Consider the following 128,699-nt stretch of genomic DNA (forward strand, 5'->3'; position numbering starts at 1 on the left):
TGGGACCGCAAAAACCGAGGTCCCGTGTCACAGTAGGTGTGGCACGATAAAGACCCCTTTCTGTTCAAAGGGTGTAAGCGCCGATTTTGCAGCCCTTCACCGGCAATGTTCATGTCTCCATATGAGTGAAATATTCTCGATCGGGACGTTAAACAATATACAATCAATCAATCATTGTAATGCATGACCTAACGTGACCTAACTAGGACCAATGGGAATCGCCGTAAGTATTCCCGAAACTCTAAGCGTCAGCAGTAATGGCCGCGCCCATGAAGTTGTACGTGTGTCTTATTGTGTTACCTGTACTATCAACGATCGGGGTTACAGGGCTCTGTCGTCAAAAACTTCACTTGTTTGTTTGATATTCGTAGGATTGGTTAACTATATATCGTTAACCGAATGGTGACTGTATTATCTGCCTTAATACTATCCATCTCATTGCGATCCAGCCTCACCCTCCAACACCTCCCAAATGCACCAACGTAGTGAAGTTGAAGTGTGTTGTAGTAACATACATATGCTCCGTATGGGACGTATGGGTTGTCCCATGGTTTAAAAATAAATAAATATAAATAAATAAGGACCATCGTGTACCAACACGTCTAATGACTGTGGTACTGTCTTTTGATGGCCGGACACATACATGTGGTCATATGTCATAAATCATAATCAAATAAAGAAGTAACTTATAAATGATTAATAAAAATGATAAAGAAAATTTAATATAATAATTTTTATTTGATTTGATTTATTTAATAATTATAATAACAATAATTTATGTTTAATATATTAATTTTTTTATAAATAACAGAATATTTAATATTTATTTGGATTTGGATTTTAATAGAAGGTAATAATTAGTAATAATTAGTAATATTAGTAACAGGTAATAGTAATAGGGATGTACATGTAGGTATGTATATACATGTGAAATAACTAAAATATATACAGAAAAGAATTAGGGTAGGGTCGCCAAGAAAATTTTGATAATAGAGTGCTACTAGTTATTAGTTATTAATTATAAATTTTGCCATACAACAATTTTGAGATCGTCATTAGGCAAGAATTTTGAGGTCGTCATCAGGTGCTACACCTCATACCCTGTACCATGTTTCTGTAGCTAGATCCAGCTTATAGCACGACATGGCTCCATAATTCTTATTCGATAGTATGTATTATGTGTATAAAACTGAAGATGCATAATGTAATAATTGCTGAGTTAGTAATAATGTTAAAATTGTATGACAGATAAAATATTAACCATAAGAAGTGGTATACTTAATTACAAAACATATAGATTTAATTAATTAATGAAAATACAGAGTAGATGCAAAATCACAAATCGCATACATCCAACAAGCTTACATATATTAAATATAATAGTCTGCAACAACAAAACACCAATATATAAATGTCCGAGGTTTAGTTATAGAATTTATCACGTACAAAATCGGTTAATAGGTGGTGTCTATGGCTTATGGTCTGGTGTCCGTCGAAGCGTAACGATTAGGGTTTAATAGGTAATTTGTGGATTAGGAGTACACAATGACTAACCAGACCAGTGTCTTACGTTCCATTGTCCTATGATGAGGCAGTTCTCAATTTGGGAAAAACAAATTGTTCGGGGGGGGGGGGTCTGCTTCTCGGCCACTTAATTTTTGATTTCAGAAATCGTAAGATTAATATCTCTGTATAATTTAAGTATTCAGTATCACCGTGGACAATAGATTAGAAAACTTCAGAATATTTGATCTTTCATAAAAATATTTTTGAATGTATTTTTTCCTCAATTGTTAAAACGTTGGACACTGTAAAATAAAATGGAATTTATCTCCTATTTCTCCTTTATTACAAAATGTACATAGTCTTTCATTCTGGGGAATACCACACCATCTTCTTAGTTTTCAGAAATTTTAAATGTACACGTTCAATTATATCTAGATTTTCATAATTCCATATTTCACTTCCATAAAGTAAAACAGGTACGACCACTTTAACAAATAGATCAAGTTGACATTCTACAGATAAATTAAATTGTCTAATTTTTCGTACCACACCATACATACATGTAGATTTTTGCGCTTGTTCACGTGGGTGCTTTTTAGCTTTACAAAGTGTTCCGCTCCTTGTTAGTATAATCCCTAGATATAAAAATCATTCAGGGCATTTTGTAAACCCTTGGCAGACTCGGCCATAAAAACAGTGTCATCAGGATAAAATAAAATCAACATTTTCACGTACACCATTAAATTGCACACTCCATACTCTGTAATCCAACTAATATGTATTTTCCTTATAAAAAATTTCTAGGTCATCAATATGTATAAGGAAAATAAAAATGGAGATAAATTTTCTCCTTGTCTTACACCGACATTATATTCGAAGTACTCTGAAGAAGTGCCATTTATCTATACTAAATATTTAATACCAATATACATATTTCGGATATAGTTAAAACACTTTCCATTTATTCCATTCTTTATCATCTTACCCCAAAGGCCATTTCTCCAAACAATGTCGAAAGTCTGCTTAAAATTGATAAATGCACTAAAAAGTTTGTTTTCTTTTCAATAAAAAATCTGAAAGAAATTGCAGAGTCGCCGAAGGTCTGTTCGTATTATTTTTCTCACCATAATGATTCTTTAAAAAAATAAGGCTTTCGTTGGAAATAGAAGACATTTGGAGAAAGAATCATTATGGGGGAAATAATATGAATAACAATAGGGTAATTCATTCGAAATGGGAGACCTTACTTACAACAACAAAGAAACCCCTATGTATATAAAAGTTCCGAGATCATTTAGAAACTCATCACATACAAAATCGCGTTTCCGCTCATCCGCCACTGAGGTTTTTATTTCGGAAATAAATATCGTATAATTAATATCTTTTGTATTGATGAAGTATTCTATTTTAACTTTCAATGAAATTAAAATAAGTGAATACCGTTAGGGTAAGAAACAATCATTTATAATTGATCAATCTGTGTTAAAATTAGATATGAAGTACCGGCGTAAACGCTGATGTAGAAAACAATTAGCCTAATATGGAGCCTCATGTGTGCATGAAACAAAATAAAACTGTAACAATTCAGTGTATTATGTATTACACTGGTTTAGTATCACGGTAGTGCATGAAACAGGAGGTAAGATGCGGTAATCCAGGTCACTTCGAAAGTGTAATCCCCTTTTAGCTGAGCCACTCATCTGGAAAAGCAATTTAGATATGCATCTGAGGAATGTAATTTGCATAGATAGTGATGTAACTTTATCATTCTTTTGGAAAACATGGGTCAATTGCTGCATCAAAACCTGTTTGCCATTCTAAAAGAGAACCGCGCAATCCTTTATCACGAGTTTCAAGTCCTGTAGAAGGAGTTACAGTAAAAATTATGCTTATGAACCCCCATGTACACGTAGAACCCCCGAAGCCTTCTTGCGTCTATAAAATATACCCAATGAAGAACAAACGGAATTATAGAGGGGTCCCAGTGACAATGACATATGTAAATGGAATTAGCAACACATACCCGGAGACTCTGTTTAGAAGGTATGGACATTGATGTGTGATGGTATATACTAATAAAATTCTTATTAAGATACTGTCAAGGTTATTGTTCTTTAAATATGAGGGTGATGTTGTTGCTGAAAACAGTCTTCTTCGATACAGAGTTTTCTAGGAAACAATTAAGTGTGGACATATTTAGGTCTGCTCTGTATTCAAACAATTCAAACCACGAAATATAAACCAATTCTCCACAGCTGCTTGTAAACTCATTGTAGGGGGTAACGTCAACATTAGTCCGAATGACATCACCAGTCGAGTTCAGAATCTGGATTCCTAATGCCTGCGCTGTTTTATTGGACTGATCTTTTGTGAGATTACACATTGCGTTAATTCCTGCCGCGGAAAAAGAGCTGTTGCCAAAGTATCTAGTTTCTAGCACTGTTACCTCTGGTTCTGTCAATGGAGCTGAAAATAAAAACACTATTCATTAAAACAAAAATCTCGAAGTAACGAAAATACGACTAATCGTTTAAAAGGATTAACTATATAATTAATTTATCGTATGAATGTTTTGTCTTATGTTTCTGATCATTTTCGAGTAATCCTACATGTGGGTCTCATTATTGCTTTTATGAATATATATATTGGTTCTGTATAAACCAATTGCAACATGATATCAAGCTGACATTATCATAAAACTACTTGCCAATTATATCGAAGTCTCCGCTGGTGTTGAATGTATATCCATTCGTCATATTTACACTGCATATAAGGGTATATTGTCTCGAGGAACACCGATCAGAAGTGAAGTTCGTCAAATCAAAATTGACAATGGCTTTGATCGTAGATCCACTGATGTTAAATTCCGGTCTTAGAAGGCTGTCAGTGGTGAAAATAGTCACACTGCCATTACTCTGAATGACAGCAAGATCTTCGTTGCTCTCTTTAAATTTAAGAGACACAAACTCCCAGTCACCCTTTTTAATTTCAATCATACATGTCTGATTTGAGACTTGGCCTATTTCGCCATAAGCATGATCCATTTTAACCTCTGAAATACGAAAAATAAGTCATGAAATTTAATTTCCTTATCAAGCAGCAGTATATCTAATACGACACTTTGACACATGAAAACAAAAACAATCTCAGGGAGATGAGTATTGTATCAAAAGGTGGTATCGGGGAGAGAGGAATTAACCCTCATTGGTTATCTGTATGTTGTTTTAAGTTATATACGAATGTGTAGGCTTCGAAGTGCCAATAAATAGAGTGTATGTACCCAGTAGTAAAGTTTGTTTTAGCTCACCTGAGGCAAAGGCTCAAGTGAGCTTTACTGATCAAATTTTGTCCGTTGTCTGTCGGTGTCGTCGTCGTAAACTTTTAGCATTTTCATCTCCTCCAGAAACCCGGGGCCAATTTCAACCCAACTTGGCATAAAGAATCCTTGAGTTAAAGGAATTTTTGTTGAAATAAAAGGTCATGCCTCCTACAAAGGGGAGATGATCACAAAAATACAAAAAAGCGCGGGGTCATTAAATAAAAATTCTCCTCAGGAACCACTGAACCAGAAGACCTGAAATTAACATGAAAGCTTCCTGACAAAGTGGAGATTCAATTTTGTAAAAATCATGAACCCTGGGGTTAGGAATGGGCCACAATAGGGGATCAAAATTTTACATTCGAATGTATAGGGAACTAAACTTGGCACAAAACATCCTTAGATGAAATTTGTTAATATGAAAGGTCATATCCGTCTACAAGGGCATATGATAATTGATGAATTAGTAGTCAAGTCTGATATTTAAGTTTGATGATTAAAGAATTTTAATCTTTATTTTTGAAAGGTTTTTTTTTCTGAACCAAGCTGCTTATATAATGATAGTTTTGCTCAAGCAAGGAACTGCTGCTCAGAGGAGCGATGTTGCCCATGTGCCTCTTGTTTATCATGTCAACGTCTACCGTGACATGAGGCCTCCGCTTTTAAGTCATATCAGCAAGACCCGTGATTTCCACGTTAATGTCGGGCGCTTGATAAAGGAACAATCACTAGTTTTGTTAAACGTCTTACATGTAGGTTTGTCTCGGCGTCGGGATCGAGAATCGGACTCCGTCTTACATGTAGGTTTGTCTCGGCGTCGGGATCGAGAATCGGACTCCGTCTTACATGTAGGTTTGTCTCGACGTCGGGATCGAGAATCGGACTCCGTCTTACATGTAGGTTGGTCTCGGCGTCGGGATCGAGAATCGGACTCCGTCTTACATGTAGGTTTGTCTCGGCGTCGGGATCGAGAATCGGACTCCGTCTTACATGTAGGTTTGTCTCGGCGTCGGGATCGAGAATCGGACTCTTTCGGTTGTGAATTATCAATATTATTGGTTAAAAGTGGAAAAACTTTATTAATTTCCACTCAATATAGTTTAATTACATTAATAACCAAAGAAAATATATATGTTGCCACCTTTTTAAAGATGTCAAACATACAAAAACAGAAGTATACATTAGCATAAGAAAATCCACATTTTCGTTAAACGGAATAATAAAAATATATAAAAACTTGTTGAAATGACAAAACTTAAGTATGAACATTTAAAAAAAAATGCTAATTCATATATATTTATAGATTAATTGTGGAGATTAGGGAAACCAATGTATAATAGACATCCAGTAGAGGAAGTTTCAGTATAGGAGTTATTGCCCTTGACAACATTTTTCATGAATAATTGATTATCTATGAAAAATACAAACTTTTTCAGTATTAATAGTTTACCAGATTTTTCACTATATCCAGTGAATAAAATTCCTCAGAAAGATATATTTCTATCATGCGCAAAGTTTAATTTATTAAGATTTTTGCGAAAACCTATGACATCACATGAGGATCGATCAACCTTAAGCGCCGTAACTACGATCACTAGGCTATTACAACCAGTTCATTTTTATTGAATGTGACGAGATGAATCACAGCAAAATTTCAATTAAAAAAAATATAGCGTTTTGTACAATGCCAGTTCGTGGGGACTACTTAATCAGATCTATTGAAAACTTATACTATATTTGTAATATCATTACAACAGGTACTTTACATAATTGTCATGGAATACATGTGTATGGAAAATCTCCAACGTTTTGAATTAAATATGCGAAAATAAATATAGAAAATTTCATCTGATATTGTTCGTGTTAAGTGTGATATATGTCATACTAAATGAATTAGATTGAATTTTAAACCTGAATATGACTGGACAGCGGCAATAGTTGTAGTGGCGATGGTTTCTGGGGGATTTGTAGTGGTGATGGTTTCTGGGGGATTTGTAGTGGCGGTGGTTTCTAGGCTTTGAGTAGTTGCAGAATGTGTTGTAGTAGATGTCAGTTGTTCATCATCTATTGTTGTCATTGTTAGTGGTGAATCTGCTGTAGCGGTTGTAGTAACTGGAAAATCTGTTGTGGTTATATCTATTGGAGTGGTATTCTCCTCAGTTACTATTGCCACAGACGATTTAAAAAACCGTGGACTCCTCTCAGATGATAGATACTCCGCTTGATTTGTTCGTAATACGTTAAGATACAGTGTATCTATTTCAATGACTACTGTAAATGTTACAGCGACCGTTATGCTTGTTGAAGTTTTCAGACTCGCACTAATCTCTGTTCGCACTTTTGTCGTCTGCATGATGGCTTTTGTGTAATAAAACATCGTGAAATCCACTATAATACTCCCATTCCTGTTAACGAATAATCAAAATGCTATATTTAAAAGTTTACAAGGACATGTATTACAAGACGAAATGTCAAAATTGAAAACTGATTGAATTGAAACTGATTAAATTGTGTGTACAATGTAATGCAATGTTCCCACTATCACGTTCTGCGGCACGATTGAAACCATGGTCTTAATCGTGGAATAATCGTGTTGATCGTATGGAATCTTACCTAATCTTGACGTTAGTCGTGTTGATCGTAGAAAACAATTTTGACTGTCAACAAGTTTAATTTTCAGTCATTATAATCGCATCAGATCGTATTGCATCGTAACAAAGCGCAACATATCGCATTTAATCGTGCTCCCAAATCGTGATGATACCAGTCAAACTTTTACAAGGTAAACAGCAAACTTTGTTGCGATGTCCCACGATTTGTCACGATATATAAGCATACAGTAATGCTGCAAATGCCACGTTCTTAACCTCAACTTCCGCCATTTTCAGTGTGTGTGGGTTGTATAGATGTTTTGCACACTCTAACGCCATGCTAGGTCAAAAGGTCATAGGGGAAAAATATCTTACATCCGGGTCCTTTGTCAATGTGAAACAGCGAACGACGACGGCTGCTCACCAACATTTTACTGGTGAGACATAGTTTGTTTAAGCATGTAAGATGATAAAAATATACCATTCGTAAAAAATACACTTTAAAGTTACCACTAAGAGTTGCAGATTAGAATGTTTCATTCACATTTGTTTAATTTGAGCTGGTGAAGTATAGGTTGTTTATGTCTGCTCGCTACTTTCACTTGCAATGTTTTCTTTCGAATTGCAGTCATTAGCTCTCTAAAATTAACCCAATGAAGTAGTACATTGCATAGAGAAGTGATAACAGTTGAATAATTTTATTGACAATGTGTCTTTTTTCTTTTTAAAATGATAAAGTGGTTTGATTTATCGGCTTAACCCCTCCCCCTCTTCTCTCTCTCTCTCTCTCTTCTGTAGTATGCAGTAGCCTACTGAGTAGTAATTAAGTTTGAATCTATGAATTAAGTCACCCCTCACACAATTAAGGATTTTGAAGTTTGGATTGAATCATCGTCGCAAACCACGGGTTATTGTTTCATTATATTTCTCAAACTAGAATGAAACAATAACCCGTGGTTTGCGACGATGGGATTGAATTAAGTTTTACGAATTGTTTGGGTTTTTTTTAAGTGTCTATCAGCATGACTGTCGTGCGAATCATTTTAAATATTCGCACGACGGTCGCGCTTATATTAGAGCTCCTATCCGCACGATATTCTTTTCCCAATTATAATTTTTTTTATACTTGCCCATGAGACAGAGTTAGAGATATATTTAATTTGTATGATTTTAAATCTTATAAGCTTTTGACAATTAAAAAAAAAACGAGATATCTACACAATTATTTAATTTATCTCTAACTTTGACAAATGACCAGTTCAAAGTTCACTTTTAGGTATAACATATGTATGCCTATATATATTAAAGCTAGAAACTTTATTGCAAATAATAAGGATACTAATTATAAACCAGGCAATTTAGGTTCACCACCCAATACCCAACTGTTAGTCAATCCATTTTCAGCAGTCTGATTTAAACAACCGCCTTCTCTTTGCGAGTATAAGGAGAAAGGGGTGTATAAGACAAGTGTAAGTAAAAGGAGGGGGGGGGGCTATTTGACGATTCTAAGAAAGGAGGGTTTGTATTAGACGAATGTAAGGAGATGGAGGTGTATTTGACGAGTGTAATGAGAGAAGGGGGTTGGAAAAGCCCTGAATTATTCCTGACTTTCACTAACTATGTAGACTACAAGTGATTTTCAAAATTTGTCGTCGTGCCTATAATCTCGCCCCTGTTTTTGTAAAAAAAATTTCCTTTTAAAAATATTATCTGTATAGATCGTAGTAGTTGTCAATATTTATATTATATAGCCCCCCCCCCCCGGGGGGGGGGGGGGGGGGTAAGGGACGCTATAATGTGCCTGGATAATACTGCCGTGATTTGTTGCAATGCATTATAATCTATTTTCTTTGTAAAATTACCATTAATAATGAATCCCCACTCCCCTAAAAACATCACAATACAATGAGTCCAGTAGTCGGTAGAGGGGTATTATCGAAATTTAAAATTTTTGTGCAATTCAGAATTAAAGATCTTTTAGTGCAAAAATGATTGTTTATTATGAAATGGAATCTTCCAAACATGGGTATGAAAAGCAATTTTAGTGCCAATAAATAGTTTCTCATAGAAATTCTAGAAAGGAACTTTTCCATAAAAGATATGCTAAAATAAACCTTTGGTCCTCTTTACCTATTATGTAAACAAATTGTATCATAATATAAGAGATAAATCATTAAAAACTTTGGGGGAAAAAAGCAATACATCGTTGATTTGTCAAAAGGCTGCGTCCATGATTACGTCGTTTTTTCCCCTATGACCTCTGACACGCATATATAATTAGGTAATTAAATATGGCGGCACCGAGTGTGCAAAACATCTATTGTTCACTTTCTAGATGTTGAAACAGATGATGCCAATGGTCAGTCGGGCTGAGTCCAATTGTATCTCAAACGGTAATCATATCACGATCGCAATCGTATGTCATCGCAACATAGCGCATCGGTTCGGTTCGTGATTAGCGTATCGTAACGTATACGCACGTATCTTCACGTGATCGTCCTAAATCAGGAACCCGGATCGTGATAATCGTATGAGATCGAGGTCCAATGGTGAACTTGATCGGGTCAATCTTATCAGAACGTACGTGATCGTATCTGAACAGGTGTTCAGATCGTGTCGCCTGAAATTTATTTATGGTGACCTTACTGCATCAAATGTATAAGAACGTATTAACTCGCATCACCTCGTATCAAAACCTGAAATTCCAGAAAACTTCCGCGATCAGCTACAAATAGCCATTCGCGGCGTTCGTAGTCGATCGCACGACAGTTGGAACCAGGCATTATCGTGTGGGCATTGGCATTTTTACATCTCCCTCTATCTCTCTACTGTATATATATATATATATATATATATATATATATATATATATATATATATATGATGAATTAATAATTGATTATCAACTGTTGATTTCTATTAGATAATAATTACACTTACCTAATATTTGTAACTATACATCCTTTGTAAGCTTCTGTATGCTGTCCTTGATTGTTCTTCATCTGTTTTAATTAGAGTGTAATTTCTGTACATATTACTAAAGTTCATAATGATAATGCTACTTTTATTTTTCATCCACACGTCTTTAAATATCATTACTAAAAGGTGATTTTTATAATATCGCTAGCAAAAATACTACGGATAACCAATCATGACAAATCAAAGTAACATTTGAAGCTTTTGATATAGTTAATTAAAAGTATCTAAGTGTTTCCATAGAAATAATAATATCGAAATGTGTTTTTTATAATAGTTAACTAACATATCTTTATTCAGTTTTTTTTGTATACAATACATTTTTGCTGTTTTATAGTTTTCATTTCACGAAATATGACATGTACGTGACCTTCCAACTAGACAAAAACTATAATTGGCCTTATAAAAACCCTCTAATTTAGCTTTACAGAAAGTGTATACTTAATCTTATATAAAAGTTATATAGTACAAAGCCTTAAAAAACCTATACTTAGACATATAAAAAGCCTATACTTAGCCTTGTTCCGTGGGAATCCGGGTTAGAATAGGTCCCCAGAACCCCTTGCTTGTCGTAAGAGGCGACTAAATGGGGCGGTCCTTCGGACGAGACCGCAAAAACCGAGATCCCGTGTCACAGCTGGTATGGTACGATAAAGATCCACCCCCTGCTCAATGGCCATAAGCGCCGAGCATAGGCCTAAATTTTGCAGCCCTTCACCGGAAGTGGTGACGTCTCAATGTGAGTGAAATATTCACGAGATGGGACGTTAAACAGTATTCAATCAATCATGTAATTAGCCTTAATAAAAGTATATACTTAGCCTTTGTCTAGAGGTAGAGCGTTTGCCCCGCATGTTTAAGGTCGGGGTTCAAATCCCAGCCGCGTCAGACCTAAATCGTTAAAACAGGTAGTGACAGTTCCATCACCAAACGCTCGGCATCAGGTGTGAATGTCACGGATCATCGGAGATGATCTTAAAAACGGATGTCCCATGCCACAGTAGGCGTGGCACGCTATAGAACCATCAATGGCCGTAAGCGCCAAGCATAGGACTAAATTTGAAGCCCTTCACCGGTCTTGGTGACGTCTCCATGTGGGTGAAAAATCCTCGAGAGCAACGTTAAACAAGATATGTAAGTAGTATAACGCGCCACGATGGGTGGTTCAACTGAGTGCAGTTTTGAGTGCGGGGCGATGGGTGGTTTAACTGAGTGCAGTTTTGAGTGCAGTTTGGAGTGCGGTATTCACATGAGTGTAGGGGTCAGCAGGTGGCCAGCAGGCCACCTGGCGCGGTCAAGCTGGGTAGGTGGGGAAATCTGAGGAGATAGCGTGTGAACGTTTTGATATTCCTTTTGTATGGATATTCCTTTTTGTATTCCCTTTGTTAAATTTCAAATAAAGAATTGAATTAAAGAAGAACAATGGTTGAAAGTTTACACATTTATTAAATGAACAATTAAAAGTTTACACAAACACAAATCAACAATTTACATGTTATGTCTGCTCGGCAGAACAGGGTTGACTCGGTCAACAACAGCAGAAATTAAACAACGTGTTATCTGCCATTTTAGGAACTACTTTTATTATTGTGTATTCATGCGCATGTCAATACTAATATAAGAACCAACGCATTATTCCGGAATATAGTTCATAACATTCCTTCCCACCAAATATGATAGTCCATGGGGAAAAGTCCATATGCTAAAAGTTCATTTTAAGGATTGAATTGTTCTAATGATAATTCACTGTTCATCGCTAGAATGACAAAATTATATTTTCTTCTTTCAGTAACAATAACAAGCTTTCAATCAATTAACTTGAACACATAATCTGAACAAAATACACTTTGTCACGGTGCAACATAATTGCTAACATGAATACTAAAAAAAAAACAACAAAGAAAAAGAGACCTTTCTGGCCCCAAATAGATTGCAAGGGGATTATTATGCCCCTGAAACACTGCAACCATAAACAGAATCACTTACACGATACAAAGTCTTTGTAACGACTTGGCGGACCAGCTGTGCGCCTTGGATTTCTTCTCGGTTCCGAACGTTAATCAGTTTGCTGAATCTGAGGTGGAGTACTGACCTCTTGACTAGGCGGTTGACTATCCTGACTAGACAGACGGATATCTTGACTTCACGAATCAAGCTGTGAGTCCTGCCTGGGAATAGCACCGGATTGCTGATTTACAGAGATATCATTTGTAATAGGTGTATCTGATGCACTGACGTTGGCCGCGAACTCCTGAATCTGATCAATGTGTCGTCTCCACGTTTGACATGGTGCCACTTCTACACGATATGTGACTGGGCCTGTTTGTTCACTGATAGTTCCGGATACCCAGTTTGATTTAGCGTTTTTACGGTAGTCTCTTACTATCACCCCCCTTCCTGGTTCGAACGCACGTAGTGGACTTCCTCTTTTGTTAGCCATGTCAAATTGCTTACTCTTGACATCTCGCTCAGTGTTCGGTTTCACCAAATCCAGTCTAGATGATAAAGTACGTCCAAGAAATAGTTTTGCAGGAGACTCTCCCGTGGTTGCATGTGAAGCATTTCTGTATGCTAAAAGAAAATTTGCCAATTTGGTTTGTAAAGATCCGCTGTCCTTTTTACTTGCTTTCATGGCTGACTTAAAAGATTGGACAAACCGCTCAGGTAGTCCATTGGAACTTGGGTGGTAAGGAGCGGAGGTCACATGTTTTATGCCATTGGCTTTGGTAAATTTCTGAAAGTCAGCAGATGTAAATTGTGGCCCATTGTCACTCACTAAGACTTTCGGCACTCCATTTCTAGAGAATATGCATCGCAACACATCAATAGTAAGATCTGATGTCGTTTCGCGCATTTGGATCACTTCCGGCCACTTTGAATGGGCGTCAACTGCTATAAAAAAAACATTGAGTTCAAAAATGGCCCGGCAAAGTCAATATGAACACGCTCCCATGGGCTAGTGGGCCACTCCCATGGGTGAACTTGGGCGGATGGTGGTGAACGTTTAAATTCGCTACATCCTGCACATGATTTTGAAATATTTTCAATGTCCTGGTCGATGCCTGGCCACCACACCAAACTCCTGGCCAAGGCCTTCATTTTTGCTATCCCAATATGCCCTACATGCAGATCGTTCAGAACATGGCTTCTCAATTTCAGTGGAATTATCACACGCATACCCCATAGAAGACATCCGTTGTGCACAGTTAATTCATCTCTGCGGCTGAAGTACGGATACAGGTCCTTGTCCTCTGATTTAATGTATGTGATCCACCCATTCATGACAGACTCGTAGACATGCGATAAAACTGTGTCGCGTCCAGTTTTCTGTTTTATTTTGGCGCTCGTAATTGGTAACTGTTCAATTTGCGACATGTACATTATGTCAACACTAGTGTCTTCGGAAGTTTCACATTCGGATAATGGCAGTCGCGATAAACTGTCTGCATTTCCATGCGTTTTAGTATTTTTGTACATGATTTCATAATCATATCCTGATAGAAATAAAGCATATCTTTGCATGCGTGCAGCTGAAGTTGTCGAAATTGCCTTTTCTGGATGAAAAATAGACACTAACGGCTTGTGATCTGTGAGTAACGTAAAATGTTTCCCGTATAAATAGGTATTGAAACGCTTTACACCCCACACTATACCCAAGGCTTCGCGGTCAATCTGTGAATAGTTTTTCTCTGCAGCCGATAGTGATCGTGAGGCATACGCAATAGGCCTTTCTGACCCATCATCCATCACATGTGATAAGACGCATCCTATGTCGTATGGCGAAGCATCACAAGCTAATCGTACTGGCTGATCGGGATTGTAGTGTGTCAGAACTTCTTCGGATGTTTTCATTCGTTTAATATCCAAGAAGGCTCTATCACATTTAGGGGTCCACTCCCATTTCTTCTCCTTTGACAACAGCTGATGTAACGGATATAATGTGCTAGACAGATTTGGCAGAAATCTGGCATAATAGTTCACAATTCCCAGGAATGAACGCAACTCCGATACATTTGTCGGCTTTGGAGCATTGATAACTGCATCGATTTTTGCCTGTGTTTTGTGCAATCCTTCACTGTCGATTTCATGTCCACAATATGAAACACGCTCCCTGAAAAACTCACACTTATCTAAGTTTACTCGCAAATTGTAGTCATCCAGTCTCTGCAGTACTGCTTCCAAATTTTGTAAGTGTTCTTCTTCACTCGTTCCTGTGATGATCATGTCATCCATTATACATTTTACCCCGGCCAGCCCTTGTAACACAGTATCGATTGTGCGCTGCCAAATGGCTGGCGCTGAGGCCACACCAAATACTAATCTGTTGTATCTGTACAATCCCTTTTCGGTATTGATAGTCAATAATTTTCTGGATTCGTCATCTACAGTCATTTGTAAGTACGAATGGCGTAAATCTAACTTGGTAAATCGTTGACCTTTGGACAATGCCGCAAAAATTTCCTCAATCCTTGGGAGCGGATATTGGTCAATTTCAAGGACAGGGTTCACAGTCACTTTGAAGTCACCACAAATCCGAACACTACCGTCCGATTTTATGACTGGTACGATAGGTGTAGCCCATTCACTGTAATCTATCTTTGTAATGACGCCACTGTCGACTAACTTGTTCAGTTCCTTTTCAACTTTTTGTTTCAACGAATACGCCACGGGACGTGCTTTGCAAAACTTGGGTTGTGCACTTTCCTTCAGTTTCAATGACGCTTTGATTCCTTTAACGGTTCCCATGTCATCCTTGAAAATCTGTCCATGTTTTCCCAAGATCTCAGATAACTTATGTTTTGTCCCTTTGGAACATGTGCCTGAAACTTTACTTGTTGCAACTGACAAAGATTTGATAGAAGGCCAATCCAAGGTAATGTGAGCTAGCCATTCTCGGCCAAATAGCGATGGCCCATCTTTTTGAACAACATATAGGTTAAGTTCCTTCCTTTGATTTCCGTATGTAACTGGTACACGTGCTACACCTTTGGGTTTTAACACCTCCTCTGTGTATGTACGTAAACGCAAATGTGTCTTTTTTAGACTGTCAACTTTGTCAGGAAAATGTTCACGAAATTTCCTTTGTGACATAACGGATACTGCAGCTCCAGTTTCCAACTCCATCCGGATTTTCCTGTTATGAATGATAGGCTCCAAAATAATGGCATTCAGATGTGTATTGTCCAAGGAATTCACATGCAAAGTGGCTACGAGACTCTCGTTAAAGTCATCGCTGTAATCACTATTATCGGCTTCTAGACTGTTGACAGCTCTATTTCTGCACACTTTCTTGCAATGGCCAATTTTTTTTGCATTTGTAGCATTGTTCATCTTTAAAGTAACAGTCCTTAGGGTGATGACGCGTACTATGACACCGAAAGCATTTCAGCCCCTTCGACTTTTCTTGTGTCACACCACGTCCTTGATCTTTCGGATGAGATGTGCCCTGCTTAGGTCCTCCGGATCCCTTACGTTTCACATTAATCTTGTTAACACCTAGGCCTACATGCTTAGCTTGCAATTCGGTGGCATCACGTGACGCTGTCTCCATAGCTTGTGATATCTGTACCGCTATTTCCAACATGAGATCTTTCTCCGCTAATAATTTGTTTTGTATGGCCTCACTGCGAAGTCCACAGACTAGGCGATCACGAATCGACTCACTCAAGTTTTGTTTAAAGTCACAATGTTCTGATAATTTGCGCAATTGTGCGAGGTAATCACGTATACTCTCTCCCTCACGTTGATCCCTCTTGTAAAATCTGAATCTCTCAGATATAACTACGGGTTTAGGGTTCAAGTGGTCACTGAGTGTTTTAATGAGTTCAGCATCCTCACATTAACTGGGCTTTTTAGGCGCCGTCAAGCCTCTCAAGAGCTGATAGGTTGGGCCTCCCACCAAACTCAATAGCGCGGGAACTTTCTTCTCGACTTTGACCTCGTTGCACAGAAAATACTGTTCCAGTCTTTCACTATATGAATCCCACGTTTCCACATGGCTATCATATACCTCGATTCGTCCGATAACTGATTTGGCCATCCTCGTCGCCAATATGTTATGTCTGCTCGGCAGAACAGGGTTGACTCGGTCAACAACAGCAGAAATTAAACAACGTGGTATCTGCCATTTTAGGAACTACTTTTATTATTGTGTATTCATGCGCATGTCAATACTAATATAAGAACCAACGCATTATTCCGGAATTACATATTCAAATTATAGTTCATAACATTACACACAATTTACTGTCCCCGTCAAGCGCAGAAGAGCTAGTATAAAAGTATTGCATCATGACTAGAAAAGAGATAGCCGCCAGGTTTCGTTTTCATTTCTCGGAATGAGCTCAGCTATTCGGTAGTTCTATAAAACTTGCAAAGAGTTTATGCATATTTTCACTATATTGTGTGGTTTGAGTCATATCTGTCTGCATTAGGCTTTTATTTTGTATTGAATCTTATGTGGTTGATTTTTTTTTTTGAACGTCCCACTCGAGAACGTTTCACTCATAAGGAGACGTCATTACTGCCTGTGAAGGACTGCAAATTTTGGGCCCATGCTCAGCGCTTACGGCCTTTGAGCAGGGAGGGATCTTTATCGTGCCACACCTGCTGTGACACGGGACCTAGGTTTTTGCGATCTCATCCGAAAGACAGCCCCATTTAGTCGCCTCTTACGACAAAAAAGGGGTACTGAGGACCTATTCTAACCCGGAGCCTACATATTTCTACGTTATGTATTTTAAAATAATTCATTTTTACTCTAAAAGTACTTTGGATATAAACTCTATTACGGATATAACAGAACGGTTTTATAGTTATAACAACAACTAAATAGGCCCATACATCTCTGTGCAGTTCGCACCCTAAGAGATCACAACGAAAAAGTACGTCACGACGTACATCTTACATTTCATGTCTATATATGTTGTCGTTATTGATTGCCGTTATCAAGTGATAAGCCGTATACGTGAAAAATTGTCTTGTCAAATGCTGGTCAAATAACAAATATTATTTCAAATCAATCAACATTTTTATATATGGTTTGCGCGAAGGTCATAATTCATATTGTGACCTTGAAATTGCCCCTCTATTTTCTCCTGATCCCGATCATCACTACGTTGTAAGAAAATATAATTTACATAATTATTGCGAGCAGAGTGTAAAGGGGTAACGATATACGGTGTATGGTGGTGTATATATTCATACACCTGTTACAGAAGGAATAGTTAGAACAAAAAGGAATATCCATACAAAAGGAATACAAAAGCAATATCAAAACGTTCACACGATATTTTCTCAGATTTCCCCACCTACCCAGCTTGACCGGGCCTGCTGGCCACCTGCCCAGCTTGACCGCGCCACCTGCCCAGCTTGACCGCGCCAGGTGGCCTGCTGGTCACTTGTTGACCCTACATTCATGTGAATACCGCCACTCCAAACTGCACTCAGGTGAACCATCCATCGCCCCGCACTCAAAACTGCACTCAGTTGAACCACCCATCGAGGCGCGTTATACTACTTTTGTACAATGAATGAATCAACCTTAGTCTTGAAAAATCTATCCTTAGCCTTGTACATGTTTACGTAAAAGCCTATACTTAACCTTGTAAAAAAAAAAGCACTGTTTATACTTATCCTAATAAAAAGCCTATACTTTGTCTTGCAAGAAACCCATACTTAGCCTTCTAAAAAAAAATACTCAGGTTTCCATAAAATCTATACTTAGATTTCTAAACAGCCTATACTTAACCATGTAAAAATCCATACATAGCCTTGTAAAAGTCTATGCTTAGCCTTGTAAAAAGCCTAAAGTTAGCATACTTAGCCTTGTAAAAATATATGTTTAGCCTTGTAAAAACCCTATACTTTGGCTTCTTAAAAACCTACACTTATCCTTGTAAAGAGTTTACACTTGTAAAAACAACTGTTGCAAAATATGAAGGTATGTTTATATCATGGATTAGATAACAAAACGCGAAGCATAGGCTAATTTCTTTCACAATCACCAATTACTCATCGACCCACGGTCGGTCACTCTTTTTTACCTCCCGTGGGACAAAACGCCAATAATTTCGCATAACTCATTTTAATGCATCCCATGGGGATCCGGGTTAGAATAGGTTCTTAGTACCCCTTGCCTGTCGAAAGAGGCGACTAAATGGGGCGGTTCTTCGGATGGGACCGCAAAAACCGAGGTCCCGTGTCACAGTAGGTGTGGCACGATAAAGACCCCTTTCTGTTCAAAGGGTGTAAGCGCCGATTTTGCAGCCCTTCACCGGCAATGGTCATGTCTCCATATGAGTGAAATATTCTCGATCGGGACGTTAAACAATATACAATCAATCAATCATTGTAATGCATGACCTAACGTGACCTAACTAGGACCAATGGGAATCGCCGTAAGTATTCCCGAAACTCTAAGCGTCAGCAGTAATGGCCGCGCCCATGAAGTTGTACGTGTGTCTTATTGTGTTACCTGTACTATCAACGATCGGGGTTACAGGGCTCTGTCGTCAAAAACTTCACTTGTTTGTTTGATATTCGTAGGATTGGTTAACTATATATCGTTAACCGAATGGTGACTGTATTATCTGCCTTAATACTATCCATCTCATTGCGATCCAGCCTCACCCTCCAACACCTCCCAAATGCACCAACGTAGTGAAGTTGAAGTGTGTTGTAGTAACATACATATGCTCCGTATGGGACGTATGGGTTGTCCCATGGTTTAAAAATAAATAAATATAAATAAATAAGGACCATCGTGTACCAACACGTCTAATGACTGTGGTACTGTCTTTTGATGGCCGGACACATACATGTGGTCATATGTCATAAATCATAATCAAATAAAGAAGTAACTTATAAATGATTAATAAAAATGATAAAGAAAATTTAATATAATAATTTTTATTTGATTTGATTTATTTAATAATTATAATAACAATAATTTATGTTTAATATATTAATTTTTTTATAAATAACAGAATATTTAATATTTATTTGGATTTGGATTTTAATAGAAGGTAATAATTAGTAATAATTAGTAATATTAGTAACAGGTAATAGTAATAGGGATGTACATGTAGGTATGTATATACATGTGAAATAACTAAAATATATACAGAAAAGAATTAGGGTAGGGTCGCCAAGAAAATTTTGATAATAGAGTGCTACTAGTTATTAGTTATTAATTATAAATTTTGCCATACAACAATTTTGAGATCGTCATTAGGCAAGAATTTTGAGGTCGTCATCAGGTGCTACACCTCATACCCTGTACCATGTTTCTGTAGCTAGATCCAGCTTATAGCACGACATGGCTCCATAATTCTTATTCGATAGTATGTATTATGTGTATAAAACTGAAGATGCATAATGTAATAATTGCTGAGTTAGTAATGATGTTAAAATTGTATGACAGATAAAATATTAACCATAAGAAGTGGTATACTTAATTACAAAACATATAGATTTAATTAATTAATGAAAATACAGAGTAGATGCAAAATCACAAATCGCATACATCCAACAAGCTTACATATATTAAATATAATAGTCTGCAACAACAAAACACCAATATATAAATGTCCGAGGTTTAGTTATAGAATTTATCACGTACAAAATCGGTTAATAGGTGGTGTCTATGGCTTATGGTCTGGTGTCCGTCGAAGCGTAACGATTAGGGTTTAATAGGTAATTTGTGGATTAGGAGTACACAATGACTAACCAGACCAGTGTCTTACGTTCCATTGTCCAATGATGAGGCAGTTCTCAATTTGGGAAAAACAAATTATTCGGGGGGGGGGGGTCTGCTTCTCGGCCACTTAATTTTTGATTTCAGAAATCGTAAGATTAATATCTCTGTATAATTTAAGTATTCAGTATCACCGTGGACAATAGATTAGAAAACTTCAGAATATTTGATCTTTCATAAAAATATTTTTGAATGTATTTTTTCCTCAATTGTTAAAACGTTGGACACTGTAAAATAAAATGGAATTTATCTCCTATTTCTCCTTTATTACAAAATGTACATAGTCTTTCATTCTGGGGAATACCACACCATCTTCTTAGTTTTCAGAAATTTTAAATGTACACGTTCAATTATATCTAGATTTTCATAATTCCATATTTCACTTCCATAAAGTAAAACAGGTACAACCACTTTAACAAATAGATCAAGTTGACATTCTACAGATAAATTAAATTGTCTAATTTTTCGTACCACACCATACATACATGTAGATTTTTGCGCTTGTTCACGTGGGTGCTTTTTAGCTTTACAAAGTGTTCCGCTCCTTGTTAGTATAATCCCTAGATATAAAAATCATTCAGGGCATTTTGTAAACCCTTGGCAGACTCGGCCATAAAAACAGTGTCATCAGGATAAAATAAAATCAACATTTTCACGTACACCATGAAATTGCACACTCCATACTCTGTAATCCAACTAATATGTATTTTCCTTATAAAAATTTTCTAGGTCATCAATATATATAAGGAAAATAAAAATGGAGATAAATTTTCTCCTTGTCTTACACCGACATTATATTCGAAGTAATCTGAAGAAATGCCATTTATCTATACTAAATATTTAATACCAATATACATATTTCGGATATAGTTAAAACACTTTCCATTTATTCCATTCTTTATCTTACCCCAAAGGCCATTTCTCCAAACAGTGTCGAAAGCCTGCTTAAAGTTGATAAATGCACTAAAAAGTTTGTTTTCTTTTCAATAAAAAATCTGAAAGAAATTGCAGAGTCGCTGAAGGTCTGTTCGTATTATTTTTCTCACCATAATGATTCTTTAAAAAAATAAGGCTTTCGTTGGAAATAGAAGACATTTGGAGAAAGAATCATTATGGGGGAAATAATATGAATAACAATAGGGTAATTCATTCGAAACGGGAGACCTTATTTACAACAACAAAGAAACCCCTATGTATATAAAAGTTCCGAGATCATTTAGAAACTCATCACATACAATATCGCGTTTCCGTTCATCCGCCACTGAGGTTTTTATTTCGGAAATAAATATCGTATAATTAATATCTTTTGCATTGATGAAGTATTCTATTTTAACTTTCAATGAAATTAAAATAAGTGAATACCGTTAGGGTAAGAAACAATCATTTATAATTGATCAATCTGTGTTAAAATTAGATATGAAGTACCGGCGTAAACGTTGATGTAGAAAACAATTAGCCTAATATGGAGCCTCATGTGCGCATGAAAAAAAAATAAAACTGTAACAAGTCAGTGTATTATGTATTACACTGGTTTAGTATCACGGTAGTACATGAATCAGGAGGTAAGATGCGGTAATCCAGGTCACTTAGAAAGTGTAACCCCCTTTTAGCTGAGCCACTCATCTGGAAAAGCAATTTAGATATGCATCTGAGGAATGTAATTTGCATAGATAGTGATGTAACTTTATCATTCTTTTGGAAAACATGGGTCAATTGCTGCATCAAAACCTGTTTGCCATTCTACAAGAGAACCGCGCAATCCTTTATCACGAGTTTCAAGTCCTGTAGAAGGAGTTACAGTAAAAACCATGCTTATGAACCCCCATGTACACGTAGAACCCCCGAAGCCTTCTTGCGTCTATAAAATATACCCAATGAAGAACAAACGGAATTATAGAGGGGTCCCACTGACAATGACAGATATGTAAATGGAATTAGCAACACATACCCGGAGACTCTGTTTAGAAGGTATGGACATTGATGTGTGATGGTATATGCTAATAAAGTTCTTATTAAGATACTGTCAAGGTTACTGTTCTTTAAATATGAGGGTGATGTTGTTGCTGAAAACAGTCTTCTTCGATACAGAGTTTTGTAGGAAACAATTAAGTGTGGACATATTTAGGTCTGCTCTGTATTCAAACAATTCAAACCACGAAATATAAACCAATTCTCCACAGCTGCTTGTAAACTCATTGTAGGGGGTAACGTCAACAATAGTCCGAATGACATCACCAGTCGAGTTCAGAATCTGGATTCCTAATGCCTGCGCTGTTTTATTGGACTGATCTTTTGTGAGATTACACATTGCGTTAATCCCTGCCGCGGAAAAAGAGCTGTTGCCAAAGTATCTAGTTTCTAGCACTGTTACCTCTGGTTCTGTCAATGGAGCTGAAAATAGAAACATTATTCGTTAAAAAAAACCTCTCGAAGTAACGAAAATACGACTAATTGTTTAAAAGGATTAACTATATAATTAATTTATCGTATGAATGTTTTGTCTTATGTTTCTGATCATTTTCGAGTAATCCTACATGTGGGTCTCATTATTGCTTTTATGAATATATATATTGGTTCTCTATAAACCAATTGCAACATGATAACAAGCTGACATTATCATAAAACTACTTGCCAATTATATCGAAGTCTCCGCTGGTGTTGAATGTATATCCATTCGTCATATCTACACTGCATATAAGGGTATATTGTCTCGAGGAACACCGATCAGAAGTGAAGTTCGTCAAATCAAAATTGACAATGGCTTTGATCGTAGATCCACTGATGTTAAATTCCGGTCTTAGAAGGCTGTCAGTGGTGAAAATAGTCACACTGCCATTACTCTGAATGACAGCAAGATCTTCGTTGCTCTCTTTAAATTTAAGAGACACAAACTCCCAGTCACCCTTTTTAATTTCAATCATACATGTCTGATTTGAGACTTGGCCTATTTCGCCATAAGCATGATCCATTTTAACCTCTGAAATACGAAAAATAAGTCATGAAATTTAATTTCCTTATCAAGTAGCAGTATATCTAATACGACACTTTGACACATGAAAAAAAAAAAACAACCTCAGGGAGATGAGTATTGTATCAAAAGGTGGTATCGGGGAGAGAGGAATTAACCCTCATTGGTTATTTGTATGTTGTTTTAAGTTATATACGAATGTGTAGGCTTCGAAGTGCCAATAAACAGAGTTTATGTACCCAGTAGTAAAGTTTGTTTTAGCTCACCTGAGGCAAAGGCTCAAGTGAGCTTTACTGATCAAATTTTGTCCGTTGTCTGTCAGTGTCGTCGTCGTAAACTTTTAGCATTTTCATCTTCTCCAGAAACCCGGGGCCAATTTCAACCCAACTTGGCATAAAGAATCCTTGAGTAAAGGGAATTTTTGTTGAAATAAAAGGTCATGCCTCCTACAAAGGGGAGATGATCACAAAAATACAAAAAAGCGCGGGGTCATTAAAAAAAAAATTCTCCTCAGGAACCACTGAGCCAGAAGACCTGAAATTAACATGAAAGCTTCCTGACAAAGTGGAGATTCAATTTTGTAAAAATCATGAACCCTGGGGTTAGGAATGGGCCACAATAGGGGATCAAAATTTTACATGCGAATGTATAGGGAACTAAACTTGGCACAAAACATCCTTAGATGAAATTTGTTAATATGAAAGGTCATATCCGTCTACAAGGGCATATGATAATTGATGAATTAGTAGTCAAGTCTGATAATTAAGTTTGATAATTAAAGAATTTTAATCTTTATTTGTGAAAGGTTTTTTTCTGAACCAAGCTGCTTACATAATGATAGTTTTGCTCAAGCAAGGAACTGCTGCTCAGAGGAACGATGTGTCCCATGTGCCTCTTGTTTATCATGTCAACGTCTACCGTGACATGAGGCCTCCGCTTTTAAGTCATATCAGCAAGACCCGTGATTTCCACGTTAATGTCGGGCGCTTGATAAAGGAACAATCACTACTTTTGTTAAACATCTTACATGTAGGTTTGTCTCGGCGTCGGGATCGAGAATCGGACTCCGTCTTACATGTAGGTTTGTCTCGGCGTCGGGATCGAGAATCGGACTCCGTCTTACATGTAGGTTGGTCTCGGCGTCGGGATCGAGAATCGGACTCTTTCGGTAGTGAATTATCAATATTATTGGTTAAAAGTGGAAAAACTTTATTAATTTCCACTCAATATAGTTTAATCACATTAATAACCAAAGAAAATATATATGTTGCCACCTTTATAAAGATGTCAAACATACAAAAACAGAAGTATACATTAGCATAAGAAAATCCACATTTTCGTTAAACGGAATAATAAAAATATATAAAAACTTGTTGAAATGACAAATCTTAAGTATGAACATTTAAAAAAAAATGCTAATTCATATATATTTATAGATTAATTGTGGAGATTAGGGAAACCAATGTATAATAGACATCCAGTAGAGGAAGTTTCAGTATAGGAGTTATTGCCCTTGACAACATTTTTCATGAATAATTGATTATCTATGAAAAATACAAACTTTTTCAGTATTAATAGTTTACCAGATTTTTCACTATATCCAGTGAATAAAATTCTTCAGAAAGATATATTTCTATCATGCGCAAAGTTTAATTTATTAAGATTTTTGCGAAAACCTATGACATCACATGAGGATCGATCAACCTTAAGCGCCGTAACTACGATCACTAGGCTATTACAACCAGTTCATTTTTATTGAATGTGACGAGATGAATCACAGCAAAATTTCAATTAAAAAAAATATAGCGTTTTGTACAATGCCAGTTCGTGGGGACTACCTAATCAGATCTATTGAAAACTTATACTATATTTGTAATATCATTACAACAGGTACTTTACATAATTGTCATGGAATACATGTGTATGGAAAATCTCCAACGATTTGAATTAAATATGCGAAAATAAATATAGAAAATTTCATCTGATATTGTTCGTGTTAAGTGTGATATATGTCATACTAAATGAATTAGATTGAATTTTAAACCTGAATATGACTGGACAGCGGCAATAGTTGTAGTGGCGATGGTTTCTGGGGGATTTGTAGTGGTGATGGTTTCTGGGGGATTTGTAGTGGCGGTGGTTTCTAGGCTTTGAGTAGTTGCAGAATGTGTTGTAGTAGATGTCAGTTGTTCATCATCTATTGTTGTCATTGTTAGTGGTGAATCTGCTGTAGCGGTTGTAGTAACTGGAAAATCTGTTGTGGTTATATCTATTGGAGTGGTATTCTCCTCAGTTACTATTGCCACAGACGATTTAAAAAACCGTGGACTCCTCTCAGATGATAGATACTCCGCTTGATTTGTTCGTAATACGTTAAGATACAGTGTATCTATTTCAATGACTACTGTAAATGTTACAGCGACCGTTATGCTTGTTGAAGTTTTCAGACTCGCACTAATCTCTGTTCGCACTTTTGTCGTCTGCATGATGGCTTTTGTGTAGTAAAACATCGTGAAATCCACTATAATACTCCCATTCCTGTTAACGAATAATCAAAATGCTATATTTAAAAGTTTACAAGGACATGTATTACAAGACGAAATGTCAAAATTGAAAACTGATTGAATTGAAACTGATTAAATTGTGTGTACAATGTAATGCAATGTTCCCACTATCACGTTCTGCGGCACGATTGAAACCATGGTCTTAATCGTGGAATAATCGTGTTGATCGTATGGAATCTTACCTAATCTTGACGTTAGTCGTGTTGATCGTAGAAAACAATTTTGACTGTCAACAAGTTTAATTTTCAGTCATTATAATCGCATCAGATCGTATTGCATCGTAACAAAGCGCAACATATCGCATTTAATCGTGCTCCCAAATCGTGATGATACCAGTCAAACTTTTACAAGGTAAACAGCAAACTTTGTTGCGATGTCCCATGATTTGTCACGATAGTTATAATATAAGCATACAGTAATGCTGCAAATGCCACGTCCTTAACCTTAACTTCCGCCATTTTCAGTGGTTGTGGGTTGTATTGTTCACAGATGAAGCCAATGGTCAGTCGGGCTGAGTCCAATTGTATCTCAAACGGTAATCATATCACGATCGCAATCGTATGTCATCGCAAAACAGCGCATCGGTTCGTGATTAACGTATCGTAACGTATACGCACGTATCTGCACATGATCGTCCCAAATCAGGAACCGGGATCGTGATAATCCTATGAGATCGAGGTCCAATGGTGAACTTGATCGGGTCAATCTTAATAGAACGTACGTGATCGTATCTGAACAGGTGTTCAGATCGTGTCGCCTGAAATTTATTTATGGTGACCTTACTGCATCAAATGTATAAGAACGTATTAACTCGCATCACCTCGTATCAAAACCTGAAATTCCAGAAAACTTCCGCGATCAGCTACAAATAGCCATTCGCGGCGTTCGTAGTCGATCGCACGACATTTGGAACCAGGCATTATCGTGTGGGCATTGACATTTACATCTCCCTCTATCTCTCTACTGTATATATATATATATATATATATATATATATATATATATATATATATATATATATGATGAATTAATAATTGATTATCAACTGTTGATTTCTATTAGATAATAATTACACTTACCTAATATTTGTAACTATACATCCTTTGTAAGCTTCTGTATGCTGTCCTTGATTGTTCTTCATCTGTTTTAATCAGAGTGTAATTTCTGTACATATTACTAAAGTTCATAATGATAATGCTACTTTTATTTTTCATCCACACGTCTTTAAATATCATTACTAAAAGGTGATTTTTATAATATCGCTAGCAAAAATACTACGGATAACCTATCATGACAAATCAAAGTAACATTTGAAGCTTTTGATATAGTTAATTAAAAGTATCTAAGTGTTTCCATAGAAATAATAATATCGAAATGTTTTTTTTTTTTATAATAGTTAACTAACATATATATATTCAGGTTTTTTATACAATACATTTTTGCTGTTTTGTAGTTTTCATTTCACGAAATATGACATGTACGTGACCTTCCAACTAGACAAAAACTATAATTGGCCTTTTAAAAAGACTCTAATTTAGCTTTACAAAAAGTGTATACTTAATCTTGTAAAAAGGTTATATAGTACAAAGCCTTAAAAAACCTATACTTAGCCGTATAAAAAGCTTATACTTAGCCTTGTTCCGTGGGGATCCGGATTAGAATAGGTCCCCAGAACCCCTTGCTTGTCGTAAGAGGCGACTAAAGGGGCGGTCCTTCGGACGAGACCGCAAAAACCGAGATCCCGTGTCACAGCTGGTATGGTACGATAAAGATCTCCCCTGCTCAATGGCCATAAGCGCCGAGCATAGGCCTAAATTTTGCAGCCCTTCACCGGAAGTGGTGACGTCTCAATGTGAGTGAAATATTCACGAGATGGGACGTTAAACAGTATTCAATCAATCATGTACTTAGCCTTAATAAAAGTCTATACTTAGCCTTTGTCTAGAAGTAGAGCGTTTGTCCCGCATGTTTAAGGTCGGGGTTCAAATCCCAGCCGCGTCAGACCTAAATCGTTAAAACAGGTAGTGATAGTTCCATCACCAAACGCTCGGCATCACGTGTGAATGTCACGGATCATCGGAGATGACCTTAAAAACGGATGCCCCATGCCACAGTAGGCGTGGCACGCTATAGAACCATCAATGACCGTAAGCGCCAAGCATAGGACTAAATTTGAAGCCCTTCACCGGTCTTGGTGACGTCCCCATATGGGTGAAAAATCCTCGAGAGCAACGTTAAACAATATATGTAAGTAGTATAACGCGCCTCGATGGGTGGTTCAACTGAGTGCAGTTTTGAGTGCGGGGCGATGGTTGGTTTAACTGAGTGCAGTTTTGAGTGCGGTATTCACATGAGTGTGGGGGTCAGCAGGTGGCCAGCAGGCCACCTGTCGCGGTCAAGCTGGGCAGGTGGCCAGCAGGCCACCTGGCGCGGTCAAGCTGGTTAGGTGGGGAAATCTGAGGAGATAACGTGTGAACGTTTTGATATTGCTTTTGTATGGATAAAATTATTCCTTTTTGTATTCCCTTTGTTAAATTTCAAATAAAGAATTGAATTAAAGAAGAACAATGGTTGAAAGTTTACACATTTATTAAATGAACAATTAAAAGTTTACACAAACACAAATCAACAATTTACACACAATTTACTGTCCCCGTCTAGCGCAGAAGAGCTAGTATAAAAGTATTGCATCATGACTAGAAAATAGATAGCCGTCAGGTTTCGTTTTCATTTCTCGGAAACGCGGCTATTTCGTAAACAATGAGCTCAGCTATTCGGTAGTTCTATAAAAGTTGCAAAGAGTTTATGCATATTTTCACTATATTGTGTGGTTTGAGTCAGATCTGTCTGCATTAGGCTTTTATTTTGTATTGAATCTTATGTGGTTGATTTAATTTTTTTAATTTTTTTTTATTGTTGAACGTCCCACTCGAGAACGTTTCACTCATAAGGAGACGTCATTACTGCCTGTGAAGGACTGCAAATTTTAGGCCTATGCTCGGCGCTTACGGCCTTTGAGCAGGGAGGGATCTTTATCGTGCCACACCTGCTGTGACACGGGACCTAGGTTTTTGCGATCTCATCCGAAAGACAGCCCCATTTAGTCGCCTCTTACAACAAAAAAGGGGTACTGAGGACCTATTCTAACCCAGATCCCACATATTTTTACGCTATATATTTTAAAATAATTCATTTTTACTCTAAAAGTACTTTGGATATAAACTCTATTACGGATATAGCAGAACGGTTTTATAGTTATAACAACAACTAAATAGGCCCATACATCTCTGTGCAGTTCGCACCCTATGAGATCACAACGAAAAAGTACGTCACGACGTACATCTTACAATTCATATCTATATATGTTGTCGTTATTGATTGCCGTTATCAAGTGATAAGCCGTATACGTGAAAAATTTTCTTGTCAAATAACAATATTATTTCAATTTTGTTTCAAATCAATCAACATTTTTATATATGGTTTGCGGGAAGGTATTTTCTCCCGATCCCGATCATCACTACGTTGTAAGAAAATATAATTTACATAATTATTGCGAGCAGAGTGTAAAGGGGTAACGATATACATGTATGGTGTATGGTGGTGTATATATATTTATATACCTGTTACAAAAGGAATAGTTAGAACAAAAAGGAATATCCATACGAAAGGAATACAAAAGCAATATCAAAACGTTCACACGATATCTCCTCAGATTTCCCCACCTACCCAGCTTGACCGCGCCAGGTGGCCTGCTGGCCACTTGTTGACCCTACACTCATGTGAATACCGCCACTCCAAACTGCACTCAGTTGAACCACCCATCGAGGCGCGTTATACTACTTTTGTACAATCAATCAACCTTAGTCTTGAAAAATCCTATACTTAACCTTGTAAAAAAGCACTGTTTATACTTAGCCTAATAAAAAGCCTATACTTTGTCTTGCAAGAAACCCATACTTAGCCTTCTAAAAAAATATACTTAGATTTGTATAAAATCTATACTTAGATTTCTAAACAGCCTATACTTAACCTTGTAAAAATCCATACATAGCCTTGTAAAAGTCTATGCTTAGCCTTGTAAAAAGCCTAAAGTTAGCATACTTAGCCTTGTAAAAATATATGTTTAGCCCTGTAAAAACCCTATACTTAGGCTTCTTAAAAACCTACACTTATCCTTGTAAAGAGTTTACACTTGTAAAAACAACTGTTGCAAAATATGAAAGTATGTTTATATCATGGATTAGATAACAAAACGCGAAGCATAGACTAATTTCTTTCACAATCACCAATTACTCATCGACCCACGGTCGGTCACTCTTTTTTACCTCCCGTGGGACAAAACGCCAATAATTTCGCATAACTCATTTTAATGCATCCCATGGGGATCCGGGTTAGAATAGGTTCTTAGTACCCCTTGCCTGTCGAAAGAGGCAACTAAATGGGGCGGTTCTTCGGATGGGACCGCAAAAACGGAGGTCCCGTGTCACAGTAGGTGTGGCACAATAAAGACCCCTTTCTGTTCAAAGTGTGTAAGCACCGATTTTGCAGCCCTTCACCGGCAATGGTCATGTCTCCATATGAGTGAAATATTCTCGATCGGGACGTTAAACAATATACAATCAATCAATCATTGTAATGCATGACCTAACGTGACCTAACTAGGACCAATGGGAATCGCCGTAAGTATTCCCGAAACTCTAAGCGTCAGCAGTAATGGCGGCGCCCATGGAGTTGTACGTGTGTCTTATTGTGTTACCTGTACTATCAACGATCGGGGTTACAGGGCCCTGTCGTCAAAAACTTCACTTGAACAGTACAGCTATCCTCTAGAGTACCTCAACTTTCACCCAACATAAGCATCATTTGCGTGCAGTCTTTGTACGAATAAATTAAATCGGGTATGCAAATTCAACAAGTCAATGGTCATGAAAGTTGACTAGATGGAGGAAAGATATGTTTACATTTTGATTTCAAAATAACTGACAAAGCATCTCGCTGAAAGCTTTGTAACTTGTTTAAATCTTTGCTTAGAAAGCCATGTTTCTCTAGGCTAGTGCGCCCGCGTGTCACAGTATTTCTGAAGAAAATGTATCGCTTATTTTTGATCGTACGTTTCGGGCTGAATATTTCGCCATAAGTCGCACAAAGTAGGGTTACAATAGGAGTAGTTTGATAAATACACATACAGTTTGGGATATGGATCATGAGACACGCCATGTTTCTCTAGTCTAGTTGCATTAAGTGCCCCTGCGCATCACAATATTTCTGGAGAAAAATTATCGCTTATTTATAATCGTACGTTTCGGATTCGATATTTCGCCAGAAGTCATACGTAGTAGGGTTACTGTAATGTTCTTGTGTTTCATTCAAGTCTTCACATATTAATTCCCACGCTAAGAGTTTTACCCTCATTCTCTGTTTGTTTATCAACCCGCATGTTTATATTGAATCTGACAGCTTCATTAGGATTTGATATTAGGGCTTGCTCGTAAAAGGTTACTCTGCGGATATTTGACTTTATGTATTCTAATTAGGTAGTTGTAGATTAAAGTTTGAACCGATCAGACGTGCTTTTATTCTGGTGCCCAGAGCACACATCTTTATACATACTGGTACCTATAGGAATAGGGACAGTACATCACAGTTACAATAGGGGCAGTTTAATATATTCACATATGTTTGGTGTATGGATCATACGACCCCCCCCCCCCCCCCCCCCCACACAGAGAGACTTAAAAAATTGCTTCACAAGCTCGGATGTATGTGATGGAGCAATATCATTAAGTAGATGATCATACCTAAATCACGACACAGGGCGTCGCTTATGATAATATTTCTTGAGCATGTTTAGTATAACATCTCGGTAATACCGACCTGTGACAATTTTGCCCTTCGGCACCGGAATTTGTACGGCTATACCATCACATGAGAAGAATATGCCATAAAGAACCTTCTTTGTGCTTATGGTTATTTTGGCAACTACAGGCCTTCTACCGTGTTTAGTTAGCCATATTTTGTTACCAATTTTTCTTACTGGTTCGAAATAGCGAACCCATGTTTCGTCACCAGTAACAATGTTTGCAAATTGTCTTTGATTGAATTTGGGAAACATTTTGAGCAATTGCTTAGCGGTTTGTACTCGTACCCGTCTTTGGTTATCTGTCAATATATGCGGTATCCATTTCGCAGAAATCGTTCGTACTTTCAAAATGAAATGCACCCGCGATAGCGATATGCCAACAGCTTTGGCAATATCACGAATCCTGTATCTGCCATCACTTTCAATTATTTCCCTGACTTTTGAGACATCTGCCTTGTCTGTTACAGTCACAGGTCGGCCAGATGCTGCATCTTTGACAGACTCTGTGCTAGTCAGAAATATCTTTTTCCACCTACGAACTGTCTCATAAGATACCTTATCAGACCCGTAAACTTCCCCCAATTCAGTAAAAATCTGCATTACCGAATGACCGTGTTTTGTGTAAACTTTTATATATGCTCTAATTCCTTCAATATTCCCAACCCCTTTTCCCAAACATTTTTACAACAGTGGTCAATGATTGGTTCTATTGAAATGACTATAAGTTTAAAACTATGTGCATCTGAAGGCTCGTTTTTATAACGTTGGAAAGGTATTAAATAGAGCTATGCAAGAGTATCATCAGCCACGAAATCGTGCAATGTGTTATCGTGCCGTGGTACAATATACATTACATATCGAACAGCCCTCGTATATCGATAGCTAAAAGATACAACGTATCATTAGGTTATTGACTTTGAAAAAGGCTTTAGACATTCCTCGAACATATGATTGGGTATGATGCTCGCGTATGCTATTTCCGTAAAAGACAAGCGATGAATCTAAAGAGTAAAGAAAGTCAAGCTCATTTGAGTGTTTATTACCACATCAAATTTCAATGAAAAACATTGGCTACGATTGACCCGCAGGCGTGCCGAATAAAACAAACCTTCTAAGCTCCCGAACACTGAAAATAGGGAGCTTTTTCATTGGTTGAATATCGCAATAAGAATGGTAAAGCGACCAATCGCATAAAGAAGTTGAGACACACCTTCCAGCGAAAATATCGGCGTTGTGTCCCACGGGAGGTAAAAGAAGTGCGACCGACAGTGAGTTTCAGACGATGTACAAATGTAATTACCTGGGACATAAGAATTGAATAAACTCAGCTGGGAAACATTTGAATATTGATATGATTTATTAGGGTATTGTTCATCTTTAAAAAAAATGATTTCATTATTATTCTTTTTTTATATATTCCCATATGAGACTTTGGTCTCCTATAATGACCCCCCTCTTCTTCTGGAGCCCCTGAATTGAATAAATTAAAATTCACACTACCTTACGATGCTTGCATATCAATATAACTAATCATGGCCCTGCTTTTCTTGAGGAGATTTATAAAGAGTTATCCTATACATGTAAGGCGAAGATAACGGATAGTGATCTCATAACTCCTATAAGGAATACAAAATAGAGAGTTGGGCAAACACAGACCCTTGAATATACCAGAGTTGGGATCATGTACCTACGAGGAGTAAGCACCCCCTGTCGACCAGTCATATCCGCCGTGAGCCCTATATCCTGATCAGGTAAACGAAGTTATCCGTAGTCAAAATCAGTGTGCCGAGAACGGCCTAACATACACCCCCATGTAAATCATTAATCCCCTTTTGTGTCCCATCTCACCCCTGGGGGTCATGATTTGAACAAATTTCAATCGTGTTCTTGAAAAGACGATTTTAAAAGATTAATTCTATATATTCCCATTTGATCCCCTATTGTTATCCCCTCCTACCCCTACCCCTCCCGGAACCATGATTTGAACAAACTTGAATCTACATTACGTCAGAAAGCTTTCATGTAAGTTTCAACTTGGCCCAGTGGTTCTTGGGAAAACTTTTAAATGATCTCAACCTATTTTTAGCATTTTCTTGATAACCTATTCTCTGAGGGCCCATGGGCCTTAAATTTGTACAAAATTGATTCCCCCTTTACCCAAATACGATTTTTGCCAAGTTTGTTTTTAATTGGCCCAGTGGTTCTTGAGAAGATTTTAAACGATGCTACTAAATTCTACTCATTCTTAATCATAATCATCTTCACTTCAAAAAGGGCGGGGTTTATCATTCGAACAAACTTGAAAACTCTTTACTCAAGCAAATATAGCTGTTATGTGGTTCTTACGTGTAAATAGAGGAAGACTAAAATGTTAAAAGGAAGGACAGAGGGACGCCGGACAAAACAACAATCAACAGCTCGTGAACTAAAAACAAGAAAAGAAAAAAAAAGCAGAAGTTATATTCTACCAATTTGCAGAAGATTTTCTGGAAGTCTATCGATGTGTTACTGCTAAAACTGCCAAGATCGTTACTGTAGGTCCCCTGCAACGTCAGTTGCGCATCCGCCTTGTCTGTAAGGGTCAAAGTTCATATCCAATTCCCATTTATTGAGTATTTACTTGTATTCTTGTTATTGATTTATTCTTACTCAGTACATGTGCAATTTTTCACTCATGTTATAAATGATGTCATAATTAATCAATTAACAAGAATATCAGTAAAACTGATGAATGCTCCCCGAAATGCATCTATAAACCAATGGACTACTTCATATGACGAATGACTCGCACAATGTTCAACAACTGTTACAATATTGTTGAAAGGGAGTTTTCTTTTTCATATAAAAGTTATGTGTTGAGTGACGTTGACCTTTACAAAATTACCTTGAGTGACCTTTGTCGAAAGAGCATTTCCCTATTACTTATTTGTATGATAAATGATCAATACCTGTTCAAAAACTGAAAATAAAACACTTTCCGTATAGAAGGTATGTATTTTGAGTGAACTTGTCCTTTTCCATAATGACCTAAAGGAAACCGTGGTCAAAAATATCAATAATTGTAATATTGTTGACTGAAGTACTTCGTATGTTCTGATTGACCTTTAAAAATGGCCTTTGTCTGAAATCGATTTGGCTATTACTTATTCATGTGATATATAATGAAATTTCAAAAACTGGTGAAATAAAGAACTTTTTACTTATGAAAGGTATACATTCTGAGTGACCTCGACCTTTCCAAAATGACCTTCGTCCCAAAGTCCTTGTCTCAAGGAATATTTGTGATCAACTATGATCAATTTCTGATGAAAGGTTTAGAAGATGGAAAATTTAATATCAAAAACTGTTGAAATAAGGAATCTTTATATGTTCCGAGTGACCTCGACCTTTCCAAAATGACTTTGAAAGACCTTGATCCAAAAAGTCCTCTTCTTTAGGAACATTAGTGATTTCTATATGCGCCCCCGAAATTTTTCCAGGAGCATTAAAAAGCTTCAATTAATCTAAACCTGTAGTATTGTATTAATTGACACCAAATGTATATTCTAGGCTTTTAAAATGTTTTTCACACGCAGAAAAAATTGTTGTATGTTTTATGAAAAACCCTCAATACAAGTTACAGAGTAAGCAGATAGAAATCATGTTTATGATGCAGTTTATCAATTACCTCGCAAAGATATTGAAGAATAACTATATATATGTATATATATGGATAAAGCATATGTTTGATAATACATTTAAACCGTGAAAGCCAACAAGGCGACACTTTTATGAACAAATTAAAATGCAGTATTAACATATATATATATATATATATATATATATATATATATATATGTGTGTGTGTGTGTGTGTGTTAATAATGCAACTGCAACGAAATTAATGATGTACAAGAATTATAAACTACATACATTCACATACATGTAATTTGTGTAGATGGTAATAAAAGATACTTAATCATTCACCAAACAATGCATATTTGATCAGAAACAGGACCTTCCATACAATTATTTATTTTCGTGGGATCAATTTTCAGAAAAATCTTTTGGAGGCTCAATTTTGTGGATGAAAAGATGTTAATCTTTGACTTAGAGATAGCTCAGTTCCTCTTCTTAAGTCCATAGTTAGGTCCACACCACAAAGAGAACCGACAATTTTGCAGTATTTACCATTGTTGTTGGAGTAAAGAAATTAATTTTTTTCTCTAGAAAGGCCTATAATATTTTTCGACTGGAAAGTGCTCACGGTAGGATAGATAATTTTCCAACAATATATTTCACAAAATTTCTTTTTCAGATCTTATCTCAAACCATGTTAGAAACGAAAAATGGTTGGTTGGTTGCTTAATATTCCTCTCGAAAAATGTTCACGTACATGGACATTTTTTTTTTTTAGATATATGCTCGGCGCTAACGGCCTTTGAGCAGTGGGGGATCTTTATCTGCCACACTTGTGATATGGGGCTTAGGATTTTGCAGTCTTGTCCGAAGGACAAACCAGTTAGTTGCCTTATCGGATAAGCAGGGGTACTGAGGACCTATTCTAACCCGGATCCCCACGGAATTGGAAAATGAAAAACATGTCCTAATCAATAATACACAATAAATAATAATAAAGGAATAAAGGAAAGCTAATTTGCTTGAATTGCATAAAGACCAAGCAATGGTATATCACATAAAGAAATACCAAACAATGATATATCACATAAATAAACAGCAAGCAATGATATATCACGTTAAATAAATACCAAACAATGATATATCACATTAAATGAAAACCAAGCAATGACCTGATCCCACCTCTGGTATATCCAGGGGTCTGTGTTTGCCAAACTCTCTGTTTTGTATTGCTTATAGGAGTTTTGAGATTGATCACTGTTCGTTATCTTTGCCTTTCATAGTTACATTACATATTTACCAAGCAATGATATATTTACATTAAATAGATATCAAGCAATTGTATATCACATTAAATAAATGTGAAGCAATGATATATCACATTAAGTAAATACCAAGCAATGATACTGTAAACGTATTATATTTGGCGTGTACGATATTTGGCGGAAATCGTTTTTTCAACAAGTTAACGTAGATTTGATTTAACGCATTCCTGCATTACTTTAAACATCTAGAATTACGGATGGCATTTAGCGATGTACTTGATTTAGCGGAACCTGCGTTCCACCAAAGGCGCTAAATAGAATACACAGCCAAATGTAATACATTTACAGTATATCACATTAAGTAAATACCAAGCAATGATATATCACATTAAGTAAATACCAAGCAATGATATTCAAGTCATGGATTATTATTTTATTGAAATATGTAGTCTCATAACTGCAACAATGTGTGCATACAAATTGAATAACGCGCGTTAGCGAGTTATGAACATTTGTTTGCACACACCATTGCAGCTATGAGACTACATCTTTCAAAAAGCAATTCGTTGCTTATATTTATATTTTAAAAACCTTTTATAATGTGTGCATTTTTCATTTATATCTTAAATCCCCTATCTAATTCTTTGGATAAGTAGCGATTAACGGATCAGCCATGGAAAGATAACTAAATGTGTATTCATAACGTTAAAGAGTGTGCAATGCTGAAAAAAAATTAATAGTCCAATTCTTGAATGGATTTGCAATTAAATATAAACATCAACTTATTTACAAAGTTTATATTCTGAACTGGGTTTAAAAAGATCATATCTTTTCAAATCTATCTAACTGTAAACAGCGTAGGTATAGTTACTATAGGTACTAGTCGGCCATGTGGTCACTTCGAGAAATTGAAAGTACAATTACTGAAAGAAAAATTGTTGAAAAATCCCGCACTTGGATTAATTTCTTGTGTTTATTTGGTGATCTGAACCATTAGAAGCAAGATCAACTTCTCTAGAATCGAATGAGGTGTACTTATGTTGTCTGAGACGGAAATGGGCAACAAAGATTTATTTTCAGTCTGCACACCCCTTCGGCCGAGCACAGGAACATGTAATTTTATCTGTGATTATAATAGTAGGGGTCACTACCATACCACCACCTAATAAGGGATAATTATGATTTTAGCCGGAAGTGGTATGGTATAGATGCCTACTATTATTATTACAAAATTACCGGTTCCTGTGGGCGGACATGCATGATGCAGACATGCTCGACAGTGTTCATACGCCTAACAGATTTATAGTGATTCGGTATTTGCATTTATAAGCAAATATCCTTCAAAATTCTCTAATGCATTTTATCACATTATCAAAGAGTAAATGTAAATATAGTCACATTAGATAAATATCAAGCAATGATATAGTCAATTAAATAAATACCAAGCAATGATATAGTCAATTAAATAAATACCAAGCAATGATATAGTCAATTAAATAAATACCAAGCAAGCAAGATATTGCTATATCAAATAGATATCAGTAAATGATATATCACATTAAATATATCCCAATCAATGGTATATCATATTGAATAATTATCATGCAATGTTTGTTTGTTTGTTTGTTTTGATGTTTTCCGCCACACTCACTTACCGGCGAGAGCGGGATTCGAACCCGCGCAGACCAGAGGTGAGAGGCCGTGTGATTTTGAGTGCGATGCTCTAACCACTCGGCCACATGCAATGATACATCACATAAAATAAATACCAAGCAATGATATAGTTAAATTAAATGAATACCAAGGAATGATATATCATATTAAATAATTACCAAGCAATGATGTATCACATTGAATAAATACCAAGCTATGCTGCATCACATAAATAAATGCCAAGCAATGATGTATCACATTAAATAAATACTAAGCAATGATATAGTTTCGCTTAACTTACAGTATGTATATTCATCTGAAATTATAAAATAAAACAAGTGAGAAGACATTTATCAGTGTTACAATCAAATGTATGACATACACTTGTTTCGTTCGATTTTGTTTGGTAATGGATATACAACATAATGCTTTTATACTTTTATATTTACATCAACCATTTAAGAAATGCTTAGTTTACCAATGCAATTTCATTGTATGTTAGTTCTCGATGAAAATACAAATCTTTCGCCTAATAGGAAACATTGTGGAGCAATAGGAAAGTTGCGAGGTATTCCGGGAACACCGCTCTCCCCCCCCCCCCCCCCCCCCCCCCAAAATTCTCTCTAGCCCTATGAATTTCTGGTTTCTTGTAACCTTACTCCAAGTGGAAAAAAAATCAACACGATGCCCATGGTCCACAACACTAACCTGCTCCTTGTGTTCTTTACCCTCTTCCCATGAAAAAAATTGAACCTGTATTAAGACTCAACCTGAACCAAACGGAGTCATATCTTAACCCTACTTGAATCCACACAACATTGGGATGCCCTATAACCCCTGTATTCAATTTCAGCCATACTTTAACCTCATGGTCTATATAGGCTAATCCGAAAACATGAGTTATCTTTCCTTCATCCGTAACGTAGTGAGCTTGCGTAATGTAGTTTAAGACTTTCGGGTAGTATATTCGAGAAGCGTCATTATCAACAGTGTAGAAGGCCGCAAAGATATTGCTGAATGATTTTACAGCAATCATGCCAACAAATATGTTAACGTTAACAAAAAAATCTCAATGCATAAGTCCTCTTCATACTTGTGAAAATAATCAACTCCGCCTGTAAAAATTAATGTTGTCAATAGAGGAGGACGTCCCTCCCCCTCCAGATACAAAGTTCTATCGTCAAAGTGATAATTTCCTACGGAGGACCTGTTCTGAGACATAGTTAGATTATTCTAACTACCCCCCCCCCCCTCCATGATTTGACGTATTTTATAACTGAAATTGGTATGTCTCATATATTGCATGAAAGGTGAAGATAACGAACAGTGATCAATCTCATAACTCCTACAAGCAATACAAAATAGATAGTTGGGCAAACACGGACCTCTGGACACACCAGAGGTGGGATCAGGTGCCTAGGAGGAGTAAGCATCCCCTGTCGACCGGTCACACCCGCCGTGAGCCCTATATTCTGATCAGGTAAATGGAGTTATCCGTAGTCAAAATCAGTGTGCCAAGAACGGCTTTACTTATTGCATATATTTCCTCGGGAGCTTTCACTCTTGACCTTTAGAACCCCGTGTTTTAGCACAGTCAGACTTCTAAAATGTCAGAGGTTGCTTGTTCAATATCAATGTAGTACATTCAGCGATAAAAGTTATGACATGATATACGTCTAGGTATGTCAGAATGACATTTCCGGATTCTCGAATTGTTTACCTCTTTTGATTGACGAGTAAAATTTAACCCAGCCTGAATAAATGAGATATCAATGACAGATTTCCAGCAAACTACTCACAAAAAGCATTCCAGTTTCAAATAAAAGTATAACCATATTAAAGAAATTTTTCTTCCCAAACCACCTTTAAACTGAAATTTACACAAAGTTTTGAAAACAAAATAACTATATTTGAACTCCTGCATTTATAGCAAATTTGTGGTGAAAAGGGGGCGGGGTTCCCCTCTAAATCTGCCAATGCAATATCTGTTCTGATACGATACGTGCCTACATAATCACACATCTCAAGGGGGCTAATACGAATAAAAGAGGGTTGGAGGGGAGGTACTGAGATGTCAAAAGCATTTTATTAAGGGTTTAAACTTATTTTCCCCCTAAAGAGTAGATCTGAGAGTGGCACGTTCTCCTCCACACCTATCAATCGAGCAATATTTAACAAATGAAAGATAATTTTAATTTTATTGCCTATTTTACTGCATTTTAGATATATCAGTTGAGATAAACAATCTCCGCTTCATGCTGTACATGTACAAATGATTTACACACAGAGTGGACACGTCCAGTTACTTTGGAGAGAATTACCCAAACATTGCAATCTGGTTTATCTTTGAAAGAGTCGGTTGGTAATGATGGGATAACTTTAGCCCTAGTAATACAGTGGGGGCATGGAGTTCCTAATTATACCCCCCGCAACAAGTTGGGGGGTATACTGGAATCGGGTTGTCCGTCTGTCTGTCCGTCTGTCCGTCCGTCCGTCCTTCCGTCCGTCCGTCTGTAGACGCAATGGTTTCCGGGCTCTAAAGCATTATCCTTTCCACCTATTGTCACCAAAACATATATATGGACTACCCATGGGATGAAGATGTTCCCTATCGATTTTGGGGTCAAAAGGTCAAAGGTCAAGCGCACTGGACATCGAAGTAGCAATATGGTTTCCGGGCTCTAAAGCGTTATCCTTTCCACCTACAGTCACCATATCATACATATGGACTACCCATGGGATGAAGATGTTCCCTATCGATTTTGGGGTCAAAAGGTCAAAGGTCAAGCGTACTGGACATCGAAGTAGCAGTATGGTTTCCGGGCTCTAAAGCGTTATCCTTTCCACCTACAGTCACCATATCATACACATGGACTACCCATGGGATGAAGATGTTCCCTATCGATTTTGGGGTCAAAGGTCAAGCGCACTGGACATCGAAGTAGCAATATGGTTTCCGGGCTCTAAAGTTATCCTTTCCACCTACAGTCACCATAGCATACATATGGACTACCCTAGCTGCAATAATGTAGCCCTCTCTGATTTTTTTTTTTTTTTTAGGGAGAGGGCTACAACTCCTTAGGATCTCCGTAATGGTGCAAATGCGGGAGTGATTCACTCCCGCAACATTTGCGCTCATTCTAAACATTTCCTGACTTTCTTTACGTAAATAAAATGATATTCTATGTTTCTTAGTCAATATATAAATTTACAACCTGCAACTTTAGATTTGTGAGGCTCTATTCTACCGTTTTCAACAATTTCGATAAATCCCAGTTTCTGGATTCATATTTATGCGCCATGTTTGATGTACTGAAGTTTCAACTTCCGGTTGTCAAGTCATTTGCATATGCCATATAAGGTGGTATTTACATCAATGGACAAGTATGGAGGCGAAAGCTATTTCGTCGGTATTGAGAAGGTTTGAATTTAATATCAAGTTAAAAACCGAACAGCAGAGTGTAAATTCTTTCTGAAACAATATGATTTTCTTTCCTTTGTCGAAGTGGCTCGAGTAACTACATTTTCGCGCTGATTGTCAATGTTTAGGCTTTTCATTAGATCCACCTACGAGATCTCGCGATAACAAGCATGGCGGAGCAGACGAAGAATTTTGCATGCTGTACATTATATTTAATGAAAAACACCTTTATTAGACATGCCCGAGCACAAAGTTGGTACTCCTTTTGGTGTAAACAACATTTGGGACCAATACACAGAGTTTATTATCGGTTATTCATAAAATTATTTTGCACCATTACGGAGATCCTATGGAATTGTAGCATCCCGAAAACGTCAGAATAAAAAAAAATTGGATTGGGCTACATTATTGCAGCTAGGACTACCCATGTGATGAAGATGTTCCCTATTGATTTTCATGCCATTTGTTTTTTACACTCAGAAAAAAGGTAGTTTATACCTATTACCAACACCCTTTGGGAGATTGGGGTAAGCGGGGGATATTCTTAGTGAGCATTGCTCACAGTACCTCTTGTTTATACAGTTTTGGCTGTTTTCTGGGGGGGGGGGGGGGGGGGGGGGGTACCGTGATATGCAAGATCCATACACGTGTCGATCCTAACTTGGACCTTTTGGGAATAAGTAAGTTCTGTTCGGACTTCGCACAAAAGTCGTTATTGGAGATATTGCATTTGTAAACAAGTGAATGTCCAACTTCCAATTCGGAATTTTTAAAATTCTTTATTTTTTTCACAGACTGGATCAAGACGTTCTTTTTCTTTTCTCCCCCCCCCCCCCTTAAATTGTCGCACTGGGCAAACACTACCATTATAAACACATTCGCAATACTGAGATTCAAATTTTGAAATTGTGAACGACCATACATTTTGTCTTTGGTCAACTATTCGGCTTGAGAGATTACAATTTCTTTTTGTCATTAACCCAGTATAAAATAAAACAAAGTTTAATTTAAGAGTTTTTATATGTTATCATGAAATTGTAATTGTAGCATAAATATATTTTGTCGTAGTAGATCCACTGTCCAAGCATTTAACAGTGGTATATCCAGATAATTTTCAAAGTGGGAGGGGGTTGCGACCCAAGTTTTTACCTTAGGGCCCAAGGAAGGGTGGGGGTTGCTGATGAAGACCTTGAAATTGCAAAAAATTACCATTTAAAATTCAAGCAAAAACGGGGTCTAATTCCCATAGCCCTCATCTAGGTCTGCCACTGATTGAAGGACACTTGATGTACAAGGTATATTTCTGATTTAGCTTATAATTGTAATGTGTACACTTTTTCATTTTCTATGATGTTCAAAAGTTGAAATATTTACCCCTCCCTACATGATTTTATATAAATTTCCTGGATTTAATTGAGAAATTATGGAAATGAATTATATTCCATACGATAAATTGTATCAGTTTTACTTAATATAGGAATAATTCCAATGTTATTTATTACAATTGTTTTGATTGGACAAAAATAAAGCTGAACAAAAGTTTATACATCAATAAATCCGAAAACACGATGTATTCATACACGCCTGAAAACAAATAACATAGTGCGGGGAACTATTCAAATTTTTGCAATTGTTAATAGAGTGAATGGATTGGAATTATAAGAATCGAACATTCTTTTTGAAGAATATATCGATGTGTAAACTCACAAACATAACATAAAAGTGCTTCCTATGTTAAACATTCTTTTTGAAGAATTCATCGATGTGTAAACTCTGGACATTTTACTCACAAACTGAATAAAATTGCGAAGCACTTATGTTATGTTTGTGAGTAAAATATCTAGAGTTTACATAGCAGTAAATTCCTCAAAATGAATGTTTGATTCTTATAATTCAAATTTGTTTCCTGTACTAAGAAGTTTAAAAAAAAGAAATGAATAATGTCCTTACTATGTATCAGAAGATTACGTTGTTTTCAGGAGCGTAAGAATACATCGCGTTTTCGGGTTTATTAATGTGTGTAAATTGTCGTTCAGCTTGAATCGAAGAATTCCTATAGCTTTGATTTCGTCCTACCAAAACACTTGTAAGGAATACCACTGGAATCATAAAAATATAAATTTAGGTTTCATTATCATAATTTTTAAAAGTTTGTTCGTAGCAAATGTTGTTAAGAATTGGCCGTTCCGTGACAAAATATGACAATAGATCTAGAGGTTAGATTTTGCAGAGCTCTCCATTCACCATATATTCCCGTTGCATTCGCTGCTGCTCCCATGTTCGACGTCACGCATTTCGAAAATTGTTACCTCTCTATGTGTATATATCTCTCTTGGCAAACCTATAGATGCAATGACTGATACTTTCGCTTTTGCTCCAACGTCCCCCCCCCCTCCCCCACTTATTCCGTGTATCAGCGTGTTTGGCCTCGAAAGCACATTATATGGCATTTGAGATTGATTGTTTCAAGTCCCTCTAAAGAATATCCCACTCATATCATTTGAGAACTCATACTATAAATACTTATACATGTATCGTCTGCACTGGAATATCGAGGGCGAATAAAACTTTGACATCTCATGAATGCAGTATGTAAATTCATAATACAAGATGTTCTGGCGGTACCTGGAAACCCTCCTGTCATAATTATTCGTGGCGTATTGGGGTGGTTATAAAAGGAATGGGAACATGAGGCCATTTGGTCAATTTTACAATTCAACCCACGCTTCCATAGTCTTATACCCTTAATAAAACCTGAACATTTATTTTTCTCGATCGAAAAGTAAAAAAGTGTTGTTACCCTCTTTAATCAGATAAAGAATGAGAGGAACAAACGCAGCCGCTATCAGGATGACTGCCAAAGTGCCGATCAGTGACCATACAACCCTTAGAGGGCATGATCTACGTGGTTTCTTCCCACTTGTACTTCTAAATGTACTCATGTCGTCTTCAATGGAATCGATGCTCTGAAAATCGATATAGAATCAATAACTTTACGGGTTGTACATGTTTGATTACATCATGCACTCAACATTCTATAAATTGCATTTGCATCAATCAGCTTTTTGTCTAAACTCGGCTGAGATTCGGCTGGGCTGAATATTTGAACTGACGCCTTCACCGAATCTCGTAACAGTCTTTCATAATTCATGTCTCAAAATTTACGTTCAGCTTCGGCCTGTTCTACAATTGATGTGCACTTACGTGACATTGCAGTTCGCTTCAAATAAGTTATTTGACAATTAAACTAACTCTGTATTATTAATTCTGCATTACTTACTGTCTATGTATGTAAATTCCATAAAAAAATATATGAAAAACTATTGTTTTTTCCATGATACAATAGCTTACCTCCTGAAATTGAAAAATTCCTTTAATTTGTTTTTGTATAGAAAACGGATGATTTCAGTAGGGATCCCGAAATCTGGCATTAAAATAAATAATATATATGGAAACACAAACTACGTTTAATTTGACCCAAACTTGCTTTGTGCTATACGACAGGATGAAGTTGGCATAAAATTGCAAAAATGCCAAAATCAATTTTCCCCCCTAAGTTCAGGGGGTTTTCTTTAAAAAAAACCACCCATACAGTTGATGCGTTTAGCAAATTCAAATTCAAATACAATTTTCATCTCTCAATACACAATATATATTAATTTCATTTTGCTCGACAGATGGGCACACCTTTTCCTAAGCAATAATCTAGATGAAATTTAACAGTTATCAAGCTCTGTTTGATAAAAGGCGGGGAAAAGTCTTTCGTGGCGTAATAATGCTATCACATAAGCAATAACTTTGATTTAAATTGATTCGGTATACTTGGCATATATTTAACTTACTTAAAACACAGATCAAGGTTGATTCAAGACACATTTAAAACAGAAATGTTTGGGGCCTTTTCTATGTACACAATCTTACATGTACCTTGTTCTTTAGTTACTGTTTTCATTTTGGGATTTTCAAACCTAGATGATAAGCAATGCAAGATTTTATTTCAAATATTCAATTGAATCGAACATCGGTGTCACGTAAGTGCAGATTTAAAATTGCTAGAACAGACCGAAGCTGAACGTAAATTTCTAGACATGAACTATTAAGGACTGTTACCAGATTCGGTGAAAGGGTCAGTCCAAATATTCAGCCCAGCCGAATCCCAGTCGAGATTATTTTTTGTCATGCAAGTTTACATGTGGATGTTCAAAACGTTAGGACGATGTGATCTGAACATACTTGAATTATAAAAATGAAAAGTAAACCAAACTAACAAACACTAAAACTATTTCAATGGAAAAGGTTATCATTATCGTTAGACCGTTTTTTTCTTCTTCTTGAATATAACCAATTAAACTAAATGCCCTAATCCATTTAAATCTCCTAATAAATTCAAGAAAGGTGAAGATAAATTTTCATAAATTATAGAATATCATAAATTATCTAGTATTCCATTATCTAAACAACGGTTGCATTTGTACTGCCAAATCTGAAAAGTTTTAGGATTTATCAAATTGATGACTGTTTGTTATTTTCAGTGTTCATTATCATGGAAATGCATGTATAATTCTATAAATCATGAAGCAGTTGATGGACATGTACATATCATTGCGTATATGTAGATGATGATGTAGATGTATATGTAGATTATGACGTAGTTGTATATGTAGAGTATGACGTAGTTGTATATGTATATTATGACGTAGTTGTATATGTAGATTATGACGTAGTTGTATATGTAGATTATGACATGGTTGTATATGTAAATTATGACGTAGTTGTATATAAAGATTATGGCGTAGTTGTATATATAGATTATGTAGTTGTATATGTACATTATGTTGTAGTTGTATATATAGATTATGACGTAGCTGTATATATAGATTATGACGTAGTTGTATATGTAGATTATGACGTAGTTGTATATGTAGATTATGACGTAGTTGTATATATAGATTATGACGTAGTTGAATATATAGATTATGACGTAGTTGTATATATAGATTATGACGTAGTTGTATCTATAGATTATGACGTAGTTGTATATGTAGATTATGACGTAGTTGTATATATAGATTATGAAGTATTTGTATATATAGATTATGACGTAGTTTTATATGTAGATTTGTTGTAGTTGTATATGTAGATTATGACGTAGTTGTATATATAGATTATGATGTAGTTGTATATATAGATTATGACGTAGTTGTATATGTAAATTATGATGTAGATGTATATATAGATTATGACGTAGGTGTAAATATAGATTATGACGAAGTTGTATATATAGATTATGAGGTAGATGTATATGTAGATTATGTAGTTGTATATGTAGATTATGAAGTAGTTGTATATGTAAATTATGATGTAGATGTATAGATAGATTATGACGTAATTGTAAATATAGATTATGACGTAGATGTATATGTAGATTATGTAGTTGTATATGTACATTATGTTGTAGTTGTATATATAGATTATGACGTAGCTGTATATATAGATTATGACGTAGTTGTATATGTATATTATGACGTAGTTGTATATGTAGATTATGACGTAGTTGTATATATAGATTATGACGTAGTTGTATATATAGATTATGACGTAGTTGTATATATAGATTATTACGTAGTTGTATGTATAGATTATGAAGTATTTGTATATATAGATTATGACGTAGTTTTATATGTAGATTTGTTGTAGTTGTATATGTAGATTATAATGTAGTTGTATATGTAAATTATAATGTAAATGTATGGAAGGTGAATATAACAAACAGTGATCAATGTCATAACTCCCACAAACAATACAAAATAGAGAATTGGCCAAACACGGACCCCTGAATATACCAGAGGTTGGATCAGGTGCCTTAAAAGAGTAAGCATCCCCTGTCGAACAGTCACACCCACAGTGAGCGCTATGTCGGAGTTATCCGTAGTCACAATCAGTGTGTTAAGAACAGCCTAACAATGAGTATGAAACACTTCAAACAACGTTTGAACCAATGATAGGTTGTATTGGCAAACTAAAAAGAGTGTGGAAAACTGATTTACCTGACTGATAGACAGACAGAGGGACGGACAGAGTGCAAACCTAAAGTCCATTTAGACCTCGTCGGTAGGGGACTAAAATTAACGGACCGAGACGAAATTCGAACTTGATCTGTAACATGTTATGGCATAGCAATGTACAAAATATTAGATAAATATCTGCAAAAAACAGAGGAAAAAAGTGCGAAAAACTTATATTTCATGCTATTTTTCTAAGTCCAGGGGCCATAACTTAGTATAAAATCAGACCAAAACCAAATTCAAACTTGATCTGTATCATGTTATAGCAAAGCAATGTACCAAATATCAAATGAATATCTCCAAGCACAACAAAACCAAGTCTGTAAAAGATAATTAATGCTATTTTTCTAAGTACAAAGGCCATTACTTAGTGAAAATCAACGGACCGAAATGAAATTCGAACTTGTTCTGTAATTTTATGGCAAAGCCAAATGAATAACGGCAAAGAAACATTAGAGTGCCTTCGAGAAGTTAAAAGCTACTCTCTGTAGTTATCTTGGCCTTGCAGCTCCTAACCTAGCTTCATGCGTGAATGGGTACACCTGGATCAAAGTAAGTGATCTCCAGAATTAATCCAGATTTGAAGATCATATTTCAGTGGATGAAGGACCATAACAAAGCCGCAGAGGAGGAACTTTTCCTTAGTAACGCAGCCACCGAACATCACTGAATCAATAAGGAACTATTTTCCATCTGTGATAATAGTCTTATGGAGGCGGGATATAGAGTGTACAATGAAAAACTGTAAACTGTTCCAAAGCTAGGCAACACGAGATCCTGAGTCTCTCTCACAACATACCATCCACAGCAATCGTAACTACTCGGCTATTTCCGTAACCGCAAATGAACCTCGTATGTGGATCGACGCCATCAGAGTTGGCTGTTACGTATACATAAACGTAACTTTGACGTCACAGTCGTACGTTACACTACGAAACGTGAACTTTCAAATGCATCTAAGATATTATACACATCTAAGGTATTGTACCATTATCAATTTCCACTTACATGTTATGTATTAGAGTGAATGAGACGTTAATGATACCAAAACTGAATCTGTGGTGAAAATATAAATAACATATTATTCAGGGATTCGGTTCGGGCCTTTTAACACTCATCCACGGGCGCGCTTCCGGCGAAGAAATGCATCGATTTGATGCAATTTTTGCGCCGATCCACGTCCGAGTCTTCTTGTCGGTTACGGAAAAGGACGAGCGCGTGATCCGATTGCATCCACAGGTCATCAAGGTAAAGAACGAACTATTGAACTCTCCATAGATGCAAATAACGTTTATATTGGTACAACGTTAAGCAATGCATTGCATCTTGTTCTATTTGGAATAGAAACACCAAGTCGAACTGTAGAGCAAAATGGCAATTGAGGCCATATCATGCAAGTACACCAATGGAACGAGTACACCTTGACTTTATAGGACTTCAACCAGTAATGAAAAACGATAACATTTATGTACTGGTAATGGTAGATCAGTTCATCAAAAGGGTACAATGTATACCACTTCCTAATCAAAGTGCAGAAACACCACCCGAGTCGCAATAGACCAGTTGCTCTCTCGATTTGGCTTCCCATTCCAGATATTTATGACAGAGACACCAATTTCAAAAGTATTTTGTTTAAGCAGCTTTGCGAACGACTCGGAATCCATAAGGCATAAACTACAGCGTTTCAACTGTCTGCAAACGGACACGTTGAGCGTTTCAATAGGGCACTCATGGACGCAGTAAGATGCCTTGCAAATCGGCCACCTACAGATTGGGACGAGTATCTGCCACATTTGAAAAGTGCTATTCCAACGTCAGTGAATAGAGCTACTAGTGACACACCCGATATGTTGATGCTTAGAAGATAAGTTAATACTCCTGTTGACTTAATTTTTCCTGGGCTTTAACAAGACACAGACTATGAGAGGTATGTGTCAGAAATAGTAATCCAGAGTTCAGAAGCCAAGAGATAGCCAAGTTCGAAAACCTATTCCGATGGATTGGCAACTTGAATAGAAGCTGCCAGGTGATTGGATTGACTACAATCTTCCCTAAATGGATCGTTAGAAGCTCCATACTAAGCAGACATCATCTAAGTTGTATGATACCGAATTATCGCGTGACATTCGGCTTATGAAGGATCCTACCATCCAAGTTGTCAGAGAAAATATGGACATGGAAACAGAGTAATCTGACGTAACATACTCGAGACCCTCAACATAATATGTTAATAGCAGCTAGAAGAGAGAAGATCCAACCTTCCTAGAGGATATCTAGAGAGGACGAGGAAGATTACGACTTTCCACAAAATCCAGGGGAAGGAATTCTAGGCATGAGAAGAAATCAAGGACAGATGCAGATCAAGGCCTCCGAGGGAGTAGAGGAGAGACAATCTCGGAGGAGTGAGCGATCTAGGCCGGAACGGGTTGACCAGAGCCAGACTAGATATTCCCAGCGACTGTCCGAGGAGTAACAAGAGGATAGTCACTATCACGGTACGTGGTGAATCACCATCTGGGAAGTCTCAACAGTCGGTGACATTGATGGAATATTGTCCATTGGTTACATGTAACTCGTTGGATCAGAGAGTTAGGAGATACGCTGTACAAAGACACATGTCCGAAATAGTTTGCATATTTTGTAAGATCTTCATTAATTGCGATGTGCTTATTTTAAGCTGTTTTACGCAATTTCTTTGCATCCTTCATCAATGAAAACTTCAAATCAGTAGAGCGAAGTCTGACAATAATTTGTCTCGGTGTAATCCTTTGTTTCCGAGGATCGCCAACGCGATGGGAAGCCAGAATATCGGTGGGTGCAGGTGGAACTTCCACGGATGATGCAACTTCAAGAAGTTTTTCAGTAGTTGATTCATCGGGTGATTCAGGTATTCAGGAAACTCGGATGAGAGGTCGATGGCCGTACTGTTCTAATTCGTCAATCTTGAGAAGTAGATCCTCGTGTTCCTTACGCAGTTGGGTCATCTCTGTCCGTATAGGTTTCAAAATATCCTGAATTGTCCCCTGAATCTCCTCTCTGATGGAAATTCTAACAGATGCGCTAACTGCATCAGCAATTTTCTGCAAATCGTCGCCTGATATTATAAGATGCTGAGGATTGACTATATATGGTACTGGGTAACCAAACTGGGGGGTGGGGTGCGGGGTGTTACATCATTGGCGATGTTTTGGAGTCACGGGTAGAACTACAAACCGGAGCTCCGAGTTGGTTGGATACACCCTCCATTACAGAATTGTTCAGACATCTCTCACGAGTTTTTTTTTACTTATAATATCCGAGTATGCAAACGAAAGTTACGTTTGTTCTTATCACACATACTACATACTACAGACGTGGGGGATAATGTTCAGCTTCGATGATGAATATTGTTTATATAAAGCTCGTTCAACTGAACGTACCTCGATCGTAAACAAAGAAAACTTCCAAAAACCTTCAATATCACAATTAAAACTCTTGTAAAATGTCCATAATTCATCTCAAAGTTTAGACCCACCAATGTAATAAGATATTTCACCCCAAATCCACCATTTTGCACAAAAATACATTTTTTGTAGGAGCAATTGTTGATCGCCGCCATACATCAAGGGGCGCAACTCGGTTCCTCTGAGATGCTTGTTTTCAGCATGTACAGTACTTCTTGTACTTCTTCAACAGTTTGCATACGTAGATGACGTACAGGTGGATGCCTCCGCCCTCTCTCTCTCTTCATCAGTCGTTCAATTGTTTCGGGGGTGGGGGTGGATGGGGTGTAAGTTACACGTTATCGATATTAGACAAACGTTGTGTTCAAATCGATCGAAACACAGTCAATACATAAAGGAGTAAATTAAAACACAAGCAGTTATCATCGTCATAAATAGAAAAAAAATAACGAAAGACATTTGTCGAGATTTCGATATGCTTTACTAAGAAAGACTAAGCATGTTGTTTAGAAGTTTTAAGCAACGGAACTTAAGAATCTCACTTAGCTAAGAATGTATAGAAGAAATTTAAGTATATGCCTAAAAAATTCTTAGAATCTTAATGCATACGACACCAGGAGTAAATTAAAACACAAGCAGTTCTCATCGTCATGAATAGAAAAAAAAATAACGAAAGACATTTGTCGAGATCGGAAAAGAAACAGTCGTAATTACCGTGTAATCCATAGAAGTGTTGTTTATGAAAACCAATCGAACAACGAAGCTAAGGAAAACTATACTTGTATAAAAACATGATAACACACAACATACCGTTTCCTTAGAAAATCTTAGCCATGCGGCGATCTATTAAAGTAGCTGTCCCCACTGTTCTCTGATCTATAAGCGTTAAGATTCCCTATTTTGTTAACAGTCCACCATTGAAAAAGAAACTGTTCTACATGTGTATGTCAATCTTTAAACGCTTCAGTAATTTCAAATGCACCATGAAGTCTATTAATCAATGCCTACAGTGCATGACGGGTGGATTGCATAACACCGAACTGCTCGTCAGTTTGAGCACACCTTCCATTGTGGAATGCTGTTTTGTGGCGGGTACTGGAAATGTGATATTATCGTAAGACATGGGCGATTTTTTTACTTCGGAACTTGAGATTATAATCTACAAGATCTTGTCGTCAAATGACTTGGACTTAAATGAAATGTTAGAAAGAAATTCAAAACTCCCATTTTCGAAGCTGGAAAGCCAAGTACATTCGAACATGAAACTTGAGGGAGTTTTTTAAAATCATTATCATTTACATTGTTAAAATTCTGCAACAAACGAGTTCAGGTTTTACGTTTTACGATTAGAATTGTGAATTATCTGCAATATTATAACATAACCAACAGATTAACAAATTATTTAGCAAAAAATTACTACAACACATTTCTCTTTTTTATCATACGTGTTCTACAAATGAAATTAAAGGTCACAAATAGGACCAAAAGAATAAATCATCCTCTCATCATGCATCAACTGGATATCGATCTCGGTCAATGCCCACAGTAGAGACAGGCACGTAAAATCAGGGAGTGGGGCTGTCCCCCCTTTTACAACAATTATTTCCCGTTATTTACATATGCAAATATATATATATATATATATATATATATATATATATATATATATATATGTTGACTGCCACCTCCCTCCCCACTATGTTTGATAGTATTGAACAGGAAGAATGTAAGCTTGAAATTACGAATATTGACTCCATGTATCGAAGGATGAGCGCTCACCTCTCGCCCCTCCCCCATGCTTTAAGATATGGAGGCTCGGCAAACAAATGAGGTAAATTTAGATGATCCAACCCCCACGGTTTAGGAATTTGAAATTTTGTGATAGGAAGCCTTGATATAGTTTTACTTGTATTCCCTGGTAGTATACATTTATACATGATACCCCATGATATAATAGGAATGCATAAATAACCTTTATGTGTGTCTTTAGTGTGCTTTGGAGACATATTATTCAAATTTGTCAACAACTGTTAACATTATTGTTTTCTTCAAATCATAGATCTAGAGTGTCTTTACATTACTGTCATTTGATTAATACTTCCCGACTTTTTCTGAAATAAGCCCATCTTCATTTTTATCAGAAGTTATTCAAGATCGAAGTTTAGGAATTGTCATTAATTTTGTTTCACAAATTATTCTTTGAAATAACATATTTTGGAGGAAGTTTTTGATGTTCTCGCTTTTCAAACATAGAAAAGAGAGTAAAGATGGCGATTTCTAGCAGTAGCTAATTCAAATTCGAATTATACCTACGAGGGTTGTTCGATATGTAATGTGTAATGTACCATAGCGCGATAACGCTTTGCACGATTTCATAGATACTCTTGAATAGCTCTATTTAATACCTTTCTAACGATATAAACACGAGCCTTCAGTTCCACATAGTTTTAAACTTATAGTCATTTCAATAGAGCCAGTCGTTCACCATTGTTGTAAAATGGTTGGGAAACGGGTTGAGAATATTGAAGAAATTAGAGCTTATATAAAAGTTCGCACAAAACTCGGTCATTCAGTAATGCAAAATGTTATTGAATTGGGCGAAGTATATGGGTCTGATAAGGTATTTTATGAGACAGTTCGTAGGTGGAGAAAGACATTTCTGACTTTCAAAATACGCTTCAAAATGAAATACACCCGCGATAGCGAGAAGCCACATCTTTGGTAATATCACAAATCGTGTATCTGCCATTACTCTCAGTTATTTCCCAGACTTTTGAGACATTTGCCTTGTCTGTTACAGTCACAAGTCGGTCAGATTTTGCTACATCTTTGACGGACTCTGTGCCAGTCAGAATTTTTTTTCTCCAACTACGAACTCTCTCATTCGATACCTTATCAGACCAATACCGAATAGCCAAGTTTTCTGCGAACTTTTACATAAGCTCTGTCTTCAATATTCTCAACCCGTTTCCCAATTTTTTTTACAGCAATGGTTAACGACTGGCTCTATTGAAGGCTCGTATTTATACTGTTTAAAAGATATTGAATAGAGCTATTCAAGAGTATCATCATCCACGAAATCGTGCAAAGTGTTATCGCGCTGAGGTACAACACACATTACATATCGAACAGCCCTCGAATTTAGTGCGGGATACACTTTGTGCGGGATATATTTAGTGTGGGATACACTTAGTGTGGGGACAATATTTACTACGGGGATAGACTTAGTGCGGGGATATATTTATTACAGGGAAACACTTAGTATGAGGATACACTTAGTGCTGGAATACACTAAGTGCAGAAACTAGCGGAAAAAGAAACTATGCATTATTTAATATATGAAAAAAATAATAAAAAATAACAATGAACAAATTTTATTTTTTGTAATACTGTTAACATATGTATTCGTTACAACATTTCATAATCCATTAATGTTTATATCGAATAACGTCAATTTCGGCACACTCGAAAGACACTGGTATTCGAACTTGAATTAACAAAGTTAATAACGCATGTGACCACCATTTGTATTTACGCATGCTTGACAACGGCGCCTCATTGATGCCACAAAAGTGTTCAGAAATGCTTGAGGGATGTTGTTCCAGATGTTGGTTAAAGCCTGGCCTAAATCAACCAATGTCAATGTCTGATTTGGTAAACCGCGTAGACGTCGTTCCATTTCATCCCTGACGTGCTCGATCGGCGATAAATCGGGGGAAACAGTTGGTCAAGGCAAGACATCGACAATCTGTTTAAGAAATAAAAGTCCCTGAATACACGTGCAACATGTGACATTGCGTTGTCCTTCTGCAGAGTGATGTGAGTTTGCTGTCTTTGTATGAAAGGTATCACATGGCACTGAATAATTTCGTCTCGATAGCGTACGCCGGTGAGATTTCCATTGACAATTTGTAGAGGGGTCCTTCCAAGTGCTGTTATTCCACCCCACACCATAATGCTACCTCCACCGAATTGTCGACGTTGCACAATACAAGCGTCCTAGTACCGCTCCCCAACGCGACGATACACTCTACCACGGCCGTCACTGCCATCCAAATGAAATCTGGATTCCTCAGTGACCCAGTCCTGTACTCTGAATCCCAGATGTCGTCTGCACCACGCTAGTCTAGTGATACGACGACGTTGAAGCAGTATTAGGCGCACCGCTGGACGTCTTGGTCTGATGTTGTGCTCGCGCAGACGATTACGCACAGTTCTTGGACTGATTGGTCAAAGTCCAGGAAAGCTACGACCATTCAAACTTGCTGTCTGGAAACGATTTCTCAGGTGCTCAAGTCTAATGTGGTTGTCCTGTCGACGCGACGTCACACGAGGACGCCTAGAACGTGGTCGATCCCGAGTGTTACCAGATTTTTGTAAACATTTCCATAATGACTGGATGGTGTTCTGATGAACTCCAAAGTGTATTGCTACGGTATTTTGTGCCATTCCAGCTTGAAGCATCCCAAAAGCACGATTACGTTGGTTTTTACTATGTCATGGCATGACAGAAGGGTAACTTTTGTCAAAACTAAAGTGCTTTCCTTAACGAATAGTGTCCAAACAAACCTTTTACACCTCTTACTCCAAACAGTATTGGACAGTAAAACCTGTGCGTACGAACACTTCAATAAACAACATGTGTTCACTAACCATGAAAAGGTCCGTGCATCTGAGTTGGGTACTATCCGATATTGTTCTAAAACATCACCTTTATCGATTGTTTAGATTTTATAAATATAAACAATAAATATAGAAAGATCATACTCAATTTTTTAATGCACAGTTTCTTTTTTCCGCTAGTATATATTTAGTGCGGGATGCACTAAGTTCGGGGATATATTCAGTTCGGGATGCATTTAGTTCGGGGATATATTTAACGCTGGATACATTTAGTGTGGGGGTATATTTAGTGCGATGATACACTTAGTTTGGAGATATGTTTAATGCAGGGATAAATTTAGTGCGGTGATATACTTAGTGCGGAGATATGTTTAGTGCGGGGATATATTTAGTGCGGGGATATACTTAGTGCGGATATATATTTAGTTTAGGGATACACTTAGTGCGAGGATACACTTATTTCGGGGATATGTTTAGTGCTGGGATATATTTCGTCCACTAGTCTGTTACTGTAATTAAGTTATTCTGATCTGGCACGTGCCAGTTTCTTATGCGAAACAAATTGAATCGCCATTAGACCCTATCATCACAACAAACCTGAAAGTTGTGTGCTGCAATTTTGTAATGGAATATTAAAACACGTTTCTGTTGTTCTTTTGAATCCTCTAAAGTTATATCCTTTTTCTCTACCCCCAAAATGCGTGCGATTGCATAATTTTCTCTCGTCTCATGCCTGACTTCCTTATTCTTGACATAGATAATTACCAATGATAAATAAGAGCATTTTGCAGTGATGTAATACCAGTTATGCCACACCCGAGGGTTTCCTTTCATGCGGCTATAATTGTTGTGACTGACATTTGTTACTGCAGGGACCTCTCTTTAAAGACTTTCAAATATTAAAGGTACGTTTGTGTTACACTGTACAAATAAAATCGAAATAACATGCACTCCATCGCTTCAAAGAAAACTTTAAACTGATTGACGGCAGTTAAGCTTGAAGAACTATTTAAAATCAATACGTTCTATTATAAATCTGCCATGTTTCAAGTGGCAATGGTCATATAAGAATTACCTCTGGTCACCCATTGATGTAAAGGTCTCGTATAAGGGTTACCTCTGGTCACCCATTGGTGAAATGGTCATATAAGGGTTATCTCAGATCACTCATTGATGTAATGGTCATATACAGGTTACCTATGGTCACCCATTGATGTAATGGTCATATAAAGGTTACCTCTTGTCACGTGTTAATGTCAATGTCTCATATCAGGGTTACATGTAGTTCTGGTCATCCATTGATGAAATGGTCATATAAGGATTTCCTCTGGTCACCCATTGATGTAATGGTCAAACAAGGATTCCCTCTGGTCACCAATTGGTGTGATAGTCTAATAAGGGCTACCACTGGTCACCCATTCATGCAAATGTCATATAAGGGTTACTTCGGGTCACACATTGATGAAATGGTCATATAAGGGTTTCCTCTGGTCACCCATTGATGTAAATGTCATACAGAGGTAACCTCTGGTCACCATTGTACATGTATATATTGTATATTTTCACATCATAGAAATATGTCCTGAGGTATTCGATATTTCAGTGTATGGATGACCTTAGGTCACTCTCGTTTATATTTCTACTTCTGTTTCAAATACATAGCCAAGTAACAGGTAGAGTGACCACATGACCAATCTCCTGCTATGTCCGAAAATCATACTTCCCGTTATCTCTGATACACATCTTACAAACACGTCTTACGTTATATTTTCTAATTACAAAAATGCTAATGAACAATTACAAAGTCAAACCATAACATAATTTAAATAAATTACCCATGGACCACTTGGAGATAAATTTGGACAACCTTTACTCAAGGTTTGGTGAAAATATACCCAGTACATAAAAACATTTACAAAAGGATAGACAAATGATTAAAATGGCTCGTTTTATTCCTTGACTTAGGTGAGCTAAACATTTCACTTTGAGACTATTGTAGCATCATAAACCATAATCCATAGTAACATAATTTTCATGTATGAAATCAATAGGTGACCAGAGCCCCCTCGGTGCAACATCATCTTATAATTATCTGTAAACAAATTGCAATTAAAACATTTTTTGTTACGCAATCCTTTGTCTTTTTAGGCTTTTATATAGAAGAAAGTCAACTTATAGTGAAAAGGTTACCTGTAGGTGTCCAATAAGTTGACAATTGCTGTCCATTATTTTTAAGAATGGACAAATACTGTCCGTTCTTAAAAATAATGAACAGTAATTGTCAACTTATTGGACAGTGCCAGGTAAACTCAATAACTTATTAGACGTCTACAGGTAGGCTGAAATAGGAGAAAGACAATACATTTGTCAAAGAGATATGAATTTAATTTTAAATTCCCTACAAGTAAGAATCAAAACAGATATTGGAAAAATCACTGAAACACTTAAAAAAGATATTTCCCTTTAGTAGAATTCTCTGCTTCAACTCGTAAGATTCACAATTTTTAAATTCCATTGGCCATTACTATATCGCATCAAAACTTAAATTTGAAAGATATATTTCCATACTGTATTTGAATTTCGCTGGATTCAGAGGCGCATTCCGAAACTTTTCCATAATGCTTTGTTATGTTTTCTTTATTAGCACATCCTAATGCTGAATTATTATTTTCACTTTCATGAATAATTTCATTTCACGAGATAGGTGTATTGGTTTTTTTTTGGATGGCGTTAATTATTTCCTCATCCTAATATTCGAAAACACAATGCTTTTCAGATCAAAATTTGGCTCCATAACTTTCTCACCCTCCATATCCAGAATATAACACTTATTAAGACAATATTTGCAGAACTTTCACTAAAATCCTTAACTTTATATTTTGCAACGAAAATGCTCTCCCCATTAGAGGAGGACATGTTGATATGGCTCAGTACTATAGAAAGAGTGAATATAAAACCTGCAGTAGAAGACTACTTACCTGACACTGTCCAATAAGTGAACAAAAGAAATATAATTCTACGCAAGACTGGTCATATTGTCAGAATATTCAAAAATAGCTTTATTCATAATTATAATTGTCAATAGGTTTACCTGAGTCTGTCCATTCATAGAACAAAATATGTAATGTTTTAAGTAGGATATACATGTAAGCCTCAAACTGTCCATTCTGTGAGATAAAGAACTGATTTCGGCCCTACAGAATGGACAGTTTTTGGCTTATATCCTTTACATAAATAAAAAGAATAATATTCCAAGTTCAGTTTCACTTTCATTGCATTGTATTTATTATAAGCTTGGTTCATATCATATTCTCGTAATTGGGAAAACCTGGGGGTGCAGGTAACAGTGAATTATCATTTTTAAAATAAGGCTATTTTTGCCTAGAGGTTATGACATGTAAATGATCATTAATGGCTTGCTTAATTTTCATTTTCATTTGGTGGTATGCAATATATATTTTCTGCATTGTACTTTCACTTTTATGTGGGACTATATTTATCACCGTGGACCATCGTGACCATGGTGAAAAGATTCAGTAACGCAGGGGTTCTAGATTTTTGAAGCGATCGGTCTATCTATTTTTCTCAAAAACAACATAAATGAGAGTTTTCTTTCTCTAACACATATCGCACGGAACGCACAGAAGTACAGTGTATCAGGAAACAGAATAGCTCCTATACTTTGAATGAAAATAGTTGCTTTTCTCAAACACTCGTGTTTAATATTGAGTACCTACGAAAATTCGCACGGATATTTGCTTCATGAGCTGAAGTCAAGGTTTGAAATAATTTGAGAAAGAACCATGATAATGTGTAACAAGAATATAAAAAGGCATTTAATTTCTGATTAAATTGGGGTTCATAATAGTCTTTATTTTGCCGAAATGCTTGAAAATGAAAATAACTCAGGGTGAAAAGATGGAAGATGTTAGTTCAAGGTAGCAATTGGCCCAAGGACACTGTAATCTCTAATAATTTACTGGTACTGCATTTCTAAGCTAAATTCTAATATTCAGCAGCAGCATAAAACAAGATGTGTTCTTCAAACAGAAATGTTGACGAAGGTGCCCGTGATGAAAAACGATAACATAATAGCATACATCTTACATTAAAACTACATGGCTATTTTGTACCCGCTCTAGAGTAGGAACCTTTTCTTTTTTGTTAAATCCCCTTCTGCATTTCTTCATACATATAAACGAAGTTTTAAAACATTAACATTAAAAGAATTAAGATGACATCTCTGATAAGCGGAATTTGCTACAGAACTTTAGAATAACTCAACCGTATACACGTCAATTAAAACATTGGGTCTTTATTTTCGATTCAATGTTGAATATAAGAGCTAATTAAGATACTCCTTACATCAAGGTAGCAAGGAAATAAAAATACAAAATGCAGTTTCTCTTGTTTATACAGGGTTTTTTCTGTAGTACGTGTTTTTATAACATCATATACCATTGTATCCAGGTGATGTTACCTAAACAGAGTTTTATCAGTTTATATTCCATACAGAGTCTGTTGAATTGTTTGCTGCCTAGCAAAATATTTATAATGTTGAAATGATTATTTAAAAATGCATTTTATCCAGTAATATAACATAGAGAAAGTATAAAAAAAAACAACATTTTATCTGACTTTCAATATTTGGAAAACATTTTATCTAACCTTCAATATGTGGAAACCATTTTATCTAGCCTTCAATACCATGGATTATCTTTCTTCCAAGTCTTTTAAAGAAATACCTACATCTACATGTATTTTATCTAATGTGTGTGTTAATCATATCACGTACAAGTAGAATTTTTGTTTGATTTTACTTCCTATAAGTACGAGTTATTCCTAGTGATGGTGACAGGATGCGGAATTATTACATTCTATCATTATTGTTTTACTTACTCTAGAAGTAGTATAACCCAGCTAGATAGGGAGTTCAACTGAGTGCAGTTTTGAGTGCAAGTTCTATAGGGTAGTCAACGGAGTGCAGTTTTGAGTGGGGTTTGGAGTGCGGAGTTTTATAGACGGGTCAAGCAGTTGACCAGGTGGCCAGCCACCTGGCGCGGTCAAGCTGTGCAGGTGGCCAGCAGGCCAGCTGGCGCAGTCAAGCTGGACAGGTGGCCAGCTGGCGCGGTGAAGTTGGGCAGATGGCCAGCAGGGCAGCTGGCGCGGTGAAGTTGGGCAGGTGGCCAGCAGACCAGCTGGCGCGGTGAAATTGGACAGATGACAAGCAGACCACTGTTCGTTTTCAAACTGAGTGCAGTTTTGAGTGCGGGCCGATAGGGAGTTCAACTGAGTGCAGTTTTGAGTGTAGTTTAGAGTGCGGGGTTTTATAGAGGGGTCAAGCAGTTGGCCAGGTGGCCGGGGCCACCTGGCGCGGTCAAGCGGGGTTGGCGCGGTCAAGCTGGGGAGGTGAGGAGAGGTGGCGGTGTGTAGCAGGCGCGGTGTGGAGGGATAGCGTGTGAGCGTTTTGTATTCCTGGTGTATTCCTTTATGTTAAATTTTCAAATAAAAAGAATTAAAGAACAATGGTTGAAAGTTTACACATTTATTCAATGAAACACATTTCTCAAAGCAACAATTTACACACAATTAAACACAATTCATAAAATCCACACAAATTTACAGTCTTTTACGCGGACTTGGATTTCTTGGCGGCGGTTTTCCTCTTCTTTTTGGGTGGTTCTTCTGTGGGTGGGGGGTTTGCGTTGGGAACGTCCTGCTGTTTCGGACAGTCCGCAATCCAATGACCCACTTGCCCACACTTGAAGCACGGGTCACGCTCTTTAGTTTTCTTGGTGGTTTTCTGCGGGCAATCTGGCGCCCAATGCCCCGTTTCCCCACAGGTGAAGCAGGCGTTCTTGGTAGGGTCCTTACGGGGTTTAGCGGCCACTACTTCCTCCAGTTTTTTCATCAGCACCGCGATGTGATTGGCGATTTCATCGGCCAGCACGTTGATGCAGTTGACGATTCCGTCCAGGGTGGTCGTGATGATCGCAAAATCAGCCCTGGTCATGGGGGAATCTTCATTACTAATGGGAGGATTATTGTATAACCCCAACTCCAGTCCCGTAGCATCCTGTGAATCGGGGAAGAAAAACCCCAGGCCTTGATCCGTAGGATTCTGACTAGGGAGAAAGTCCGTGGTCTGTGCCATTTCCAGCTGTCTGTCAATGTATTCTTGCTGAGTCTGATCTACGGGCTTCTTAGCTTTCTTCAAGTCGACTTGTTTCTGTGCCATGTTATCTAGCGAATATCAGAAGATAGAATGAGGTGTGACAACTAGGCTCCGCTTTTATAACAAGTTCAATGACATGCGCAGAACAGCAGGCGTTGTCATTTAATAATCCCTCACACCAAATACGTACGGTTCATCGACATCGTAAAAGTTAAAATAGTTGTTTACACAGGTGATGGCATCTTCTAATTTCCGAGCTCTGGTCCGCGGAAATTTCACTTCCTTGACGCTATCCCACATTTGATGGCCTCCAACCCAAAACATACACCATACACTTCGTCGGATACGCGGTTTTTTCAGCCGAATAAAACCCGATACTTTGCGAGTTCCACCAAGCAGCGTGTAGAATTGGAAAGTCATAAATTGTATATTACTAAATTGCTGGTACGATTTCTCTAAATCTGAAGCAATGTTTTCTTCTGACCAGCGATCTAAAACATATTCGAAACACCAATTTCTAGATCTACGTTTGTTACGCATGTGACGTCTTCTTGCCACTAAATTTTCCCAAATATTTTCATCGTATTCTTCTCTGCTAAGGATAGACCTTCCATGTTAATGTACTAAACAACATTTGAACATAATTTATTGACCACGTGATGAACGCCTGGCGTTTTTGGCGTGAGAGAACCTGATTTTCTGAAAACAACTTTCGCGCGCTTCGTCTAGCGCGTGACGACGTTCTGCAACACCTGGTGTTTTTAGTGTGAGAGACAAAGAGAGATAAACTGATTTTCTGAAAACAACTTTCGCGCGCTTCGTCTAGCGCGTGACGACGTTCTGCAACACCTGGTGTTTTTGGCGTGAGAGAAACTGATATTCTGAAAACAACTTTCGCGCGCTTCGTCTAACGCGTGACGACGTTCTGCAACACCTGGTGTTTTTAGCGTGAGAGACAAAGAGAGAGAAACTGATATTCTGAAAACAACTTTCGCGCGCTTCGTCTAACGCGTGACGACGTTCTGCAACACCTGGTGTTTTTAGCGTGAGAGACAAAGAGAGAGAAACTGATATTCTGAAAACAACTTTCGCGCGCTTCGTCTAACGCGTGACGACGTTCTGCAACACCTGGCGTTTTTAGCGTGAGAGACAAAGAGAGAAACTGATTTTCTGAAAACACTGGGTAGAAAAATATTGCATCATGAGACAAAATGCTGATGACCTTAGTACACTATCAAATAAACCAGATTTAATAGCACTGAAAAAATAAAAACCTCTGAAAAATTTGAAATAAAAAGCTCTGTTTTTCTGTCTTATTTTATTTGTATTCACCATGGGTAGAACTTCTAACACACGGTTAGACGGTCATGCTTATATCTTAAATTTCGTCAAGATTGTTGAAAATTCATCATGGTATAAAGCTGCTAGAGATGATGTGCAATCAGCGATAAAGTAAATATGAGTGGTGGCAACTGCGGTGCCAGTAGTGGTGTTCATGAGAATGTGAGGGGTGGTATGTGGTACATAATTGGTGGTAATGAAAATTTAGGTGGTAGTGTGGTGTTAACGAAAATGTGAACGGTGTTATGGTGGTGAAACATGGAAACTAATAAAACTAAATCAATCTCTTTAATTAATATTATGGAAAGAAATGCAAAATTAAGGACCTATATAGGTAATAGTGTGAGTAGTGTTAAAGAAACCCTAAGTCATGGGAACTGGTGTACCGATAGTGGGGAGTAGGTGTTATTTAGCGTATAAGTGGTAGTATGTGGCGTATAGGTGATGATATGTGGTGTTAATGGAAATGTGGGTGGTCATCACCTGTGTAAACAACTATTTTAACTTTTACGATGTCGATGAACCGTACGTATTTGGTGTGAGGGATTATTAAATGACAACGCCTGCTGTTCTGCGCATGTCATTGAACTTGTTATAAAAGCGGAGCCTAGTTGTCACACCTCATTCTATCTTCTGATATTCGCTAGATAACATGGCACAGAAACAAGTCGACTTGAAGAAAGCTAAGAAGCCCGTAGATCAGACTCAGCAAGAATACATTGACAGACAGCTGGAAATGGCACAGACCACGGACTTTCTCCCTAGTCAGAATCCTACGGATCAAGGCCTGGGGTTTTTCTTCCCCAATTCACAGGATGCTACGGGACTGGAGTTGGGGTTATACAATAATCCTCCCATTAGTAATGAAGATTCCCCCAGGACCAGGGCTGATTTTGCGATCATCACGACCACCCTGGACGGAATCGTCAACCGCATCAACGTGCTGGCCGATGAAATCGCCAATCACATCGCGGTGCTGATGAAAAAACTGGAGGAAGTAGTGGCCGCTAAACCCCGTAAGGACCCTACCAAGAACGCCTGCTTCACCTGTGGGGAAACGGGGCATTGGGCGCCAGATTGCCCGCAGAAAACCACCAAGAAAACTAAAGAACGTGACCCGTGCTTCAAGTGTGGGCAAGTGGGTCATTGGATTGCGGACTGTCCGAAACAGCAGGACGTTCCCAACGCAAACCCCCCACCCACAGAAGAACCACCCAAAAAGAAGAGGAAAACCGCCGCCAAGAAATCCAAGTCCGCGTAAAAGACTGTAAATTTGTGTGGATTTTATGAATTGTGTTTAATTGTGTGTAAATTGTTGCTTTGAGAAATGTGTTTCATTGAATAAATGTGTAAACTTTCAACCATTGTTCTTTAATTCTTTTTATTTGAAAATTTAACATAAAGGAATACACCAGGAATACAAAACGCTCACACGCTATCCCTCCACACCGCGCCTGCTACACACCGCCACCTCTCCTCACCTCCCCAGCTTGACCGCGCCAACCCCGCTTGACCGCGCCAGGTGGCCCCGGCCACCTGGCCAACTGCTTGACCCCTCTATAAAACCCCGCACTCTAAACTACACTCAAAACTGCACTCAGTTTGAAAACGAACAGCTGGTCTGCTTGTCACCTGTCCAATTTCACCGCGCCAGCTGGTCTGCTGGTCACCTGCCCAACTTCACCGCGCCAGCTGCCCTGCTGGCCATCTGCCCAACTTCACCGCGCCAGCTGGCCACCTGTCCAGCTTGACCGCGCCAGCTGGCCTGCTGGCCACCTGCACAGCTTGACCGCGCCAGGTGGCTGGCCACCTGGCCAACTGCTTGACCCGTCTATAAAACCCCGCACTCCAAACCCCACTCAAAACTGCACTCCGTTGACCTCCCTATAGAACCTGCACTCAAAACTGCACTCAGTTGAACTCCCTATCTAGCTGGGTTATACTACTTCTAGACAACGATTTGAAATTCTTATCATTGTGTATTTTACATGTAAGAGATCACCTATGTATAAGTCTGTTTGTATTTACAAAGTTGTACTCTGCCTGCTTGTTTGGATTCAATTAATATAAAAGCATATACAAATATGTATGTACATTATTACATAGATAATTCTATGTAGCTTACATTATTTTAATTAGATATAGGTCAAAAATGTACATTTCTTAACTCTGTAATACTATTACTTATATTAACTAATAGCTGTAGTATGATTGAAAGAGTTTACAAATATGAATGACTTAAACGTATACGTTATATTTTGAACATACCTATCATTCATAAACAGCAGTATCTTGGGTATGAAAATTATGAGATTTTACTGCACGTCTGAAGTGTCAAAACAAAAGTTATTGATGTGGCGAAGTAACACAGCCTTAAACTGGAGGTTTGATATCCATGGCAACACAAAAGCGGAGAAAACGACAAAAACTGCGTGTCTGTATGTTATTGTACACTTTTAAATTTCCTTTCCAGATCCAAACGGTAGAAGACAACTCATCAACGACAACTCGCCGAAAGTCAACTGAACAAGTCAAAGAAAGACAACTAATGGATGATGACAAATTATCGGCGTGTTTGAGAGAACCTTCATCGGTCGTTACAGAAATAGTTTGAATAATACAAGACAACATCAACATGGTTGAAGCCTCGTCACTCCATTGAGTGCCGGAAACTCTCTGAACGCATTAAGTCAATGGCCACAGCACAAGAAATTTATGTAGAAGGATGGCGTAGTGTTGTCGGTGCATTTCACCCCAACGTTTACAATTTCTCTCAAAGGAGAATATTCCAGAATGGAAATCCTTATAAGATCCATCGTGCATGGTGAAGAGATCTATCTTCCCTACAAGAAGAAAATGACAAGAAACTACATTTTCACTATAATATCTTATACTTTCTTTAAGGGTAGAAAACGGAAGCTATCTAAAATACATTAAGTGTTTGGCACATAATATTGAAACATTAAATATTATGTTGAATAAGTTAATAACAAACATATCCAAAATCAATCATTATTTGTTTTTCTTTCTTTTGACTAGTAAAACTTTAAGGAGAACTAAGCTATTTGGAATTTTCTACAACGTATGAATTTTTCACTTGGCCTTTAATTAATCAAAGGAGTCTTCTTGTAGTAATAAATATTTATGCTTCATTATCTAAAATTTCATTGCAAGGATCAAGGATTTTTAGATATATCTTGCTAAACTACGTGTTACAAATAAACAGGCCTACAGGAAGCAACAATCTGATTAAAATCAGCTCCTCGATCCGCTCCTCTTTTTGTAGCGACATTAAACAAAAAAAGGAGCGGATCGAGGAGCTGATTTTAATCAGATTGAGACAGCAAGACAGAGACCGGTGAACAGACTCGGATAAATATCCTTCGCTTTTCATTAAAGGTGGAGAAGAAAACTAACGCATTCTAAACAATAGGCCCATGGGCCAATCGCTCAACTCAGCCACGTTGGCCCTCTCGTTGTTCAAGGTCAACACCAAAGTATGACAAGGTCTTGCAAAACCCTACCTTAAATAGTTCAAGAGATAGGTAAGGTTTTTCTTAAAGTAAGTCAATATCCAAGGTCAAATATCATTGTGCCATGTCTTGCCATAAAGAAGCTTTATACAAAATATGAAAGCCCTACCTAAATTAGTTCCTGTTATATTTAAAAGGTGGTTTTCATAAAGTAGTTCAAACTCAGAGTTCAAGGTCACAAGGTCAAAGGACATGATATGAAAAGGGAAGGTCTTCGCGTACGAAATTCATATCAAGATATGAAAAATCTACCTTAAATAGTTCCGGGCATATTGAATAGGCAATATTTTTATCGAAAGTATGTTAACCTTACAGGTCAAAGTCACAAGATCAGACTCCATTGAATCATATGAAAAGTCTTGCCGTAAGGAATGTATATACAAAAGTTGAAATCCCTAGCTTTAATAGCTCAATGGCTATTTTAAATGGCAGTTCCCATATATATCAGCATATACATAATGTAAATCTTTAATCCTCTACTGTAGGACATGATTTTAACCGACTTAAATATACACTACGTGTATATTAGGAAGCTTTCATGAAAATGTCATCTTTTCTGACCCATTGGTTCTTCAAAGATTTTAAAAGATTTTCCCTATATATCCTTATGTAAAACTTTGATCCGCTATCGTGGCCCCATCATACCCCTCAGCGGACATGATTTAACAAACTTAAATCTGGACTAAATCAGGAAGCTTTCATATGAATTTCAACTTTTCTGGCTCAGAGGTTCTTGGTTCTGACATAGGACCTGTGGTTGTTGACCCGTCTGCAAAGGTTTGTTGTTTATCCTAAATACTATTTCTGACAGACATCGCATTTGATGAGATAGATGCAGTTATTAGTTTTTCAGGGAAAAATGTCCAATATTTTATAACTACAACATGTGATAGGACTGCTAAAAGTTTCAGTGTCTGAGCTATATTTGCATAATTGATATGTGAGGTCTAAGCATGTTTTGAAACTTCCATTGGGTAAATGCTATTCAGTCTAGTCCTAACTACCACGTGACAGGTGAATATAACCAACAGGAATCAATCTCATAACTCCTATAAGAAATACAAAATAGAGAGTAGGGCAAACACGGACCCCCTGAACATATCAGAGGTAGAAGCAGGTGCCTAGGAGGAGTAAACATCCCCTGTCGACCGATCACACCGGCCTTGAGCTTTATATCTTAATCAGGTAAACGGAGTTAATCAGTGTGCCAAGAACGGTCTAAAAATCGGTATGTCCTTCAGGTTTCTGGGTGTCTGAAGGATGACACAATTTCCTAGAAAAGAAAACGTGCCTATTCATCATTGCATCCCTCTGGGTCTGCAGCTGTCTGCTGACTGTGGTGAATTTTCACGATGGGTTCACTTGGCCTTTAATTAATCAAAGGAGTCTTCTTGTAGTAATAAATATTTATGTTTCATTATCTAAAATTTCATTGCAAGGATCAAGGATTTTTAGATATATCTTGCTAAACTACGTGTTACAAATAAACAGGTCTACGACATCCAAGATCTAGAAGTATGCGCCTCGTATATCATGGTAGCAAGACGGGATTGACTATTTTAACTTTTCTATTCTGCATATTTATGATACTAAACATTTTCCTCTACATCTTGATGTTCATGAAGATGTACAAGCTATCCAACTCTGTACATACTGCAGACCCCCTGAACAGACAAAGACATTTCAAGAACCAGGCTAAAATTCTGATAAATATGTCTGCCATCACAGGTACGTATATGGTTCTGTATGTGCCAATGCTCATCATGAACATGATTGATATATTCGACAAGAATCCTGCAATGCAGAAGACCATTCTAATGCTTCAAAGCAGATTTGGTGTTCTCATTCTTCTACATTCCATCGTCGAACCTTTCCTTTTCGTGTGGAGATTCCTGGAATGCAGTTACACGTTCCTTCTGATGGTTTGCTACTGCAGTAAGACCAAACAAAAACATTACCCTAATATCTTGAAAACCCAATGTGTTCCATTTCTAGACGTTCCAATGAGGTCTTCTTGAATTTCGAGGGGAAGGCTTTCGAAAAATAATTTTTGCAGGAATTCTCCATAGTTTGCAAATACAAACTGTGAGTAGGTCGAATGCTGAATGATATATATCGTTCCATTGTTGGATCATTTGGATACTGATTTTGACAATGGATAACTATGTTTTCCCCTTAGGTGATAACGAGAGAGGGTTATGGGCGTGTGTGTTTGGACACCAAGGGATGTTTACTCTTAGGTACTGATCCCACCTCTGGTGTGCCCAGGACTTCGTGTTCGCTCTACTCTTATGTATTCTTTATGATTATAGGATTTACGGAGATTCGTCACTGTTCTTTATCTTCACATTTTTTATTTTGATCGACTTATCCATCCACAGATGCGAACTACACGCGAAACTCCTAAATTTTCCAGACCCTTACTAACCTCTGTTTTCTTTCTTGTCGTAATTCTTAATTTTATTCTGGCTTGATTTGATAGAATATCTTCCTCCGGATAATACGTATTTGAACGGTTCAGCTTTTATACAGTCTTATTTATTCCTTCATAAATGGAATTAGAGTACAAAACCGCTGGGACGTGTTAATTGAAAGATATTTACCTGAATGTTGCGCGATTGGCCAAAATTAGAGTAAAATTAATTGGAATTTAAAGATGTGTGTAGAAAAAGTCAATGAGTGTATATAATTATGAAAATGTTGAAATGAAAAAGTATACAATATAAATTGTGTACACAGACCTAGTACAATACACTGATCAGCATAAATATTAAAGAGTAATCATTTGGGTGCAAGGCTACAGATGTATAAGGTTACAAAGATTTTTATTACCATTACCACATTAGTTTGTATACAATATACATGTATATCATTATATTGTATACAGGATTATTTTTGGTGTTTTACACTTGCAGACGGTTTCGATTCGTTTTGAAATCACCCAGACAGAGTTGTGTTAAAAGAAATATAAGAGAACAAAATTCTTTCCCCCAATCTAAATTCGCACATTGTCAACGAGGGCGAAAATTAAACGGGGTGAATATTCTCTGTATACAGTAATTGGTTATATGCAATGAAATATACTGTGAACTAAAACGTCTTAATAATTGTTCAGAACAAGAAAGTAAAATCACTCATTTGTATTTAAAATTTTCTGTGATTCATAAAGCAAGAAAAGGTTTAATGCGAAGGTCAAATTTTGTGGAGTTTAACCTAAAAGATGGCGATGTCTCTACCATGAATGAAAAAAAATTGTCTTAACTGGGAAGTGAATGGATTTGCAAACAAACGAAATAAAAACCCCTAAAGTTTTGAAGATCACACAAAAAATAAAACACTACGTGATCCGCAACTACTGAAACAAAATTTTTCTCAAGAGCTACTCGAGAGAAAACATCGATCTAGAACATAAAAGACAAGTAAAGTAACTATTTAGACTCCATGATTTGTTAATTTATCATATCTCCTACCTTATCATATATAGTAAATTAATATCAAGTAATAATTACACGCTGGCAAGAAACTTTACAACTGCGGGCCTAACATATCAGGACGCCGAAAATATAGCCAAAGACCGTGTGACATGGAGGGATACCATAGCGGCACTGATGTGATAACAATCACTAACAGTATCCAGTCAGTCAGTCAGTCATATCAAGTAACCACGACACTACTCTCACAAGTGGTTATCTCTAAAGCTTACAGAAAAAGAAACTGGCTATGCAGAATGCCTTATGAAAGGGAACGGCGGGGAAATAACATATTTTAGATAAATTATTGGTTTTATATTTGTTTTTGCATTGGGTGTAGATAAGGGAAGGGGTCATGTGCATAAGATTTATGTACATGCCATTCACACTTCAGGTGCCTGTGAATTATGTGACTTTGACATGGTGTGGAACAGATTTCCAGAATTTATTCTTCCCACAAGAAATTTATTTCTGTGTTTCTCTGGTGGATCACGTTTTGTAATGAATAGATATACAAACGTTAAAAAAGCGAAGTATTTTTTTTCTATGTTAGTATCCGTATGTGGCATATATAATTTTCACACGGTTTTCCTTAGTTGCAATAATTGCCACAATAGTTGCATTTCGTATATCAAACTTGTGGTGCTCCGATAGTCCGTAAATATATTTGCTTGTTATTTTATAAGAATAGAGAAGACAATCTTTTCAAATCATTTCCTTTCTATGTATTTCTGGTCTCGATAGCCATACATTCATGTAAAACCAGACATAATTCAGGACAGGATTTATGATTGGACTTTAGATATTTCGAGGTAAGAATCGTGGCATATACAATTCAAAGTTATAGCCCTACGGAACGACACCAAAATAAGCATAATTCAAGTAGATTTAAGATTATTCAACAAAAGGAACATGCATAATCTGGGGTAGATTTTTTTTACTGATAGGCGGAGCAAACTAGAAAATATTACAGGTAGAACTCTTTACATCTACACCCCTAGTCTAGAGAGGCTCTCTGACCTTATATCTACACTCCTAGTGTAGAGTAGCTCCCTGACCGCACCAAAATAGTATCAGGAAATTTTTTTTTATTGTTTTATGAATGTTGATTTACATTCATGGCAATTTTATAATGGTGTCAAAAATCCTATTTGTTGGGTTTAATTTTTAAATTTATTATCATATTATTGCTCTTGATTATGTAGTCAATCAATAATGGGTACTTCAACGCCAGGAATTGGAAGCACGATTTTCTAACTAGGAAGTCGAAATTGTAGAAATCTTCACTTCACAATTCAGCTCTAGGAAGTTTAGAAACCTGCAATAAATTAACTGCACACTACATAATATTTAAATTTCCAATGTTTCTGCCTTCAATATCTTTACTTATTTTAACGATCATAGCCTTTTTTCTCATGAATGCAATGTAGTTGAGAATAATGCGCGTATGAATCATGAAAAATATGATGTGCATTTTAACGCTGGGAATTCCGATAGAAATGAAAAGTTAAATGTAATTCTAAAAAATAAATTTCATTTTGAAAATACATGAGTGTCTGAACTGCGATGCTTCATGCCAGCATACTTAATTTAGTGCGTTAGAAATTTAGTTGATATGTATTTTAAAAAATTCTTGAAAACCTTATGAAGCATATATTTCTCTGTACGTGGCAATCATGCATTATGACCCTATTTAACATAAGTTATGAAGGACAACGTCATTTACCCTGTTAAAATAACCATGAACATCGTCAGACTTATTGATTCCTATAATCATAATTAAAAGTATCGATCACCAACAAAAATTGCAAAATACATTTTTATTAAAAAGAAATTTAGCCCTGCTTTTTAAAAAAAAAAATTCCCGTGGGAATTCGGATTAGAACTTCTCAGTACTCCCTTGCTTGTAAGAGGCGACTAAATGGGCGGTCATTCAGATGAATCCGCAAAAACCGAGGCCCTGTGTCACAGCAGGTGTGGCACGATAAAGATCCCTTCCTGCCCAAAGGTCGTAATTGCTAGACGTATGCCTAAATTTTGCAACCCTTACCTGGTAATTATGGTGGCTGATTTGTAGGGGTAGTTCATTGCGCGTATTCATCAATTCAGCACTTCAAACATCAACAACCTTTCACTACTACTTTAAAAATGAAAAGAGGGGGGGGGGGGGGGGGGCGCTGAACTGAAGAATACGTTCAATGAACTAACTCCCTCCTACGAAGCAGGGGGGGGGGGGAGCCAGAGTTCACTTCACACTTGCAATGAAATTCTTGACAAGTAAGAAAAAAATGGCTTTAGGGTACTTCTGCCCAAATCTCAATATCCTATATATCATAGAAGGGGAAGGGGTGTTAGTACATTGTAGGTATTCTTCAATTCAGCACTTCAAACATCAACTACCTTTCACTACTACTTTCAAAATGAAAGGGGAGGAAATCAATGGAACTTTGCATGTAGAAAATATGAGATTTGTATGAAAAAATAACGGGAAAAGTAAATTGTGAAAAAGGGAGAGACCAGGGCACCTGCCCACCCAACCTCCAATTCAATATTCCTGGTATAACATTTACAAAAAAAAAGATTTCTTCAGTAGAATACAAGTACAAAAGAACTATGATTTAATTTTATATATTTCCTTTTTGTAAATGTTATTAATTATTACCAAAAACACAGCAAATTTTATATTGAATTCCTAGAAAATAAGCTATAGCAAAATATCGGGTAAATCTGTATTTTGTCGTCTTTTCGTTATTTCGAGAGAGAAAAAGTCGCTAATTATCGTTTTGTCGTCTTTTCGCCTCAAAAAGATGACAAGACGACAAATTAGGTCGCTAATTTGCGGGTTTTGTTTGTCGTCTTTTTGCCTATATTTTTTCGTCTTTCGACTTTTCATTCTGTCGTTGTTTCGTCTTTTCGTCCTTTCCAGGCGAAAAGTCGTTAACTATCGTGTTGTCGTCTTTTCGTTTTGTCGTCTTTTCGCCTTGAAATAACAAAAAGACGACAAATTGTAAAGTGGCACAAATCAGCCACCATAGGAAATGGTGACGTCTCCATATGAGTGAAATATTCTCGAGTCTCACAATGACGTTAAACATATTAATATTATACAATGAATTAATCAATCATCCCCTGCTATTGTATCATTTTCGAAATTTTGTCAGAAAAATGATTAAATTTTCTAATGCATTTGTGCCAATATTAAAACTGATCACGGTATCAAGATGAAAGGTACATTGTTTATAGATATAAATGATAACATATTATATATGTACATATACCGACTGCAAACCGGAACCATTATTGTAAATGTGGAGCAATGGAGGCTAATTCAAACATTTCACAAGGACGAATACTTCATAATAGAAATGTTGAGTGTTTGCTCCGTCTATCAGTAAAAAAGTATTATGCATGTTCCTGTTGTAGAATGATCGTAAATCTATTTGAAGTATGTTTATTTTGGAGTCGTTACGTAAGACCATAACAGTCACTATGAATTTATATACCATGATTCTTACCTCGGAATATTTAATGCCGGCAATCATGAATCCTGTCCTGAATTTTATCTGGGTTTTTTTTAATGAATTTATGGCTATCGAGACAAGAAATACATCAAAAGGAAATGAATTGAAAACATCTTCTCTATTCTTATAAATTAACAAACAAGTATCGGTGCACCAATTGTGACAATTATTGTAACTAAGGAAAATTACATGATAATCATATATGCCACTTACGAATGCTAACACAGAAAAAAACTTTCTCTTCGTTATACATTTTATATTAAAACAAAATTACGTACCATCTATCATTCTGTGTTTAGTAAATCAGAAGTGATAAAAGAAATAGATAGGTTACATGAGAAATATGATTTGGTTCCAGCTGACAAATCTAGTAACAACATTGTCTTTGTAAGGCTCATTATTACAACTGTATTTTTAAACGAACTGGACATTAATTCCACTTTTTGTAATCGTACTTATACTCCAACTGCCCTTTCAAAACACGGAAGTCTTCAAAACCATGCTTCAGTTTTAGACACATTTAATATCCCAAGCAATGGGTCGAATGAATATGAGTTACCATACCTATACTAGATTCCTAACCTACATAAAAACCCTTACAAACAAAGCTACATTGTTGGATCCAGTAAGTGCTCTACCAAGCCCCTATCTTTGCTTCTCACGAAAATATTAACAGCTGTGAAGGAGAAACTTCAAACGTACTGTGCGACTACATGCCAGAAGTGGTGTTAATCAAATAAGGATTCTAAAAAATTCTAAAGAACTTTTAGTAAACTTGAAATCGCAAAACTTTTCTCAAATCAATAATATCAAACCCATGACTTTTCAACACTATACACGACCATTCCTCACGATAAATTAAAGACTAGACTTTTTGACATCATAGACAGTTGCTCTTCAACAAAAATGGAAAAAGGTGCTCAGTCATCCAAAACTTACTTTGTTAAACACCACTCTGATTCCACGCACAAGTACTCTGAACTTGAAATAAAAAATATGCTAGAGTTCCTCATTGACATTATCTTCGTGGTCTTTGGTGATCAGGTCTTCCAACAGTCTGTTGGAATTCCCATTGGTACGAATTGTGCTCCTTTGTTAGCTGACCTGTTTCTCTATTCATATGAAGCGGAATTTATTCAAAAACGTATACGCGAGAAGAAGACATCTCTTGTTGTGGCCTTCAATTCCACATTTAGATATATCGACTACGTCTTGTCTATTAACAATGATAACTTTCATTCATATGTCAATTCGATATATCACTGTAAGCTCGAAATAAAAGACACCACAGAGTCGTCCACGTCTGCTTCATACTTAGATATTTTATTGAAAGTAGACATTAACGGCAAAGACAACTGAACTGTATGCCAAACGGGATGATTTCAACTTCTCAATCGTCAACTTCCCATATTTATGTAGCAATATTCCATTATCGACTCCACATGGTGTTTATATCTCTGAACTGATTCGATACGCAAGAGCCTGTTCTGCGTATACTCTGAATGGGGGAAATTATTGCGATGGTTTCAAGTTCGCTATGTTCGCGGTCGGAAACTTTCCCCCGAAATTAAAACCGCAATCATTTTGCAAGTGTGACAGGATACGTTTTGAACAGTTACCAGTAATCAAAATAAAATTTGAATTCCGTGAAAATAAAACCACCGCAATTAGACCAATATAAAAAAAACCGCGAACTTTTAGCATCGTGAAAATTGAAACCTTTTACAGTAGTCAGTTTTTAAATCGAGGCAAGCTACTGAAATAGTTGATGGTACAGGGGTTTCAACACTCTCGATTGAAATCAGCATTTCGTAAATTCTATGTTCGTTATAACGATCTAGATTGTCAATACAACCTATCATTGGGTCAAATGCTGTCTGACATGTTTCATACCGATTGTTAGGCCGTTCTTGGCACACTGATTTTGACTGCGGAAAACTCCGTTTACCTGATCAGGATATAGAGCTCACGGCGGGTGTGACCGTTCGACAGGGGATGCTTACTCCTCCTAGGCACCTGATCCCACTTCTGGTGTGTCCAGGGGTCCGTGTTTGTCCAACTATCTATTTTGTATTGCTTATAGGAGTTATGAGAATGATCACTGTTCGTTATCTTTACCTTTCATACTGTATATAAGGAAATATTCGCCCCGTTTTTATATACGTCCCTTTCGCTCTCGTTGTCAATGAGCGAATTTAAGATTGGAAAAAAACTGTTTTCTCCCTGATCTCTTTTTTAACTTTTAACACAACTGTGTTTAGGCGGATGTTTACTTGTCTTTTAGGTGGATGTTTTCGATGGATATTTTCTCTCGGGTAGCACATGGAAAAATTCCGTTTCAGTGGTTGCGGGTCATGTACATATGTAATATTGCATTTAGGGGGACCACAAACATCGTTTTATTTTTTAAGTGATCTTCAAAACTTCAGGGGGTTTATTTTCTTTGTTGGCATATTCTTTCACTGCCGAGTTTAGAATTTTTTTTCTTTGAGGCAGACACCATCAGCTTTTAGATTAAGAACCACAAAATTTAACCTTCACATAAAACATTTTATTGCTACCGAACGCAGAGCAAATTTTGAATACAAATGAATGGTTTTACTGTCTCGTTCTAGACAGATTTTGTTATTTAAGTTTTAGTTGAAAGAAACGATGTTGTTGTCTTATATCTCTTTTAAAACAACTGCGTCTGGGCGAATTCAAAATGAATCGAAGCCAGCTGCAAGTGTAGGAAATTGAAAATATAACCCTGTATACAACATTTATATTGTACATTTTTTTTAAAAATAATTATTTCATTTACGAAATTTTCACTTCACACATATGTCACTGTTGCATACATATGAGAAATAGGTTACAAGGGTAATTTCACACAAAATATTCATTTTCGAAATAGGAACTCATTCTTTTATTTCAGCATTTTCATAATCATATTCACTCAACGACTTTTTATGCACACATACTCACACAGATGGAATAACAGTGATTCATAAGAAGAAAACTTACAATGATGTATATATAATCAAAGGTAAGTAAAAAGAAATAAATTATAGGAGTGAAACAGACAGTTCCCTTGTGACGACTTATGTTTAATAAATAATTTCCAAACTGTTTTTTTTTTCTAACGTATATTATTTATTCAGGCATGTCAAAATATTCTTGAAAATATTGCAATGTTTTCTATATAGTTGAAGAAAAAGTATTTTAACTAGTTAACATAGTTGATAAAGCTAATGGATTATTTTCTTTCCCTGAAATACCGAACATTACAGTTTGATATTCTCTTACCAGACTTGTGAAATATCCAGTCAGACAAAATTGATCAGCTTATTTTTACTGAAGGGTAGTAGAAACTATATTTAAGAGGCCATGGCTCTTTAGAACATAAAAGGTGAAAGTAACGTACAGTGATCAGTCTCTTAACTCCTATAAGGAATACATAATTCAGAGTTGGGCAAACACGGACCCCTGGACATACATAGGGCTCACGGCGGGTGTGGCCAGTTAACAGGGGATGCTTACTCCTCCTAGGCACCTGATCCCACCTCTGGTGTGTCCAGGGGTCTGTGTTTGCCCAACTATCTATTTTGTATTGCTTATAGGAGTTATGAGATTGATCACTGTTCGTTATCTTCACCTTGCATTGAAGCGGTGGGATAAGATACCTACGAGGAGTAAGCATCCCCTGTCGACTGGTAATCCGTAATCAAAATCAGTGTGTAAGAAACGACTTAATAATTGGAATGAAACACGCCAGACAGCATTTGACCCAATTATAGGTTTTATTGGCATACTAGATCATTATAACGACCATAGAATTTGCGCGATGCTGATTTTAAACGAAACTGTCGAAACTCCTATAACATCAACTTATTTATCAGCAGTATATTCCGATCCAAAAACTGATTACGTCTATGAAACATGTTTCATGATCTTGTAGCTAAAGCATTTCAATTTTAAATTCTCATTTACGTCATGTTCTTTTCAAATCATCTCAAATCTGTCCGAATTTTGTTGCTGTTTAATCTTTCATCATTTCAAACTCTGGATTTTGATTAAGAAATAAGGTATCATTTAAAAATATTTATCGGGATATAAATACGGGTTGGTCACGTGATCAAATTCCATAAAGCCCGAAGGGCTTTATGGAAAATTTGATCATGTACCAACCCGTATTTATATCCCGATAAATATTTTAAAATGATATCTTATTACTTATATTTACATTTTTGGTCGGTAACATTGCTGAATTGTGTTAACAACACGTTTCCATACATTTCAAATTGTTGACGTCCACAACGAAGCGTCATAGATGTTCAAAATGACGACAACACAAAACAAAGTTCTATAAAATGAAGAACTGTTTTAATTATTAAGACGCTAGAAAGCAAGTATATCAACATATACTTATATATTAACTCGGGAGTATATAATGGAAAACTCTTCCATGTGTCTAATTTTAGGGGGTGGGGGAATTATGATTTAAACGGGGATGCGCAGTGTTACACTTAGAGTTGTGATGCGCTTTGACTTTTGAAAAGTGAAGACGTTGAAGACCGACTTTGAAAGATATTCTGTGGATATTACGGAGTTAACAGAAGACTGAGATGGAGGAACATGAAGAACAGGGCGGCAGTCGTCAGGTGTAGGCAAATTATTTATAGACAGGACAGCTCGACAGAGGACGCAGCTCAGATGAATCTCCGGAAAGAACTGAACATCGCAGAGAATGTGGAACTGCACGATGGTAAGGGACGGTTTGGATTTGGATATGTAATTGTTGATAAACATGAGCTCACTGAACGCTTCTTTTGACTCGATAATTTTTTGTAATAGGTTGTTAACGACGCCTCGCTTCGATGTCCCGACATAAACTTGGAAACCGATATCAAGCAATATGGCTGCTGTGGCACGGAAGCAGTGTGGTGTGTAGCTCTTAATGCACTTTGACGACTTATCGGCCATACATCCTGTGAACGACCTTTTTGCTAAAGCCTAATGTCATCGTCTAGCAGTAGGTACAATTCCGCATCACTGATGACCAAGGTGAAGTTGTAGCAGACGAAATTTTAGACATACATTAGGCCTAGTAGGCTAGTAACTAAAGACATTGTTTACAGTTATGCTTTTATCAATTATTGATGAAAGTCCACTGCTTGGAATACAAATAAAACCGTAAATACATTTTGTGGTGTTGATTTCATCTATTGAAAGATTTCTGTAGTAAGTGAGAGCGATTGCTAGATGTGTATTGCCTTAGTAAAAGTAGTACCTGTTACCTACTTTTAACAAATGTTCATACGCACAGCCGTGACCTCTGTTGACCCCGTAGTAGATTTATCCAGAAATAAATACGTATTGCTCGTAATAGTGTTATGTAGGAGAAAACAGTTGCAAATGTAAATATATCTGAATAACATTAATTCCGATTAAGTAATTGGGTTTCAGATTTGTGTTCCTTTGTTTCTGACCTGTTTTTATATTCCTGAGGCAGAATTTATTCACACGTTTCTGCATGAGAAGAAAATAATTCTTACTGTGGCCTTGAACTTGGCATTTACATGTATATAGATACTGACAACGTTTTACAACATTCTATTTACAATACTCATATTTTCATATGTCGATTGGATATATCCCAGTGAATTCGAAATAAAAGACATCAGAGTCTTCCACATCTACTTCATGCTTTGATATTTTATTGAAGATAGATATTACCGGCAAACTAATAATTTAACATTATGACGAAAGGGATGGCTTCAGCTTCCCTATCGTTAACTTCCCAGATTAATGTTGCAATATTCCATTATCACCTGAATGTAAAACTTATACGGTACCAATTTTGATGCACCAGATGCGCATTTCGGCAAATAATGTCTCTTCAGTGATGCTCAACCGAAATGTTTGAAATCCGAAATAACAATGAAGTTTTAGCGCTATTTTAGAGAAAAACAGTGTGCCAAAAAAGTGGAGTCAAATTCTTCAAAGGATAAGAGCTATGCGTGAGGGAGTTAATCCTTAATTTTGAAATGAATTTCTAAATTTTATAACAGCAATTGGATATACATCCGTATTTTCAAGCTAGTAACGAAATACTTAGGTACTGGGCTGTAGAGACCCTCGGAAACTAACAGTCCACCAGCAGAGGCCTCGACCCTGGGGTCATAATATAAAACTTATACGGTACCAATTTTGATGCACCAGATGCACATTTCGACAAATAATGTCTCTTCAGTGATGCTCAACCGAAATGTTTGAAATCCAAAATAACAATGAATATGGCTTTTATATCACACTCTTGGTACTATACTTTTATATGACATGCAATGCTTTATGATTTGTTTTCATGACCAATAGAATGTTAAATTCTAATAGTGATCAAGGAATCAATGATGAAGCAATATTTAGCATACATTTCTGAGGGACATGTATTATCACGAAAAAGTGAAAATAGCGAACAGTGAGTAATCTCATAATTTAAGAGTAGGGTAAACACGGATCCCTGGAAACACCAGAGATGGGATCAGGTGCCTAGAAGGAGTAAACATCTCCTGTTCAACGGTGGCATCTGCTGTGAGTCATATTTCTTGATATGGTATCCGTAGCCCTATATCTTGATCAGGTAAAAACGGAGTTATCCGTAGTCAAAATTAGTATGCAAGGAATGGAATAACAACCGGGATAAAACACGTGAGACAGCATTCGAACTAATGGCAGGTTGTATTTGAAAATTAGATCGTTATAACGACCATAGAATTTGCGAAATGCTGACTTCAAAAGAGACTATTGAAACCCCTGTAACACCACCTTGTTTTTCAGTAGCTTGCCTCGATTTAAAACCAGATCATACACAGAACTAGCTCTTGCGTATCGAATCAGTTGAGAGATAAAAACACCACATACTGGTGATAATGGAATATTGTTATATAATAAATATGATCAGCTGACGAGCGAGAAGCTTGAGTCACCCCGTTTATCATAAAGTTGAGTTGTTAGTTTGACGTTAGCATCTATGTTTCATAAAATATCTAAGTATGAAGCAAATGTGGAGGACTGTGGTGTCTATTATTTCGAGTTCACTGGGATAAATCAAATCTACAATCTAATTAAAATTAGATGTTAGATCCGCTCACATACTCGCTACACAAACATCTAACAACATCATTGTGTAGCGAGTATGTGAGCGGATCTAACAGCAAATTTTGAGTAGATTGATCAAAATATAAATGAAAATGGATATGGTTAATAGATATTCAACGTTGTCGATAGATCTTAATGTCGAGATCAATAGAAAACCCCTCACACACTTACAGAAACTAATAAACTAAATAAATTAATTTTTAAAAAGAATCAAACCATGTTGAAATTTTAGAATTTATTTTCACAACAACATTTTCAAATGATATGTTTTGTCAAGTATCTGCATCAAAGACATTCACTGAGATGTTCAAGATTACTATGCCATATAAATATCTGATATAAAAATCCGTTTAAGTGTTTGAGTGTGTGTATGAATGTCAGTATGTGCGTTTGTGTGTGTGATTATAAGGACAGTGAAAATGACCACATAAAGCACCAACGACACAAACAATGTTGATTTTAAAATTTTCGGGACCTGTTCCCTACTCAAGATGGGAGATATATGATTACATAAATAAATATTACAATGAACAAAGCAAAATTACAACTAGCACCATACCTACAATATCAAAGGAACGAAATAACCACACAACACTATTTATATGTTCTAGTTTTGATTAAGTGTACAAAATTCATTTCGCTGTGATATCGGGAGGTGAAATGCAACTTTTCATTATAGGGGTAAAGAGTACCAATTCATTTCTCATGGACTTCAATACTTTAACCCTCTCACTAATTAACTATATTGATATTGGACAAAAGACAATTCACATTTGAATCTCTTTATTCCAAAGAATAACCAAAAAAAAAAAAAAAAACCTACAAAAAGGTGTAGGGTCAAATTGCTTTTCAAGGTCATCTGTGGTGCATTACACCCTTCATTTCAAATATATCCCTACCACAGTCATTTCCTCAACCATTTCTCAATTTTCTATGATAATTTCTCATTCCGATGGTTTTTTTTACTCAAATTCTTATATATCTTTTTCAATTCCAATTAATTTCACTCTAATGTTGACCAATCGTGCAACACTTAGGTAAACATATTTCGGTTTACACATCCGGGTATTTCGTACTCCCATTCCATAAGACTGCATAAAAGCTTAGCCGTTCAACTACGTATTATCCGAAGGAAGATATTTTATCAAATCAAGCTAGAATAAAATTAAGAATTACACAAGAAAGACAAGAAAGGTTAGTAGGGGTCTGAAAAATCTAGGAGTCTCTAGTGCAGTTCACAGCTGTGAATGAATAGATAGATAAATCGGTTAATCGATATCAAAAACGATAACGAACACTGACCAATTTCATTAAACCCTATCAATATCAAAAAGAATACAAAAGAGCAGGCCAAACACGAACCCTGGACACGCATCATAGGTGGAATCAATATCTAGGAGTAAGAATCCCTTGTTGACCAGCCACTCCCACCCTTAACCCTCTATCTTTGTCAAGTAAACGGAAAACGGAGTAATTCATAGTCAAAACCAGTACACGTATGTAAATGGCGTCACAATGCAATGAAATACATCAATCAGCATTCGACCTACTGACAGTTTGTATTTGCAAATTATAATAATCTCCTGAAAAAGTTCTTGGTTTTCGGGGTACATTCCAAAGTAAAAACAGGAGAAGCGAGTGAGAGTTGTTAAATTGTTAGTTAAAAAAAAAACCCAAAAAACCATTCCCCTCGAAATTCAAGAGGACCTCATTGGAACGTCTAGAAACGAAACGCATTGGGTTTTCTTGAAGTCACGGTAGTATTCACGTTTGGTCTTATTGCAGTAGCAAACCATCAGAAGGAACGTGTACCTGCATTCCAGGAATCTCCACACGAAAAGGAAAGGGTTGACGAAGGAATTCAGAAGAACGAGGACACCAAATCTGCTTTGAAGCATTAGAATGGTCTTCTTCATTGCAGGGTTTTTGTCGAATATATCAATCATGCTCATGACGATCATTGGCGTATACAGAACCATAAACGCTCCTGTGATGGCAGACAGATTTATCAGAATTTTGGCCTGGCTCTTAAAATGTCTTTGTCTGTTCAGGGAGTCTGCAGTATGTACAGAGTAGGATAGCTTGTACATTTTCATGAACATCAGGATGTAGAGGACAATGTTTAGTATCATAAATATGCAGAATAGAAAAGTTACAATAGCCAATCCCGTCTTGCCTACCATGATGTACGAGGCGCATACCTGTAGATCTTGGATATCGTAGATACGGAACCCATCGTGAAAATTCACCACAGTCAACAGACAGCCGCAGAACCAGAGGGATGCAATGATGAATAGGCACGTTTTCTTCTCTAAGAAATTGTGGTATTTGAAGGGAAAAAACAAGGCGCAGAACCGGTCGAATAGCATTCCGGTAATATTCAGGAACGAAACCACAACTCCGAGACAGTAGAGATACATCAATGGTCGACACAAACTTTCTGGTAATATAGGAGAAAGGCAGGAATCTCCCAGGACCGCAACACCCGTCAATAGGTCGGTCACAGCCAAATTCATCGACAGCATTTTGATCTGCAAACTCATTTTCTTGATCTGTGCTAAAATGAATAACGCTAACAAATTCACAAGCGTTATCAAAACCCCGATGAGGAAAGGCAGTGCATCCTGCTGTAAGACAAACGTACTACCTTTTGTCGTGTTCATTTCCATGTTGGTTTGCATTATGATTTAAGAGAAGCCGTATATATATATATATATATATATATATATATATATATATATATATATATATATATTCCTTGTCTTTGTGGGATTGGCTATTATTGGCTATTGTATAATATTGATTTCTCTTTAATTAACATGTGTTGACAATCCTATGTACAGCTGTTTCTTGTTATCACTTCTTACATTAGGCGAAATTGCTAACACATCATTATTAAAATTCAGATATCTGTGAATTTTTTTTTCAAAGTAGTAGTGCATGTATATACCGGAATTCAATTGTTTTATATGGTTGTCTAAACATTCCGTTTGAATTTGGACTTTTAGCTGTTCATTTGCAATTAAAATCTAAAAGCTGACAAAAATGAATTTTGTTTTAAACATTTGAAATTATCCTTTAAAAGATTACGAGTTTAAAATTTGTGATATTAGATGCATAAATTCTTTGAAAATTTAAGCTTTTTGTTTTATAGTATAGCATTTTCTAATAAATAAATTCCAATAATCTACTATATTTTAATGAAATGGATCTATTGCTGGAATTACTTCCCCTTTGATGCACTCTTCATACGTAGAAGGTACAAAATGATAGCAATATTATGGAATGTTATGATTCCTACTTGAAATGGTATTTGAGAATTTGTACATCATGTTTAGGTGATATCAGTGAAAGACAAAACAGTGTCTATGTATGTAATCCAGAAATTTCTAAATATCGGTATGGTTTAAAAAGTGTCTGGTACTGCGTCCTGTTATACTGCAAACTAGTGGTCAGGCATTTTGTCATTGATGAATTGAAAGCGTTCTTTCCTTGTTAATATCATGTATTAATTGAGAACGCTTAGATGTTACATGTGTGTGGAGGAAATCAAAGAAAATATGCATCTATATTCAGTTCAGATTGAACATGTGAGGATTTAGTGGAGCCTCCTGAATTTGCAAAATGTATGTGCAATCATGATTGATGAAGAAAATTAGTTATCAGTTTACATATGTGCACTAAGTAATGAGGACAGAACAAATTAAGAAAAGTGAGAAAAAAATGCATAAAGTGAACTCAAGGAATGTATAGCGTAATAGTTGCTCGGTATCCTTCTTTCTTCTACAGTGACCAATGTAGCAATATGATATACGCGATGTTTAATCATACGTTACAATTCAACATATCAAAATTTACACCTTTCACTATTTTGCCAACAACAAAGATCTAAATACTGTGAACTTTAACTGATGGTATTCAGGCGCGTAGCTTTCCCTGTTTGGAAGTGCAAGCCCATACACGCGAGAGGTCTGGAGGATGCGCTAGGCCCTCAGCGGGTCCTGGGCAGAGCCTTGGTAGGGGGTTCAGGGGGGGGGGGGGGGGGGGCGAATCCCCACAACGGAAAACAATTTTAGCAAATCAGGGCCCCCTAAAATGCATTTAAATAGCTTCTTTGTTAGCAAAATTTTGTTTAATTATGATTTTAAGAATCACTGAAGAGACATAATTTTCAAAACATGACACGTCATGCGACGGTGTAATGTAAATTGAATTGCAGAGTGTATCACAAACGCTGGCGATGACCATCAATTTAGTTGGCATCATATAACCATCTCCCAGCATCTGTAAGTTTATCTCCAATTTACACTAAGTCACCGTGTACGTGCAGTGGCTCTTTGGCTAAATCACAACCCCCCTACTTTATGGCAATCAATAAGCAATTTAAATGGAATTTTGAACTGATGAATTAAATCCTTGGAACACCCCCCCCCCTTCCTCCCCCCCCCCCCCCCATTACCATAATTGTGTTTAGGGATTTTGAGCTTTGAGTTGAGTTAAACTTGGAGGGTGGATGGATGATTTTTTTCTTCTATCAAAAGCCACCCACTCGCCCTGGTGATGAGTGCCAACTACGGGACCTCTCCACCTACACTGTACGTGTTAGGAAGTTTGTTTACAGACAGGGCAGTCGGGTCAGGTATAAACAATACATTTCATTACCAATTATATTTCCAATTATTGCAAACAAACTCCTTTACTCTTATGCGAATTCGGACGATACTATTATTATTTGACTTTCATCTTCGGTGCAATTTATGTGATTAATGTCAGTTAGTATAAGCTTAGATAAATGTATTTCATATACATGTACGTGTAACGGTGTTAGGAGTGGAGTGTTAATGCAATGAATATGTCTGTACTTAGATATAGTCAACATTATTGATTATGTTATGATGTTAACAAGATCATTCACTATCTAGGTGCGTTTTACCATTACCACTCCTCTCCTCTCAATCTAATGATTACCATTATTAATTTCCAGTATTCAATATGGCTCTTTCGAATCCATTCCCATGGATTTAGAATGTAGAATAATACGCTGCATATAAGAATGAAAAAGTAAACAAAAGAAAGACAAAAAAAAAGAACATGCACATTCTTTTTAGCTCACTGGGACGACTGTCTGGAGAGGTACATGGATTGTCTGGAGAGCTACATGTACATGTATTGTCATGGCCCCGGTGTCGAAGTCACGCTTTAAGAAAGACACTTTAACCTGGGCTATATCTTTTAAACCAAGGTTTTAATATTTCATATACTGATTCCTCATGAGACCTTTGTTGTGGTATCAAGACTTTTGACCTAATGACCTTGACCTACTTTTTAAAAAAACCTTTAACCTGGGCTATATCTTTTGAACCAATAGGGATAGGGATAGGGCTTTGATATTTTACATATATGTACCTCATGAAGAGACTTTTGTTTTGGTAGAAGACATTTGACCTAATGACCTTTGCCTTGAACTTTGACTTACTAATCAGAAACTTTAACCTTGGTTAAATCTTTTGAACCAAGAGTGATAGGGCTTTGACGTTTGAAATATAGATGCCTCATTAGAAGACATTTCTTTTGTTACCAGAACTGATGACCTTGGACTTTGACTTACGTTTTATAAACATTAGCCTTGGCTATATCTTTTGAACCAAGGGGACAGGGATTTGATATTTCATATTAAGATGCCTCATGACCGGTCCTTTGATATGTTATCAAAACTTGACCTAGTAACCTTGGACTTTGACCTATTTTTCAAAAACTAACCTTTTGAACAAAAGGTTAAGTATAGTCATGCTTCCCGGCGAGTTAAGTTGTCATCTGACAACTCTTGTTTATATGTACTTATTAAGCATACTTTTTAATTGCTTAAGGGTTGCTGCTCAATTGTTTGCTGGATACTTCATTTGTTAAAGTTTGATGACATCTAACCACAAAGTACTTTTCGGGAGTTGATTTGATCAACTCCTCTGTACAGTCACTCGGCTCAAGGTAGTGTGGACCTGAGCACTTCCTTACAAACAGATGTAATGTTCAGCGCTTGCACCAAGGTCGTAAACCGTTTACGTATTACAAGTTTAAATGCATAGTTTCTGTAAAATTTACTTTTCCACCGTCGGTCAATTGAAAAACGATCAAAATATCACTAGAAATACAATGTAATGTCAACAGCGATATTTCACACCATTCAAAAATTCCTTCACGCAGACAGAATATCACCGATCGTAATATACAGTACAGGTAAAAAACACGGGCCCCACGGACTGAAAGTGAGCATAGAAAAAAGTCGATGTCTTTGAAGTTGCGGTTTCTGCGTATTCTATAGCATTTGCGTGGACGTTTCAAATCCAAAGATACAAGTCATACATGTGCACACGTGTCCACAATCGGGAAAACAAACGATCGGCAATGATAAAATATGTAGTAGCGTCAGCTGATTTGTGTTAGTGTCAAATTGAAGTGAACTGAAAATATCGTGATTCGCCACATTTAATGCTGAATTAAATTAAATATTGATGAAAAACCCAAATATTTTGTTGTTTTCAAGAAAATGTGTCAAAAGTTTGAAAATCAAACCACACGCCATAGAATTTCAGGGTTTTTAATACACATTTTTATACACATTTCCCCGTGGGCCGCGACCAAGTTCTTAAGCAGAAAGTGTCAGCTGATTGACAGATAGAGCACGGGTGTGTAACAATAGAAATTAGACAAACGGTACATGTAATGAATAAAATGTCAATTTAGTTTTCCTTTGTTAAATAGAGAGATTAAATTATTTTATTGCCATTTAGATTCATAATCATGGTGAAAAACTTTCCATTTTTAAAAAAAATACAACATATTTTCCCGTGGGCCACAACCAAGTTCTTCAATGATTTTATTGCATTTAAGAGTCATAATGGTGAAATAACTTTCGATAATATCTGATTACTTAATATTCATTTAGACTTTTACATTACTAATTGTGTAGAATCAATCACACTTATATTCTAGATGCACTTCTCTGTCGATTCACATAATCTTCATTATTTATACAAAAAGTTGAACCCATTATTTTCTTTTAAGTTAAAATCGCTCAATAAAAAAGAGGGAGTGAAAAAAATGAATTTCTTGATATTTTGTTCACCATGTTGAATGATATGAAAAAGTTTTATAGCTGTATGTATCATTTACTGGAAGTTTTGTTTTACTATAAAGTCATTCACTTATCGCATCTTAAAATACAAATTGGATTCTTTCTACGAATTAAATAGATGAAAATACATGTATATTGTCGCAGTCAACAATTTATCCCAAGACGAGGTCCTTCATGCAAATACCATCAACAATTAGCTTCACGAAAAAAGGTACGAGAATATATTTAAATCATAAACATGGACGAAGACCAAGTAAAGGCGTTTAACCTGCCCAAAAGAGACCATAATTTCATTATAACTGGCCAACCTGGTTGTGGAAATACAAATATGATCAAAACCTTCACAGCGTTTCACGGTTTGGTTTGTAATTTTCATGGACATCCGAAAGAACCATGAAATCACAACTGACACAATCTGACTAAAGTACAGATCTATATAATATAGGTTTGTACTTTAGTCAGATTGATATACCTATATATTTTTAATATAATATAGGTCTGTACATTAGGCAGATTGATATACCTTTTTCGTTTTCATATAATATAGTTCTGTACTTTAGTCAGATTGATATACTTATATATGTTTAATATAATATAGTTCTGTACTTTAGTCAGATTGATATACTTATATATTTTTAATATAATAGAGGTCTGTACCTTATAAGATTGATATACTTATGTAAAACTTATACGGAACCAATTTTGATGCACCAGATGCGCATTTCGACAAATAATGTCTCTTCAGTGATGCTCAACCGAAATTTTTGAAATCCGAAATAACAGTAAACTTGTAGGCCCCAACAGCTAGCTATTTTAGGGGAAAACAGGGTGCCAAAAACGTGGAGTCAAATACGTCTAAGGATAAGAGCTATGCGTGAGGGAGATAATCCTTAATTTTGAAACGAATTTCTAAATTTTATCACAGCAATCAAATATACATCCGTATATAGTTTTAATATAATATAGGTTTGCACTTTAGTCAGAGTGCAACTGACGATGCTTCACATACCATTCGTTTTTCAAAAGGTGTGACTCTATATAAACAAAATATTTCATAAAGCCCCTTCCATGACAGACAGACATTCTTTATTTCCTCTATGGTTTAGAGATTAAATCTATCAAACAAGTATTTGGTGCAATATGTTTACAATTAATAGTGCTTAAATTTGAAACATAATACTAATAGGAACTCTTATATACAACCATATAAAAATGGAACACAATCAATGTTCATAGTTCATAAAATGTTTTTGAATCACACGCATCTAAACAAAATAACGCTACAGCAATGTCCTCATGTCCTTTATCATCACTGTGATGCCTTCCGAAACTGACAGCAAGAAGTCTGTCCATTCCTCTTCTGGAATGACCACATTGTCCCTGGATCCAAGAATAGTACCGACCATTATATTTTCCGATTTGTATGCAAACTTGACATATGTATATCTACAGTCAACGAATTTACAAACATGTGTATGAGATGTTCGCGACTTTTATATCGGACAGGGCATTCTACAATAAAAGGATGTGCTATATCGTTGACATTTCTTTTACAAAGTTTGCACAACACTTCATCTGTTTCGTACGTAAAGGAAAAATGATCAATTCAAATAATTTTCCAGGTATATTTTGGATGTTGAAGGCTCAATGGCCAAAGTGGATGCTATTCATGCACTTCAGCGAAGCGGTAAAGTTCTGGTCGGCTTTTCAGAGATTCTGTCCATTCATCCTGAGAGAAATTGCGAAGGAGAGTATCAATGTACTGGTTCCAGCTTGACTTTGAAGGTGTTTCCCTTCTGAGGAGATACTCACTGAAGAAATTATCAATTTTGTAACTTTTCATGGTTCTATAAATACAGTTAATGAACCCACGTTTCTTTTGAAGTGTGTCTACAAAATATGTGCATATCCTTGCAATATACAATTGCTTGAAAAGCAGCGGGTAGTTAGATCTGCAAAGCCGATTCCAGAAGAGTAGTTGCTGTTTTTGGACCATCTTTTCCATCTTTATAAGACCTAGTGAATAAACAGTGCATGGAGAGATTGATGATCCAAACCTTGAATCCTGCGCGCCGCAAATCTTTGTAAAATTTCAAGATTTTCCAAAGATTTTTTTAGTGATATCTGTCCATAGTTCACAACCATAAAGGACGGCTGGTGCAACGACAGTTTTCCACATTTTGTGGCTCAAAATTGGGTTCATACCGTACTTGTGCACTCCTATGTTTATGAAAGAGTTAATTATTTGTCGACATTTGCCGCATGCGCGCGAAATGGCATTTTCCCTTGAAAGTCTGTATATGTTTTTAATATAATATAGGTCTGTACTTTAGGCAGATTGATATACGTATATGTTTTTATATAATATAGTTCTGTACTTTAGTAAGATTGATATACAGGGTGTCCCAAAACATGCGTTACACTTTTAATCATCTACAACTTTATCAAACCAAAAGCAATTACAAAGATATTTTGTCAACTTTTATTGTATTAATATAAATTTTATTTGACAAAATTTCGGGAAATTCTGTTAAATAGTCAGTTAATTATGACGTCATAATGACTTCATCACATTTTCAAGATGGAACCTTCATGTGAACAGCTGGTAGAAATTGTCAAACTTTACTATGAGTGTAAATCTGCTACTTTAGTCATTAGAACCATGAGAAAACAACATCCTGGAATGAAAGTGCTCAACAGAATGCTAATTTACAGACTTGTGAGGAAGTTTGAAGTTAAAGGTACCACAAATGACACAAGACGCAATTCTGGTATTGGGAGACCAAGGAGTGCCCGTACCAAAGAGAACATTGATGCCATTGATAGAGTTATTACTGAAACTCCACAAAAATTAGTTAGACGGGTATTGCATGAACTAAATGGCACCGTTAGCAAATCTAGTATTCATAGAATGCTCAAATTTGATTTACAATTGATTCCATACAAGATAAGTGTGATGCAGCATTTAAAAGAGACAGACATTAGAAGTCGTTTAGAGTTTGCCCATTGGATTTTATGTAGACCCGACTCTGAAAATTTTACAGATGCCATATGGTTTTCCGATGAGGCTCACTTCCATCTTAATAATGTTGTCAATAAACAGAATTTTAGATTATGGGGTTCGGCGAAACCCAATTTTTATGTGGAAAAACCTCTTAACTGTTAGAAAGTTACTGTATGGGCTGCATTAAATTCAAGCGGAATAATTGGCCCTTTTTTCTTCGAAGACACCGAAGGCTATGCAGTGGCGGTAAATTCTGAATGATATTTAAAGTTAATGAAATTAAAATTTCTACCAGCTCTTAGACGAAAAGTTGTAAATTTCGATAATGTGTGGTTTCAACAGGACGGTGCTACGCCACACACTTGCAGGTTGTGTTCTTCAGTGGCTTGACAACACGTTTGGTGATCAATACATTTCTTATTGTACCGCAAATATTTGGCCACCGCACTCCCCCGATCTGAACCCCCTTGATTTCTTCTTGTGGGGTTATCTAAACGACAAAGTGTACTCTCCTTTCCAACAAACAACAGAAGACTTAAAAACAGCAATTACACGAGAAATAAGATCAATCTCTGTTGATACATGTAAAGCTGTGGTAAAAAAAACTTCAGAAATCGTGTTCAAATAATGTTAAAGACAAAGGGACGTCATTTGGAATATATGTTGTAAAATGACATATGTTATTCCGAAGAAAGGTTTTGGTGATTAATAAGGAAGCTGTGACAAATGTATGCATTGACAAAAACTTCAAATCCTTTTTGTTATATGTTGTAAATTTCATAACTGTAACTTAAGGTATTAAAATTTTATAACAGTTTAAAAGTGTAACATATGTTTTGGATTGATGTACTTATATATTTTTAATATAATATAGATCTGTACTTTAGGCAGATTGATATACCTATATGTTTTTAATATAATATAGGTTTGTACTTTAGTAAGATTGATATACTTAAACATTTTTAATATAATATAGGTCTGTACTTTAGTCAGATTGCAACTGACAATGTCTCACATAACATTCGTTTTCCAAAAGGTGTGACTCTATATAAACAAAATATTTCATCAAGCCCCTTCCATGTATTCAGATCCAAATTCGATCATAAAAAGCAAATAGTATTATTTCTTTGGGTAATTGATAAAAAGAATCAAAACTTTATGTTATAAGATTAAACAAATATCATGCCACCAAGAAGCACATGTGCATGCATCGTACTCGTACGTGGTGTGCATACTGATGATAATAATAATTAAAAACGACTAACATTAAACCCTCATATCATTTTAGATCATAATCAAATATTGTTCTGTTTTGATCTAACATGCAAGTAGACATCTTGTCAACACCATAATGCCCCAAATCATGATTAAAAATCTACAAAGGTGGGATATTTGGATATGTTTCCAATGATTTTTCCAGACATTGGAAATTTAAATTTTTCTTTTACATCCAAATGCAAGGTGAAGATAACGAATAGTGATCAATCTCATAACTCCTACAAGCAATACAAAATAGATAGTTGGGCAAACACGGACCCCTGGACACACCAGAAGTGGGATCAGGTGCCTAGGAGGAGTAAGCATCCCCTGTTGACCGGTCACACCCGCCGTGAGCCCCATATCCTGATCAGGTAAACGGAGTTATCCGCAGTCAAAAACAGTGTGCCAAGAACGACTTAAAAATCTAAATTACCATTTTCACTTTCTATGGTATTTTCTGACACTCAGGGCACCAAAGAGACCCCCCCCCCCCTATTTTCCATGTTATAAGCCTAAACTTATCTGATCGTTTGCACACAATAAACTAGCGTCTTTTTACTAGCATCGGTATTCTCTTACCTTTTCCTGCAGCTAATGGTATTCGTGAATCTCTTCACTTTTTTTTTTTTTTGGTTTTGTTTTAAAAATAATGGGTCACGACAGAAAGATATCAACATCACACCTTGCGTTCGTTGTAGGTGGTGAGGTTATAACGATGCAATTGAACAGCGTGAAGAAATTATTACGCACCAAATAGCGATGTATTTAATCCAATAATCATCAGCAGATTTAGAACGACCGTTCTTTTAAGTTGGCAATTGCTCTCTTGATAGGATTTCTCAGCAAAGTGCAGATTTTTAAAAAAAATGTCACCGGCTTAATTGCACACTTTATTCATTTCTAATAATCGTTGATATGATATTTTAAAAAAACGATTTCTATGCGAGATTTGAGTATTCCATTAAACAAAAATACTGAACTGACTGAAGTTTCATATTGTATCAAAATTACATCCGAAATACCATTCAAAAATACAACTGGGGGGGGGGGGGGGGGGGGGGCATGGAGTCCTGTACACAATCACATGCGTTTAAGTGATCAAGACATAGGGCTCACGGTGGGTGTGACCGGTCGACTCGTGATGCTTACTCCTCCTCGGCGCCAGGTCCAACCTCTAATATATACAGGACTCCGTTTTTGTCGAACTCTTAATTTTGTATTCCTTTTAGGATTTATGAAATTGATCACTATCCGTTATCTTCACCTTTTCTCAGGTGCAAAATTAAGACCACATGGCTATTTTTGGAAATTGAATAAATTGTAGCTATTTTACTGTCATTTGTTGATGCTTACAAAGTTATGTACATCGAGATTTTCCTAGATGATTTGCATAGAGCTCTAGGAATTGAATATCAAATTTTAATTAAGATCATACACAATTTTAAAGGTAAAGGATACGTAAATGTCTGATGTTTAAGTACAAGTTCTTGCACTTCAAGCAATGGGGAATGTTTAGTTGTGCAAGTCGTGTCAATCTTTAAGAGGAGTTGTAGAACAAAAAATGAAAAATTAGCATAAACTAAAGAATTATTAAGTTATGTGTGGCGTTTTTCCAAACATGTTCTTGCGCTAGAATATTAGTGTAGTGACATATTTTGATAAAATTGAGCAATGTTAAGAGTATTACTATATAATGTAGAATTTAAACAATATTTTATTATGTATAATACATAAAAGGATTGGACAACAGGCGTTGCCTATATAAGCCCTCTCCATACAAATAAATGGTCAAGGTCATACAGATATAATTATTATATAATGATAATGAAGCAATATCATATTTTAAAATACATTGATATGTTTAACAGTTTCCATTTCTATGATAATTTACAGCTTGATGTATGACTGACAAATATAATTTAGGTATGGATATAGAAATTTACTACACAGGAAAAAGATATAAACAAGTTGGTTCTGTGGTTTGAAAATGAAAAAAATTAAGAAATTAAACAAATCTATTTGTAGACAAGAAAAAATCATGCACAATTTTGAAAATTGTAACATTTTTGTTATAACGTCCACACAAAACCGGTTGTATATGAAAAAATATTAAATACAGAACCAAATCAGTATCAACTCTGGAAAAATGAGTGTTCAAACAATAAAAATGAACGTATATACATGGTACACAATAGTGGTAACAATTTTAAATAACAACATAATTCAAATTCAGCTGACAAGCAGCATATGGTAGCAATAAATATATAAAGAGAAGTATGTGGATTGACTTCATTAGCCTAGGAAGCAGATTGCTTCGTAAAAGTTTGATAATAAGTAGACAATTTTGATACAAACATAATACAAAATGATACATGAATTCAATGCGGAAATGTGAATACATAAACAAATATGCAGACAAACAAAACTGTTGGTTAAAGCAGTATACAAATTAAGCAACACCTAAACATGGTCTATAAATAGACACGGAAATTCCCTTGTCATATAAAAAGAATGAACAAGAAGTAAGCAAACACTGAAATAACGTGTCTATCTGATTTTATGAGCAGGTGTTGATGTCCTTGGCTTCGAGACAACTAGTTAATGGAGTTCATCCAAACTACTGATGGTCACCTTCCTCTGTGATTACGTTTTTACAATAATACGACCATCGTATGTCCATGCTGAATCGATCAGTTGATCGCGCACGGATTTCCTTGCTTCAAATAGAAGGTGACATCTTCTTCGAGTAAGTGCCTCTTTGATGTATATTTTGTACCCATTGGTCTCGTTTTCGTTGAAAGTTCTCAAATTACGCTTGTTAGCAAACACTGTGGCCTTGTCTATATAATATGTTGGAATAGTAAATTAGAATCCAGACAATTTGTTAACATACCAGTGTCTATATGTATGTAAACATAAATAATTGTGCATTAATTGTTATAGAGACACAACATAAGTTTATGACTTTTGAGTGTACTTCTCTATTCTTTTATCATTATTTTGGAATAACTCTCAATCCCAGAAGCATCTGGTGCAAATTTACATAAAATCAACTCCCATCAGTACTTTCAGTACTTTGATTATTTAATATATTGTACCTGACAACTGCATATGACGTTTTAACTGTCCCGAGGATAAGTTCAAGATTGGGGTATATTTATATTCTGGATATTTATTACGTTCTGTCTTCACACAAATTTTACCTTTGATCTTAAAACACGTCAGTCTTTAAATTGGTCTAAATGTTAGTATGGCAACTATGGTATTTGTTTTAGAATACCAATATTGTGACTTTTATACAACTGGTTAAAAGTTGTATTGCGGTCTGGCTTAGTATCTGCGATTGAATTTGATTATTTCAGAATGTTTTCAATAACCAGTCAGATTTTCCTTATTGCATTCATAGTAAACGCAAATCTGTGAAGAAATGTGATCCAATTGCTTTTGGTATATTTAAGTCTCTAAAGCATAATATAAATTGGCATGAAATTTGTTTTTATGAATTGCATTTTAAAAGTACACATATATCAATTTTGTTAAAGTACAACTATTCATACATTTTTTTTTTAAATTTTGAAATCTGTCACCATGGAACCATGAAATCATAAAATTATATAAAACTTAATAAGATAACAGGGACCATGCATGGCAAACATGTTTACGAGGGCTGTTCGATATGTAATGTGTATTGTACGATATCTCAAAAGCATTCGCCTCAAATAGTGAAATGAACATTACATCTCCGCGGTTTGAAATACATAATTTCGATCTCTGAATCCATTTATGAAATGTGTCACGGTACGTTGATTTAGGTAGACCTCAGAGGCACTGACTGATGGCTGAGCCGAGGGCTTGTCGGGACTTGCAACGACGACCAGATAAGAACTTTTTAAGTTTAGTCGCATAGAACTAGATCTGGAGAGTATGGTAGGTGTGGCAAGACGGTAACTTTCTCCGACTTTAAAAATTGCTTCACAAGCTCAGATGTATGTGATCGAGCATTATCATGAAGTAGACGAACATGCCTAAATCCTGACACAAGGCGTCGTTTATGATAATATTTCTTGAGCTTTTTTAGTATAACTTCTCGGTAATACCAACCTGTAACACTTTTGTACTTCGACACCGGAAGTTGTACGACTATACCATCACATGAGAAGAATATGCAATAAAAAGGTTTTCGGAGATAATAGGCAATAAATGCAGTCATGCCATACATGGTTTTTTAGTTGAATGATTGTACAAGAGAACGGTAGTAAGTACATTTACATAGCATATTCCCTGGAAGCTCAAAAGGCCGACATTCTCAGGGGTGCCTTTCGGTATCATTTGAAGCTAGGTACTTTGTGTTAATATATATACGGTGTGACCGTTGGACCGAACAAAGTATGATATGGCCATTGGCGTGTCCCAAGTGATAGTCATAATTCTGTTCCGTACGGTAAATTACAATTCATTAAAAAAAAATGTATTATTTACGAAATTCCCCTTGCGCTAAAGGCCCAGTATCAAAGGGGGGTATCTATGAGGATAATTACAGGATCCGCCTATTCCTTTAACGCGGAGAATATAGCACCAACCGACGTAAACCGTGTATAGTGACGTCACATGTAGCCTCCACTTTTTTCTTCGTCTTTCAAACCAAACAATTATAAACAATAATTCATTTTCAAATATATATTTTATTTGAAATTTTCCTTGCACTAAACGCCCAATAACATCTAAATATTAAAGGGGGATATACGAGGATAACAGTTCTACAGGATCCGCCTATTCATTTAAAGCGGGGAATATAACGCCAGTCGACGTAAATCATGCATTGTGACGTCACATTTAGCCTCGACATTTTTCTCTTTCAAATCAAACAATTATAAATAACATTACATTCCGTTTGCAATTTAAAAGACAGTTAAAACAAAACAAAATTAACCAATAAATTCAAAGTGGTAAAAAGTAAGCGTAAATATATCGTATATTTTTATTTAAGGAAACTCATGAATTCGTTCATCTATTTAGTCGTATTGCTGTTTTTCTATTTGATGATTGGCTAAAGACTGTAACAATAATAATTATACCATTCATTTTTAACAAACTGGATGTTTGAATTACAAATTGCACGTTAGTCTTGTATTTTTGGCATTCAAAATTAAAACACGAATAGCTGTAGAAGCAACTAATGAACAAAGTATAATGGCGGAGCCCATATGGATCACAAAATTTTCAGTGAACGTATATAGAGATTATCTGTATTCATTTGCAGATTTTCTCATTTTTTATTTTACATTTACGTGTTACCTTTAGAGCCTTGCTTCGCGGACGGGCCTTAGGCCCGTCAGAGATTCGCTCGGTATTATTAGTATACAGAGGTCGTAAGTTATTTACAGAAACAAGTGCCTGTGGTGTGGAGGTGGAGACTAGCCCCACATCTTCCCCCATTGTTCTTTAACCGCTATTTAATCATTACAGGCAAAGTTGGCAATTTTTAACGCATGATCTATAGGCTGGTTCCCGACCCTTTTTTAAATAGAAGTTGTGAATTGTAGTGGAAATGTAATTAAATTAACCGAAGAATTAAAATAAAGGATCAACCCCTGTCTCCTTACCCCAAACATTTAGGATTTAAAGCATTGATTTCTTTTCAAATTTTGCTCGATAAGAATTTGTAGACAATTGTGAAGCCACCTTTTTCTCCTGCTGCCCCCTCCCCCTTAAACAAACGATGCAATTTGCCTGGTTATATTTATATCATCACATGATTTCTTCGTGCTTTTGTTGTTTTTAACAGATTACTTCTAAAATTCCTGGGATTCATTGTATTGCAACTTGGACAAAAATCAAAATCAAATACGGCTGTAACAGTAGTATAGAATAGGACATTAATATGATTACGGTGTGACCGTTATATTGAAAATTTATATTGAAAACAAGGAAAACTGATCTGGTTCACTGTCAATACGTAGGATTACTGTCTTGCTCTTCTCGCCAATGTAGGAATCAGTTTAGCGGGAAATGCAACGAGCGTGTTGTGACGTAGCCTGGTAGTTGTGACGTGACTGTTTACATTTCTTTAGACAATATTTTTTAAAAAAGAAAGGGGGAAAGAATATGATTGTCATCCTTTCCTTTCAAATAAGAAAGGTTTGTAATACTTCAAAGATTTTTATTATTCTTATTTTACGAATCGAACCATCCGCCATTTTGTACGAAGGACTTCTGGGATTGGCGTCAAAAAAAATTCTTGTTAGAGGTTGAGATTTAGCTCGGATTATTTCCCGCGCTCTAGTTATTAGAGCTCGCAGTACGAGCCAGCGCTCCGCGCTGGCTCGCTGCGCTCGCTATAACCCCATTTGAGGAGCCACGAATTTGAGGAGCCAAGTACATGTGTACCGTGTACCAGGAAATGAGCGGGTGAAGGGGGAGGGATGATGTGGTGTATTTACACATAAGGTTGAGGTTGTTACGGAAATCATATTCATCGGGAATGATTGATGTTGCAATGAAGAGAGCATTAAAACTCAACGAAATCAGTGAACTTGCACAAGAAAGAAATAAGAAACCCGTAAGTTTAACGAATTTAGCCAACGTGGTGAATACCAGAAAGTGTGCAAGATTTCTACATGAGGCTATATTGTTTGGGATTCCTTACGAGGACGGAAAAGGAGTATGAATGATGTTGGCCGTAGACAGATGTCGCTTTGAGACACGAATCGGTAGAGTTTCACAAATAATCAATCCAGTATTGAAAAGACATTTAGAAATTGTCAGGGAAAACGCAGTTCCGTGTACATGCATCGGAAACCAGTTACTTCCGTGTACGAGTCATCAGTAACACGTATGGTTTACATTTCCCGGAAGTTGTAAGAAGAGCTCATATAGAATATATTTAAATTGATAAACACAGTCGGAGAAAATGGATCCTCTCATTCGGTTTTTAACAAGAGTGGCGATAATTAAGGTGACAATCTATCAACATTTAGAGAGCGATACTGCTATGAGTAGTATATGTGTATTAACATGCGCGCATCAAAAATCAAGATCAGGGATCAGAGCTAAAAAAAAAAAAATGATCTCAAAATGTGGCTCAAAACCAGATGTGAAGCAAAGACACATTGAATTTATTAATTCAATTGACATTTTGATTAAAGATCAAATAAAAAGAGGAAATTAACGGGGGACAGAATTTAATTTAATATTTGCATTGTGTTACTTGAAATTGAGCTTTCAACACGCTTTAGGAGTTGGTATTTACTATAGATATATACATGTAATTCAATTTATCAAATGTGATGTTCCTGTCATTCACGTTTTCTGTGAAAGTCACTGTCCGCACATCAAGAGTCATGGATCGGTAAAAGATGTGACTCAAATCAGATGTGAACCAACGAAACATCATTTTAATGAATCCAATTAACGATTCTGATTAAAGATCAAACAAAAGAGGAGATTAGCGGGGAACAAAATTTAATTTAATATTTGCTTTGCGTAACTTGAACTTTCAACACGGTTTAGAGTTGGTATTATTGGTACTGTATAAGTTTTACATTATGACCACTGGGTCGAGGCCTCTGCTGGTGGACTGTTAGTCCCCGAGGGTCTCTACAGCCCAGTAGCTAAGTACTTCGTTACTAGCTTGAAAATACGGATGTATATTTATTTGCTGTTATAAAATTTAGAAATTCATTTCAAAATTAAGGATTATCTCCCTCATGCATAGCTCTTATCCTTGGACGAATTTGACTCCACTTTTTTGACACGCTGTTTTTGGCTATATTTAGCTCAAAAACTTCATAGTTATTTCGGATTTCAAACATTTCGGTTGAGCATCACTGAAGAGACATTATTTGTCGAAATGCGCATCTGGTGCATCAAAATTGGTACCGTATAAGTTTTACATTATGACCCCTGGGTCGAGGCCTCTGCTGGTGGACTGTTAGTCCCCGAGGGTCTCTACAGCCCAGTAGCTAAGTACTTCGTTACTAGCTTGAAAATACGGATGTATATTATTTGCTGTTATAAAATTTAGAAATTCATTTCAAAATTAAGGATTATCTCCCTCATGCATAGCTCTTATCCTTGGACGAATTTGACTCCACTTTTTTGGCACGCTCTATTTGGCTATATTTAGCTCCAAAACTTCATAGTTAATTCGGATTTCAAACATTTCGGTTGAGCATCACTGAAGAGACATTATTTGTCGAAATGCGCATCTGGTGCATCAAAATTGGTACCGTATAAGTTTTACATTATAAATATAATTCAATCCATTAAATGTGATGTACCTGTCATTCACGTTTTCTTATTGAACATGGATGAACTCCATCACAGCCGAATTCTTCAAAATGGTGACGGCTACTTTATTAGGTATTTTAATTACAGTTTGTTATCAATTCCTGTATTCTGTGATTTTTTTTTCCAAAAGGGTGCAAATTCAGTGATTTACACTCTTAGTACATAAAACGATTTGGACTCGGATAAATAAATGACACTGCTTTCTTCTTTGCGTACGTATACTGTATTTTCACGTTACCTTTTACTACTCATCGTTGTAATATTTTGCAAGTAAAAAATAGACAAACGAATAGATTCTTTTTCTGTTATTTATTAGACAATATCAAGATATTTACTCATGAACTATGGTAGAGGTAATTAGATTTAAAAACAACAACAACAACAACAACAAAAAACACAAAACAACCACACACACACACACACCCAAAAACATGCACATAATGATTAAAAATCATTATATACTTTCACCACAAAAAAATCGTAATATTCTAAAAACTATTTTTGAAAGTAGAAACTAAGGTATCATTATGTTGTATCAAATCGATGACTTACCGATGCTGTGATCACTTTAACTCGTGTAAGAGATGTGCAGTAGCCTTTCTTTCGTAAAATGCGAGCGTAACGTCTTAGTCTGTGCATGCCTTCACCGAAGGACTTGCAAGCCCCATTACGATTGATGATACCATTAGCAAACACCAAGCAATTACCCCCCCCCCCCCCCAACTTTTCTGTGTTGCCATATCAATGTACTAAAATTAGCAGGATCGTATCTGATATTGATGAGATCCCTTGCCAACTGTCTTAGAGGTATTTCAGCATCTAACTTGCCCTGAACAACCACATTGGTCAACTTCATACTGAGAAATGACAACAACGAAATGATTCCAAAGTCTATGTTCATATTTATTGACATGCGCAGTACGTAGTTCTACAGATATGGTAAATAAAATGTGAAAAAATAGATACATATTCTTTCAAAGGATTTTTTTAATATATTGCTTTACATAAATCTTGAAACTTGACGCGATGGACGTGATGGAATATAGTGATCAAATTCATGGTGTTTTTTTTTTTAAGTATAAAAGTTTATATCTTCAAAATGATTATATATAAAATGATACAGTCAATTTATAAATACGTGTAAATATGGAAGAACACTCAAAATGAGATCCATGATCTTTTACTGGGTGGTGTTAGAATGACGGGTTGTTCAACACGATGCGTCGGTGGAGTCGGCGGAACTTTCTCTTTGTTTACCACGTGTCCCGGCGGCGGCGGCGGCGGCGGCGGCGGCGGCGGAGATATATCTCTAATCCCCGGCGGAGGCCGTGGAGATCGGTGTCTACGCGGCGGAGGCGGCGCAAACATTCGTTGGCTTTCCATGCGTTTTGGCGGAGATCCATAGTTCTGCAGCGGATATAGATGTTTATTCCCTGGCGGAGATGGATGTCTACGCGGCGGAGACTGCGGAATGCTCCGTTTACTTTCCATGTATTTCTGCGGAGAAGGTGGAGATCGATAGGTTCTCTGCGGTGGCATTTTGCGCTTTTTACGATGGGGCGCTGAAGAGGTTTCCTTGTTCAGCGGAGATGGTGGACGATCTTTGTCTTTGGTTGGAAACATATCTGTCAGATGCTTATTTCTCACGTGTCGTAGCATGACATCTTTGCGTGAAAATGAGTTTTTACAAAATCTACATGGCATCGAGTTCTTATTCTTTGACACTGTATCCGGTTGCTGCGATTGATTGGCGGAGAGTAAACGTTGGTACTTTTCGTAAGGGATTAGGACCGATTTGGTAGCCATGGTACATGTTCAAGTGCAATTTTCAACACAAGTCGTATGGGGTTTGATCCTCTCAACACCGCCTTTTTCTTCTCAGTTGGTTTCCGTTTTTTATCTCCTAGGATATACAACATCGATCTATACTTTTTTAGTGTCTTCTTCTGTTCGTTGGATAGAGGTACATTCCCTTTCAATAGGTTGTGTACGAATTCTGATAGCGCTTTAAGTTGCAAGTCAGATAGAGTTTGAAGTAGAGCTTTCTGTTGTTTCAGGCTGGCTTTCACTAACAATTCCAAGAAAGTTCTTTGGTCGCTCAATAGTTGACTCATGGTTTCGTCATTCAAAGCAGCTACGGTCTCTTATAAACTTTGATGGTCAATATGAAACTCATAAACTTTGATAGATGATAAGGTTTTCTCCCGGAAAAATATCCGTGCGCAGTCTGTATTCGTGTTTGGCGTGAGAAGTATCCATCAACAAGTATTCGAAAGGCTCTCTCGTTGCATTTAGGTAAGCATCGGTCAGAAGACGTGATCGACCCGGAAATAGCTGACGTCCAAGGTGAGCAATCTGCGCAGTATCTCGAACGTTTTTCATCAGTACAATGTAATAGGTATTGAGTGCAATGGTGCGCGATTCAGATCCCCTTTGAAATAAGTTTTGTGTCATAAATATGACACTGATCCGTCGATGATGACAACCTTGGGTAAAAAGAAGTTCCATCTCCGAATTATTTAATAACTGATGTGCCAGATCGTCGATGATAATTAAGCGATGTTTTCTATCTTTTGTAAATTCCTTTATTTCCTCTCTTGTAGGCAGTCCTTGCTTCGTGATCAAGTTCGGAAAGTCACTCTCCATTACGTCGTACAACGGCTGATGTATTCCGTAACAGTACATGATGCGATCGGGAGGTTCCTTGGGGTACATCTTGGATAAATTTTGTAACAGTCTATATACAAAACGAGTTTTGCCGCTCCCGGTTTGTCCACTGATGCATATCGAAGAACACGGAAGTAAAGGAAGAACCGTTACATCATTCATCATGTTTGTTTCAGAGTCGGAGCAGGTAAAGCGTATCCAATTGCACTGCTCAGTAAACTTATCCACAATTCCGTCTTCTCGCTCTTTATCGATAAGTTTATTATGGCCGTGAAAACAATGACGCAAACCAAAAACATCTGGCAGAAATACACCATCTCGAATTTTGGAAATGGCGTTCCTAAGACAGTCCAACGACTGTTCGAATCCCGACGCTGCTCCATAATGTCGGCAATACTACATCTCCTCTCCCTCTTATAAATTTTCCTTGATTACTTTATATGCATAGTTTTTTTAATTAAGTAAATATTCTTAAACGAGCGTCAAAATATCGTACCTATCATAATTGTAGTGATAGTGATAATGGTTGCTGTGGTCACATTGAGGGGAGACATTGCTACGGTCGGTGGAGCAGTGGGTGCTTGCTGAAATTTGAATTTATGAAGAAAAAAATCATTAAACAAGAAAACACACGTGTAGAAGATGGAAGCTTATAATTGGCTTGCTATTTTATCTTAAACAAATACAATTTACTATGAAGAGTTATTAAGGTTTAAAAAAAACTATTTAATTAATCATCAATTAATCTATCTATTTTTAAACTGACATCTGAACAAGCCAGTCTGTTAAGGCTGGTGGTAACCCCCGGAAACCGTGCAGTCACATCCTCACATGTCATTTTGGATTGTACAATAATTAATGATTTCAAACTTGGAAAATTATCCGAAGTCATTTTCATTGCAGTGATCTTTTTTTCCAGATACACCAATTCAACATCTTTAAACACATTTTCGCTGTTAATTTCCGAAAAAGGACGTTTACAAATTATTGACCTCGTTGAATCACTGAATTTGCACCCTTTTGGATGAGGGGGAAAACAATGAAAGAGGTGTCATGTGGGTAGTCTTCATTTGGGACTTATAAAATTTATTAAAATGAAATAGAGGGGGGGGGGTAAAAAAAAAACAAGAATAAACAAACAGAATTGATAGAATGAACGTAAAGCATGTACCGTGAGCAATAGTGCTTTATACTGAATATTTAGCATTTTCTTTACTGACCCATATTGCACGGTAACACAGGGCGTTTTGATCAGAGGTTGTTGTGTATTTGACTGAGCTCAGAGTAATTCACACTGGAGCTGCAACGTGTTGGCTCCGTTAATAGAGTAATAGACTTAATAATAATTTCTGATTTTAGAGGAAATAATCCTGTATTCGGCTATGATGGAGTTCATCCATGTTCAATAAGAAAACGTGAATGACAGGTACATCACATTTAATGAATTGAATTATATTTATAATAAATACCAACTCTACAAAGTTCAAGTTACGCAAAGCAAATAATAAATTAAATTTTGTTCCCCGCTAATCTCCTCTTTTGTTTGATCTTTAATCAGAATCGTTAATTGGATTCATTAAAATGATGTTTCGTTGGTTCACATCTGTTTTGAGTCACATCTTTTACCGATCGGACAGTGACTTTCACAGAAAACGTGAATGACAGGAACATCACATTTAATAAATTGAATTATATATCTATAATAAATACCAACTCCTAAAGCGTGTTGAAAGCTCAATTTCAAGTAACACAATGCAAATATTAAATTGAATTCTGTCCCCCGTTAATCTCCTCTTTTTATTTGATCTTTAATTAAAATGTCAATTGAATTAATTAATTCAACGTGTCTTTGCTTCACATCTGATTTTGAGCCACATTTTGAGATTACTATTTTTTTTTTTTTTTTTTTTAGCTCTGATCCCTGATCTTGATGTTTGATGCGCGCATGCTGATACACATATACTACTCATAGCAGTATCGCTCTCTAAATGTTGATAGATTGTCATCTTAATTATCGCCACTCTTGTTAAAAACCGAATGAGAGGATCCATTTTCTCCGACTGTGTGTATCAATTTAAATCTATTCTATTTGAGCTCTTCTTACAACTTCCGGGAAATGTAAACCATACGTGTTACTGATGACTCGTACACGGAAGTAACTGGTTTCCGATGCATGTACACGGAACTGCGTTTTCCCTGACAATTTCTAAATGTCTTTTCAATACTGGATTGATTATTTGTGAAACTCTACCGATTCGTGTCTTAAAGCGACATCTGTCTACGACCAACATCATCCATTCTCCTTTTCCGTCCTCGTAAGGAATCTCAAACAATATAGCCTCATGTACAAATCTTACACACTTTCTGGTATTCATCACGTTGGCTAAATTCGCTAAACTTACGGGTTTCTTATTTCATTCTTGTGCAAGTTCACTGATTTCGTTGAGTTTTAATGCTCTCTTCATTGCAACATCAATCATTCCCGATCAATATGATTTCCGTAGCAACTTCAACCTTATGTGTAAATACACCACATCATCCCTCCCCCTTCACCCGCTCATTTCCTGGTACACGGTACACATGTACTTGGCTCCTCAAATTCGTGGCTCCTCAAATGGGGTTATAATGTCCTACTCTATACTACTTGTAACCCCCCCCTTCCCAAACCCTACAATTTGACGAAATGTGCATTTCAAAAAGAGTTCTCACCCACCCACCCACCCTTCCCCAACCCTACAATTTGACGAAATGTGCATTTCAAAAAGAGTTTTCCACAAAATCTTGTTTTTATGATAGATATTTTTCAACCTGGTAAAACTCGGCATGATAAAGAGTTTGGCACCGTAAACTTTTCCATACCCTGCTATTTCATGTAAAGCTTAAGATCGTGCAGAAATGAAGCCCAAGCATATCTTTAAAAAGTGTTCATAGTCTACCACTGATTTTACAAAGATTGTGGTAGGGGTGGTACAGTACAAGTTTGGTTGCCAAGCCCAAATTTCGGAGATCGTGAAATCGTTCTCTTCAATACTTTACACATTTTAGTACTTATCTTTTCCTACTTATATGTAAAAGTTCCAATCAAGTACAGTTCGGAGAGGCCACCAGGCTGGTATATTTATTTTCCAATGTAGCAAATAATGCTATTGTCTACTTATACTAGTAAAAAAACCCATCCACTTTGACACAGACTCACAATATGCATTATAAACACATCTTTCTAAACTCCTCTTATACAGATATACATAGCCACTTCTTTCATTTATAAGGTTAGTTTCTTGATAAATTTTCACGATACTCCACAAAATACTGCTCCAGTTTGACATGCCACACTGTACATGTATGTCTGTGTCCAAGTCACGTGTTCCCCGCGCTTGCTTGTCAAACAATGTATTGATTTTCTTGTCTTATATATATATACATATATATATATATATAGACTGCTTCGCTATGCGAAAGGTTGTTATTGATTTTTTTTTACATTAAGAATTTTAAATGATTATCATACCACCGTCATAAAAATATATAACATATAAACCTGTGTCAAAAATGAACTAAATGAATAAAAGACGTCATACTTTATCAGAATACTACAGCGGTAACATACATCTGTCCCGCAGAAACGCATGCGACTTTTGAAAGGTGAAGATAAAGAACAGTAATCAATCTCATAACTCCTACAAAGAATATAAAATTAAGAGTAGGGCAAACGAGGACCTCTGGACATACCAGGCTGTACAGCATTTGACACAGTTAATCATGATGTATTATAGATGCACAAACTTTTATATTTTAGTATTTGTGAAAAAACTTTTAAATGGTTTCATTCTTATCTATATGAAAGATCGAAATGTGTCAAATGGAAAGGGACCATCTCAAAGGAAAAAGATGTTACCATCGTAGTCCCTCAGGGTTCTATATTGGGTCCTTTATTTTTTATTCTGTTTGTAAATGACTACCCAACATGTCCCAAGCACTCTACAGTCAATATATGTGCAGATGATATCACGCAAGATGTTTCTGATAAATCTTTAGATAGAAAGAAAGTTAAAGGATGATCTTATAAATTCTATGGAATGGATGCATAAGAACAAATTGACAATAAATCTAATGAAAACACAATGTATTTTAATAGGAACGTCACAGAAATTATCGAAATGTAGAAACCTTTGTATTAATGTTAGTGAAATTTTTATAGAAATTGTCAAATGTGCCGAATGTCTTATGTGGTCTTATCTGTAAAAACTTAGTCAGAAACTAGGTGTTTTAAGGAGATTGAGTACTTATATGTCAAAGGAGGCATTACTCAAAATTTACAAAACTATTGTTTTTCCTCATTTTAATTATTGTTGTACAGTATGGCAGGATACAAAGAGCAAGACAAATATTGATAGACTTTTTAAATTACAGAAGAGGACAGCAAGGATCATTTAACACATCACAGTACCTCATTCAGTGTCAACTTCTTGCATGCTATCAAATTTGAGATGGATGCCTTTGATTGACTATTTTATTTATCGAAAAACTATTCTTGTGTTTAAAGTTTTACATCATATTACTTCAGAGTATTTGTATGTTTTTAGATTTGTGAATGAGGTTAACACAAGAAATACAAGACAGAGCTCTACTAATTTTATTTATGTTACATGTACAAGAGCCAAAACAGAATATTTTAGATCTTTTATCATTTCAGCAGCAATTTTATGGAACTCGTTACCAGATTTTATTAGAAAATGCACAACTACCACATCTTTTTAAATCAGCCTATCTCAAACATTATTTTGATCCTCAATGATACTCATGTGTTTATTGTCTCTTTTCATTTAGTTTTTATCTGTATGTATATAAACTGTGATATTTCCATGCTTTGTGATATATGTTCTCGTTGTGTATATATGTTACAGACAGGACCACGATGTAAACTAGTTTATATAACTAATTGTGCAATACTGTATAGATAAAGGATATTAATATTATTTATTTTACCAGAGGTGGGATCAGGTGCCTAGGAAGAATACCCATCCCCTTTCTACCGGTCACACCCGCCGAGAGCCCATGCTAATTGATTTATTAAATAAAATTCTTTGAATTTTTTCTTCTGTCATTGTACTTTCCCAATATTTATATATCTCAATATTTCGATTTCTGTGGGAGAGAAATGTCTTGAGTATTTCTGAGGTGTCGCTGGTGTGAAATATCTGCTGTGGAAACTGAGAAAGTGTTAAGAGTTCGACTGCAAAAGTACCCTAGGTTTCAGGAGAGGGACCTTGAAGGTGCGTCTGTATTCTTATTACATGTGGAATATCATACCTACTACACTGCACATGTATATATTTAATGCAGATACGTCGAAATTCATGTGTACGTGTAAAACATTTAATGATATTTTCTTTAATGCTACATGTACTGATACTAAATTAAACGTTAATAGATATTTAGAAGGAACAGATATCCACTTACTAAATTTAATGATGACCGAGTGGTTAGAGCATCGCGCTCAAAATTACACGGCCCCTCACCTCTGTCGGCGAGGGTTCCAACCCCGCTCGAGCCGGTAAGTGAGAAAGTTTCCCATGCAGTTTACTTTCGGAGGGTCGGTTGTCTCTTCCCAGGTACACTGTATCTGGATTCTCTCTTCCACCAATAAAAGCTGCGCGCCACCAGATAACTGAAAAATTGTTGAGTGTGGCGGAAAACATTAATCAATCAATACATTTATAACGCCAATTAGGATAACTTCAGTTAGATATACCACAAGGTTGTAGACGATTGAAGTTATAAATATAATCTACAGACGATTGACGTTTTATAAATATAATCTACAGACGATTGACGTTTTAAATATAATCTACAGACGATTGACGTTATAAATATAATCTACAGACGATTGACGTAATAAATATAATCTAAAAATCTATCTCTGTAAACATACTATTCACAAAGTATACCACGCCTCCATCTTGTTTGTTTGTTTATACAGTCCCTGAAACGTTCTACTTTCCCACGTGAACGGTGAGCGAACGGTGAACGCACGCAGAGCGAACGGTGAATGAATGGTGAACGAATGATGAAGGCACGGTGAGCGAACGGTGAACGTACACCGAGCGAACGATGAACGCAATTTGGTGAACGGTGAGCGCACGGTGAACGCAAAGTGAGCGCAAAACGGTCTATTCATTCGGTATATTTCGGATTTTCCTTTGCACTGCACTTACTTTATAATCAGGTAGAGAATATATATATGAATACATCTGTTTGTTCGTTTTTGTGCAAATACTGGATGTATAGTTCTCATGAAAACAATCGTAAATTTCACATCAATGCACGTAACAATGATGGACAAACAAAAGAAAATTTCATATGTTCATTGTTTACAGTATTGCATATTCTGTACAGATACATGTATCCATGAAAACTAGAAACATAAATTTTATAATATTTAGAATTCTTGATGTTTTCATAAATCGTGAATATTGGTGCTTTATCTCGGTATGCTACATGTAACTAGTTCTAATTGTAACGGGGACCGTTACAGATGTTCCCCAAACCTCCCCCAATTAAAAAGTGATGTCCTTGTGAATCTATAGGAAAAAATCATTTTATTTTAGCCTTTAATTACATGTAGTACGTTCAATATGGTCATTTCAGTACCATGAAATGAAAGAAAGCGTTGCACGTGCATACACGCGCACGCGTGTATGATTCCGAATTTTTGTTGATGTCATTCAACAGGCATTTGTATCATATACCCACAGTATGAATTTCATAACGTTTCCACCAAATATAAGGAAGTTATAGCGATTTTAAAATCGTCCAATCAGAAATCAGCACACGTGCATGCACGTGCTGAGCAGTAATTCTAACCACAGCAATTTGTAAGGAGTACCAAGATACATCTAAACCCCTAATATGAATAGAATTTGATGAAAAACAAAAACGTTATCGTCCTTTAAAAATTGAACATTTAAAAAACGTTGCACGCGCATGCGCGTGTGCGTTGGCATTTTTTGTTACACCAACATATAGATACACATATTGTCTACGTATGCTGTGAATATCATCTCATTCGCTTCATAAATAAGATAGTTACAAACGTTTTAGCATTATCCAATCAAAATGAAGCGCACGTGCATGCGCGTGCAAATTGGTAATTTTGACCATGTAAATCAATTAAGGGTCTCAATATCTACTTATGATATGAATTTCAAGCCATTTCAATGAACAACAAAAAAGTTAGACTGATTCCAAAGTTAGCGTACAAATTTTGTAATGCGCGGGCACGCACATGCGTGCGCGTGCTGGCAAAATAACTATTATTTTTCATATGTACAAATGATATACTATCATCCTATTTAGGTTTTATATCGCTTCCTTCAATATTCTGATTTTCCATTTTTTGTACCAAAATTGCAATGCACGTGCGCGCGCGTGCATGCACGTGCAAACAAAATGATTATCACTATGCACATCTACAAACGCTATACTATCATCCTGGAAAGTTTCATATCGATCCCTTTTGTAGTTTCTGAGAACACTACCGGACAAAAAAGTACCGTAGAAAAAGAATAATAATAATAATAATAATAACTAGTACTTATTGTAACGGGGACCGTTACAGATGTTCCCCAAACATTCCCCCATTTAGTAAGTGGTGACATTTATTTCAGTACAAGTTGTTTTGACCATTGCAAACTGTGTAGCATGTGAATATATATCTATATTGTAACGTTCAGTCCATTTCATACTAGTTCAAATCAGCTATAAAGATCTGAGAGTTTTGTGCATGTGCACGTACGTGCATGCACGTGCATATAAATAATTCGACCATCTCGATACATTAGAAGTCTTACTATATGAGTACAAGAGAAGTTTCACAACTGTTCAATGAAAAACGAGAAATTAACGGCAACTCAAAAGTACAAAGACTGAAATCAATGCACGTGCATACACGTGCGCGTGAGTACCACACAAGAATTTTGTTGATGCTATTCAATAAACATTTGAACAATATACTTACTATATCAATTTGGTATCGATCGTTTCACTCATAAGAAAGTTATTGGGATTTCAAAATCGTCCAATCACAATTAAGCGCACGTGCATGTGCGTGCAGGGAAGTGATTTTGAGACTATTAATAAATTAAGAGACCCAAAACATACCTGCAACCTAATTTTCAAACCTATTCACTGCAATCTAAAAATGTTATAGACCAATACTTAAATTTAGACGTCAAAAATTACAATACACACGCATTCACGCGCACGCGATTTTGATAATGGAAAATTTGTTGACACCATTTTATAGACATTCATATCATAGATCCTCAGGGTAAATTTGAATTCATTTCAGTTTTTAATTCAATAGTTATAGCCATTTTAGTACCCGAAAAATAAAAGAGAAGCTATGCACGTGCATACACGCGCACGTGAGTATGACTGAGCATCAATGTTGATGTCATTCAATAGGCATTTGATAGATATAATTACAGTATAAATTTCATATTGTTTCAATTATTTACAAGAAAGTTATGGCGATTTGAAAATCGTCCAATCAGAATTTAGCACACGTGCATACACGTGCCGATTGGTAATTATGACTATACACTTTTGTTAAGAATATCAAGATACATATACAATACAAGTTTGAAAAGATTTTGACAAAAAACAAAAAAGTTATGGTCATTGAAAGAATTGAACATTCAAAAGACAATACACGTGCGTGCGCATGCGCGTTTGCAATTTTTATTACATCGATCTGTAGATATTTGGCATGTCTACCTATCCTGTAAATAGCATTAAATTTCCTTAATTGGCATGAATGTTATAAACGCTTTTGTATTATCCAATCAAATTGAAGCACACGTGCATGCGCGTGCAGAATTGAAATTTTGACGATGCCAAACAGTTAAGGGTCCCTAGTTATACCTACCATATAAATAGGAAACGATTTCATCGAAAAATAAAAAAGTTAGACTCATACCAAAGTTTGTAAACAAAAAATCCAATGCACGTGCATGCACATGCATGCATTTTCAGACAAAATGACATTCGTTCCGCACATCTACATATGCTATACTATCATCCTAAAAAGGTTTCATATTGATCTCTTGAGTAGTTTCTGAGAACACTCGTGGACAAAAAAGTCCCAAGAAGAAAGAAAGAAAAATAATAATAATAATAAGAAACAGAGTAAAACCAATATGTTCCCAAACTTTGTTTGGGGAACATAATAACTAGACACTCATTACTAGTAATGAGTAGGTCTTCCGTTAGACCACTTCCGGTTAAGAGCTTTCTATTCCTACAAAAACCATTTAAATGTATCAGAAAATGTGCCTTAACAATGAATGAGAAATGTATTATCGAAATTTTTACTCCTTTCTCGTAACTTCCGGTGACGACCGGAAGTACTATTCAGATGCGTTTTCCTATAAATGAGAGCGACTCTTTACTGTTGATATTCCCTGAGAATTTCACGTCTCTATCTGAAAGAGTTCTCAACAAAAACAAGTAGACTAAAGAAAGAAAAAGTAGTAGGTTACTACCGACCGGAAGTCAATTTTGAAAAACAAAATTATCAAAACTTTAGAAGTTGATACTTTTATTAAGACATGTGAAAATCATATGAAAGACTTCAAATATAAGCGAGATTTATGGGGACAAAGAGACGAAAAGTAAAAAGTCATTTTATCAAGAAACCGGAAGTAGTCGTTTTGACTACCGACAGAGTCAATATTCTTTTGACACTTTGAAAGAGAGTTAATAAACTAGTATAGGTTTCAATTTAAAGGAAAAAGTTTGAAATTTGCGATTCTTTCAATCACTTCCGGTGACGACAGGAAGTGAGGGTCGACATGTTCAACCCCCTACTGCACTCTTACAAACGGAGATTGATCATCCCTGAATATTTGATGAACCTATATTTTACCTTTTCGAAGTAAAATGCTGGACAAAATTCCTTTTGAGAAACAGAAAATCGGCCATATTTTCCGACCGGAAGTGAATTTTGTAAAAACAAAAATAATTATAGCAAGGTCATTTCATCAGACATTATTCCTGAAAATATCAAGAAAATATATCCAGACTCGAAGAAATCGGAAAATCGACATTTTTTCAAATACTTCCGGTAGAGACCGGAAGTGACGGATGAAAAAATTGAATGTATGTGTACATTGGACTAATGTTAGTTGATCAACTCTAGAAGTTTCAAGCATCTATCTATATTCATTATTGAGAAAGTGAAAAGACAAGGTTTGAATATGTCCACCCCATATCTCACGACCGGAAGTGAATTTTACAAAAATATTTAAATATACTCTAGACATTTATAGTATCTATAACATATATAAAATTCAAATCATTAACTTGTTTCATGACCGAGATTTATGGCACTGAAGAATGAGAGAATGAATAGTCTTTCTTTGATATAACCGGAAGTAGGAAATTCAACTTCCGGTGGGGTCAACATTTTTTAAGAATTAGAACGAGACCTAGAAAACCGATATAGGTTTCAATTTGAAAGAAAAAAGTTTGAAATTTATGATTCATTAATCACTTCCGGTGACGACCGGAAGTGACGGCCGACATTCTTAACCCCCTCCTGCACGCCTACAAAGTGAGATCTATTCACTCTGAAAATTTGGTGACTCTATCTTTTACTGTTTCTGAGAAAAACGCTAGACAACGAAAACAGCTAATAAGCCGTATTTGCCGACCGGAAGTGAATTCTACAAAAATATTTGACCTTACTCTAGATATTTATAGTGACTATAATATATGTAAAACTCAACTCATTAACTAGTTTCATGACCGAGATTTATGGCACTGCAAAATGAGAGAATGAGTGGGCTTTCTTTGATATAACCGGAAGTTGAAGATTCAACTTCCGGTGGGGTCAACATTTTTTGAGAATTAGAACGAGATATAATAAACCAAAGTAGGTTTCAATTTGAAAGAAAAAAGTTTGAAATTGATGATTTATTTAATCACTTCCGGTGACGACCGGAAGTGACGGCGACAAAAAATAATACGTGCATGCACCATAGAGAAAATAGATCTATCATCCCTGAAAGTTTCATTCGATTATCTTTAGTGGTTTTCAAGTTTACCCCCGGACAAACTTTCTTTCAAAAACCGGAAAATCGGACGTATCTGACGAACGGAAGTGAATTTTGAAGAAATGAAAAAAATGCCTCGAGGTACCATCGTTCTCTATAACCTGTGAAAGTTTCAGGAAAATCCATCCAGCGGTCTCGGAGACGAAAGGGAAAAAATAATAATAATAATAACTAGAAACTCATTACTAGTAATGAGTAGGTCTTCCGTTAGACCACTTCCGGTAAAGAGCTTTCTGTTCCTACGAAAACCATTTAAATATATCAGAAAATGTGCCTTAACAATGAATGAGAAATGTATTATCGAATTTTTTACTCATTTCTCGTAACTTCCGGTGATGACCGGAAGTACTTTTATGATGCGTTTTCCTATAAATGACAGCGACTCTTTACTGTCTATATTCCCTGAAAATTTCACGTCTCTATCTGAAAGAGTTCTCAACAAAAAGAAGTAGACTAAAGAAAGAAAAAGTAGTAGGTTACTACCGACCGGAAGTCAATTTTGAAAAACAAAATGATCCAAACTCTAGAAATTAATACTTTTATTATGACATGTGAAAATCATATGAAAGACTTCAAATATACGCGAGATTTATGGTGACAAAGAGATGAAAAGTAAAAAGGTATTTTATGAAGAAACCGGAAGTAGTTGTTTTGACTACCAACGGAGTCAATATTCTTTTGACACTTTCAAAGAGACTTAATAAACTAGTATAGGTTTCAATTTACAAGAAAAAGTTTGAAATTTGCGATTCTTTCAATCACTTCCGGTGACGACAGGAAGTGACGGTCGACATGTTCAACCCTCTACTGCACGACTGCAAACGGAGATTTATAATTCCTGAATAACTGATGAACCTATATTTTACCTTTTCCAAGAAAATTGCTGGACAAAATTCCTTTTGAGAAACAGAAAATCGGCCATATTTTCCGACCGGAAGTGAATTTTGTAAAAACAAAAATAGTTATAGGAAGGTCCTTTCATAAGACATTATTCCTGAAAATTTCAAGAAAATCTATCCACCATCTCTGAGAAATCACTCGAAGAAATCGGAAAATCGACATTTTTCAAATACTTCCGGTATAGACCGGAAGTGACGGACGAAAAAATTGAATGTATGTGTACAATGGACTAATGTTAGTTGATCAACTCCACAAGTTTCAAGCGTCTATCTATATTCATTATTGAGAAACTGAAAAAACAAGGTTTGAATATGTCCACCCATATCTCACGACCGGAAGTGAATTTTACAAAAATATTTAAATTCACACTACACATTTATAATGTCTATAACATATGTAAAATTCAAATCATTAACTTGTTTTATGACCGAGATTTATGGCACTGAAAAATGAGAGAATGAATAGTTTTTCTTTCATATAACCGGAAGTTGGAGATTCAACTTTCGGTGGGGTCAATAGTTTTTGAGAATTAGAACGAGACCTAATAAACCGATATAGGTTTCAATTTGAAAGAAAAAAGTTTGAAATTTATGATTTATTAATCACTTCCGGTGACGACCGGAAGAGACGGCCGACATTCTTACCCCCCTACTGCACCCCTACAAAGTGAGATCTATTAACTCTGAAATTTTGGTGACTCTATCTTTTACCGTTTCTGAGAAAAACGATTGACAACGAAAACAGCTCATAAGCCGTATTTGCCGACCGGAAGTGAATTTTACAACAATATTTGACGTTACTCTAGACATTTATAGTGACTATAATATATGTAAAACTCAACTCATTAACTAGTTTCATGACCGAGATTTATGGCACTGAAAAATGAGAGAATGAATAGTCTTTCCCTGATATAACCGGAAGTTGGAGATTCAACTTCCGGTGGGGTCAACATTTTTTGAGAATTAGAACGAGATATAGTAAACCAAAGTAGGTTTCAATTTGAAAGAAAAAAGTTTGAAATTGATGATTTATTTGATCACTTCCGGTGACGACCGGAAGTGACGGCGACAAAAAATATTACGTGCATGCACCATAGAGAAAATAGATCTATCATCCCTGAAAGTTTCATTCGATTATCTTTAGTGGTTTTCAAGTTTACCCCCGGACAAAGTTTCTTTCAAAAACCGGAAAATCGGACGTATCTGACGAACGGAAGTGAATTTTGAAAAAATGAAAAAAATGCCTCGAGGTACCATCGTTCCCTATAACCTGTGAAAGTTTCAGGAAAATCCATCCAACGGTCTCGGAGACGAAAGGGAAAAAAAAAAAAATAATAATTATAATAATAATAATAAACAGTAGAATCACTAGAAGGTCTTCCGTTGGAGACGGAAGACCTTAATAATAATAATAAACAGTAGAATCACTAGAAGGTCTTCCGTTGGAAACGGAAGACCTTAATAATAACTAGTACTTATTGTAACGGGGACCGTTACAGATGTTCCCCAAACATTCCCCCATTTAGCAAGTGGTGTCATTTATTTCAGTACAAGTGGTTTTGACCATTGCAAACTGTGAAACATGTGAATATATAACTATTTTATAACGTTCAGTCCATTTCATGCTAATACAAATCAGTTATAAAGATCTGAAACTTTTGTGCACGTGCACGTACGTGCATGCACGTGCATATACATAATTCGACCATCTCGATACATTAGAAGTCTTACTATATGAGTACAAGAGAAGTTTCACAACTGTTCAATGAAAAACGAGAAATTAACGGCAACTCAAAAGTACAAAGACCGAAATCAATGCACGTGCATACACGTGCGCGTGAGTACCACACAACAATTTTGTTGATGCTAATCAATAGACATTTGAACAATATACTTACTATATGAATTTGGTATCGATTGCTTCACTCTTAAGAAAGTTATTGGGATTTCAAAATCGTCCAATCATAATTAAGCGCACGTGCATGCGCGTGCAGGGAAGTGATTTTGAGACTATTAATAAATTTACAGGCCCAAAACATACCTGCAACCTAATTTTCAAACCTATTCATTGCAATCTCAAAATGTTATACACCAATACTCAAATTTAGACGTCAAAAATTACAATGCACGCGCATTCACGCGCACGCGATTTTGATAATGGAAAATTTGTTGACACCATTTCACAGACATTCATATCATAGATCCTCAGGGTAAATTTGAATTCATTTCAGTTTTTAATTCAATAGTTATGACCATTTTAGTACCCGAAAAATGAAAGAAAAGCTATGCACGTGCATACACGGGCACGTGAGTATGACTCAGCATCAATGTTGATGTCATTCAATAGACATTTGATAGATATACTTACAGTATAAATTTCATATTGTTTCCATCATTTATAAGAAAGTTATGGCGATTTGAAAATCGTCCAATCAGAATTTAGCACACGTGCATGCACATGCCGGATGGTAATTATGACTATATACTTTTGTTAAGAATATCAAGATACATATACAAGACAAGTTTGAAAAGATTTTGACAAAAAACAAAAAAGTTATGGTCATTGAAAGAATTGAAAGATCAAATGTCAATGTGCATGCGTGCGCATGCGCGTTTTCAATTTTTTTAACACAGATTTGTAGATATTTATAATCTTTACCTATCCTGTAAATATCATCAAATTGTCTTAATTTACATGAAAGTTATAAATGGTTTTGTCTTATCCAATCAAATTGAAGCACACGTGCATGCGCGTGCAGAATTGAAATTTTGACGATGTAAAACGGTTAAGGGTCTCAAATTATACCTGCAATATAAATATCAAACGATTTCATTGAAAAATAAAAAAGTTAGACGCATTCAAAGTTTGTAAACAAAAAATCCAATGCACGTGCATGCACATGCATGCATTTTTAGACAAAATGACGTTCGTTCCGCACATCTACAAAGAGTATTCTATCATCCTAAAAAGGTTTCGTCTTGATCCCTTCAGTAGTGTCTGAGAACACTCGTGGACAAAAAAGTGTGACAAGAATAAAGAAAGAATAATAATAATAACTAGATGCGATCTCGTTGCGAGCAACGAGTGGGTCTTCCGTCCAATTTTAGATGTGATGAGATAAGAATTTGACTGAGATTTTCGTTCATAAATAATGATACAAATATATTGTCTAGACGTACAATTTAGCTTCGGTAATGTTTTATAAATATTAATCATTTAAGTGTTATAAATTAAAGACTCTCTGCCCCTCTCGGCAACTAATTAAAGGGGTCAGCCTTTTTTCGAGAAAAAAGTTAATAATGTTATTTACTGCGAAAACAATTCGACTGATCAGGCGAGTCATGTCGCCCGAAGGCCTATTTTTTGATATCATTCTAGATATATCTCGCAAAACTGAACAAATTTTGTTCTACATGTCCTATCAAAATTTTCTTAAGAAAAAAGTTATTGATTGCGACATTTATCAGACTGTGAAGGCGAGTCATAAGGCCTGTGGGCCTTTTTCTTGATATCGTATGAAAGATCTTGCAAAACTGAACAACTTTTGTTCTACATGTCTAATCAAAAGATTCTCGAGAAAAAAGTTAGTAATTATGACACTAATCAAACTGTTCAGGCGAGCCATGAGGCCCGTTCGCCTTTTTGATGATGTTGTTCGAAAGATCTTGCAAAACTGAACAACTTTTGTACTACATGTCTTATTAAAAGTTTCTTGACAAAAATGTAATAGATTGCAACAATAACCCAATTATTCAGGTGAGCCATGAGACCCGCAGGCCTATTTCTTAACATCGTTAGTTAACGCTTGCGAAACTGAACAACTTTCGTTCTACATGTCTTGTCAAAAGTTTCTCGAGAAAAAAGTTATTAATGTTATTGATTGTGATACAAATTCGACTGTTCAGGCGAGCCATGACGCCCGGAGGCCTATTTTTTGACAGCATTAGATAGATCTTGCAAAACTGAACAACTTTTATTTTACATGTCTTATCAAAAGTTTCGTGACAAAAAAGTTAATCATTGTAACAGAAATTCAATGGTTCAGGCGAGCCATTAGGCCCATGGGCGCATTTCTTGATATGACACGAAAGATCTCAATAAACTGTACAACTTTTGTTATATATGTCTAAACAAAATATTTACGAATAAAAAGTTCTGATTTAAAACGTGGAAAAAAATTGGGCACTTTTTTAAACTCCATTTTCGACCCCTACCGAGCTTCCATACTAGGCACTTCCGGAAATTTTGAAAACAGATGTGCACAACTACAACATGTTGTCTAACATCACTGAAAATTTCAGCATTCTAGCTTTTGTCGTTTTTGAGTTTTTGTCCGGACAAAATGGTCATCTGAAAATCGACAAAAAGGGGGATAACTTCCAACCGGAAGTGAATTTTCGAAAATCCAAAAAAAGATATAAACTTCAGATAGCAATGCATCAACCCTAAAAATTTGAAGCAAATCGATCAAGCCATCTCTGAGAAATCCTCTGCACAAAATCGGTAAGGAAAAAAAAAAAGAATAAAAATAATAATAATAACTAGATTCGATCTCGTTGCGAGCAACGAGTGGGTCTTCCGTCCAAATTTAGATGTGATTAGATAAGAATTTGACTGACATTTTCGTTCATAAATAATGATACAAATATATTGTCTAGACGTACAATTTAGCTTTGGTAATGTTTTACAAATATTGATCATTTAAATGTTATAAATTAAAGACTCTCTCTACCTCTCGGCAACTAATTAAAGGGGTCAGCTTTTTTTCGAGAAAAAAGTTAATAATGTTATTTACTGCGATACAGATTCAACTGATCAGGCGAGTCATGCCGCCCGGAGGCCTATTTTCTTTTTTTATATCATTCTAGATATATCTCGCAAAACTGAACAAATTTTGTTCTACATGTCCTATGGAAATTTTCTTAAGAAAAAAGTTATTGATTGCGACATTTATCAGACTGTTAAGGCGAGTCATAAGGCCCGTGGGCCTTTTTCTTGATATCGTTTGAAAGATCTTGCAAACCTGAACAACTTTTGGTCTACATGTTTTATCAAAAGTTTCTCCAGAAAAAAGCTATTGATTGTGACACTAATCAAACTGTTCAGGCGAGCCATGAGGCCCGTTCGCCTTTTTCATGATGTTGTTTGAAACATCTTGCAAAACTGAACAACTTTTGCTCTAGATGTCTCATTAAAAGTTTCTTGACTAAAATGTTATAGATTACAACAATAACCCAACTGTTCAGGTGAGCCATGAGACCCGCAGGTCTTATTCTTAACATCGTTAGTAACACTTGCGAATCTGAACAACTTTTGTTCTACATGTCTTATCAAAAGTTTCTCGAGAAAAAAGTTATTAATGTTATTAATTGTGATACAAATTCGACTGTTCAGGCGAGCCATGACCCCCGCAGGCCTATTTTTTGATATCATTAGATAGATCTTGCAAAACTGAACAACTTTTATTCTACATGTTTCATCAAAGTTTCGTGAGGAAAAAGTTAATCATTGTAACAGAAATTCAATGGTTCAGGCGAGTCATGAAGCCCATGGGCCCATTTCTTGATACGACACGAAAGATCTCAATAAACTGTACAACTTTTGTTATATATGTCTAAACAAAATATTTACGAGTATAACGTTATGCGACATTTATCACTGTTAAGGCGAGTCATAAGGCCCGTGGGCCTTTTTCTTGATATCGTTTGAAAGATCTTGCAAAACTGAACAACTTTTGTTCTACATGTCTTATCAAAAGATTCTCAAGAAAAAAGTTAGTAATTGTGACACTTATCAAACTGTTCAGGCGAGCCATGAGGCCCGTTGGCCTTTTTCATGATGTTGTTCGAAAGATCTTGCAAAACTGAACAACTTTTGTTCAAGATGTCTTATTAAAAGTTTCTTGACAAAAATGTTATAGATTGCAACAATAACCCAACTGTTCAGGTGAGCCATGAGACCCGCAGGCCTATTTATTAACATCGTTAGTTAACCCTTGCGAAACTGAACAACTTTTGTTCTACATGTCTTGTCAAAAGTTTCTCGAGAAAAAAGTTATTAATGTTATTAATTGTGATACAAATTCGACTGTTCAGGCGAGCCATGACGCCCTGAGGCCTAGTTTTTTTTATATCATTAGATAGATCTTGCAAACCTAAACAACTTTTATTCTACATGTCTTATCAAAAGTTTCGTGAGAAAAAAGTTAATCATTGTAACAGAAATTCAATGGTTCAGGCGAGCCATGAGGCCTATGGGCCCATTTCTTGATATGACACGAAAGATCTCAATAAACTGTACAACTTTTGTTATATATGTCTAAGCAAAATATTTACGAGTAAATAGTTATGATTTAAAACGTGGAGAAAAATGAGACACTTTTTAAAACTCCATTTTCGACCCCTACCGAGCTTCCATACTAGGCACTTCCGGAAATTTTGAAAACCCAGGTGCACAACTACAACATGTCGTCTAACATCACTGAAAATTTCAGCACTCTAGCTTTTATCGTTTTTGAGTTTTTGTCTGGACAAAATGGTCATCTGAAAATCGATAAAAGGGGGATAACTTCCAACCGGAAGTGATTTTTCAAAAATTGAAACGGCGGTACAAACTTCAAATGGCAACGCATCAATCCTGAAAATTTGAAGCAAATTGATCCAGCCATCTCCGAGAAATCTTCTGCACAAAAATCGGTAAGGAGAAAAAAAAAGAATAATAATAATAACTAGATTCGATCTCGTTGCGAGCAACGAGTGGGTCTTCCGTCCAAATTTAAATGTGATTAGATAAGAATTTTACTGACATTTTCGTTCATAAATAATGATACAAATATATTGTCTAGACGTACAATTTAGCTTTGGTAATGTTTTACAAATATTGATCATTTAAATGTTATAAATTAAAGACTCTCTCTGCCTCTTGGGAACTAATTAAAGGGGTCAGCTTTTTTTCGAGAAAAAAGTTAATAATGTTATTTACTGCGATACAGATTCGACTGATCAGGCGAGTCATGCCGCCCGGAGGCCTATTTTTTTATATCATTCTAGATATATCTCGCAAAACTGAACAAATTTTGTTCTACATGTCCTATGGAAATTTTCTTAAGAAAAAAGTTATTGATTGCGACACTAATCAAACTCTTCAGGCGAGCCATGAGGCCCGTTCGCCTTTTTCATGATGTTGTTTGAAATATCTTGCAAAACTGAACAACTTTTGCTCTAGATGTCTCATTAAAAGTTTCTTGACTAAAATGTTATAGATTACAACAATAACCCAACTGTTCAGGTGAGCCATGAGACCCGCAGGCCTTATTCTTAACATCATTAGTTAACGCTTGCGAATCTGAACAACTTTTGTTCTACATGTCTTATCAAAAGTTTCTCGAGAAAAAAGTTATTAATGTTATTAATTGTGATACAAATTCGACTGTTCAGGCGAGCCATGACGCCCGCAGGCCTAATTTTTGACATCATTAGATAGATCTTGCAAAACGGAACAACTTTTATTCTACATGTTTTATCAAAGTTTCGTGAGGAAAAAGTTAATCATTATAACAGAAATTCAATGGTTCAGGCGAGCCATGAGGCCCATGGGCCCATTTCTTGATACGGCACGAAAGATCTCAATAAACTGTACAACTTTTGTTATATATGTCTAAACAAAATATTTACGAGTATAACGTTATGCGACATTTATCACTGTTAAGGCGAGTCATAAGGCCCGTGGGCCTTTTTCTTGATATCGTTTGAAAGATCTTGCAAAACTGAACAACTTTTGTTCTACATGTCTTATCAAAAGATTCTCGAGAAAAAAGTTAGTAATTGTGACACTGATCAAACTGTTCAGGCGAGCCATGAGGCCCGTTGGCCTTTTTCATGATGTTGTTCGAAAGATCTTGCAAAACTGAACAACTTTTGTTCAAGATGTCTTATTAAAAGTTTCTTGACAAAAATGTTATAGATTGCAACAATAACCCAACTGTTCAGGTGAGCCATGAGACCTGCAGGCCTATTTATTAACATCGTTAGTTAACCCTTGCGAAACTGAACAACTTTTGTTCTACATGTCTTGTCAAAAGTTTCTCGAGAAAAAAGTTATTAATGTTATTAATTGTGATACAAATTCGACTGTTCAGGCGAGCCATGACACCCTGAGGCCTAGTTTTTGATATCATTAGATAGATCTTGCAAACCTAAACAACTTTTATTCTACATGTCTTATCAAAAGTTTCGTGAGAAAAAAGTTAATCATTGTAACAGAAATTCAATGGTTCAGGCGAGCCATGAGGCCTATGGGCCCATTTCTTGATATGACACGAAAGATCTCAATAAACTGTACAACTTTTGTTATATATGTCTAAGCAAAATATTTACGAGTAAAAAGTTATGATTTAAAACGTGGAGAAAAATGAGACACTTTTTTAAACTCCATTTTCGACCCCTACCGAGCTTCCATACTAGGCACTTCCGGAAATTTTGAAAACCCAGGTGCACAACTACAACATGTCGTCTAACATCACTGAAAATTTCAGCACTCTAGCTTTTATCGTTTTTGAGTTTTTGTCTGGACAAAATGGTCATCTGAAAATCGATAAAAGGGGGATAACTTCCAACCGGAAGTGATTTTTCAAAAATTGAAACGGCGGTACAAACTTCAAATGGCAACGCATCAATCCTGAAAATTTGAAGCAAATTGATCCAGCCATCTTCGAGAAATCTTCTGCACAAAAATCGGTAAGGAGAAAAAAAAGAATAATAATAATAACTAGACACGATCTCGTTGCGAGCAACGAGTAGGTCTTCCGTCCGATTTGTTGATGCACTCGGAGTTAAAAGAAAAAAAAGAAAGAAGACAAATGAGTCCCAATTTAGTTTCCGACTTTAAGACACTTTAGATATAATCAATTTTTCATGTCATAAGCTTCTGAAGCAAAGTTGCGGTGAAATTCGTTTGAAATTCGACTCTCCAGGCGAGCCATAAGGCCCGCGGGCCTATTTCTTGATGTCATTTGTTAGCCCTCTATAGACTCAACAACTTTAGTTCTATATGTCTTTACCAAATATTTACCTGTAAAAAGTTATTGAGATCGACCGATATCGACAAAAAATCGACTCTACAGGCGAGCCATTAGGACCATAGGCCTATTTCTTGATATCAATCGATAGATCTCGATAAACTGAACAACTTTTGTTCAATATGTCCTTACAAAATATTTACCAGTTACAAGTTTTTGAAATCGACTGATATCGACAAAAATCGACTCTACAGGCGAGCCATGAGGCCCACAGACCCAGTTTTTGATATTGATCGATAGGTTATGACACATTGAACAACTTTTGTTCAATAATGCTTTTCAAAAAATATGTCGTTTTAAAGATATGAGGCGTCAAATATTTACGATTTTGGCCCTTAAAATCTCTAATTACGTAACATATGACCTACTTTTTGATTTGATAAGATCAAGCTCGTTGAGATGAACATTTCCGCTTCTACAACTTATTATGAAATATTAATAGTTTCTGAGATATTCTCAAAAACATTTGGACCCTTCTGAACCCCCAATTTAAAGGGCCAGCCCGTTTTGCTTGATATCGTAAGAAAGGCCTTGTCATTTTAAACATTTTTTGCTCAACAAGTATTTAGAAATTCTTTACCGTTCTCGAGTTATCTCTACAAGAAATATTTAGGGGCCAAATTGTAGCTCCCTAACGGGGCCACATAGGGAAAAAACGAAATGTACATATTGTTTAGATTATCATTCTGAACAACTTTTGTTCAATAATGCTTTTCAAAATATTTGTCGTTTTCAAGATATGAGGCGTCAATTATTTATGATTTTGGCCCTTAAAATCCCTTATTACGTAACATATGACCTACTTTTTGATTTGATAAGAACAAGCTCGTTTAGATGAACATTTCCGCTTCAATGACTTATTACAAAATATTACTAGTTTCTGAGATATTCTCATAAACCTTTGGACCCTTCTGGGCCCCTAATTTAAAGGGTCAGCCCCTTTTGCTTGATATCGTAAGAAAGGTCATGACATTTCAAACATTGTTTGTTCAACAAGTATTTAGAAATTCTTTACCGTTCTCGAGTTATTTCTAGAAGTAATTTTTAGGGGCCAAACTGTAGCTCCCTAACGGGGCCACATAGGGTAAAAACGAAATATGCATATTGTTCAGATCATCATTCTGAACAACTTTTGTTCTTTATTGCTTTTCAAAATATTTGTCGTTTTCGAGATACAAGGGGTAAAAATTTTATGGTTTTGGCCCTTAAAATCCCTTATTACGTAACATATGACCTAAATTTTTATATGAATAGATTTGGATTGTTGAGATGAACATTTTTTGTTCTTTGACTTATACCAAAATATTAACAATTGTTGAGATATTTGATCTAGACTTTGAGCCCTTCTAGATCCCTAATTTAAGGGGCTAGCCCCTAAATCTTGATATTTTCCAAAAGATCTCGTAAATGTGCACAACTTTTGTTCTACATGTCTTAACAAAATATTTGCAAGAAAAAAGATATTGGAGATCAAAGGTCAAAAATCGCCGAAATCGGCGAAGAATTTTGGCATCCATTTTTTCAGGTCCAGGCGAGCGTTTAGGCAAATCGCCTCCGGTAAAATCGAATCCCCCACAAATCTTCTAAAATGTTTACTCTATCTTGTGTAGAAATTTCAAGACTCTAGCTTCAAAACTAACGGAGGAGATGCGTGGACAACAAGGCCCTTCAAAAAGTCACTAAAAGAGAGATAACTCCTGACCGGAAGTGACGTCAAGCACGAAATTTTGCAAGCAAAGTTTCGTCACCAAAAGACATCTTTCCTGAAAATTTCGTGAAAATCGATCGAGAAATGGCTGAGAAAAACGCGTGTACTACCAAGGAAAATAATAATAATAATAATAATAATAATGAAGAAGAAGAACGCGAACAATAATAGTAAGGTCTTTCGCAGGAGACGGAAGACCTTAATAATAATAATAATAATAATGAAGAAGAAGAACGCGAACAATAATAGTAAGGTCTTCCGCAGGAGACGGAAGACCTTAATAATAAGAAGAAAAGTGAAAAATCAACAATAGAATAATAGAAGGGTCTTCCGCTGAAGAAGGAAGACCCTAATAATAAGAAAAGTGAAAAATCAACAATAGAATAATAGAAGGGTCTTCCGCTGAAGACGGAAGACCCTAATAATAAGAAAAGTGAAAAATCAACAATAGAATAATAGAAGGTTCTTCCGCTGAAGACGGAAGACCCTAAAAGACGGAAGACCCTAATAATAATAAGAAGAAGAAACAGAGTAAAACCAATATGTTCCCAAACTTTGTTTGGGGAACATAATAATAATAATAAGAAACCGAGTAAAACCAATATGTTCCCAAACTTCGTTTGGGGAACATAATAAGAAACAGAGTAAAACCAATATGTTCCCAAACTTTGTTTGGGGAACATAATAAGAAACAGAGTAAAAACAATATGTTCCCAAACTTTGTTTGGGGAACATAATTATATATTTTGACTTTTAAAGATGCATAGTATTATATTTCTTAATACAAGAGTATAAATGATGCATGTGAATTAAAAATGGTCTAGTAAGTAGCGCTAAGAATTTACAGATGCACATGCATGACTTCAAAATTTACGAGCGCGGTCTTTTGGATTACACGCAATTAAAAAAACATCCCCGAAGGGAGTAGAGATACATGTAACTGCATTGAACAACCAGCACGGGTAGAACAGGTACATCGTGTGCCTCGTGCTGACACCTAAACGCTTCTAAATAGTATAAAAGGTTTATTCTCACGTAGATTTTGCGTAAACCACTTTACTGTAAATACAGATATAGTATATCGAACTGAGGAAATAATCTCCCAGAATTAATGCACGTACATACAAAATAAATAGTGTGACCGTGAATTTACATTTAGATTGTGCAATATTTATATATTTTTGATGCGGATAAACTGTTTCTTGTACGTATATCATATGTGGGGCAGAAATATACGAGAAATATTTCCTCTTTATATTAGAGACAAACGGTTTAAAACTTTTAGATTTGGGGAAAGGAGTAAATATATTTATTGACAATGCCTCTTATAAAGATAGGCGTAAAATAATCAGAAACATTTGTCAAATCAATTTGACATTTGAGCACGAATGTGCATTGAAACGTACAGTGTAGCATAGTGTTTTTATTAAGTAAGAGAGAGAGAGGGGGGGGGGGGTAAGAAAAATGATAAATTTATATAGAATTCTTGTCAAGTGAGACAAAATAAAATATAATAAATTGTGCTTTTGTCCATACTTTAAAATATAAAAATGATAATTTGGGTGGGGGCGAGGTATTTATTAACTGAAACTGCCTCATTTTCGTACACGTACCAGTGCTCATTGCTCGTTCTTCGCTAAATGCACATGTATAAGGGTTAAATTCATAACTGCAGTTTCTTACATTTTTCTCTCATTCAGAACTTCTCCCACTTTTTACCCAAATAATACTTGTGTTTTGTAATGATAATAACAATGATTTATTCTATTCTTTGATATTGATGAGTGATCCGCAGTTTTCCTTGAATATTCGCAGTTGATAATCCTGATATTTGTACTTTATAAATGTAACCATGTCAATTGCTTGCAAAGTTTGGCGAGAAGTTCAATTAAATATAAAAATTATACCCCTGTCGTCTAGCAACAACTCGGTCAAGGTCTTATCTCTCGCGTCGTCATTGTAAACTGGAAGTAAAGTCCACTCATATATTCTGACTGTTTTGCATTAGGATACACGGTGGTACTTACATATAATACAAATAAGTATTATCATGTTCAAATGTCTCATGTATGAACATTGCTCATACTAATAGTGCATATTTTACTCTTGTTTTGTTTTTCTTTTCTTTTTATCGTCATTGCACATTGAAATGTTAACAATCATGTATGCTGTATGCCCGAGAGGGCACTAATTTGGAAATAAATCATATTCTATTCTACTCTATTCTATTCTATTCACCAAACTATAAAACACAACGCTCATCTTATCACCAGTCCTGTGAAGATCCGGTTGAGAATAGGTCCTCAGTAACCCTAGCTTGTGGTGCGAGGCGATTAAATGGAGCGGTCCTCCGGATGAAACCACAAAAAACCAAGGCCCCCGTGTCACAGCAGGTGTGGCACGATAAAGACACCCCCGCCCCCCGCTCGTAAGCACCGAACATAGGCCTAAATTTTGCAGCCCTTCACCGACAGTGGTTACGTCTCCATATGAGTGAAAAATAAATCGGGACGTTATACAATAACCAACCAACCTCATCACCAGACCTTCTGACCCAGGATGAGTTTCACAAATTTGGTGAATGCTTTTCTTCTTTTTATTTCTATGTACTTGGTTTCATTGTTGGACATCCAGGATTTCAGACGATTTCCAAAGAAATAATGCATTTGCACTATAATTATGAATCACCATGAAACTAAAATTTTTTAGTAGAGACATTTTATCCCATCATGATTATA

General features: G+C 36.2%; 6 protein-coding genes and 1 long non-coding RNA gene across 8 annotated transcripts; 1 reads left to right on the top strand and 6 right to left on the bottom strand.

The window, feature by feature from the left end:
• Positions 1–1,629: 1,629 nt before the first annotated feature.
• LOC130046665 (uncharacterized) lies at positions 1,630–10,407 on the bottom strand. Its single transcript, XM_056152130.1, has 4 exons — positions 10,357–10,407; positions 6,737–7,230; positions 4,214–4,558; positions 1,630–3,972 (listed from the first exon to the last, which is right to left on the bottom strand). The coding sequence occupies exons 2-4, from the start codon at positions 7,200–7,202 to the stop codon at positions 3,611–3,613; spliced, it is 1,173 nt and encodes a 390-aa protein (XP_056008105.1). The 5' UTR covers positions 7,203–7,230; positions 10,357–10,407; the 3' UTR covers positions 1,630–3,610.
• A 2,128-nt stretch (positions 10,408–12,535) lies between these two features.
• On the bottom strand, positions 12,536–13,246 carry LOC130051118 (uncharacterized protein K02A2.6-like). Its single transcript, XM_056152480.1, has one exon. The coding sequence runs from the start codon at positions 13,244–13,246 to the stop codon at positions 12,536–12,538; it is 711 nt and encodes a 236-aa protein (XP_056008455.1).
• Positions 13,247–13,284: 38 nt separating this feature from the next.
• Positions 13,285–15,723, bottom strand: LOC130051119 (uncharacterized protein K02A2.6-like). Its single transcript, XM_056152481.1, has one exon. It carries the CDS (start codon positions 15,721–15,723, stop codon positions 13,285–13,287), a length of 2,439 nt encoding a protein of 812 aa, XP_056008456.1.
• A 5,103-nt stretch (positions 15,724–20,826) lies between these two features.
• LOC125665159 (uncharacterized) lies at positions 20,827–52,042 on the bottom strand. 2 transcript variants are annotated; one of them, XM_048897765.2, is made up of 9 exons: positions 51,816–52,042; positions 47,545–47,653; positions 44,298–44,463; positions 38,378–38,392; positions 34,010–34,113; positions 26,761–26,822; positions 25,162–25,655; positions 22,782–23,126; positions 20,827–22,540 (listed from the first exon to the last, which is right to left on the bottom strand). In XM_048897765.2, the coding sequence occupies exons 2-9, from the start codon at positions 47,593–47,595 to the stop codon at positions 22,179–22,181; spliced, it is 1,599 nt and encodes a 532-aa protein (XP_048753722.2). In that variant the 5' UTR covers positions 47,596–47,653; positions 51,816–52,042; the 3' UTR covers positions 20,827–22,178. The 2 variants fall into 2 exon arrangements, with proteins under 2 accessions (XP_048753722.2, XP_048753720.2); XM_048897763.2 differs by lacking the exon at positions 47,545–47,653 and having other exon boundaries at positions 20,829–22,540; positions 51,816–52,040.
• Positions 52,043–77,793: 25,751 nt separating this feature from the next.
• On the top strand, positions 77,794–78,853 carry LOC130051013 (uncharacterized). Its single transcript, XR_008799387.1, has 2 exons — positions 77,794–78,415; positions 78,505–78,853. It is a non-coding gene; the product is annotated as an uncharacterized LOC130051013 (long non-coding RNA).
• A 3,652-nt stretch (positions 78,854–82,505) lies between these two features.
• LOC125666404 (melanocortin receptor 3-like) lies at positions 82,506–83,489 on the bottom strand. The gene has a single exon (XM_048899574.1). It carries the CDS (start codon positions 83,487–83,489, stop codon positions 82,506–82,508), a length of 984 nt encoding a protein of 327 aa, XP_048755531.1.
• An 18,162-nt stretch (positions 83,490–101,651) lies between these two features.
• LOC125666403 (uncharacterized) lies at positions 101,652–102,116 on the bottom strand. Its single transcript, XM_048899573.2, has one exon. It carries the CDS (start codon positions 102,114–102,116, stop codon positions 101,652–101,654), a length of 465 nt encoding a protein of 154 aa, XP_048755530.2.
• Between the last annotated feature and the right edge of the window lie 26,583 nt (positions 102,117–128,699).

The sequence above is a fragment of the Ostrea edulis genome, chromosome 10 (genome assembly GCF_947568905.1).
Source record: "Ostrea edulis chromosome 10, xbOstEdul1.1, whole genome shotgun sequence".
Taxonomy (NCBI): Eukaryota; Metazoa; Mollusca; class Bivalvia; order Ostreida; family Ostreidae; genus Ostrea; species Ostrea edulis.

Bases quoted from the DNA above. Each gene is read 5' to 3' on its own strand.
- LOC130046665 (XM_056152130.1), bottom strand. From the start codon at position 7,202: ATGTTTTATTACACAAAAGCCATCATGCAGACGACAAAAGTGCGAACA. The intron at 4,559-6,736 runs GTTTAAAATTCA...TTCGTATTTCAG, and splicing joins CGCTGTCCAGTCATATTCAG to AGGTTAAAATGGATCATGCT. The intron at 3,973-4,213 runs GCAAGTAGTTTT...TTTTATTTTCAG, and splicing joins CGGAGACTTCGATATAATTG to CTCCATTGACAGAACCAGAG.
- LOC130051118 (XM_056152480.1), bottom strand. From the start codon at position 13,246: ATGCGCGAAACGACATCAGATCTTACTATTGATGTGTTGCGATGCATA.
- LOC130051119 (XM_056152481.1), bottom strand. From the start codon at position 15,723: ATGAACAATGCTACAAATGCAAAAAAAATTGGCCATTGCAAGAAAGTG.
- LOC125665159 (XM_048897765.2), bottom strand. From the start codon at position 47,595: ATGGACTTTAGGTTTGCACTCTGTCCGTCCCTCTGTCTGTCTATCAGT. The intron at 26,823-34,009 runs GTAGAATATAAC...TGATTAAAACAG, and splicing joins AGAAAATCTTCTGCAAATTG to ATGAAGAACAATCAAGGACA. The intron at 22,541-22,781 runs GCAAGTAGTTTT...TTCTATTTTCAG, and splicing joins CGGAGACTTCGATATAATTG to CTCCATTGACAGAACCAGAG.
- LOC125666404 (XM_048899574.1), bottom strand. From the start codon at position 83,489: ATGCAAACCAACATGGAAATGAACACGACAAAAGGTAGTACGTTTGTC.
- LOC125666403 (XM_048899573.2), bottom strand. From the start codon at position 102,116: ATGTTTCCAACCAAAGACAAAGATCGTCCACCATCTCCGCTGAACAAG.